The 131,093-nt window shown below is 41.2% G+C and overlaps 9 protein-coding genes and 1 pseudogene across 9 annotated transcripts in view; 6 read left to right on the top strand and 4 right to left on the bottom strand.

Annotated features, from left to right (window-relative positions):
* LOC148684042 (vomeronasal type-2 receptor 26-like) overlaps positions 1 to 2,836 on the top strand; it is a 20,708-nt gene extending 17,872 nt beyond the window's left edge. The window contains exons 4-5 of the mRNA XM_088654774.1: positions 1,817 to 1,959; positions 2,804 to 2,836. Of these exons, the coding sequence (XP_088510900.1) occupies positions 1,817 to 1,959; positions 2,804 to 2,836 (176 nt within the window). The remainder of the gene's footprint in view (positions 1 to 1,816; positions 1,960 to 2,803) is intronic.
* Positions 2,837 to 6,803: 3,967 nt separating this feature from the next.
* Positions 6,804 to 7,733, top strand: LOC148684043 (vomeronasal type-2 receptor 26-like). Its single transcript, XM_088654775.1, has 2 exons — positions 6,804 to 7,036; positions 7,427 to 7,733. Exons 1-2 carry the CDS (start codon positions 6,804 to 6,806, stop codon positions 7,731 to 7,733), a joined length of 540 nt encoding a protein of 179 aa, XP_088510901.1.
* Positions 7,734 to 10,695: 2,962 nt separating this feature from the next.
* On the top strand, positions 10,696 to 15,448 carry LOC118095656 (vomeronasal type-2 receptor 26-like). Its single transcript, XM_088654777.1, has 4 exons — positions 10,696 to 11,067; positions 11,633 to 11,860; positions 12,553 to 12,679; positions 14,547 to 15,448. Exons 1-4 carry the CDS (start codon positions 10,696 to 10,698, stop codon positions 15,446 to 15,448), a joined length of 1,629 nt encoding a protein of 542 aa, XP_088510903.1.
* A 10,459-nt stretch (positions 15,449 to 25,907) lies between these two features.
* On the bottom strand, positions 25,908 to 34,281 carry LOC118078234 (vomeronasal type-2 receptor 26-like). The gene is made up of 4 exons (XM_088654778.1): positions 33,454 to 34,281; positions 31,608 to 31,835; positions 28,800 to 28,926; positions 25,908 to 26,809 (listed from the first exon to the last, which is right to left on the bottom strand). The coding sequence occupies exons 1-4, from the start codon at positions 34,279 to 34,281 to the stop codon at positions 25,908 to 25,910; spliced, it is 2,085 nt and encodes a 694-aa protein (XP_088510904.1).
* Positions 34,282 to 43,419: 9,138 nt separating this feature from the next.
* LOC118078235 (vomeronasal type-2 receptor 26-like) lies at positions 43,420 to 50,610 on the top strand. Its single transcript, XM_035102008.3, has 4 exons — positions 43,420 to 43,595; positions 44,855 to 45,146; positions 47,998 to 48,867; positions 50,365 to 50,610. Exons 1-4 carry the CDS (start codon positions 43,420 to 43,422, stop codon positions 50,608 to 50,610), a joined length of 1,584 nt encoding a protein of 527 aa, XP_034957899.3.
* A 449-nt stretch (positions 50,611 to 51,059) lies between these two features.
* Positions 51,060 to 53,323, top strand: LOC148684044 (vomeronasal type-2 receptor 26-like). The gene is made up of 2 exons (XM_088654779.1): positions 51,060 to 51,168; positions 52,422 to 53,323. Exons 1-2 carry the CDS (start codon positions 51,150 to 51,152, stop codon positions 53,321 to 53,323), a joined length of 921 nt encoding a protein of 306 aa, XP_088510905.1. The 5' UTR covers positions 51,060 to 51,149.
* Positions 53,324 to 62,935: 9,612 nt separating this feature from the next.
* On the top strand, positions 62,936 to 65,960 carry LOC118078236 (vomeronasal type-2 receptor 26-like; annotated as a pseudogene).
* Positions 65,961 to 70,398: 4,438 nt separating this feature from the next.
* LOC148684045 (vomeronasal type-2 receptor 26-like) lies at positions 70,399 to 78,205 on the bottom strand. Its single transcript, XM_088654780.1, has 4 exons — positions 77,393 to 78,205; positions 76,508 to 76,735; positions 76,128 to 76,254; positions 70,399 to 71,300 (listed from the first exon to the last, which is right to left on the bottom strand). The coding sequence occupies exons 1-4, from the start codon at positions 78,203 to 78,205 to the stop codon at positions 70,399 to 70,401; spliced, it is 2,070 nt and encodes a 689-aa protein (XP_088510906.1).
* Positions 78,206 to 78,943: 738 nt separating this feature from the next.
* Positions 78,944 to 81,795, bottom strand: LOC148684046 (vomeronasal type-2 receptor 26-like). Its single transcript, XM_088654781.1, has 2 exons — positions 81,587 to 81,795; positions 78,944 to 79,310 (listed from the first exon to the last, which is right to left on the bottom strand). The coding sequence occupies exons 1-2, from the start codon at positions 81,793 to 81,795 to the stop codon at positions 78,944 to 78,946; spliced, it is 576 nt and encodes a 191-aa protein (XP_088510907.1).
* A 10,100-nt stretch (positions 81,796 to 91,895) lies between these two features.
* LOC132592981 (vomeronasal type-2 receptor 26-like) lies at positions 91,896 to 95,668 on the bottom strand. Its single transcript, XM_088654782.1, has 3 exons — positions 95,528 to 95,668; positions 94,291 to 94,417; positions 91,896 to 92,809 (listed from the first exon to the last, which is right to left on the bottom strand). The coding sequence occupies exons 1-3, from the start codon at positions 95,666 to 95,668 to the stop codon at positions 91,896 to 91,898; spliced, it is 1,182 nt and encodes a 393-aa protein (XP_088510908.1).
* Positions 95,669 to 131,093: the final 35,425 nt, after the last annotated feature.

The raw sequence follows: 131,093 nt of genomic DNA on the forward strand, positions 1-131,093 counted from the left end.
ATCTTTTGTCAATTCATCCTTCGTATACCATTCTAACAACAAATCATACATTTTTGACAACAATTTTGTCCTGCCTTCCAACAATTCTATTTGAAATTTGGACCTCTTATCTTCAAAACCTATTTTCTTATCATTTATAAACACATCATTTACTTGGTGATATTGCAGCCATCCAGTCAGAAATTAAAAATAAATAATTACAGCTGAAATTTATTGGAATACCATATTGTGATGGCAAATAACACAAGTGGTTTTATTAATATGCGGAGAATGAGAATGTCATTGAAGAGAAAGCATAATTTTAAGGACAACCTTTATCTACCTGTGCAGGTCTATGTTTTGAATTCAGACCTGGAAGTTCTGTTTTCTGGCCTGCCATTGAAATTAGCTAAATAACTAGTCACTAGAGACAGGACCTTATCAGTGATGGCCCCTACTTTATGGAACTACATTCCAAGGGATGTGCATTTCACCTTGTCATTGCTGCCCTACAGAAAAGCTTTGAAAACCCATCTGTTCCAGTTGGCTATTAATTAAGATCATTTCATATAATCATAGGATCATAAAATTGTAGAGTTGGAAGTGATCTTGAGGGTCATCTAGCCCAACACCCTGCAATGCAGGAATTTTAGTAGAGCAGAGATTCCTACCACTTAATGTGTTCCACTATACTTACAGATTTTACCTTCTACATCACTTCCCCTCCTGTTTGCTGGTAGATAATCTGATATAAGATAATGAAAGATTAATTCCAGAAGCCTTATTTAATGCTAAACCATCCCTATATATTTGGGCAGGTGCCACCCCTTTCAGTATGTAATGACAAGTGCCGTCATGGTTATGGGAAGAAGAGAGAGGAGGGTAAGAAATTTTGCTGCTATTCTTGTGCTCCATGTCCAGATGGGATGGTCTCAAACGAGAAGGGTAAGACATGCAATGTTATAATACACCAAACTACAGTGGAATCTCGGGTTACGTACCGTCCCCCTTATGAACACTTCGGGTAACATGCTCCGCTAACCCGGATGTAGATGCTCCTGGTAGCGAACTTTGTTCCGGGATGCAAGCAGAAGTCGCACACCGGTGGCATGGCGGCAGTGGGAGGCCCCATTGGCGAAAGCACACCTCAGGTTAAGAACGGTTTCATGTTAAAAATGGACCTCTGGAACAAATTCATCTCGTAACCGGAGGTACCACTGTATCTGTTTTTGTTGAAGTAAAAAGTGAGGCACCCTTTGGTAATGTTATTGCCTTTTACTTTATGCATATTTTTTAATATTCACAAAGCGTTTTGGTTTTTTTTTAATAGTTATCAAATTAAGTATAGCCCTTGTTTTATATAGATACCTTTCATTTGGCTGTTTACTTGTAATTGCTTTAAATTAACTTAAGGACAATGTTTTTAGAAGAATGAGTAATGCCTAGTGCCAAGTTCCCAGATAACTGCAATGGTAGAACTATGAAAGTCAGACAGGATGCCCATGAATTATATAATGCCCAAGAAATAACACAAAGCTATCAGCAGTTTTGATTTGGACAGAGGTCAAAATGACTGACACCTTTGTTGACTCCTAAGATTTTGAAATACAGCCAGAATGGATATCTCATTTCACTGAACAGAACTTCTTATTTCAACATTTAAAACTGAGCATCAGGAGAAAACCACATTTCAATCCAGATGTGATACATGACATTTATGTTTGGTGCACTTTGGGCTGAAGAATTTTAAACATTTCATTGGTAAAAACACAAGGTGGGCTTCTGGAAGGCAGTTCTTAAGCTTCAACAATGAACAATGCCTTCTATTCCTTTTCAGATGAAGAAACTTGTGTCAGTTGTCCAGAAGACCAGTATCCAAACAAAGGCATTCCTAAGATTCCAAACTTCCTGACATTTGATTACACTTTAGCCATTGTTTCAACTTTCTTTGCACTTTTGTTATCTCTGATCACAGTTCTGGTGCTGGGAATCTTCATTAAGCATCAGGACACAGCCATAGTCAAAGCCAACAACAGAAGCCTCACCTACATTCTCCTCATCTCCCTCCTCTTCTGTTTCCTCTGCACCTTGATGTTCATTGGAAAGCCTAATGAGGTGACTTGCCTTCTCCGACAAACTGCTTTTGGTATAATCTTCTGTGTGTCCATCTCCAGCATCTTGGCCAAAACGGTATCTGTGGTTTTAGCATTCATGGCCACCAAACCAGGATCTGGGATGAGGAAATGGATAGGGAAACGATTGGCTTTTTCCATCATTCTCTCCTGCTCCCATATTCAAGTAGGGATCTGTGCTCTTTGGTTGGCTACTTTTCCTCCATTTCCCGATTTAGATACACGCACAATGTCTGATCAAATTATACTCTTATGTAATGAAGGGTCAGTCACCATGTTCTGCTGTGTCTTAAGCTACATGGGTTTCCTGGCCATTGTCAGCTTCACTGTAGCCTTTCTAGCCAGAAAATTGCCTGACAGTTTTAATGAAGCCAAGTTCATCACCTTCAGCATGTTGGTCTTTTGCAGTGTTTGGCTCTCTTTTGTTCCTACATACCTGAGCACCAGAGGGAAATACATGGTAGCTGTGGAGATCTTCTCCATCTTGACTTCCAGTGCTGGGTTACTGGGTTGCATCTTTTTTCCAAAATGCTACATTATTGTGGTGAGGCCTGAGTTGAACAATAAAGAACATCTGATACGAAAAAATATATAAATGAGAGAATATTTTGCTGCATCCTATGTAAGAATAAATTGCACCAATTTAATGTTTTGTTTTGTGTAAAGCTTGCTGTTTGTTTTTATTGAAATAGACTGTGGGAGAAATTTCAGATTGCCAACATTGACTGCAGACTTCTGCTATTGATCCAAGAACTATACTGCAATAAAGAAATAAGGCTCGGATTAGGTTTAAATGGTTGTATAAATGATGCTTTTAAAATACCTTAAAGATTGCATTCTGGTTCCCACTCTTTTTAACTTTTATATTAATGATTTTGTGTCATATTTAGCCAATGCAAACTCCCCTTCTCCATAATTAGGAGCAGAAATACCTCAATATTTGTCAGGGGTTGTTGTGGCTACTCTTGAGTAACAACCCTCCACATCTGCTTGTCTTTCAGATGTTTTTATTTGTGCATATTATTTACAGTGTAAGTGTCCAAAAGCATGTCTGCCTCAGTCTGAGTCAGAGCCTCGCAGTGCTGATTTCCTGTTCCTCGCCCAGCATAACAGCCTGGGAACTGTGAAGCGCCTCCCTTTTCTCCGATGCCTCAGTTCCGGAGTGGGGGGGAATGGCCTTCCGACCGACTGACTGTCGGCCCCTCTTTCCCTTTCCCTTTCTCCCTCCCCTTGGAGTAAGGGCTGCCTGGTGCTGCTCTAGCCTCAACTCTCTTTCTGTTTCCTGGCTCTTGTAATCTGATCCTGTGCTTGAGCTACTGCTTGGAGAGGGACTCGACTGGATGAGGGGGGGGGGTTGTTCCCGATAAGCCTTTCCCCTTACAATATTGATATATGCTGATGATTTATTGCTCCTCCCTCATTTCCAGTTAGGTCTCTTGGAGGTGTTCAACACACACTGTAAACAGGAAAGCCTATCTATAAATTACTCTAAGACCAAGATTGCTGTTTTCGGCATACAGAATCTTAGAACGTGGGTGGTGCTGTGTTCTAAACCACTGAGCGTCTTAGGCTTGCCAATTGCAAGGTCAGCAGTTTGAATTCCTGTGGCAGGGTGAACTCCTGTTGCTATGCCCCAGCTCCTGCTAACCTAGCAGTTTGAAAGCACACCAGTGCAAGCAGATAAATAGGTACCGCTGTGGTGGGAAGGTAAACACCTTCTGTCATTGCTGGGGTAATCAGAATAAGGTCCACTATTTGATTGCTGATTCAGGACCTTAAACTGTGTTTTATGTAAGTGACTTTTTATTTTATCTTTCTGCGTACATCCCAATGTTCTTTTGCAGCTATGGCTGACACGAATAAAGTTTCATTCATTCAGCTTCTGTCATGGTGTTCCGTTGCTCAAGAAGCAGTTTAGAAATGCTGGCCACATGACCCGGAAAGCTGTCTCTGGACAAACATTGGTTTCCTTGGCCTGAAAGTGAGATGAGTGCCACACCCCATAGTTGCTTTCAGGTCCTTTTCCTTTATCTTTACCAGATGTATGGCAACCCTTTGTAGATTTTTTAAAAAGCTCAACAATCTTGCCCCCCCCCAAAAAAAATTGCCCCCAAAAGCTCTACAACTTTTGTGTTTGGATTTTAACTTTTTGAAATGTGGCAATCCTAGTATAGTTGCTGCTTGGATCAGCAGGCTATAGAACAAACTTATTTATTTAGGTACCTGGGTGAACTCATTCATGAGCCCCTCTCTTGGAAGTGTCATATGGAGGCATTGATGAAGTTCTATTAAAATCATAGAATCATAGACTTTGCAGAGGCCACAAGGGCCATCCAGTCCAACCCCCTGCCAAGCAGGAAACACCATCAAAGCATTCTTGACATATGCCTGTCAAACCTCTGCTTAAAGACCTCCAAAGAAGGAGACTCCACCACACTCCTTGGTAGCAAATTCCACTGCCGAACATCTCTTACTGTCAGGAAGTTCTTCCTAATATTTAGGAGGAATCTTCTTTCTTGTAGTTTGAATCCATTGCTCCGTGTCCGCTTCTCTGGAGCAGCAGAAAACAACCTTTCTCCCTCCTCTATATGACATCCTTTTATATATTTGAACATGGCTATCATATCACCCCTTAACCCTCTCTTCTCCAGGCTAAACATACCCAGCTCCCTAAGCCGTTCCTCATAAGGCATTGTTTCCAGGCCTTTGACCATTTTGGTTGCCCTCTTCTGGACACGTTCCAGCTTGTCAGTATCCTTCTTGAACTGTGGTGCCCAGAACTGGACACAGTACTCCAGGTGAGGTCTGACCAGAGCAGAATACAGTGGTACTATTACTTCCCTTGATCTAGATGCTATACTCCTATTGACGCAGCCCATAATTGCATTGGCTTTTTAAGTTGCTGCATCACACTGTTGACTCATGTCAAGTTTGTGGTCTACCAAGACTCCTAGATCCTTTTCACATGTACTGCTCTCATCAGAGAGGGCAGCTGTTTGAATCTGCCCTCAAGGTATTTCGTAGCAAAGTGCTTACTCAAATGTTCTATATGGAATTGAAATATGGGGCTATGATTCGAATGCCACTAAAAATGTTGTGGTGATTTTGGAGGACTTCACATGAAGGAAGCACATGAAGAAGGGCCTCAGATAATGGACACAGAGTGCTGCTGAAGAAAGAGGAATCTGTAAGAGATGACACAGTTACACATTGTTATGTAGATGAGGCAGATATTGAATTGATTTTTTTCCTCATAACGTAGCCTGGTTTTTAATATCCTTAGTAGCAGTTGGATTAGCTCTTTTGGGGTATCACAATACAATGAACAGTATAGAAGAACATGCCCAATGGATTCAATCTTATCAGAGTTGCATGGGCATAATCTCCGTTCCACTGGGATGTCTGCCCTCTAATAGTGCTGAAGGGAGAACATTCAAACAGATTCTGGAAAATGCCCAGTGATGTTTAGGGTTGTCCAGTACATTTAAGTAATTTTCTGGGTGTGACCTTTGAGGTCCGTGTAAGGATTTATAAATTTTAGAGGATCGGTTAAGAATCTTTTCTTCAGAGATGAATTTAATATGTGATATGAACCAATCCCACCATGATGCTTACATATAATAATTAATTAAGTGAATGAGTGGAAACTGACAATTCCCCATGGGCAATAATTTGTTATTTTGTGAGACCTGCATTGAACATCCCAATATTTTTATATGTTTATTTATTTATTATTATTATTTTGTCTACCACATTTTAATTACAAAATAAATGTGGTTTAGAACAATTCTAATAAAATTCAAGAACAACACACACACACACACAAATTACATAACATATATTTTCAAAACTGTCTGCATAAACCTGGCAGCAGATAAAAGCATTTAACAAACATTTGAAAGTTAACACAGAAGGTAACCTCTGAATCACGAGTATTCCACAGGAATGGGTGAATTACACTAAAGGCTCTGAGATGCCACTTTCAACTCAATAAATTAAACCTTCAAGGGAATATTGCTTATTCCGTTCTTCTTTTCTGCTATAAAATTAAAGTTAGGGCAAACGCCCATTCCCAGGTCTGGCTATGTACAGTACTCAATGACTTAATAAGTTGTACTGTAATATAATGAAGGGTCATTCACCATGTTTTGTTCTATTTTAGAGTTATATTTTAGCTTCACTGTGGCCTTCCCAACCAGGAAGTTGCCACAGCATTTTACCGACTCCAAGTATATCACCTTGAACACATTTGTCTTTTGCATTGTTTGACCATCCTTTGTTCAAACTTAATTCAGCAGAAAAGGAAAATACATAATTGGTGAAGGAACATGGTTTGGGCAGCAATTAATTTTCAGAGGCTGTTCAGAGGATATCATTGTAGAAATGTTTGCCTTCCCTATCATTATCATAATAACTGTTATCAATTCACATTCCCATAGCGGTTCAAGAATACATGTAATAGTTATTCCACACTGATGCAACTGTAGATAAAAGATTTTTAAAAGTAGCACAATCTCAAAACAGATGCTTCATAGCAGAATTTACAGCTCACAAATACCTAAGAAATCACTCAGGCCAGTTGGCACCACGCATACCTCAGAGAGGAACATGTGAAACATCCTGAGAGCCACTTCTGACACCATGTTGCATCCAGTCAGGCTTCATGCAACTTGGATGTGAAAAAGATGCACCATGGAGACGAGAAGTAGATGGAGCTTTCTCATCAACATGTTGCTGCTGCTCCCAAGCACGGTTTGCAATGTGCACAGTGTTAATTGCTCCAAAGCTGATTCTGTACATGTTCCACATGAGTGGCATGACACTGGTGATCTTGCCTTTGGTGGGATAATATCTCATATCGATTATGTATTTCCCAACTTTCTGTTCAAGAAGCACCCTTCTCAGGAGTCCATTAAACTCCCCTTGTAAGAAATTCTATCTCTGAACAATGTTCTTAAATTTAATTATAGCAATTCTGTATGTTTGTAAGATGAATTGAAAAATGCTTGGCCCAAGTAGCAGTAACACTCTTAACTTTGAAAATGTAAAGGATTTGACTTACACTTTTTTATGTTTTTATTTGTTGGAAGCCACCAAGAGGGGCTTGGGTAACTTTTTCTCTGTCTGATGTATTTTTCTGCTTTTAGGTTTCCATGCTGCTGGATCATGCTGCTCCCTGTTTTTATTACTGTGTTATATTGTTGTTTTTATTGAGTTTACTGGTTGTGCTTCCTCCTTATCTAAAGCAGTCAAGGACTGTTATAAAATGATTGATAGTCCTATTTAATTCTCTTTAATTCTCACTTTGTTTGCAGTGTGGTGACCAAGTTCTACCAGCACATCCTGGCCTTGGTGTTTGCGATTGATGAGATCAATGAGAATCCCAACATCTTGCCCAATATCACTCTTGGGTTCCGTATCTATGACAGCTACTCCCATTCAAGGTTGACGTACCGGACAGTTCTGGATCTGCTCTTTAAATCACATCATTTCATCCCCAACTACAAATGTGGCACCCAGGAAAATGTAATAGGAGTCATTGGGGGACTTAGCTCTGATACTTCTTTATGCATGGCAAACATCTTGGGGCTTTACAAGATCCCACAGGTAGGATTTGGGTAGCAATGGGTTTCCCCCCCCCCAAAAAAAATCTCCCTTATAGTGCACACTTCTACTCTCTTTCCCAGAAGAATCTGATGATTCAGGAAAATTGAGCAGTATGGGTGTGTGTGTGGGGGGGGGGAACACAATAGCTGCAGTTGCATTGAATGCTGTATGGAAATGGGTGGGGCTTGCTCCCAACAGTGTGTAATGGATATACAATAATCTAGCAATTTACACATATTTAACATGTGCACATTGAACTTTGTTTTGGCTATATGCAATTTGGGCTTTAGGAATGAACCTCTTAATGTACACCCACATACGTTTTGGGCTTTCTCTATGTACAGTGCAGGAGAATTTCTCCAATGATAGAAATGAATATCTAGGAAATTTTTGGCCATGTCTGATTCTTCATGTGCATCTCACAGGTAGGGAATATTGTCCTAGTAAGAACACTAGGGGGGACGCAGGTGGCACTGTGGGTTAAACCACAGAGCCTAGGGCTTGCTGGTCAGAAGGTCGGGGGTTCAAATCCCTGCGACGGAGTGAGCTCCCGTTGCTCAGTCCCAGCTCCTGCCAACCTAGCAGTTCGAAAGCACGTCAAAGTGCAAGTAGATAAATAGGTACCGCTACAGCGGGAAGGTAAACGGCATTTCTGTGTGCTGCTCTGGTCGCCAGAAGCAGCTTTGTCATGCTGGCCACATGACCTGGAAGCTGTACGCTGGCTCCCTCGGCCAATAACGCAAGATGAGTGCCGCAACCCCAGAGTCGGTTACGACTGGATCTACTGGTCAGGGGTCCCTTTACCCTTTAAGAACACTAGAAAGATAGAGTACTATAAATGAATGAATAGTTAAATGAGAATATGTAACTTTATTAAATTTTGAACAAATGATTATGTTTCTTTATTTATTAACTTCAGCTAGTAATACAGCGGTAACCTTTCTGTGTCAGGAAATGTGTTAATACATTCCGATCCTCAATGGTATATTACTGCAACACACTTTTATTTTGTCCGGAGACTGTAACTACTAGTACAGAAATTGTTAGCGACTACAAGCTTATGATACTATGTCTGTGAGATGAGCACTGGATGCCAATCTGCTACTGGGCCAAGTTTAAGATTTTAGAACTAAAATATAAGGTCCTATTCACTTTGGGAGAAGATTGCTTGAGATTGATTGCCTTAAATACCCAATATCAACATACAAAGACTCTTGATAGTTCAGGCCAAAGACCCATCTCATCCAGACGTCTCTTCTTACAGAGGGCAACTAGATGCCAATGAGAAATCTGCAGACCGACTCTGCACACAACAGCACTCTTCACAAATGCAGTTCTCACCAGCTGCTATTAAGATAGATACTGGCTCCAAAATAAATTGTCAGAAACCCATTTAACTTCAATATGGTTAACCTGACCGAAAACACTCACACACCTCACTCACACACAAAACTAAGACCACCACAGCCAACCACAAAGGAACAACCATATCCTAGGCCAACCCCAACATCTCTCACCATCAAAAGAAAACAAGTGAACAGCAGAGAACCTACACAAGCGACGCTGACAAAAAAACCCCCCACACCTATTAAGCAAAATAGAAACATTGTCACCCCACCCTACCCTCCCCCATCTACTTTCCTTCCCCTCTCCTCACCAATGTCTCAACAAATGAAACTGATATGTAAAAATGCCAAAAGAGACATTGCACATATCCTTGTAAACCAAGAAAACCCTTAATAAAAATTATTTTTTTTTTAAAAAATAGGAGCAGGGCTTACACTGAGACTATTTCTGTTTTCTGTTTAGATGTGACAGGTACCCAATATTGGTAATTGGGAGGGGGGGGGAGATGAATACATTTTTGTTGCAACATACCTAAAATGAAAAATAGGTCTCTGACATGGATGTTTATTTGTATTGATTGAAATCACTCTCTCTTTTTTGCATTGTTTCTAATCTTATTTTCAGTTCATTTTATACTAAGATTGTCAATAGCCTTGAGATTTATAGGAGGGAGAGACATGAATTCATTTAAAAAAATATTATTGAAGAAAATGAGTTTTTAAACAATACAAATTACCAATAACATAGCCAATTACATTTCCCCCCTTTCACCCCTCCCCTCCCTCCCTCTCCCACCCTCTCCCACCATCTAAGGACTTCCCTCAACTCCCCTCTCTGATTTGTTTGTACATAATTTTTTCTGCATGTTATAAAATAGTACATATCTTTACCTTATCCATCATATGTTCTACTGATAAATTGTGGGTGTTTATTCAAAATCTGCCAAGGAGTCCAAATCCTCTTGTTGTAAATAGTTTGTAGTTTGTAATAGTTTGTGAAAAGTTCCCATTCTTCCTTGAAGTCACGGTTGTCCTTCTCATATAGTTTGTATGTCATCTTTGCCAACTCCACATAACTCTTGTCATTGTTCTTCCATTTGAATTTCCTCATTCTTCCATCTTGGTGCTAACAAGACTCTTGGCGCTGTTGTAGCATACATAAATAAGTTCTTTATTTTCCTTGACAGGTCTTGTCCTAGAATCCCTAACAAAAATGCTTCTGTTTTCTTTTCTTTTCTTTCAAATGCCATTTTAAACATCTTTTCCAATTCATTATATATCATCTCATTTTTTTTGACTTCTCTACATTCCCACCACATATGATATAAAGTACCATCTTTTTCTTTACATTTCCAACATATGTTTGACCCAGTTTTATACATTTTTGCCATTTTTACTGGTGTAATATACCATCTATACATGATTTTCATGTAGTTTTCCTTCAAAAGACAACAATCTGTAAATTTCAAATCTACCCTCCACAATTGTTCCCAAGGGAGAGACATGAATTTAGATAGATCATAGTCATCTCGTATAGCCACTTTAAAATGTCTGACATTGTCTTTTAGATTTCCTATGGCTCATTTGAACTATCAGTCAATGATCAATTGAAGTTCTCTCCCTTTTACCGCATGGTCCCCAATGACAGTCTTCAGTATAAAGGAATTATCCAGTTACTTGTGTATTTCAAATGGACATGGGTAGGTCTTATTGCAACAGATGATGAGGGTGGAGAAGATTTTTTGCAGACTATAGAACCAATGCTTTTCCAGAATGGAATCTGTTCAGCATTCACAGAAAGAAGCATAAAAAATCTGCATTTCTCCAACGACATACTGACAATGCTTGCTGACTCACGAATAGTTGTACCATCTTTCCTGAAGAACAAAGCCAATGCCGTTATTATATATGGAGGAAATCAAGCACTTGGATGGGTGGAGAACAGTTTCACAGTAACCAATATGATTCAACAAATATTTCCTCAAAAATTATCCACAACAAAGGTGTGGATTACGACAGCCCAACTAGATTTCACATTACATACCTTGCACAGGGTGCTTGATCCTGATATACAAAACTTCCATGGTGCTATCTCCTTCACAATTCACTCATCAGAGTTGCAAAACTTCCAAAATTTCCTTTCTATCATAAATCCTTCTTGGGCAAGTGAAGATGGTTTTATCAGTGATTTCTGGGAACAAGCATTCAGTTGCTCTCTTTCAAACCACACTGTGTTTTTTGCTGATAAGCCATGTAGAGGGGATGAGATCCTGGAGAGCCTTCCCTCATCATTTTTTGAAATGAGCATGACCGGCCACAGCTACAGTATCTATAATGCTGTCCATGCTCTGGCACATGCTTTGCACATCACATACTCAGCTAGAGTGAACCTGAGAACAAAGAAGACTGTGGGTAGATTCTCTCTTCATCATCCGGAGCCCTGGAAGGTAGTGTTTCTTATTAGGAAATGTATTCTTTTCATTGAAGTCTTCACTCTATACTGCAGAATCTTAGTAGGAATATCACAACTTTTTAAATTTGCTTTATTCTCTCTCTTTTTCCATTTAGCTCCACTCATCCCTTCATATAATTTCTTTCAACAACAGTGCTGGAGAAGAAATTACTTTTAATGAACATGGAGAAATCGCAGCTGGCTTTGATATTACGAACCTGGTCACATTCCCAAATATGTCCTACGTCAGGGTCAAAGTGGGAAAGCTGGATCCTCAGGCTCCTCCTGGCAAAGAGCTCACCATTAATGAAGACAAAATCAAATGGCACAAAGGCTTCACTCAGGTGAGAAAATAACTGCAGTGTCTCCCAAATAACAACATCCAATAAAATGGGATGTAAGGAATGCAAAGGAAGCATTACTTTACTTCAATTAACACACAAATAAATTTGTACTTCTCTGGAAGTGAAAAATAGTATTTTAAAATAACATGATTTTTTTTAAAAAAATAAGAAGACAAAACAAAATGTCCCCACTGAAGGATGCCACTTAAAAGTGATGTTAGTGACCAGCTCAGCACTTAAAAGTGATTTTTCAATGGCGCCACGGTGATTGAAAGGGAAGGAAATGCAGAAAACCCACCCCCTCCCCCTAGCCCTGCACCCAGATGGTCTACACTACAGGCCACATGAGTTCTTCAGCCACTTCAAAGGCTAAGGAAAATTGTGCTCCCCAATGATCTTCAGCCACTTCCCAGGTCCGAAACACTCTTTGGCCTCTTCCAAGGCCTGCTGAAGAGGTCTTATTCCTCAGACTCCAGCAATGATCTGAGCAAGCAAAGACTGAGTGCAGCCTCAATTTTTAAAAATTGAGCAGCTGTGCCACACTCTCAAACTGACACGTTCCAGGATTTGCAGGTTAGGAACCATATCTAGATGAACGGCATTTTAGAATCTTGGAATTTAGATCACTGTTTACCAGTCGGATGCAGATGATTTCCTCAAGTGTTTTCTTAAGTTTCTATACTTTTTGATAGGTGCCACCCCTTTGCATGTGTAATGAAATGTGCCAACCTGGATATGGGAAGAAAAAGAAGGAGGGAGAGAAGTTCTGCTGTTATGATTGTGCTCCATGTCCTGACGGGATGTTCTCAAATGAGGAGGGTAGGACACATTCTCTTTCTTTTTTGAAACAAAGTTCTTTGCAGGTATCTGTCAGGAGTCCAGTCCCCAGCTTGATAACACAGTGAGCGTAGTTAATTAAAAAGGATGATTTATTGTCAAAACAAACAGACATCTCCAGATGGCTTTAATGCAGCCTCCTCCATCATCGATCAAGATGACCCTTCTGAAGACTCCTTCCGGTTACAGAAGATATTGAACTTTCTCACATTGCGCCTTTTGCTTTGTTTCCTGTCTAACAGCCCTCCCCTTAGCCTATTCTTAACAGGGATTGGCTCAGCTCCCATCTCATCCCATTCTGACAAACTGCTTCCTTCTCTGTACACGCCAATAGGCATGTCCCCCAAGTGTTGGCTGGATTGCGGCCAGCTCTCCACCATTCCCTTATCAACCAGTATTCCAAGGGGTGGGGGAGTTGGCAGTATTCCAAGGGGCGGGGGAGTTGCCACTTTGCTGACCGCTATATAGCCTCAAAGACCATAAAGACTGGTTTGCCTTTTGGTATTTATTTGTACATGCTATCTGCTTAACGTTTGATTTTGGCTTCTGTGTCAGCACTTGTATATGGTTCTCTTATTGTTTTCTTTTTGGATTAATAATACTTGATTGAAACTTGATTGAATCTTGTGCCCTTGCGTGCTGCTTGTTTTGTATTGGACTTTTGAAGAAATTGGCAGCATTAGCCCATTATCTCTGCTTTCTTCTGTTGGCTGCAAACTTTCACTGGGGGCTGGCCTTTGTGATTTCCATTCCACCTTAAGGGTTTACAGACATGTTACTGTTGCATGTCACATGTCTGTGTTATGTACCAACACAGATTGCTGGGAAACTGCTGTATAGCTTTTGCTTTTGCTTCTGTTGTTCTCTCTCACAGAGAGAAGACATGTTATTTCTTTCATAGCTGCCAAGTTATCCCTTTTTTAAAGGGATTTTCCCTTATGCTGAATAGGCTTCCTCGCGAGAAAAGGGAAAACTTGGCAGCTATGTATTTCTTTGTCTGAATAAACTGATGTAATTATACTTCTACACGCAATCTCAACGCCTATTTCGTTGCATCGGACATTCTGCGAATGTGTTCTCTGCTTCAGAGAAGCAGAGCCATAATCAGCGTTGCTCCAGGGACCAGCTAGCGTATCGGCTGGAGGGCCCGGGCCAGCTGGAGGCAAGCCAGCAGGACATGTGATGCCCCTGGATGTCAGCAAGTCTTCCCTGGGAGCTGATTCATTCATGACAGTATCATACATGAGGAATAAATGCACAGCTGCAGATTTCTGAAAAATAAAAGATGAGCTTGAAAGTTAGAGAAATGGTGAGATCAGGTGAGGAAAGAAGTGGAAAACTCTCCTTTCAGAACTGGGCAAGAGGAGGAGGAGGAGATAAGAAGTTGCATCAATTTGATATACTGTATCTCTTGCTTCACAAAATATGGTTACAGTTGTAACTCAAAAGGGGTTTAAAGCCACTACAGTCGTACCTCGGGTTACGACCACCTCGGTTTGCGAACAATTCGGGTTACGAATTCTGTAAACCCGGAAGTATTTTTTACCGCACGCATGGCCCACGCATGTGCATGCGCATAAGCAGCGTGCACGCTTTGCGCATGCACAAAATGGCGGTTCGGGTCGCGTTCGGGTTACAAACTTTTCGGGTTACGAACTGCGACCCGGAACGGATCGTGTTCGTAACCCGAGGTAATACTGTACAGCTCACATATTCTTATAGAAAATTCCAGGTTTCATCTCTGCCATCGTATGAAGACGAATTCAAAAGTCTATATGGGTTCTATTTATTAGAACCATTTTTCATGCTTTTAAATGATCCTACCTTGTTCATGTTGTTGTTTTTTCAGGTTTGGAAAGTTGTGTCACCTGTCCAGGAGATCAATATCCAAGCAAAGAGAAGGATCAATGCAATCTTAAGAAACAAAACTTCCTAGCTTTTGATGACAACTTGGGCATTGTTTTAACTTTCTCTGTACTATTTCTCTCTCTGATCACGGTTCTGGTGCTGGGCATCTTCATTAAGCACCAGGATACAGCCATAGTCAAAGCCAACAACAGAAGTCTCACCTACATTCTCCTGACTTCCCTCCTCTTCTGCTACCTCTGTGCCTTGATGTTCATTGGAAAACCTAACAAGGTGACTTGTCTTCTCCGACAAACTGCTTTTGGCATCATCTTCACTGTGTCCCTCTCTTGCATCTTGGCCAAAACGATTTCTGTGGTTTTAGCATTCATGGCCACCAAACCAGGATCCGGGATGAGAAAATGGTTAGGGAAAGGATTATCTTATTCCATTGTCCTTTTTTGCTCCAGTATTCAAGTGGGCATCTGTGTTTTATGGCTTGCAACTTCTTCTCCATTTCCAGATTTGGACATGAGCTCATTGACTGATGAAATAGTTGTGTTCTGTAATGAAGGGTCTGTCCTCCTGTTCTATTGTGTTTTGAGTTACATGGGCTTCCTGGCCATTGTCAGCTTCATTGTGGCCTTCCTAGCCAGGAAGTTGCCAGACAGTTTCAATGAAGCCAAGTTCATCACCTTCAGTATGTTGGTCTTTTGCAGTGTTTGGTTGACCTTTGTTCCAACTTATCTGAGCACAAGAGGAAAATACATGGTAGCTGTTGAGATCTTCTCCATCTTGACCTCCAGTGCTGGACTACTAAATTGCATCTTTCTCCCTAAATGTTACATTATTCTGATGAGGCCTGAGTTGAACACTAGAGAACAACTAATACGAAAAAAGATATAAATTACAGAAGGCTTTCTGGTGTCCTTCAACCTCTTGGAATCCTATGCAGGAACATAAAAGAGGTGCAATACAGTGGTACCTCAGGTTACAAATGCTTCGGGTTACAGACGCTTCAGGTTACAGACTCCACTAACCCGGAAGTAGTACCTTGGGTTAAGAACTTTACTTCAGGGTGAGAACAGAGATTGCAGGGCACAGGCACAGCAGCAGTGGTAGGCCCCATTGGCTAAAGTGGTACCTCAGGTTAAGAACAGTTTCAGGTTAAGAACGGACCTCCGCAACAAATTAAGTTCTTAAGCAGAGGTACCACTGTACAATCAACTGGGAAGAACTAAATTATTTCAGCAATTTTCCTTGTGGTGTTCTCAAACCTATTTCTTTTATATTGTTTAATTCATATTCAAGGGTATTCTGACCAGGAGAGTCAAAAGTTCACAGAAAGAGAAAAGTTCATCTCAAAAACCTGAAATTTAAGGAGGAACTAGGAATCTAAACTTAGCTCTGCTGATCAAGATGTTGAGAAGGGGAGGGAGAATAAAGTACATTAATAACGGTAGCAGATAGCATTTTTGCGTGGACAGGCGGAGTCCCCAAAAACCCCAGGCGACCCCCTGAGCAGAATAAAGATGCAGGACAACATGCTATGGGATTCAAATTGGCCACAACTTTATTAAGATTCAGATGTAGGGAGACCTTGGCTCAGGCATTGGGCGTTATCCTTCCCAGTCCCCAGCTGGGGTTCTGGGAGGCTTCGGGGTTATCCACATGTATGGGGGTTGGGGCTTGCTCTGGAGAACATATGTTCAAGGAAAGAGAGCCCGCACCCCATTCGCCACCACTGGAAGGGGGAAGTGATGGCGCCTATTGGCATGGTCAAGGTATTCTCCCAATACCCCAATCTTGTTGCCAAAGGGGGTGAGGTCTCCGCCTCACGCCCCTCCCTCTAGGAAAATTGCCAAAGAATTCCGGCCAAGGCCTGACACTGCCAAAGTTGTGACGTATTGCTACGGGAAAGGCGTAGCAATTTCCGACCCTTCAACAGCGGCCTTGACGTAGCAGCGCCTGTGTACCTGTAGAGAAAAGGTTAACCTGCAAAAGAACTTGAATGAGGGTGTGGAGGGTGGGGGAAGCTCTGGAACCAACTGGTGCTTGGAGGTAAGATTCCAATTCTATTGTGTGAGCCCGACAGTCCCTCCCCTTACCTGGCCATCCCCTGGCAACACCTCCCCAGGCAGGATTGGATGCTAGGCTTGGGTAGGCAGAACCCCCTGGCATCCTACCTGGGAAGGCAATGCCAGCCCCGAACTACCAGGGAGTCGCCTCCAGGATCAGGGGGCTGCACGCGACCACACAAAAGTCGCCCCCCATTGATGTGTGGAGCAGTCATTCTTAATCCAAATATGAAGAACATGTTTTTTTTTTTAAAAAAAAAATTTATTGGTTTTATTGGTTTCAAAACTAAAAAATTGTTTACAGGCAAATAAAACAAATACAGATAAATGCAGATATTACATTGTCTTGATTTTCCCCAATCCCTCCCTGCCCTCCCACCATACCCTCCCTCGGTGCCCTCCCTACTTCACGTCCTGTACTAAGCTCGTCCCTCTTATATACATAGTAATCACCATTGTATTTTTTTTTCTCTCCAATATAGAATCATTATCTTTCTGAGATAAGGTTTGGTTTTTCTATTTTATCTTTCTGAGATAAGGTTTGGTTTTTCTATTTTATCTTTAATATACATGTTAAATGATTTCCACATTCTGGTTGCTTCTTCTAGACTTGATCCTTTGGCTTCTTCGTATCTAATTGCTAAATTGTAATAATGGAATAATTTAATTTGCCAATCTTCTTTACTAGGGATTTCTGGGGTTTTCCAATTCTTCGCAACTAACAATCTGGCGGTTGCTACGGCATAACTAATTAAACCTCTGTCGTTTGGTCTGATATCTTCCGGCATCATTCCCAGCAGGAAAATTTCTGGATTTTTCTTAAAAGAATATTTCAGAATTTTCTTTAGCTCCTTAAATACCATTTCCCAAAAATCCCTGATTGTACTGCAGTTCCACCACATGTGAATAAATGAACCAACTTCCTTTTTACATCTCCAACACAGATTACTGACCCCTGGGTATATTTTAGACAATTTTGATGGAGTCAAATACCACCTATTTTGCATCTTTAAAATATTTTCTTTCAAATCATAATTCGTTGTAAAATTTGAGTCCCGATTCCATAAATTTTCCCATTTTTGTACTGGAATTGGTTTTCCCAGATCTTGGGACCATTTAATCATAAACTCTTTTGTCATCTCTTCCTCAGTTTTCCATTTTAATATTATTTGGTATAAATTTTTTATATATTTGTTTTTGTTTACCAATAATATCTTCTCCAATTTTGATGGTTCTCTTCCAAATCCTATTTTTTTGTCAGTTTGAAATCTTTGGTTTATTTGGAAATATTGTAACCAGGTGGTCAGGTGATCTTTTATTTCTGAATAATCTTTTAATTTTAGAATTCCCTCCTTTTCTTCCAATATCATTTTGTATGTGGGCCAATTAGGTTCCATATTAGTCCTTTTTACTGCTACTAGCTCCAGTGGTGAAACCCATCAGGGGGTTTTGGGTTCAAAGAACCTTCTGTATTTTTTCCAGACCAAATATAGCGATTTCCTGATTAAATTAAACATAAAAAAATTCCTTTTTTCTATTTTATCCTTCATTAGATAATGGTGCCACCCAAATCCTAGTCCTTGACCTTCTAGGTCTAAAAGGTCTGTGTTTCTAAGCTCTATCCATTCCTTAAGCCATGCAATAGCTGCCGCATCATGATAGCTTTCGAGGTCAGGTAGTCCGAAACCTCCCCTGCTCCTATGATCTATCATGATTATGTAATTCACCCTCGGTCTTTTCCCATTCCACACAAATTTTACAACATCCTTCTTCCATTCTTTGAAAATTTTTTCTCCCCCCAGAATCGGTAAATTTTGGAATAAATAATTCATTTTAGACACCACGCACATTTTGATCAAAGATATTCGCCCCAAAAGTGATAATTTTAATTTATTCCAAGATTCCAAATCTTGCTTTATTTTTTTCCAAATTTGTTTATAATTTTCCTGCACCAAATCAATTCCTTTGATTGTCATTTGAATACCCAAATATTTTAATTTTTTATCAATTCTTAGGCCTGTTTTCTCTTGCAATTCTTGTTTTTCCTTCATTTCTAAATTTTTTACTAACATCTTGGTTTTTTCATAATTTATTTTCAGCCCAGCTAATTGCCCGTATTCATTTATTTTCCCAATTGCTGAGGGGATACTTTGAAGTGGATCTTCTGTAGTTATGATTATATCATCGGCGAAAGCCTTTACCTTATATCGTTTATTCCCAATCACAATTCCTTTAATAGTTTCCTCTTCTCTCAAATTTTTTAATAGTATTTCCAAAGTAAGTATGAAAAGGATGGGTGATAGGGGACATCCCTGTCTAGTGCCCCTTTCGATGTTAAATCTGTTAGTTGTTCTTCCATTTATTAATATGCTGGCTTTTTGGGTTTTGTAAATTGCTTTTATTGCCCTTTCTAATTGTTCCCCCATTTTTAATTTTTCTATTGTTTTGGTCATAAATGCCCAAGAGACTCTATCAAAAGCCTTCTCCGCGTCGAGTGATAGGAGGGCCGCTGGTTTGTCTCTTTGATTCTCCAGGCATTCCATGATGTTTACAATATTCCTGATATTATCTTTGGCATACCTACCTTTTACAAACCCAGCCTGGTCTTTATGGATTAATTCTTCCAGTATATTATTTAATCTATTAGCTAGTATTTTGGTGAAAATTTTATAATCACAATTTAATAAGGAGATCGGCCTATAATTGCCTGGAGAGTCCGCATCCACTTGTGATTTAGGTATTAAAATAATTTGTGCCTCAGTCCAAGACTGAGGTATAATTCCCTTCATAAATATTTTATTCATTAGATCCTTAAGAGGAGCTAATAATAGTTCCTTGAATTCATCATAATACTCCATTGGAAATCCGTCTGGGCCCGGGGCTTTCCCTTTTCTCATTGATTTTATTGCCTCGGATATTTCTAATAAAGTGATTTCTTTGTTTAATGATGTTATTTTCTCATGTGGAATTTGCGAAATTTGATATTTTAAAAAAAATTCCTCAATTTCCTGATTATTTTTTTCTTCCTTTGAATACAAAGTTTCGTAATATTTTTGGAATATTTGCATGATTTCCTCTGTTTTATAAAAATATTTTCCTTCAAATTTAATCCTATTTATTATCCTTTCATTTCTTTTTTTTTTATTTGCCAGGTTAATAATTTACTCGGTTTGTTTGCCCATTCAAAATTCTTATATTTCCAATGTTGTAATTGGGTTTCGAGTTCCTGATCTATTATCTTTTCAAATTCCACTCTTAATAACTTTAATTCTTGTTCTATCTTTTTATCATATTTTTATATAGTATTTTTTTCTTTTCTTCTAATTTCTTGTAGAAGATTTTCTTTCTTTGTTTGTGCCGCTTTCCTTCTTATTGCATTTTGTTGGATAAAGTACCCACGCATAAAAGCCTTCCCCGCTTCCCACACTATTGTCTGATCAGTCTCCCCATTGTCATTCAATTCAAAATATTCTTTAAGTTTTTTGTTCGCTTCTTTCTTGACATTTATGTCTTTCAACATGAATACATTTAATCTCCAATTTTTCTCTTTGTTTTTTCCTTCCTTCAATGTCATGATCATTGGGTTATGATCAGATATAGTTTGGGGGCCAATTTCTACCTTTTGAATTCTCTGTAATAATTCATTTGTTATCCATATCATGTCAATTCTGCTTGCTGTCTGATGCCGGGCTGAGATGTGTGTGAATTCTTTTTTTATGGGGTTTTTATATCTCCAGGTATCCGATAAATTAAAATTTCTAACCATATCAAAAAATTTCTTTGGTAATTTCATTCCATTTTTCTTCCCCTTTGTCCCATTTTTATCAAATTCAGGGTCTATTATTCCGTTCATATCTCCCATTATTATAATTTTTGCTTCGATATGATTCATTAATTGGGATTCTAATTTTTCCAAGAAGGCTAGTTTACTCCCATTTGGGGCATAAAGGCCCACCCAAATCCATTTCTCGCCTTCAATTAATGTTGTTACCATCACTATTCTGCCTTCTTTATCAGACCATAATAATTTCGGGTTCCATTTTTCTTTGATGTAAAATACCACACCTCTTTTTTTCTTTTCATCTGCCGCAATGAATTCTCTTCCCAATTTGTCATTTTTCAATACCCTCAGATGTTTTTTGTTTATATGTGTCTCTTGGAGACAAATCACGTCCAAATTCTGCTTTTTTAATATTTGCCCCACCCTATTTCGTTTTTTTTGTTATTCAAACCATTTACATTCCATGAAATAGTTTTTAAATTCATATTCGTTTAAATGAAATTTATTTATAATATTTATTTGGAATTAATTGATTAAAATTCAAAGAATCAAGGTTGTCTAAGTTAAGCAAATACGAGGAAGACAAGGCTGATTTTCCTATCCTTTTACAGTATTCTTTCGAATGAACCTTCAAAAAATCAAAGAATAGAAGGAGGGGGGAGGGGGGAAACAACAGTTATAACAACTACATCTTCTATACCTCCCAGTGTTAATTTAAATCACAGAATGGATAAAGAAAATTCTCAAATACATTTGCATCACCAATTAAGTCCAGTCTGGATATTATCATGTCCTTTCTTATCAGTCATCTATTTCTCCATCTTCTTCTTTCTCTTCATCTTCTTGTTCTTCTCCTCCTCCTTCTTCTTCCTCTTCTCCACTGCTATGTTCTTCGTCTCTCTCATCATCTGTTTTAGGTTGTTGGTCTTTGATTATTTTTAATTTGTCACATCCCAGTTCCTGATTGTAGGTCCTGCAAAATCTATCCGCCGCCTCTAGAGTATCAAATCTCCTCCATCTTCCCTTGAATGCGAAGGCAATGCCTTCCGGATACTCCCATTTATAAAGAATTTTTTTTGCACTCAATAATCTGGCTAGGAATTGATATTTTTTCCTTTTATGGACCAGTCTTGGGGGTATTTCTTTCAGAATGATTATTTCGGTACCGTCCATAATTAATTTCTTTTTTCCCTTAGTTTTTAAAACTTTATTGCGCAGCCCCATGGTAGTAAAAGTTACAAGGCAATCTCCGGGCCAGTTGTTTGCTTGGGCTTTTCTTGAATTAACTCTGAAGATCTCATCGACATGGGTTTCAATTTCCGGCTCCTCCAGGTTTAACCAGTTCGCCAGCGCTGTTATTATTCTCCTCTCAATATCCTCATTGGGAATTTCAGGGATGTTTCGGAATCTCAAAATTTTTTCTCTCATTCTCATCTGTAGCATAGCAAGCGCATCCTGCGATGCCTCCAGCATTGCTTTATGGTCCTCCAGGTCTTTCTTTATCTTTTCTGTTTCTTTTTTCCCTTCTCTTTTCTCTTTGGAGATATTTTTCAATGTATTTTCCAATAATTGATTTTTATTTTGCAGTTCTTGGGTTATTTCTGTTGTCTTACTTGATACCTCCTCCACTTTATTTAGCTGTTCTTTAATTTCTTGTTTGTCTTTTTCATTTGCCTCCAATTTTCCATCCATTTTCTCTATTTTGTCTTCCAGACCTGTAAACCTTTCATTTATATCTTTCTTCATTTCTGAGAGGTCTTGCTTAATTTCCCCTATATCAGTCTTTAAGCTCAGAATTAATTCTCTAAGATCCATCTCATGTTCTGCTGTTGAGACTCTTCTCTGGGAGGTGCTGGCTGAGGTGAATTTCTTAGATTTATCTCCCATTTTTTTTGTTTCCCCGCAGTACCTTTTTTCCTCCACACGATGTCGTTCTTTAACAAGTTTCTCGAGGGAAATACTTTTTAGCTAGCGGTAACCGCTTGATGTCACTGTGTTGCTCTGGGAGTGACTTTTTTTTAACTGTAATCGTCACTTCTGGTTACCTTGTTTCCTCGTTTGCTTGGTCATCCTTTTTAATGTGGCATTGCCATTTTCTTTCTATACCCGTTTGGTTTTTTTAAGCCGATAAATAAATCGGTTTTTCAGTTGGTCGGTTAGAAAATCCACTCCTTTCAAGCATTCACAGAGTCCGCAGTACTTTCTCAGAAAAAGTTATCGCATTTATGGTTTTCCACTCCACACCACGATTCTATCCCGTACTATGTAAAGCTTATATGAAAAACAGAGCTCGTACAGTCCCTTTTTAAAAGACAATCTTGTCTCCCCGGCTTAAAGATACTTTGTTTCGCCCCTGGCAGCGTCTCTTGCATGCGCTAAATTCCTTCTTTTAATCTTTCCCTCTCCCCCGCTCTGCTTTTACGTTCCTTAAAGCTGCTCAGGTTTGCGGGGGGGGGAGTCTTCCTTAGTCCTTTAAAATCCCAGTTCTTTAATTACGCTCGGGTATAGTGTTGGGTTTTCATATTAAAAAGGAGTTTTACCGTCGTGAGCGCTGCTGGTTTCGGCTTGTGCTGGCAAGGTCTCTGTCGTAGTGCCCAGGAATCTCCCCCTCCTTCAAAATGTTGCGAAGGTTTGCGGGAGGTCCCTTTGGGGAACCGCCGACGTTTCAGTTGGGAATCGCCTTCCAAAACCTTGTCTGGAGGGGTCGCTTGCCTTATCCAGCAAAAAGGTCGAGAGCGGCAGAGCTCCCGTTTTTCGCCAGCTCGCGCTCCGCGGTCGGAACCGGAAGTCAGAACATGTTAAATTGAAATATACCAACAGATAGATTTACATTCGTTGGCAGGATTTGAATAAACATGCACAAGTTTTTAATAGAACAATGTGAACAATTAGGGAAATGATATGTACAATTGTATAACATGCAGAAACAATATGTAAAATTAAATCAGATAAGGGAGCTGAGGGAAGTCCAAGGAGGGGGGGAGGGATGGAAGGGGGGAAAGTAGTTGATTGTAGTATTGATAATTTGTATTGGTTTAATATTGATAAATAAAATAAAAAAATATACCAACGTAATCCGCTATTTTGTAATTTTGATGCCTTTCAAATTATGTCCTCTTTATTATTTTTAAATAATGTTGTTTTATGTATTGTTCTCACTCTTTATCTAGATCACAATGTTTTGATTTTTGTTGTTAATATTTTTAGGAAATATATTTCTAGAACTACAGGTTTCAGAACAATTAAGATCTCAGATTCATTGCATTGGGCACACAAGGAAAAACCAAACAGAACACGGTAACAGTGTCTGCATTCAAACCCAAAATAAAATAAAAATTGTAGGGTTTCAAGCAGGCAACTTTATATATTTCACCTCTTCTTGATGTGCTAAATGTTAGATCCATAACCTCTTAGAGACCATAACCTATTAGAGTTGCTGCAATGGAATCCCTTAATTGGACCATATGTAGAGAAGAAATCAATGCTCTCAAACATAAGGAAGAGTTTCAAACTTTACTGCAAATTGTCTTGAAATAGTTACAAACAACCCATGTGACAACCCAGTCAGATGAGTGGCATATAAATAATAGTTCCAGGTACCCTTCATTTTTAGTATTTAAAATGAGAGCTCCCTACGCACATCAACTTATTATATAACCGCTATATATATTCAAATAGTAGTGGAACTTGGAAAGGGCCTGTGTGTAGGATGGAAAGGGGGTTGATTTTAGGAAGAAGCTGATTTCTAGACATGTCATGCACTAAAAACCATGCACTAGGCACTAGGCAAGCCACCCAAATCTCTGAGTGGTGCTAGATTCTAGGGAGTTCCAGGCATGCCTTTCGAAGACTCATGGCTTCTTCTTTTTAAATGAGGCACAGTGGATATGGTGGTATATTTCCAATACTGTGGATCCTCCAGATCCGTGCACACTTCGTAAAACTTCGCTGCTTCTTTGCATGCATGCGGCGTGATAGAGCATTCACAACCTGCAAGTTACGTTATCCGAAGGTAGCGTAACCTGAGGGTCCGCTGTATATGGTTTATTTACACACATATACAGTGGTACCTCTGGTTAAGAACTTAATTAGTTCCGGAGGTCTGTTCTTAACCTGAAACTGTTCTTAACCTGAAGCACCACTTTAGCTAATGGGGCCTCCTGCACCGCCGGAGCACGATTTCTGTTCTCATCCTGAAACAAATTTCTTAACCTGAGGTACTATTTCTGGCTTAGCGGAGTCTGTAACCTGAAGCATTTGTAACCTGAAGCGTTTGTAACCTGAGGTACCACTGTATGTACAACCTGAGCCTACGATGGAGGGGATCACAGCATAATCATCCCATGAAGGTGTTGCTTCTCACATAGCTGCAACCTTAGATTCAAGCTGACCTAATCCATGCCTCTGATCCTCTCTCCAGCTTCATTTGTTTTAAAGACTGCTGCCTTTACTAGAGTGCAACTCCCCCCGTCTCATCATGCACGAAAATTCCATTCTCAACTCAACTCTAACGCTACACCTTAAAACACTCCTTTGTCTTCCAAACTAACTCTGACTTGAGAAAGGCCCCCCTCCCATTTGCCGTCTGGCACAGAGTCCCCCCCTTTGGAGTTTCTTAATGGCCCATTACTTCCCTTCATAAAAGCATGAAAAAGAGTGAAACTCAGGGCAAAGGTGGAATCTACCCATTCTTCATAAGTATAAACAGAATGTACATTTTCTGATACATTATTTAAAAAAAAATAGTATCAAAAACAAGTCCATGGATATAATACAACAAAAGTTAGTTATTACACAAACTAGTTTGTTTCATTGAGCCATCTCTTTATACTCAAGCAATGAAGTATTAAATCATATAAAGATTCCATTTCAAAACCAAAAAGATATATTAAAATAGAAGTGAATATGCCAGATTAGCCTCTAATTTTACTTAAAAGAGTAAAGAGCTTCAGGCTGGCTTCCACAAAGAAATACCGGTATAACTTAAATTAAAATAAAAAACTATTGATCTCAAAACCACCCCACAATAATAATAAATGCTGAAATGCTTTCGTTTTTTTCTGTAGCTAATTTATGTTTTGCTGTGCAGGGAAATAAAAAAACAAATTTATTATTCATTTATTTCTCATTTATTTCTACATCCCAGTAACTCTGCACTGGAAGCCAAGATGGAGAAGATCTCCACAGCCACCATGTATTTTCCTCTTGGGCTCAGGTAAGTTGGAACAAAAGTCAGCCAAACACTGCAAAAGACCAACATACTGAAAGTGATGAACTTGGCTTCATTAAAACTGTCTGGCAACTTTCTGGCTAGGAAGGCCAAGGTGAAACTGACAATGGCCAGGAAGCCCATGAAGGTGACAGATCAGCATCTAAAACAAACAGGCAATGATTCTACAATCCAAGAATAAAAAAACACAAATGCAATTTGATTCACCTAGAACCAGTTTATCTGCATACCTAGGAAAACCAAGAACATAAATAAAGTTACAAATTATTCTATCAGTTATAACTTTTTTCGTATCAGTTGCTCTCTGTTGTTCAGGTCAGGTCTCAGAAGAATGATGTAGCATTTGGGGGAAAAGATGCAGCCCAGTAAGCCAGCACTTGAAGCTAAGATAGAGAAGATCTCCACAGCCACCATGTATTTTCCTCTTGTGCTCAGGTAAGTTGGAACAAAAGTCAGCCAAACACTGCAAAAGACCAGCATGCTGAAGGTGATGAACTTGGCTTCATTAAAACTGTCTGGCAACTTTCTGGCTAGGAAGGCCACGGTGAAACTGACAATGGCCAGGAAGCCCATATAGCCCAAGACACAATAGAACATAGTAGCTGACCCTTCGTTACACAAAAAAACTATTTCTTCTGCCATTGAGTGCATGTCCAAATCTGGGGATGGTGGAGAGGTTGTCAGCCAGAGAGTGCAGATGCCCAACTGAATGATGGAGGAGAAGAGGACTATGGAATAAGTCAATTTTTGTCCCAACCATTTTCTCATCCTGGATCCTGGTTTGGTGGCCATGAATGCCAAGACCACAGATATGGTTTTGGCCAAGATACTAGAGAGGGCCACAGAGAAGATAATGCCAAAAGAAGTTTGTCGGAGAAGGCATGTTGCCTGAGTAGGCATTCCAATGAACATTAAGGAGCAGAGGAAAGATAAGAGGAGACAGATGAGCAGAATGTAGGTGAGGCTTCTATTATTGGCTTTGACTATGGCAGTGTCCTGGTGCCTGATGAAGATGCTAAGCACTAGAAGTGTAATCAGAGACAACAGAAGTGCAAAGGAAGTTGAAATGATTGTCAAAATGTCATCAAATGCTAGGAAATTTGGAATCTTGAGAATGCATTGATCCTTGGCTTTGTTTGGATATTGATCTTCTGGACATCTGACACAAGTTTCTTTGTCTAAGAAATGAATAAAAAACACTAAGTGTTAGGAACTGCCTCACCAGGCAGCTACCAAAACTGAGCGTATTTCACGAAGGGAAAGGTAAACATTTTCTGACCAAGATGCTTGAAAAAATGCCATCCATCATATTTGCAATTTACCTACGTTTCCCCAGCCAAATTCTATACAGCTTTTTCTATTGCATCATGACTAGAGTGATTACTAACAAAGTCCTGACAGGTGATATTTATCTTCCTTGCTTCCTTATATTCCTATACACAGTACTTAAACTTTTACAGGTTAGTGGAGCAGTGGAGGGCCGTGAGCAAGGGAGCAGTGTGTGGTGGCTGAAGTTGCTGAGAGGGCAGGTAGTTGGGCAAAAGAAGCTGGAAAGTGAGTGTTGGTGGAGGCCATAGCAGTCAGTGATAGAGCAGCGGGATAGGCAGTGAAGGCTGACGAAAGAGATGTGGGGGGCAAGAGACCTCCAAACATAACTGCTCTCCGTAGGAGAGAGAAAAGTATTCAGCACCCATCATAGATATCCACTATAAATCCTTTCTGTTCAAAAGAGAGATGAGAGGGGTGATATTTCTGTATTTTGGATATCAACTCAGTCTTCTCGAATTCAGATAACCTGAGTTTGTGCTCAGGTAATTATATATTTTGCCTCAGATCTGCAATTCAGGAGTTTTGACCGTATTGCATTATTGTCTTTTAAAATGATATTTATTTCTCTGATTGGTTAACCTTACAATTTTTCTCTTTGGTAATCCTGAACTATGTTTGCTTAATTAAATTGCCTAACTTTAGAAAATGAGACTCTTTCACGAGCCCTAAATATTCTGTTTTCTGAATACAGAGAAGAAGGATTAACTACATTCCTCTCCACAGTGACAGCTGTTTCTAGGATAATCTAAGGTGCTGCTTTAACCATTGAAGAAAATGTTAAGTACATAAAATGTATTCTTAAGCTTTTACCCTGAGCAGAACAAATGTGGCACAGGGTGTGTGTAGGTGTCACATTTCCTGAAAAAGGGGAGGTTCCTAGAGAGGGCTGAAGAACAAACCCCTCTTCTTCATTTTTACAGGTCACCTACACTAGGAGGACACAGTTTCTGTTACTTTCATTTTTAAGCCATTGGATTTTCCCAGAAAAGTTTCCAAAGTTACTGCTTATTCAAAATCACACAGTTTCCTGAGTGTTGCAACTTCATTTTGGGGCATGAGTACATATTCCTACCTTAACATATTTTCTCAGTTATCTGGGATGCAAGGACAATGGAAGGGCCTTCTATCTATCTCTCTACTGATATAAAAATGTAAGCTGTCTATGTTTGTTATATTCCACTTTTCTCCGAAACTGCTTGACCAATTAAGTTCATATTTGGACACAACATTTCATTACAATATTCGAGTGTTTCCATAACTTTAGATTATACAGATGTCACACATGGGGTTTTTTGGGAAAAGCCAGAAAAACAGGAATAGGAGAGGTTGCAAAACATCACCCTCTAGCAGCAACTCCCCTGGTACTGCAGCTACCAAACCTTCCCTCTCCAAAGCAGCTCAGCTCGGGTTTATAGGGAACCCCTGCTCGACAAGAGCGAAACTACAGACTGACCTGAGGGGAGGTGGGGGCTCACAAGGCTGGGGGGTGGGGGGAGGATGGGGTTGGGATGGGTCATGGATCGGGACGGGGTGGGGTGGGGAGTCACAGGGATGAGCCACAGCAACACGTGGCTGGTACCACTAGTGTCCAGCCATTATGGCATCAAAGTTACATGGGAACTTGGTTATGTTGACATGTGTCATTTGTTATTCCAGCAAGCTTTGCCTTTCTTTAACAGAAAATAAGTGCTCTGATCTATATACGCATATAGAATAAATATAAATGCTATCATTTCATAAAACGTACAAAGCTAATTAAAAGAAGCTTGCAAAAGAACTGGTCAGAGTTTACTGCAGTCAGTTGTATAGTCTGGCAAATCTTAGCATGACATCTCCTACCCTTCTCATTTGAGAACATCCCATCTGGACATGGAGCACAATCATAGCAGCAAAATTTCTTCCCTTCCTTCTTTTTCTTGCCATTACCAGGTCGGCATTCATCATTGCATACTGAAAGGGGCGGTACCTATCCAAGAAAGAAAGAAAGAAAGTTTAGCATTAGAAAATGTTCCGAGAATTCCTCTTACATCAGATGATCCTTCAGTACACAGTAATGTTGAAGACATTGTTGCTGTGTACACCATACATTAAAAACATATATAAATCACACCCGCTCTATAGAATCCTGTTTCTTAAGGATGCTGGGAATTGCAGCTCTGTGGGGAGTAAAGTAGAATTCTTTGAAAGAGTTATGCCACTGGATGTAACTGGAGGCAACCTTATAATATTATGTGCATCAGGTTCAGACCTGCTTTTGTAAATGAATGAACCTTAGTTATCCCTATGGATGGATGACATCTACAGTGAGGAAAACAGGGGGAGTGTGACCCTATTGATTCTCCTGGACCTCTCAATGCCCTTCAATACCATTGACCGTAGTGTCTTCCTAGATCCGCTCTGTGAACTGGGAGTTGGTAGCACTTCCTTCCAGTAGACTAATTGCCATTTGGGCAGAGAATAGCATTTGGAGACCACCTTTTGACCTCTTCACTCTTGCACAAAATAGAACAGGGCGCCATTTTGTCTCCAGTGCTATTTTACTAGGGTTGGTAATTAGTGTCCCTGAGCCCAGTGTCCATCTAGTACGCTTGGGAGTTTCTTGGTCTTATCTGATTCAGGAGTGCCACCACCAGTCTCTGGAAACAGTAATGGGCTGGATTAAGGCTGGCAAAGTGAAACTGAATCCTGCGGGTGAGTTGTTACCAGGTCTAGAAAATTTGCAAATTGTCTGTTCTGGAGGGGGTCACATACCCTCTGAAGAATCAGGTATGTGTGTGGCATTTAGGCCTGAGTGGCTAGGTGTGTCTTCAGTTAACTTTGGCTCATGTGGTAGATCAGACCATTTCTGGATAAGAATAACTTGGTCATTGTGGTTTATGTCCTTGTAACCTCAAAGCTTGACTATTGCAATGCAGTCTATGTAAGGCCAGCCTTAAGATTGGTCTAGAAGTCCCAGCTGGTGCAAGATGCAACAGCTCAGGAGCTCTGTGGAGCAACATACAGTATGATCCACATAGGACACCTCTGTTGAAACAGCTGCACTACCTTCCAGTACGCTGCCATGCCAAAATGTGAAGGTTGTGGATATGGCAGTAGCACACAAATCTGTATACAGATATACCTAAGTGTATACCTGAGTCACTGAGAGACACCAAGGTTGCAGGTTCAGTCCCCATATGGGAAAGCTGCATATTCATTCATTGCAGGGTTTTGGACTAGATGATCCTCAGGGTCCCTTCCAGTGCTGCAATTCTATGATTCTACTATTCTTCTCCTGAACCCTGCTCAGTGATTACAGTATGTTCACTTGGTTTAACAAGTCAGGTTGGTTTACTAAGGATCAAAGCCTTCAGCTGGATTGTCCCCACTTTATGCAACTCTAACCGCATGTACACAAGGGAAGCACCAAAGCTTTGTGCATTCCATTGCCCGCTAACAACTTACTTTTTTACCCGTATTTTCTGCCACCTCTTCACACATTGTTCATGATGTTCTATTTCAAAATGTTTTGCAGCAATAGGAATTTGTGCTTCATGTTTTAACATACTATGCATTTAATGTATTGTTTTTACTGTACAAAACTCAGATTCATTAGTTTACAGGAGGATACAATTTAGTAATAAAACTGATAATAATAGCATAATGCGTAAGTTAAAAAGAATTAAAAAATATCAAATACAAACCAATGTGATTCAGTGAACTAGTACAAATAAATCAAATCTTTGAAATAGTGCAGATCCTAGGTAAAGATAGCCATCAGTTCCAAATATTGCAAGACTAAAACCAACATTTTAGCAGCAACCTCAATACAGTCATACCTCAGTTTAAGTACGCCTCGGTTTGAGTATTTTCAGTTTAAGTACTCCACGGACCTGTCTGGAACGGATTAATCCACTTTCCATTACTTTCAATGGGAAAGTTCACTTCAGGTTAAGTACGCTTCAGGTTAAGTACGGACTTCCAGAACCAATTACACTCATACCTCGGGTTAAGTATGCTTCAGGTTGAGTACTCCGCGGACCCCTCTGGAACAGATTAATCCACTTTCCATTACTTTCAATGGGAAAGTTCACTTCAGGTTAAGTATGCTTCAGGTTAAGTACTCCACGGACCGTCTGGAACGGATTAATCCACTTTCCATTACTTTCAATGGGAAAGTTCGCTTCAGGTTAAGTACGCTTCAGGTTAAGTACAGACTACCGGAACCAATTGTGTTTGTAAACAGAGGTACCACTGTAAAATGATCTCAGTTAAAAGTCATTTTGGAAACAATGGTTTTCAAAGAATTTCTGAAACAAGTAGCAGTAAAGACCAATGCAAACCCCTTAAAGGTGGATTTAATTGCATAGGGACCACTACTGAAAATGGTATGCCAACAGGGCCGAACATCCAAAGCTGATCACAATGCACTAATACATTCATATGGTTGAAGGCAGTCCTATCAGTAGTGGTTTATCTCTGTAGAAATGCTCACCTTCCACATATCAGTTTACTTCATATATTTAATAAACATTTGTTTGTCAACACAGCTGGCTATTCCAGTGCATTTCAGATTTATACATTATATGAATGAATTACTCCATCCTTTTATTTACATCTATTGCCCTCCCAATTCATTGTAAGACCATGAATGCTGATACTTGAAACCTGAATCAAGCCTTTGTGCCATTCGACTCGGTCCTCAAAAATGGCCAGCTCTTTCCCAGAAGGATTGCGAGGATCCAGTGTCCCCACTTTTACTCTGACATAGGATTTATTACGGAACGTGATCAAGTTTGTGATATCAAATCCAGCTGCCAATTCCCCGTGTTCGTTTAGTGTGATTAAATCTCCAGCACTATTATTGAATGAGATTCCTTGAAGAAAAGAGTGAAGCTTGGTGGAGAGAGAAAGATAATTTTATAACATTGTAATATTAAAGCCTACAAAGGTCCATATAGTTAAAGCTATGGTTTTCCCAGTTGTGATGTATGGAAGTGAGAGCTGGACCATAAAGAAGGCTGATTGCCAAAGAATGGATGCTTTTGAATTATGGTGCTGGAGAATTAATGGATGCTTTTGAATTATGGTGCTCTTGAGAGTCCCATGGACTGCAATGAGACCAAACCTATCCATTCTGAAGGAAATCAGCCCTGAGTGCTCACTGGAAGGACAGATTGTGAAGCTGAGGCTCCAATACTTTGGCCACCTCATGAGAAGAGAAGACTCCCTGGAAAAGACCCTGGTGTTTGGAAAGATTGGGGGCACTAGGAGAAGGGGACGACAGAGGGCGAGATGGTTGGACAGTGTTCTCGAAGCTACGAACATGAGTTTGACCAAACTGCGGGAGGCAGTGGAAGACAGGAGTGCCTGGCGTGCTCTGGTCCATGAGGTCACGAAGAGTCGGACACGACTAAACAACAACAAATATTAAAGCGGTGGGGGGCTAAATGGGGGCATGGGGAATCTGTGAACCAGTATCAGCTCCTTTGGGGACTAGTAAAACTAGTTTCTTTTTTAAAGGGATTTTCAACTCTCTGGTTCTACACAAGGGTGGAACTATCATGTTCCATTCTTCCATTAAAAAAAATCCATTCAGAAATTCAATATATTTTTGTGCTGTGAAATAGGTTGTTAAGCAAACATTAATCATCATCATCATCATTATCACCAACATTTATTTATACCTCGTCCATCTAGTTGGGTTTCCTCAGCCACTCTGGGCGGCTTCCAACAAAATACAGTACAGTACCAGTATTAAAATAGTCAAACATTAAAAGCTTCCCTAAACAGAAGAAATGTAATTAGTTTCCTTGTATTGTAAATTGTGGTGTACATTGAACTGCTTGCTGGGTGCTGAGGCTTATTTCATTGAAAAAGTCCAGCCAAATAATCTGAATCTTGTTGCACCACATATAGAACACAGTGACTTGCTTTTTTCAATGATAACTCATAGGCTGTGCACAAAATATATATCAGCACCCCCTTTTTCTACCTCTCAGTGGTCCTGCTTACACCATTCACTTGAAGCATTTAATGTGTATATTTTTATTTTCTCTGTGTGTGTACAATAAAGACCCCCATTTTAAAACCTCTATGAGTGTGTTTCAAGGTAAATCTGCCCCAAAGTGTTGTTGCCACTGTCCAAAGAACCTAATTCACAAGATTTGTAAAACATGGGTACGTGAAGAATGAGTCTACTGAGGAGTTTTATTAACAAGGAGTGAGTTGTGGTTGACAAAGGACAAGTGTGGTAGCAAATATAGGAAGATGGTGGTAAATCATTCGTCAAATGAAGATCAAGAGAATCTCCAAAAGGAGAAACGAGGTCAAAAATATTGCTATTAAATGAGATCAGATAATGTTAAGGGAAGGAATTTGAGAATGAGAAAAGCAAGGAGTGTTCATATACTGTAAGAATTTAGTAGTCAATGTCATGTTTGATACTGCATGTCACACCACTGTGCTATACCCAGGGGTTGATTATTCATATTTGTCATTGAGGAAACACTACCTTCCAAGGTCCCACATTCTTAAAAGACAGGTTTCCCCAGGCATCCATTCCTTTATTTTTGGCTCTTTCTGAGTACATGATATGCAAAGCATGTGCCAAAGCATGGACAGCATTGTAGATACTGTAGCTGTGGCCAGTCATGCTCATTTCAAAAAATGGTGCAGGAAGGCTCTCCAGCATCTCCTCTTCTGTACATGGATAATGTTTGAAGAATGTAGACACACCTGTAGAATTTGAAACAGAACAACTGAATGCTTCTGCCCAGAAATCGTTGATAAAACCATCTCCATCTGCCTCGGAAGGATTTATTGTCTGAAGAAAGGCCCGGAAATCTTGAATTTCCTTTGAGTGAATTGTAAAGGAAATGGAACCATGGAACATTCGGCTAATTATATCACTCATCATTTGAAGTTTATAGACTCTGAAATCAATTTGGGCCGTCGTAATCCACACCTTTACTGCAGAAAAAGTATATTGACGATAACTGGTTCGATACAAATCGATTGCTGCTACAGTATTTGCCAACCATGTGATTGGTGCACTTTCTCCAGATACAATAACAGCATTGGCTTTGCCCACCAGAACAGCTGGGAAAATATTTAATCGATCCAACAACATTTTGACCAGACTTTCAGATAAACGCACATTTGTTGGAACTCTTTGTGTGAATTCAGAACAGATTCCACTTTTGGAAAGCATTGACTCTATGGTCTGCAAGAAATGTTCTCCACCTTCATCATCCTGGGCAATGAGGCCGACCCATTTCCACTTGAAATGCAAAAGGAGTTGAATAATTCCTTTGTACTGAAAATCTTCACTAGGAACCATTCGATAAAAGGAAGGGGACTTGATTTGATAATTGATTGCTGGTTGAAAAGAGCCATATGAAATCTGAACAATAAAAGACGGGCATTACTGAGTTGAAACAGGAGCTCATATTTCTCTCATTTATCTAAATATTTTCCTACAGTGCAATTTTACATATCCACAACTTACCTCTTTTAAAGCCACTATTCTGTCTTTTACACATACATAATAAATATATGCTATCTTCATCAACTTTTCCTCAAGCTATTCAGTCCTATTTGGCTCACAGGAATTCTTTTCTACACATCTAAAACACCTTTTTTGGAACCTCTCCCATCTCATACTCCTAGATTGATGCCCAATTTATTTATTTTTATATATTTTGTTAATGAGACATGTCTCTTCTTATTAGGGTGGGGTAAAGGTCTCCTGCCAACCTAGCAGTTCGAAAGCACGTCAAAGTGCAAGTAGATAAATAGGAACGGCTACAGCGGGAAGGTAAACGGCGTTTCCATGTGCTGCTCTGGTTCTCCAGAAGCAGCTTTGTCATGCTGGCCACATGACCTGGAAGCTATACGCCGGCTCCCTCGGCCAAAAAGGCGAGATGAGCGCGCAACCCCAGAGTCGGTCACGACTGGACCTAATGGTCAGGGGTCCCTTTACCTTTACCTTTTAAAGGTAAAGGTAAAGGGACCATTAGGTCCAGTCGTGACCGACTCTGGGGTTGCGCGCTCATCTCGCCTTTTTGGCCGAGGGAGCCGGCGTATAGCTTCCAGGTCATGTGGCCAGCATGACAAAGCCACTTCTGACAAACCAGAGCAGCACACGGAAACGCCGTTTACCTTCCCGCTGTAGCGGTTCCTATTTATCTACTTGCATTTTGACGTGCTTTCGAACTGCTAGGTTGGCAGGAGCTGGGACCGGGCAACAGGAGCTCACCCCGTCACAGGGATTCGAATTGCTGACCTTCTGATCAGCAAACCCTAGGCTCTGTGGTTTAACCCATAGCGCCACCTGGGTCCCCCTATTAGGGTGGGGTATAAATAATAAATTATAATTATAATTATAATTACTACTACTAATTTAATTTTTTTAAGGAAAAACTCTGGCATGTGGAGACTTAGGGATGTTAAACAGGAAAAATGTTATTATTTTACAACAAACTTGTGAAAACAACAGATGTGTCAGGAGATAGAATTCTCTCAAGTAACAGTAAATTTTCACGCACATGCACACATAAATTCAGTGGGTGTGACAGGTTTCAAAACAAGATGGTAAATGTATAGCTTTACTTCAGTTCCTTAAACTATTTGCAGATGTGTTACTGCTCAGGTCTTAATATTTTGGTTCTGAAACAAGTTGGTACTTTCTGTCAGTTTTCCAACCTTCTATAAATCTGGGCCCTGAGGCTCCTCTTCCAGGCCAGGGGATCACCGCACACTCCCCTTCTAACTGGTCTGGGGTTATTATTCTCTCTCCAGAAGATCTTTCCCCTTCTCACTGAATCCAAGTAGAATATTCCCTCAGAACTCCAATTCTCCTTTCTCAAATTCAGCTACCCATTTCTCACTTGTTTGTATACTCTTAGAAATGTCTAGCCACTGTCTTTTAACTGAACACCCAGCTCAGATACTTCCTTCTCTAGTTATAGGTGTTTCCTCAGGGCGAATTACACATACAGCACAGAGGCTATACTACTATCCAGCTGAACAGCAGGAACCCAAACTCTCAACTCCATTTCTTTTCCCCTCCAAAAGTGTCGCACCCATGATAGCTGTACCTGCAGTCAATCAGAATGAGTCACCAACCCAGCACTTTGCAAACTACACCACCCTGGGGGGTTTCTGATGCACTGCACCACCAAACCCTGGTCTATCTGAGCTTTCTGTCACAGTTTTGATAATTTCTTCCTCACTTTTAAATCAAAAAGTCTTCCAGAGTGGCTTACATACAATCAGCTAAAACAAGTCCACATTAGGGTGATGACTTTTTTACAACCTCATTTCCCTGTATCATAATTTGATGAGCTTTCATTAAAGATTAGATAAAATCTTACTTTCAGAGAGATTTGATTTAAAAAACCTCATGCACAAAATGATTTTTAAAAAATTTATTTATCAGTTTTTTTACCATTTTTGAAGTCACTGTAAGCAGATATAAAATTGAACCCAAGCTTTAGAGTCACATATATACAACATTATATAGGGTCATCAAACACACAAGGAAGCTTTTTTTAGCTGCAGGAACAGTATAGATGCCACTAGAGGACGATGTTTTGCTACCTCTCCTGTAGGTTCTTTTCCCAGCATGCCTGGCAGGGTCTGCTGGCTGAGTTTTGAGGTCCCAAAAAGGGGCTTTTACCTTGCGCAGGTGTGACATTTGTATACCCTATGTTGCTAAGAACACTCCCTATTGTGGAATGTGGTGTTGTGTCCAAATTTGATACAATATATATATAGAATTGTTAATACAATTTTATGAAATGGTAAAACGGCATACAAAAAAAATTTAAAACGGTTTGTGTGTAACCTTTTTTTAATATTTCAATGGAATATACCTCGTTTTAGTCTTTAATAGGCAAAAGTTCATCTATTTGTGCTACAGGAAATAATTTTTGAGAAAAACAATGAAAAAGTCATCACCCTAGGCCACATCATTCAGTTCATTTTCATTCTCCTCTCTTACTACACCACTCAATCATTATCAATTATACTACAAAGAGAGGAGCTGGATAAATTATGGTGGGTGATTAAGGGAAGTACTCATTTCTCTGATTCTCAGATCCTACCTGTGGAATCTTGAAAAGACCTAAGATGTCTGCCATGCGTGAGGAGGTATCAGAGCTGAATCCCCCAATGACTCCAATTACATTTTCCTGTGTGCCACATTTGTAGTTGGGGACGAAGTGATGTGATTTAAAGAGCAGGTCCAGAATGGTGCGATAGGTCATCCTAGAATCAGTATAGCTGTCATAGATGTGGAACCCAAGGGTAACATTGGGCAGGATATTGGGATTATCATTGATCTCATCAATGGCAAACACCAGTGCAAGGATGTGCTGGTAGAACTTGGTCACCACACTACAAATAAAGTTGACATGTCATCAGATAATTAACCAATGCACAGAACATTTTATCACAGTATTCATCTACACATAGTATTCACCTACAGTATTCAATTGCCTGACTATAAGGAAAAGTTACAACCAGAAAAGTTATTCATCTGGCAAGTCCTGTTGAAAATAAGGAAAAAAAATATTGTTGGTAACTTTTGTGTATTGTGCCTTTGGATTTCTACATTATCAAATTCGCCAAGTTTGGTTCAGTCTTCAGACCAAATCATTTTGTATGTCTTAGAATGCACATATTCTGGAAACTGTATAGTATGGGTCATATATGTTCTTGGTTTTTTTAAAATTAAAAATAATAATCAATTTTGTTCTTTACTCTGAAATAATTACAGCTTGAAGCATCTAGTCTGCCATAGGGTTATAGCTAAAGGTTTCTGAGAGTTCATGAAAAGGCTGAGTACACTACTAAGCTTCCATGTACCTTCAGCATCTAGGCTTTTAATAGCTTGAAACCACAACGTTGGAGGCTGCTTTCTTGTGCATCCCTTTATCTCAGCATTGCCTATATGGGAGCTTGGGAACTCTGGCCATTAGTTAACTCCAGCTCCATCAGCTCCAGCCAGCATGACAAATGAAGAGGGAATGTGCAATTTGTAGTCCAGCAACTTCTAGAAGACAACAGGTTTCCCTGGTCCAGGTACTAACCTGGGATTTAAAAGGGGGGGGTCTTTCGCAACCCTACCGACTGGGGTTAAACTTGGGAGCATTTGCATGCAAGGCATCTGGTGCTGTGCCAGCAAATTGTTTGCTGCCCTAGTTGCAGGTTTCTCTTTAACAACCTATTCCTTAAAACAACTGCATCATTCAAACTAGTCATTTGATATCATAAGCAGGTAGTACATATATAATAACAAATATATAAAAGGATGTCATATAGAGGAGGGAGAAAGGTTGTTTTCTGCTGCTCCAGAGATGCGGACACGGAGCAATGGATTCAAACTACAAGAAAGAAGATTCCACCTAAACATTAGGAAGAACTTCCTGACAGTAAGAGCTGTTTGACAGTGGAATTTGCTGCCAAGGAGTGTGGTGGAGTCTCCTTCTTTGGAGGTCTTTAAGACAGGCATATGTCAGGAATACTTTGATGGTGTTTCCTGCTTGGCAGGGGGTTGGACTGGATGGCCCTTGTGGTCTCTTCCAACTCTATGATTCTATGATTCTAGTAGTCAACAGTTTTGTTTTTTGCACATCAGCTTTTATTTGGAAAAAAAAATCAATGGGAACAAAGTATGGACTGTTATTTTCCCCTGGATGGCTATCTCCTATCTTACCTGGATGCCATCTCCTCTCCCTCTGTCACACTTTTCTGTCTCACTGTCTTTCCCCTCCACTTTTCTTCCCATTGCCATCCGCCAATACAGACCTAGGCTGGGGACTACATGGAGTCCTCAGATTTCAAGCTGACTCACTCTACATATAACCTTTAGGTTGCAAGCTGCTACTTATGAAATGCAGAGCTATATAGGTTGAATATAGCAGAATGTGTGCAAATTTGGTGGTGGTGGTGGGGAATGTTTCCCCTTCCATACTTCCCTCATATACTGAGAAAACTCCCTACCTACATACGATAATCAGAGCGGAGATTGGTTGGACCAGTGGAGAGAGCCAGTGTGGTGTAGTGGTTAAGAGCGGTAGACTCATAATCTGGGGAACTGGGTTCGCGTCTCCGCTCCTCCACATGCAGCTGCTGGGTGACCTTGGGCTAGTCACACTTCTCTGAAGTCTCTCAGCCCCACTCACCTCACAGGGTGTTTGTTGTGGGGGAGGAAGGGAAAGGAGAATGTTAGCTGCTTTGAGACTCCTTAGGGTAGTGATAAAGCAGGACATCAAATCCAAACTCTTCTTCTTCTTCATAAAGGGTTAATATTTCTAAATGTCCAATTGACCATAAAGGCACAGTTTACACTCACGGGTGTCTGCGTATTTCATTTCCTTATCTAGGTATCTATCTTTTTTAAAAAAAATAAAAAAAATCTAATATATTTTCAATGCAATACAATCTGCCGTTGGTGATACAAATATCAAGACTAAGCACCACTAAAATAAAATGCCAGGCAGTTTTCTTACGTTGGGACTTCAGACAAGACCTTAGAAGGGTGCTTGTTGAATACAAATTTAGGGAAAAGGTATCGCATGAATGATGCCATCCCACCAATGATGAGATTACTGCGCTCGTAGTACTCATGTGGAATATGCACAGGATTATTTCCAGTGCATTTACTAGCATGCACTTGGAACACTGTGTTCGGGAGCAACAGAAAGAAAAGCAGCACCAACATCCAGGTGGAAAACATACTTCTGCAACTGACTCCCCTTATCTCTCAATCTACAACCTCATGAAGGCTGCCGGCCTGATTTCTGCATCCTGTCTGGGATGGAAACAGACTCTGCCAGGGCACTATCATCCAGATTGTCAAGGGACATAGTTGGAGGCTTGAGATGTAAAATAAAATAGAGAAATTTACAGACACCCCCCCCTCTTTATACCTAATCATGACTTTAAAAACAACAACAACACTGGACTACATAATGCAATTCCAGAGTTGCTTGTTAATCCCCCGTTAGGGTTTTACAAGAAAGCCCCTGGAGCTTTGACCAACTGAAGCAAATATAGTTATTTATATAATAACAGAGGACAAAATTACTTTGCAATGAGTTTCAACTCAATGGTTCATCATCCGTAGCATAACTGCTGGAGAAAACATGTCCGTTACATCATACAATCTTAGAACTGAAAGTGATCTCAAAAATAATCCAGTCCACCCCTTGCCCATGCAAGTAATCCACTGCTATTCAATTCCTGATAGGTGGGCATCCATCCTCTACTTAAACTTTTATAACAAAGGAGAGTCTACCACCATCTGAGGAAGGCTGTCCCATTGACCCACTACTATTATCTAAAAATTATTAGTTAATTAATAATATCTAGCAAATATAGCTGTTTTATTCTGCTGGTCCATATTGGCAGGTGATTAAACTGTGGATCATCCACCATAACATCTAGCATGGAAACTTTAAATGGTACACGCTTGGGGTGGAAATGTCAAAGCTACTATACATATTGCAGTCAGGAACCCTAGATGTAGGAAACTGTCATATATATATTTATTGTAATGAAGGGTCAGACTCCATGTTCTATTGTGTTTTGGGCTACATGGGCTTCCTGACCATTTCCAGCTTCACGGTGGCCTTCCTAGCCAGGAAGTTGCCTGACACTTCCAACGAAGCCAGATTCATCACCTTTAGCATGTTGGTCTTCTGCAGCACTTGGCTCTCCTTCATTCCAACTTACCTGAGCACCAAAGGAAAATACATGGTGGCTGTGGAGATCTTCTTCACCTTTGCTTCTGGTGCTGCGTTACTGGCTTGCATTTTTGCCCCTAAATGCTACATTATTGTGGGGAGGCTTGACCTGAACAGCAGAGAGCAGTTGACATAAAGAAAGGAGTAAATGACAGAAGAATTTGTGGTTCTGTTTAATCTTGGGCAACATGCACTTGCTGTCAGGTATCACTTTCCCTGTAGTTTCCTCTCAAAGACATTGCTAGGAAATTTATTTCCCCTTCCCACCTTCTCTGTGCTATGAAGTTGCAGAGAGGAGAGGAAGGAAAACACAGGAATTTTGGATACTACCTAATTCTGAGTCAGACCAGTTGCCTATCTAGGAGGACCATGCATTGGATTTGCCACAGTCCTGAGACAAGTTGGGGCATTTTTGAATTTTTGTGCATGTGGGATCATCTTAATAGATGGTCCTGGTTGCAGGCAGGCCCTCCACCCAGTCCCCACCCCCCACCCTGGCGTGGGTGGAGCCATTACCCTCATGCCAGGGTGGCACCACTATTACCCAGGGCTATTTGACCAATCAATTTGAGTATGGTGGTCATGGGGGGGGGGAGAGTATAAAAGCGGAAGCGCAACGTGTGTGCCAAGCACCTGCTTCGTGCTGCCGAACACCCGCCCACCCCCCTTTAATTTAGGTGTCCTCTGCCCTTGCTTTGGACTTTGGTTGGTTGCCCGTCTTGGGACGGGGACCGGGTAGGATTTTTGTCATTTGGCAAATTGGCACTGGCCACTTGGTTTTCGCCTACCTCTTAGCAAACGTCACAACTTTGTAAGGTTTGGCAGCTAGGCATTGGCTTATTGTTAAGTGGGGGAGGGGAGGTCAGCCATCACCTGCTCCTCCATTGTTCAAGGGTATTCCGTTAAAGGAATCTGGGGCCTAGATCCTGTCCGAAGTCCACTTGAGGGGCTAGGGCCATGCCAGGCCATGCCAGGGAGATGCAGGTGGGTTCCCCCGAAGCAGCTTCCCTTTGGGTGGTTTACCTTTACTGACTTCCTGCAAAGGGGGCAGGAGTCCAATTAGATGCCTAAGCCAATACCACTCACATTTCCTGTATTCAATAAAGTTGTGGCCAATATTTGCCCAATAACCTTAAATCAAAAGTCTGCATCTGTGTGAATTTCTTTAATCTAATGGAGGGTTGGCTTGAGGGTCTTGACATGCAACTGTCAAATCAAGTTGGAACACCTATGAATCTCTCCAGGTCAAGTTAGATGTCTGGGTCTGTCAGGAAGCGAGCACAGGTATCAGGTTGGAAAATCTGTGAAATGATTCTAGACCAAATTGAGCTCTAAAAATATCTTTGCAGGAGAATGTAGTAGACTGACTGCCTGATTCTCCTTCCTGCCTGATGCCCTACTCGACAACACCTCTGCTCCCCCTCCCCATGTTTGAGAAGGAGGCAAGGAGGGCTTTTGGATTCTGTCCGAGCCTTGGAACCTCCTTTCCCAAACCTGGTAAATTTGTGCCCAGCTTAGGGAGGGAGATAAAATGCTCTGAGGGGGTCTGAGCACCCTCCTGCCACAGCGCAGGAAAGGGACAGGATAACAAAGGACCGTTGATGATTTAGGCTGGGGTGGTATAGTTTTCAATCGGTTGGTGGTGCAATTAAAGAGAAGTGGGGCCAGAAGACCATTTGGGGTGACTGTGGCAGGCTATAACAAAGAAACAGAAAGCACGGTGGATTTTTCTATTTTTGGACTCAACCCTGCTGTGCCTGCAGGAAAGGCAAGGGAACTTTGTGGCCAGGTGTGCCAACTTGAATAAAATATTGGCGGGTGGGCAGGTAAGCCCTGCCCCACATACCAGTAATTTATCACATAATGTGGTGCATGCACACCATTTGAATGGCAATGTCCATCAACTCTGAGGAGGCCCAGCCCCCTCAAATATTTTATAGGGGGTAAAGTCCCCATGGTCCCTAGGAGTTGGTTCCTATGTTTGTGGCATTTAATGCTGAGATTCCCCTCCACCTAGACTCAAGTTGCTTATATGTGCAAATGAACCATGTGTATAATAAAAACACCACAGTCTGCCTCATTGTCTAAAAAGAAACACAGGCCCTGGATAAAGTGTGACTGCAGCCCCTGGAATGTTGCACAGCTCATGGAGATTGGGGTAACATTCTAAGCACACTCTTCCTTCACATTCATGTCATCCCTGTGAGTATTCCTTTTTCGGACATTATGGAGCAGCAGATTGACTCAAGGGAAATGCGTGACTTTTGGATCTGACAAATATGTTTGCTTTTGCAACTCTGGATGCATCATAGATTTCAAAAACATTGCAGAAGTGTGATTACCTCCTTGTAATTATCCAAATCACTATAATCCATTAACCTGATCAAGGCACCAGTGGCTGTCCTGAAGGTAGGAGCTGGTGGGGAAAATTCTGCAGTATTCCATAGACCTCCAAGATTACAATTAAAAGAGATGCAGGTGCTGTCATTTTGATCAGCTTCACTTCTCTGTTTGTATAGAGTAAGCAGCAAGTTGGTGTTTCTTCTCTAGCATTCAAAGCATTCTTTAAAGAGCTGATTTGTTAAAACTAGCTACCACCTTGTGTCATCTTATTCAAATGTGACTGATGTTAGAATTGATGCTGTAGAAAAGAGGCGAGAGAATTTATCTGTGGAGGAAAATTTGTCATCAGGATGCTTTCTCTGCATCTCCTGCTGCTTTCAAGCATGCCTTTCAAAGTGCATGAGCTGAAATGCACCAGAAATGATCCTGTAAATATTCCACATGAGTGGTATGAGCCAGGTGATCTCCTCATCGGTGGGATGGTGTCTCATATCCATTACTTTTCCCAACCAGTCCTCTTCAAACAATACCCTTCTCAGTTCTTGACTGATATCCCATTGTAAGGAAATGGCCTTTAATTTAATGTAATTGTTTATATATATATATTTGACTGCATCAATTTCATGTGTTTTTCATATGATGCTAACTATATTCTTTGTTCCGTTTTCTTGTTGTTTAGACATCCTTCCATCCCTCTTATTCCCCCCCCCCTTTTCTATTTCCCCTGACTGCCCAGACTCTTCCAGAGTGGCTTAGTGTTTTGTGCTCCACAGAGATTTTCAGTGTAATCCTTCTAGATGAAACTTTGCAATAGTGACACCAACTCAGCCTGCTGTGTTGTGACCCGCTAGCTCCTAATACTAGAGAGCTTAGCTTTCAGGCAAAACCGCCTCTTTAGAAATGGGCTTAGTACTGCCTAATTCTTTGTTGCTGATTTTCTGTAGGATTTGTTTTGAATTGCTGTGGGAATGAATATACTTGCCTCACTTAGCTATTGTGCATTTGCTCAATTTTCATTAGTCTGCTTATCCCTGCTAGTGGAATGATGGTGACTTATTTACCTTGAGTTATTTATAATCAGCGGGTGATATCAAATTTGAAAAGGAAACCACAGCAACAGGTCAATAAAAAGAAACTGTTCTTCTTTTACATGACTTCAGTTTTAAATGTATTTCCAACAATAAAAAGCACAATACTGTGAAGAAATGAACACATAGTCTGGATTGCATTCTATATTTTTTCTGATACCTCCAACAGCATGTGGTATCTGGCAAAGGGATATATTATATAACAGAAAGAGACTCATGAAAGCATTCTAATAGGCATTTGACATTTAGACCATTTCTGTTATGCTAAGGGACTAGGGCACCAAACCATTAGACAAACAATTGTTAACTTTCTAGTTGTTGCAATGGTTTTGCAAACTTCAGTGGGTGTTTCCCTTGGTACTTTATAGTGATAAACAACACAATAAATAGAAATTCTGAGGACTAAGAAAGTGAAATTACGGAAATACCTTTGCCCATCTATGGAGATGTCTACAGAATCTATGTGTTTGGAGAAATGAAGATTATAATTTGATTTCAAGACAAATGCAAATATTCCTTTAGTTATGATGTGCAAATCTAAAGGAATACAGGAAAAGGGAGCCACAATACATTTTACTTTCTTACCAGTATAACCTAGTTATGCAGGCTGTGTTTTCCCTTCATGTCAAGAAGCTGAATCTTCAAGATGTAGAGTGGACAAATAATGTATTAAAATGAATTTGTGCACTGTTTAATACTCACATGAAATAGCAAGTGACTTTCTTTGCAGTGTTTTGACAAAGTTCTACCAGCACATCCTAGCCTTGGTCTTTGCTGTTGACAAGATCAACGGCAATCCCACGATCTTGCCCAATGTTACCCTCGGGTTCCACATCTATGACAGCTACTCTGACTCAAGAATGACCTACCGAACCACCCTGGACCTGCTTTTCAAATCACATCGGTTTGTCCCCAATTACAGATGTGGCATCCGTCAAAATGTAATAGGAATCATTGGGGGGCTTGCCTCCGTTACCTCCTCACGCATCGCAGACATCTTAGGTCTTTTCAAGATTCCACAGGTAGGATCTGAATGTGAGGGCAATGGGGACTTCCCTTAATCTGACACATAATTCTCCCCTTTATTCCCAGTAGCTATTTGAGTACTAGTTGATGGAGAAATATAGAAGGGGATGAAATATGTGGAACTGTATTGTGTTATAATATGGGTATCCAAAAAGTATGAGCAACCTGAATCAGAACTATATGTTTTCTGAGGTCTTTGCTGGCTACAAATTTACAGTTTGATATAGATTACTGGCTACAGATGATTGAAGTTGACAGTGGTTTGATATATGTACTTTATTTAGTTCTAGATTACACCCCTCTCCCAAAAAATTGATTATATCTCATGTACTGGCAATTTGCTTTTAATATTTACAAATCATTCAGAGATCATCACAGATTTATGCAACAGGGCAGTAATTATTTCCATATTTTAAAAGCAGGCAAGGTCCATCCCAGTTAATTATGAATTCATTATTTTATGATCAGTTGGCAGGAAAATGTATGCCGTTTGAGCCCAGAATAACACAATTTAATATGCTTCAAAACTAATAGGAGAGTTTGCTGGCCTCTTCTCAATACAGCATAATTTCAACACACCAAGCTGAAAAATATTCACAGTGACCCAGTCTGCAATTAGCTGCAGGATTTATTTAGCTTAAAGATGCTTTCAACCCCACATTCCCCAAGAATTGCTGTGGGAGAAGGGTTTGTTTGTTTAAATCACAATAAATAAGATGCTTCTTCCTCTTTGAGTGGTAAATGCAGTCTTGCCTGTGTAAGACTTCCAACTCTATTCAATCTATTTGTGAATTATTCATGTTCTTTTCTGGTGGGAAATTAATCATTTCAACATGGCATTAAACAGATACATCCTAAAATATTCCACTGTAACCCAGAAGCTGTTTGTAATCAATACATACAGCATGAAGATTTGACATTTTCCTCCCCAGTTTTTGATTTGAGTTTCTATTGAAATGAGGCGCATTTTAATGTTGTATTTAATCTTGTTTTTAAACTGAATTTTAATGAATTGTTTTATATCCGGTGTTAGCCACCCTGAGCCCACTCTTTGCTGGAGAGGGCGGGGTATAAATAAATTTTATTATTATTATTATTATTAGTTCTTTTCCCAAACTACTGTTTGTAGAGAAGATGATAAACAGTTTAAGTTAACCACAAAGATTTTTAATGTGTGGGGAGGAATTGTTTTCTCTATTCAGTGGAATTGAATAGAGGCCCCAGGCCCCAAACTAGCTTTTGTGCAAATGCCATTTATTATTGTATGCCTAGTATATGCTTAGTGAGTAATAGTTTGGCAGCTCTCTGAAGTTTCAGTTGCCCAAAAGTGCTCATTCAGTGCCTATTTTCAGTGCCCATATAGAATATTAGATAGACATTAAAACAATTCAGTCTCTCTAGAGCAATGCTAGTTAACCCTAGGCATGTGGCTAAGGGGTTATTATGCCCAGTAACTGGACTGAAGCATATAATTTTAGCTTGGCTAAATAGATAAAATATTAGCTATGTATAAAATATTCTCCAGCGACCACAGGGCTATAGTTACCACATTAGGAAATGTGAGGATTTATGCAGATATACAAGGCTGAAGGCTGTTCAATATAAAATGAAGCACTTCAGCATTTCTTTGCTCTACTTGCTATATTTAGGTGACAAGATTTCAAAGAATATATGTATGACAAACATGAAGGGTGGTGAATATGCTGGATCTGGGCCAACAAACTATTTTTAAACACCCGAGTGCTGGTTATCAGTGTGTTGTTTCCTGTTTCCAGTCCTGTTTACTGACCATAGCAGGCCCTGCCATAGATTGTCAATGTCTAATGACATCAATGCCAATATATTGCTCTTGACTCAGAGCCAGAGACTGCTAGACCTGGGGTCAGCAAACTTTCTCAGCAGGGGCCGGTCCACTGTCCCTCAGACCTTGTGGGGGGGCCAGACTCTATTTTGAAAAAAAGATATGAACGAATTCCTATGCCCCACAAATAACCCAGAGATGCATTTTAAATAAAAGGACACATTCTACTCATAGCTGCCAAGTTTTCCCTTTTCTCGCGAGGAAGCCTATTCAGCATAAGGGAAAATCCCTTTAAAAAAGGGATAACTTGGCAGCTATGATTCTACTCATGTAAAAACATGCTGATTCCCGGACCATCCGCGGGCCGGATTTAGAAGGTGATTGGGCCGGATCCAGCCCCCGGGCCTTAGTTTGGGGACCCCTGGTGCTAGACACTCAGAAGTTCTAGATTTTCTTCATGCTGGCTCATAAAAATGTTCATACAGCTGCCCTATTAGAGGGGAGATGCAATTAACTATCCAACTTGGATACTTTGCTTTATTTTATTGTGGCTTTTTAAAATTTATTTAAAGGACAAACCAAGAAATATTAATTTATTTTCTTCTTTCTGGCTTTCCAAGTAGGGGAGACACTTGCATTGTACATTACTGTTACTGAAAAGATACAAAGTGTTTTGGTTTTCCCTACTGCAGTTAAAGTGAGAAAAATTAAAAGCACATACGATTGGAAACTGTTTTATGTGTATGAATCACCTGAATCTATATACTTTCATATTTTTATACCTGTTTATTAGTTTTAGGTTTTATTTCTGATTTTTCTTACACCTATCTGTTTGTCAATAACTTGTGCTTTATTTATTTTTAAAATGTTTCCGCATACTATATACTGTGGTCTTTGATCACAAATCGCTTAGAGATTAAATGAAAAAACAAGGTTTAAAGCAAGGAATCAAAATAATTAAATAAATGAGACTAGAATCAGTGAAGAGGCAATATGTTCCACATGTTTCCAATTTCAATTGTCTGGACATTCCCCTCTTCTTGCAGTTTGCATACGGCTCATTTCCACCACCAATGAATGAGCCAATCAATGTTCCCTCCTTTTATCGCATGGTTCCCAACGAAGGCCTTCAGTACCAGGGAATTGTCCAGTTACTCCTCCATTTCAACTGGAAATGGGTTGGGCTCATTGCCAAAAATGATGAAGGTGGGGAACAATTTTTGCAGATGATGGATCCAATACTCTCCAGGAATGGAATCTGTTCAGCATTCACAGAAATACTTCCAGAACATATGCATGTCATGAATGCAGATGAACTTATCAAGGACACAAAGAAGGTTTTGCCAATTATCAGTCCAGGAAACATCAACGCTGTTGTTATCTATGGAGAAACCTCATCAATTATAACGTTGGCTAACATTATAGGAATAACCAGAGCCATGAAAGGACTATTTCTTCAAAATAAAAATGTGTTCTCTGCAACAAAAGTGTGGATTACCACAGCACAGATTGACTTCACATTAAATAAATTTCAAAAGTTAATTGAAATTGATATTCAAATTTTTGAAGGTGCTATCTCCTTCTCAATTCATTCCAGGGAATTGCAAGCTTTCCAAGAATTTGTAAAGGAAATCTACCCTTCTTGGTCAGAGGAAGATGGTTTTATGAGCACTTTTTGGACACAAGCATTTGGTTGTTCATTTTCAAACTCTGCATTTGTCTATAAGACATGTACCGGAGATGAGAGCCTGGAGGGCCTCCCTACACCTCTGTTTGAAATGAGCATGACCGGCCACAGCTACAATGTCTATAATGCTGTGTATGCTGTGGCACATGCCTTCCATATCTTGATACAGAAATACAGAACAGTGGAGGGCACAAGCTCATGGTCTCCTTTGCGTGTAGAGCCCTGGCAGGTAATGTTTTCTCACTGGCCTAACCCAATTGCGAGTCAAGGCCCCATCCCCTGCTTTATGATGAAATAAGACACACAGACACAAGTATTTTAGGTTAATGGGCTAAAAAAAAGGCCACAACTTTATTGGTTACAGAATGTGAGTGGTATTGGCTTATGCATTGGATCCGAACTGACTATACTTGACTCCTGCCTGCCCTGCAGGAAGTCACACAAGCGTTAACAACCTGCAGGGGGAGCTTGTTGATGCAAATCAACTGGAAGCTCTCCCTTAGAGTCATCGGAAGGTCGTGCCATGGCCCTAGCCACCACCTGGGCATCGAACAGAAACCACGGCCACCAGATTCCTTTAACGGAATTCTTCTTCTTTGGCGATCACTCGTAGCCAAGTAAGATTGTCTTTCATGAACACGGTTTTAACAATGGATCCGTAAGTGACTGTGAAGGCCAATTCTGGATCAACATGTTCTTCCACAGTGGGGACATTGGTTTCCAGGCAGGAGTTAATCACGGTGTGGATTTGCCAAGCATGCCTTCCTCTTAGCACGCTTCTCCCTTGCGTCCTGAGATCGAGTTTCTTCAAAGCCCATGACACCTTTGGTAAAGGCTATTATCCAACTAGAGCGCTTGCAGGGCAGTGTTTCCCAGTTGTCATATTCCTTCAAGAGGAGGGGTAGGTGATGGCCACAACCTCCCCTCCAACACACAACACATTTTCCAGTGCCTAACCACCAGACCTTACAAAGTTGTGACGATTTGCTACAAGGCAGGCGAAAAACCAAGTGGCTGGTGCCAATCTGCCAAGTGGAAAAAAAATCCTACCAGGCCCCTTCAACAGGCAACCAACTAAGGTCCATAGCAAGGTCAGGAGTTGAATGCCTGACATTAAAGGGAGGGAGGGAGGGAGGGAGAGACGTGTGTGCAGGAACCAAACAGGCTGGGCCTGGGGCCGCTTAAATGCGGCAAAACCATGTCCCCCAGCTAGCCAGATTGGCTGGCTGAGGGCGTGACGCAGGCCCGGGACTCCCTGTGATGCAGGGGGCCCAACCACGCCTCCCCCCCTGTGAAGTAAGCGAGTCCCGCTCACAACCCCTCCCCTCACAGAAGAGAGGCCTTGTCAATACCTGACTATAAGACAGTGGTGTGTCATGCAGTAGCCAAAGGCTATTTCTCATCCATGAATTCTCATTTAATGTTCTCTTTGCATTGATACCAAGGATGAATGTTGTTGTTTTAAGTCGGGCCAATATTTATTCAAGCTTTCCATAGAAAACAAAACAATAATGTCTCCATTCATGGCCTACTTTACATAATGATTTGCGACACTTTCTCCATAACTAGTAACTAAAATGGCATGTTTTCTATTAGTAATGGTAAAAGTATTGAATTCATAAATACTTTGTTTCCTAAACAAAAATAATCTAAATTTGTGAAAGAAAACTAATAGTGATTATATAGCATCACCTGAACACTTTGGTTCTGTCTATCTCTCCAATAGCTGCACTCAGTTCTTCAGAGGATCTCATTCAACAACAGTGCTGGAGATGAAATTACATTTAATGAATATGGAGAATTAGTAGGTGGATTTGATATTACAAACCTGGTCACTTTCCCAAATAACTCCTATGTCAGAATCAACGTGGGAAGACTGGAACCTCGGGCTCCTCCTAGCAAAAAGATCATCTTTAATGAAGAGGGAATCAAATGGCACAGAGGATTGACTCAGGTAGGGAATGGCAAATAACTACACTGCCTTTTTGAGAAAAGGAAATGGTCATCTAATAAGCCAGGAGACCATTTCTATTTTAGCATTTGCTTGCACTTTTATGTGCCACCCGTGAATGTGAGGATCTTATATTCCATTCCATTCCATCTGACTTCTTTTTTTATTAGCAGATCATCTGATATTAGGCAAATACTGCAAGCATTTTTAATGAGGATTCACTCAGGTGGGCAATAGCAAATAATCATCATCAGGTGGGCAATAACAAATCATCATCATCAGGAAGCCATTTCTACATTAACATTTGCTTCCACTTTATGTGTCACCTTTAAATTTAAGGGTCTTGTATTCCATTCCATTTGACTTCTCTTTTTAATACCACATCTTCTGGTATTAAATAAATTCTGCAAACTTTTTTCTAAATACTAAACTGTTCCCATATCTTTGGGTAGGTGCCACCCCTTTCAGTATGTAATGACATCTGCCATCCTGGTTATGGAAAGAAAAAGAAGGAGGGAAAGAAATTTTGCTGCTATGATTGTGTTCGATGTGCAGAAGGAATGATCTCAAATGAGATGGGTAGGACATGTGTTTAGTACATATACCTTTTATTAAAGAGATTTGCTTAACCTCCCCACCCCCAACTTGGATGCAGAATAATATGATTCATACGTCCCTTGGCTGTTCCTTCCTCTCAACCCATCCACCAAAGCTGCAGAAAACACAAGCTGCTGTGGTAATGTGAGGCTACAGCAATACTGACATCCTTTATTAAGCATGTATTTTGGTAAAATATGTTTAAAGCAAAATAATGTTCATACATCAGATGAGTGGAATGAATGTAGAGCTGTATTTCCATGAATGGAGAAGATAACATGGGATGAGGAGGTCTGGATGACAATAAAAGTTCTAGATTGCGAGGGAACAGAAATAGAGTTATCTTCCTTAAGAAGGAGGTTGTTTGGGGAACTAGAGAAGAATGTCAACAAATCAAGCAGCGTTTCTCCCAGACTTTTGCAGTACCAAAATTTCAGTTCTTAGGACTAGTTATTATTCTTAAATTCTAAACCACCTTGTGAATGTTGAATGAGATGAAGAGTGGTATAGAAATTTAATAAATATATATTACAAAATTTGGTGGAAGTGGTCCAAAAAGCACACCAAAAGAAAATATCATTAATATTTAATGATATATTTAATCTATATCCAGATACAATGCTTGGCAGTTATTTTAAAGCTCTTGGCCATAAACATTTTAAAACTTGCCTTGCTTAAAATCAATGAGGATAGATCATTTCCTGATAAGACAGTTCTGAATCCTGAAAACAGTCTTGATTGTTCTTAGCTTGTCATAATTAATTTACTTTTTCAGATGAAGAAACTTGTGTCAGTTGCCAAGAGGATCATTACTCAAACAGAGGACAGAATCAGTGAGCTCCCGTTGCTCTGTCCCAGTTCCTGCCCACCTAGCAGTTCCAAAGCACATCAAAAGTTCAAGTAGATAAATAGGGACCGCTCCGGCGGGAAGGTAAATGGCGTTTCTGTGCGCTGCTCTGGTTCCGCAGACCCGGAAGCTGTCTGTGGACAAACGCCGGCTCCCTCGGCCTATAGAGCGAGATGAGCGCCGCAACCCCAGAGTCGGACACGACTGGACCTGATGGTCAGGGGCTCCTTTACCTTTATGTTAGGGTGAATTTGGTCAGAATTTTTTTAAAGCTTTCATTTCTTAAAAAAATCATTCCTTAAAAAAATAATTTTGTGATAAGATTGTTCTTAATCCTGAAAAGAATCTTGATTGTTCTTAGTGCATCATAATTGATTTACATTTTCAGATGAAGAAACTTGTGTCAGTTGCCAAGAGGATCATTACCCAAACAGAGGGCAGAATCAATGCATCCCTAAGATTCCAAACTTCCTTGCTTTTGATGAAACTTTGGCCATCATTTCAACTATCTCTGCACTTTTGTTGTCTCTGGTCACAGTTCTGGTGCTGGTCATCTTCATTAAGCACCGGGATACTGCCATAGTCAAAGCCAACAACAGAAGCCTCACCTATATTCTCCTCACTTCCCTCCTCCTGTGTTTCCTCTGCTCCTTGCTGTTCCTTGGAAAGCCTATTGAGGCAACCTGCCTTCTCCGACAAACTGCTTTTGGTATCATCTTCTCTGTGTCCCTGTCTAGCATCTTGGCCAAAACCATCTCTGTCGTTTTGGCATTCATGGCTACCAAACCAGGATCCAGGATGAGGAACTGGGTGGGGAAAAGACTGGCTTATTCCACTGTCCTCTCTTGCCCTGTTGTTCAAGTAGCAATCTGTGCTCTGTGGCTGGCAACCTCTCCCCCATTCCCAGACTTGGATATGCACTCATCTGCTGAAGAAATCATATTGTTATGTAATGAAGGATCAGCCATCATGTTCTATTGTGTTTTGGGCTACATGGGCTTCCTGGCCATTGTCAGCTTCATTGTGGCCTTCCTAGCCCGGAAATTACCTGACGCTTTTAATGAAGCCAAGTTCATCACCTTCAGCATGCTGTTATTTTGCAGTGTTTGGGTCTCCTTTGTTCCTACTTACCTGAGCACACAAGGAAAGTACATGGTAGCTGTGGAGATCTTCTCCATCTTGGCTTCCAGTGCTGGATTACTGGGCTGCATCTTTCCCCCAAAATGCTACATCATTCTGGTGAGACCTGAGTTAAATAACAGAGAACAGCTAATACGAAAAAAAATATAAACAGCAGAAGAGATTCTGTTTTCATTCATGAAAAATGAATTAATTAAATTATAGTAGAGACTAATGCTAAGTTTTCAATTACTTTATGACAGAAATGGATCTTTCCTCCTAAATCCAACATGACAGTTGCAAAGTCTGAGTTGAACAAAAACACCTAATAAAATCAATATCTGTGGCTTCATTTATTGTGTTGTTATTCTACATAGTTCTATGGGGAAAGGTATAAATGATGTGGGAATCCTGTAATGTATTTCATATATTTTTTGTTATACGCTGTTGAGTTTACTCTGTCACTAGGTGGCTGCAGTAGCTTCAAGTACCAATTTCCAGGAATGGGAAACATTGACAAGTCCCCAATTGGCTGCATGGTTTAAGAACATATGGAATTTGGCTATTGCTGGGGGGGGGGGAATTGCATATATATTGTATGCGTCCAGGGGAATGGAGGACCAAGATCATTTTTGATGTGATTTTATTTCCTATGCTTTGGACTTTGCTCAATATTCACCATCCATGCCAGGTTCAGTAATATGGATGTATTGATTTATATTGGTGTGTTACCGTTGCTTTTTCTTATTATTTATTTATTGTTTCCTGTCTATATGGTATGATGCAATGCTCTCAACAGAAAAACATAAAAAAGTAAATGTTCCACAGTGTTATCACTACTTTTCTCCATATATTCCAAAATATTTACTATTGTTCTTACATTATCGCCTGTTTGCCTTGTTGTTAAAAATCCAGCTTGGTTTTCGTGCATATAATCCCACAATACAATTTTAATCCTCCTTGCCATTATTGTTGCATATATTTTAGAGTCACAGTTAAGCAAGGTGATAGGTCTATTGTTCTTGACTTGCTCTAGATCCTGATCTTCTTTAGGTATCGATGCAATATTGGTATATTTCCAAGATTCTGGTATCTGTCCCTGCATCCTGACAGGCCCCATCCCTGGCTCCCCATCCTTCCCTGCCTGCTGTTAGGGGTCTCTGGGCCCCGGAGCCTGGCCTTGCCTCACCACCACGTCTGTGACCCCCTCACTGAATGGCTGCCAGATCAGTGCTCACTTGCTCCTTGCTGAGTGTACTCCCCAAGCAGAGAGTGGGCACAAATGGAGGAAGATGAGGAAGGGGCGACCCCATTGTGTCCCAGTCTGGCGCTTCTTTCCATGAGTGTCAGGGGGATTTACCTTTCAAGAGCCATGTCGGCCAACTAGCCCCCCCCCATGTGGGCTTGCACGTGGCACAATACGGCCCCACTTGGCTCCTGTCACACCCTGCCCTATTCTGATCAGATTGGACACTTTACCACCTAATGGTTTTATGTTTTACTGCTTGGATTATTCATCCATCTAGCTCATTATTGTCTACACCAGGTATAGGCAAACTTGGCCCTCCAGACGTTTTGGGACTACAACTCCCATCATCCCTAGCTAACAAGACCAGTGTTCAGGGGTGAAGGTAATTGTAGTCTCAAAACATCTGGAGGGCCGAGTTTGCCTACGTCAGTCTACACTGACTGGGAACAGCTTTGGTTTCAGACATACCTCTTACCCAGCCGTATGAAGTTGAAAGGGATGGAACCTTGGATCTTCTCTTCCATGTTCTCTTCCATGTTCTCCAGCATGGGCTCTTGGCTTTCCTTTGTGGCAGGTAGGCTATGAAAGGCATGGTCACTGCCTCTATTGGGTCTTGCCTTGAGTTTGGTTAATTTTGCCGAAAGGTCAGGGAACATTGTCATCTGAGCTAGTGCCCATACTAGCCTATTGGTTCTTGGCCTTGTAGCAGATCCAAGTTGGCACATTAATAATAGTAATGTTTATTGCATGTATGTATTGTCTTCACTCCCATCAGAATACTCACAAAAAGCCCAGTTAGTATGCCATTGATCCCTCCTAACTTAGAGAATTTCTCTGCCCAGACTATTTTTTGATTCGACTAATTATGTGGATTTGGTTGTTTGCAGATTCCCTATGTTGTTATAATTGAGTAAATACAACATTTTTCTCATTGTAGTTATGGTTTCCTAAGTCCTTTAAGGGTGTCAAACTGATTCCCTCTCCTCATCTGGTTGATGAAGAAATGGAAGGGGAAAGACTTGCCTATTCCACTGCTCTTTCCTGCTACAAGCTTTTAAAATGGACCTGTGCTCTCTGGCAGGCAATTTCTTAGCTATTCCCAGATTTCAGCCTGCACTCCCTGACTCCAGAAATTGTACTTCATTATAATAAAGGGGCATTCACCCTGTTCCATTATATCTTGGACTATGTGGGCTTCATCACTATTGTGACCTTCCTAAACAGAAACACACTAGGTTTGGTAGACTCCTGAATTCTTACCCTTGTTATATATATATATATATATATATATATATATATATATATATATATATTCTTACCCTGTTATATATATTTTTAAATCTTTTTTTCAGACACATAAAGTGCCATAGAACCATAGCATTGCAGAGCTGGAAGGGGGTCACAAGATTCATCTAATCCCGGCATCCCTAAACTTCGGCCCTCCAGATGTTTTGGGCTACAATTCCCATCTTCTCTGACCACTGGTCCTGTTAGCTAGGGATCATGGGAGTTGTAGGCCAAAACATCTGGAGGGCCACAGTTTGGGGATGCCTGATCTAATCCAACCCCTACAATGCAGCAGTTTTTTGCACAACATGGGGTTCAAACCCATGAAAAGACAGGGAAAACATAGTTTGCTAGATGTTTATGCTGCACATGATGCCAGATAGTTTTCAATGCTCCAGGGACTATGGACTATGATCATTACTGTGAAGCATGTAGTTATCTGAAAGCACTGTGATTCAGCCTTCCTCTGGCAATATCCACATGGCACTTCGATGTCAACAAGCATATGCCAGGGCGAAACTTCGGAATGTGCATAAAGACCACCCCATGCCAACGAGAGCTAATCTGCTGTTTGTAGCCACACCCAAGAGCTGCCAAATTTTAATGTAGGCTGACAGTGGAGGTTACTAATGAGTTTAGGCTGAAACAGGGGCTTAATTGTTAAGAGGAATGGATTTTCAGCTCAGGATGTTAGTGTTGCACTTGTTGGTGCTACTCATAGGGCTTCCTCTATTTTTGGTACATCCTGCTTTGCATTGTGTGACTAATCCTATCCATGTCCAACACCAATATTATCAGCCTGGGCACTTCATCATTGGCGGTATCACGACACAGCTGTTCTCACCCTCCTTCACTGAAGTATGCTTCGAGGAGAAGCCAAAGGAAAAGCATCCTGATGAATATGCGTAAGGATATTTTTCTTCCTCAGCATAAAAAAGTCACATGTTAAGGAAAAAAACCTAGACAACAGAAGCAACATTGTGTTGAAAAAGCAATTGATTCAGCGGTGGCAGGTGCCCAGAGAGACTGGAAGGATAGAAGGCAGGGAGACTAACAGTCAACAACAGGCAGGGCAATCTTCTGAGCTGACTGTAAAGAAGGATGAGGGTGGAGTTATGGGCTATTTTATTCACACTTGCTAAAAGTAATTCACACTAGTCTGAATTCTGCAGTGCATGTCTCCAGCCAAATAACATGTGCAAAAATGCAAATTAAATAATAATAATAATAATAATAATAATAATAATAATAATAATAATTTATTTGTACCCTGCTCCTCCGGCTGGGTTTCCCTAGCCACTCTGGGCAGCTTCCAACAAAGATTAAAATACATTGAAATGTCAAACATTAAAAACTTCCCTAAACAGGGCTGCCTTCAGAGTTTTCTAAATGTCAGGTAGTTGTTTATCCCTTTGTGTTGGATGGCTCTCTCCTCGCCTCCTTAATATATATATATGTATTCAATTAATTTTTTATTGTTTTCTTAAACACAAAATTGCAGTATACAAACAAGAAAAGTAATCCATAATAAAAACAGTTCATCTTTTACATTTCTATTACTATTTACTATATACATTCTATTGTTCTGCTGAACGTAACTTCCTCCTTTTTCTGTATCGGTTTTCTAAATTATCATCATATATATATCACACTTTCTTCATTCCTATCTCTGTCATCATCTTACTTACATTACCATATTTTAATTACATCTACTGTACATTATATCTGTTGTAGGTTTTATGTCAATCCTGTTAGTGTCTTTATAGTCTTATCTCACGTCCTTAATATTACTGCGATTCTGTATTGTGCAAATTAGTCTGAAAGAAATAGTCCAAGCAGAAGACAGAAAGTCAATCATAAACATAATCTCTCTCTTGTTTTAGCACAGTGCCAAAGAACTATCAGCATGTCTTATCCTTGGTGTTTGCTGTGAATGAGATAAATGAAAACCCCAAGATTTTATCCAACGTCACCTTGGGGTTCCAGATATATGACAGCTACTTTAATGCAAAGATGACTTATCAGAATACGCTGAACCTCATCTCTCGCCATAAGAAAACTGTCCCCAACTACAAGTGTGGCATTCAGAAGAACCTGCTAGCTGTCATTGGGGGCCTCGAGACTGAAACATCTTTCTATATGGCAACCATCTTAACCCTCTACAAGATTCCACAGGTAAGAAGATTGTGAATGGAATGAGAATTCATAACTGCAGCATATCAGATATTCTCATGGTATATTCCCAGTCTTCAGGTGTGGGTGAAGGAAGGAATCTGTGTGAAGGGCTGTAAAGGATTAGTTACAGAAACAAAGCTTATGGTTCTTGTGTGCTCGCTCTAGGGTTTCCCAAGCAAGGCAGACAGCAGGCAATGTTGATTCCTCAGTTTCTTCCTCACAGTGGGAGCATAGCTGAAAAATGGGTACTGTATTTGGTTAACAATGCATGAGCTCAAGTGATAAAGTTTTGTACCCTAGCTCAACCCATTTACTGTACCTCATGTCCTCAGCCCGTAATGTAGAGATGAGTCACCAGCTACAGCAAATAGGAGAATGAGTCACTAAATTTTGCGATTTTGGTGTATCAGAAAAGCTGCTGACAAAAGCAGGGGGAGCTTAATAGCAGACATTTGTTTCAATTGTTTCAGCTAATCCCATTTCAATATTGTGTACAGTGGTCCCTAGACTTACGAACTTAATCCACTCCAAATGCACATTCGTAGGTCGAAAAGTTCGTAAGTCGAAAAGGAGTTTCCTATAGGAAAAAAAATATTTGGAAAAATTTGTAAGTCAAGGAAACCGCATTTAAAACCGCCAATGGTTTCCGTTCGGATGTAGAAAAATTCACAAGTGTGTGGCCATTTGTCCCATTCATAAGTTGAAAACTTCAGATGTCGAGTCATTTGTAAGTCGAGGGGCCACTGTATAAGGTTTTAATTTATGTGAAAGTTCAGTGCAAGGGCCAATGGAGTAGAGTAGAAAGAGTGTTAGCTTTAGACCTAAATGAAACTCTTTGGGTGTCTGCCTAACCTACTTCTCGTCAATTTTGGCAGGTTCAACAGAGCTTCTTAGGAACAGGATTATCATTAGGGTTGAGACTACAGGGTTGAGAACATTCATCTGCAATGCAAGCCTATTTCATTACTCTCATCTCAGTAGTGCTCCCTTCACTATAGAAAACCTAAATATTCATTTTCTTAGCAGAACACTAAGTGGGGTTAGTATGAAGGAAGGAGGCCCTTAAGCTGTGGGACAGTGTTTCTCAAGCATCCTTCAGCACTACTTCTTTAATTTATAAAGTTCTTTAAATGATCTCCCCTGGGCATAGCTGCCAAGTTTTCCCTTTTCTCGCGAGGAAGCCTATTCAGCATAATGGAATTTCCCTTTAAAAAAGGGAGAACTTGGCAGCTATGTCTCCCCTCCCCCTTTCCCTCTGTCTCTCTGGTGTACGCTGCTGAAATTAAGTATGTATTTGAATATTTAAGCACAAACAAATTTCCTACAAGGTGATATTATTATTATTATTATTATTATTATTATTATTATTATTATTATACATTCTTCCCGTCTAGGTCACCTATTCTTTATTTTCTGAAGCAGTGGGTGCAAAAAAGCATCTTTCTTCCTTATACCAGATGATGCCCAATGAAGCAGATCAATACAATGGGATTGTCCGACTTCTTCTGTATTTCCAATGGGTATGGGTTGGGATCTTTGCAACAGCTGACAATAAAGGAGAAATGTTTGTGAAGACATTGGTACCGCTGCTTTCCCTGAATGAAATCTGTGCAGCCATTATTGAAAGAATGCCAAATGCCAGTCATTTCGTCAATGTGTTTGAGATGGTAGAGAAATATCAGGTTATGGCCAGTTCCTTAAGCAAAACAAATATCACTGTATTTGTTGTAAATGCAGACACTTCCACCATGAAGTGTTTGCTGTGGTTGCTGATAGCGGCGGCAATGTCTGATGTGGGGCCAATAAACAAGGTCTGGGTGCTGACTGCCCTTTTCAATTTCTCATCAGAAACATTTCAAAGAAATCTAGATATACAAAACTTCCATGGTGCCTTATCCTTTGCCATTCATTCCAGTGAGGTTAAGGGGTTCCACAGTTTCCTCCTGAACCTAAATCCCCACTCTGAGGCCGATGGCTTTATCAGGTTGTTCTGGCAACAGGCATTCGATTGCCAATTTCTAGATGTGGAGACGGAGGAGGAATCCTGCAGTGGTGAGGAGAAGCTGGAGAGCCTTCCTGGGGCATTTTTTGAAATGCAAATGACCAGCCAAAGCTACAGCATCTACAATGCCGTCTATGCTGTGGCGCATGCTTTGCATGCCATGTTGACATCCAGAACCAAGCAGAGAGAGATGGTGCTTGGGCACTATGTGGGACTTCATGAGCCACAATATTTTCAGGTAATGTCTAACATGGAAAGCAATTCTTTATATATACATTTTTAATGAAAAGCCTATGTGTATGATGACAGTATTGAGAGTGTGCACACACACTTCCACATCCATAGGGGCTGCTGCTTTTTCATTAAGCTCTTTGTATCTGAAATGACTTGCACCTTATATGCATTCATTATTATTGAGTCTCAGTACAAAGTTCTGTTATAATAAGCTGCAAAAATATATTGCTCTTAAAAATTGCATCTCTTCACATACTGAATAATATTTGACAAACATGATCTTCCAGATGCTCTCAATACATGTTGCAGATTTTAATGACATAACCATATACAGTGGTACCTCGGTTTACAAACACAATTGGTTCCGGAAGTCTGTACTTAACCTGAAGCGAACTTTCCCACTGAAAGTAAGGGAAAGTGAATTAATCTGTTCCAGACGGGTCCGCAGGGTACTGAACCTGAAGCGTACTTAACCCGAGGTATGAGTGTAATTGGTTCCGGAAGTCCGTACTTAACCTGAAGCGTACTTAACCTGAAGCGAACTTTCCCATTGAAAGTAATGGAAAGTGGATTAATCCGTTCCAGACGGGTCCATGGAGTACTTAAACTGAAAATACTCAAACCGAGGCATACTTAAACCAAGGCATGACTGTATACAATGTCCAAATCCTTGATAATCCGTTTCTCCAGGGATGCTATTCTCATTTTCTTCAAGCTATAGCAGATGAATATTCTAGCAGCAGTCTGTAACTATTTGCATGGTTCTCTATATTATGTGTGTATACACACACACACACACACAGAGAGAGAGAGAGAGAGAGAGAGAGAGAGAGAGAGAGAGAGAGAGAGAGAGAGAGAGAGAAATGCCATATAACATTATTAAATTATCCTTCAGCAATATGTGCCCTTCTGATAGGTCTTCTTATGTTCTAAGTGGTTGTGGAATTTGCAGCCATTTCTTAGTCTTGCATACCTGCACATATGAAATAACTGGAGGTGTGTGCATATATGTTTGCCTGCATGTAAGCTGCACATGTTTCTTTCTGCAATACTTTTTAAAACTTTGTTGCAATGCTGTTACAAAAAAAGCACTTTAAAAATGTGAAGGTGTTTCTGCTGTCCCATTTCTTCCCCAGAATTCAAGGAAGATAACAGAATGGGATGATGGTAATAGCTAGTATGGATTCAGGAATCTGTCATTACTGGACATTAGGAAAGAAAACCAGGAGTTTCAATAAATAGTTTGATTTTATCGCGGTATGAGAAAACAGAAGCTTTGTGTATTCTCTGTTTTTACCCAATCTACCATTCTCTTTCTTCCTCTGTAGCTTCAACCTTTCCTGAGAAATACCTTGTTTAACAACAGTGCTGGGGACACTGTCTTTTTTAATGAGAAACATGAGCTAGAAGGTGGATTTGATATTATCAACTGGGTGACTTTCCCAAATAAGTCCTTCTTAAGAGTGAAAGTCGGGAAAATGGATCCCCAAGCTCCACTGGGCAGAGATTTCTCCATCAATGAGAAGATCATTACATGGCACCAGAGTTTTAACCAGGTAGGATCCAACTGCATCTTCTAAGGTCCAGAGTTAGATATGTTGATAATTCCTTAAACTATGCTGCGTGAATTCTTGTTTGCTTCATCGAGGCTTCTTATGCTTAGGAATGGGTTGTGAACATGGCACTGTACTGATTCTGGTACCCAGCATTACTACTCTGCAGCTCTATCCTGATTAGCAGACTAAAATTCCAAGACTCCATCATAGAACCAAGAACTAACGGCAGTTGGCTAATGGAAGGCAGTCATCAGCTGACTTTCTTAATGGATATTTCTCTCAGTTGACAGTTAACTATACATTATTATTTATTTATTTATTCATTTAGTTATTAAATATATATCCTGCCCTTTCACACAAAGGGATCTTTTTTCACTGTCTAGAATCACTATTGAGTTTGCGGTTTCCCTGATCAACAAAAATGAATTTATCTCATCTGCATCCCATGTATATATAAAAAACTAAATTCTCTCTCTCTCCCCCTTCCCTATTAGATCTTTAAACACACAGCTACTGTTCAACATATCTGCAACATAGAGTGGTACCTCGACTTATGAAGACGATCTGTCCCGTGGCCGTCTTCGTAAGTCGAGGTTTTCGGTTGTCGAAGCGCTGCTTTGGCGCATGCGCGAAGCGCAATTTTGTGCTTCTGCTCATGCGCCGACCGCACACGTCTCTCTTCGCAGGCGCAGAATGCACGCACCAGGTGCACACGCCAAAAAGACTTCCGGAGGTTGTCGACTTCAGAAGTTGAAACCTTTGGAAGTCAAAGCCTTCGTAAGTCGAGGTATGCTGTACTAACACAACAATGGCAACTACACTCTGAAGTCAACATTAGTCACACAAATCATTTCCACTCTTTATTTTGTACAATTTCTATTTCCCATTACTTCTTCACACGTAAACATCATCCCTATCAGATTTACTAGTCTTAATATGCTTCAGATGTTAACCAGAAAGAACATGATCATTGACATTTATGTCCCACAGCCATGGAATTCAAGCAAATCAGGTCATTCCCACTAATACGGACACACAAACAATTTACCCCAACCAAAACAGCATTGAGAACATATTACAGTCATACCAATCCCTTAGACAAAAACATCTCATTTCAATAGTACACCCTGTTGATCCAAAATCAAAGAACAAATGAGAATACAATAGAACACAGTTTCTATCATCTGTTTTAAAAATAGGTTGTGCCCCTTGCCCTGTGTAATGACCACTGCCACACTGGTTACAGCAGACAAAGGAAGGAGGGGGAGCCGTTTTGTTGCTATGATTGTGCTCCATGTCCAGAAGGGAAGATTACAAACCAGACAGGTAGGAGACAACATACTATTCTATAATTGCTATTGAAAACATGTTCTTAATGCTGCGATAGAATTTGTTATACTGTATCAAGAGTGAAGGAGATAGTATAGGATCCCATATAAATTTATGTGTATGAGAAACAAGTACAGTCATACCTCGGTTTAAGTGCGCTTCGGTTTGAGTACTTTCAGTTTAAGTACTCCGCGGACCCATCTGGAACGGATTAATCCACTTTCCATTACTTTCAATGGGAAAGTTCGCTTCAGGTTAAGAATGGACTTCCAGAACCAATTACACTCATACTTCGGGTTAAGTACGCTTCAGGTTGAGTACTCCACGGACCCGTCTGGAATGGATTAATCCACTTTCCATTACTTTCAATGGGAAAGTTCGCTTCAGGTTAAGTACGCATCAGTTTAAGACTCCGCGGACCGTCTGGAACGGATTAATCCACTTTCCATTACTTTAAATGGGAACGTTCACTTCAGGTTAAGTACGCTTCAGGTTAAGTACAGACTTCCGGATCCAATTGTGTACTTAAACCGAGGTACCACTATATTTCATTGTTAAAAACAGAGGCGCCATATTCTGAGTAACACTGAGGGGCCCCGACAAGATGTCCTGACGTCGTGTGATGTCCTAATGTCACTCCATGCCCAGCTCAGTATTTGGCCTCAACTATAGATTGAGGCCAAAAAAAGAGATTGAGGTGTTCAACAGAACCATGGCTTCCTGGAGTCGGTGCCTATGATTGAAAAGATAATAACAAAGTCCACCACAATCCACCCATTAGCTTCTGGACATACGTGCAGATTATCCCAAGATAATTTCCTGCCAACCACTTTTAAACTGATACCTGGTGGCAGGACCTTGGAAAGCTACTCTTAATCAGAACAGAAACACTGGGCTAGCTCATCTAATTGTCACACTCAATATAAGGTATGTTTATGCATTCAGAAATAGTCTTTCATTCAAGGAAGATATAGTCCTTGCACATTTTTTCATGGTTCATCCGGTCACCATTGCCTGAAACTGAGATATCTCAGTCAAGAAATGTGAGTTGAACTAGGACACCAGCATTTTCACAAATGGAGATCTGCTACTTCATTATATCCAGCTTACTTCCTCATCAGAGGGAGCACCGTGCAGTTCCTTGGTGGTAGGGGTAGGTTGAGTAGATTATACCAACAGGATTAGTCCTTTAGTCCTTCCTTGGTACTAAGTTTTATTTAGGGAAACAGTGGAAATGATTCCACTATTGATGTTAATGTATGTTTCCCTTCAGCTAGTAAGCTGTGAGACATTGCTTTTGATAAGAAATACTTCTCCATCCATATTCCTTGGCAGTACTTACACATGAGCATAGAAATTACTCTCCCTTTAGACCAAAACTGCAATCCTATGCATACGTAATTAGAAATAATCTCCACTGCGAACTCTAGGGCTTATCCTTGAGACAGTGTGTACAATTATAATGTAACTTACTTAATGTAACGGTTGAACATGTAAACACTCAATCTTGGAAAGAAATACAGGTGAAACTCAGAAAATTAGAATATTATCGAAAAGTGCATTTATTTCAGTAAAGCAACTTATTATTTTTAATTTTTCTTTTAATTTTTACAAATGCTTTCTTTTGGAAACTTCACAATAATAAAACAAATAGTTACAATAATACAAAAATAAACATCACTATTACATTTCATTAATTACATTCCATTTATACTTGACCCGCCTAATGACAAATAATTACAAATACAACAAATAAAGGCTTGACATATCTTGCTTTGCATGTCATGCATCTATCTCATATATTGATTTCACCTTTTAAATTGCATTACTGAAAAAAATGCACTTTTCGATGATATTCTAATTTTCTGAGTTTCACCTGTATCTTTCCTATACTGTACTGTACAATAATCCTGTGTGATCTATACTGTGTACTATAGGAAAATATATGGAGTAAAAAAGTGTATTGAAAAAATTGAAGCACCATGATCATGCCCAGTAAATAACTTTATTTTAGCCAGACCCAGAGTTCTACATATCTCGAATAATGAGCTACTCTTATTTATACCCCCGATTCAAGATATGAATGACTGCTTCCACTGCCAAGAAGATCAATATCCTAACGAGGAACGAAATCAATGCTTTCCAAAAGATGAAAACTTTCTTTCTTATGAAGAACCTTTAGGCATCAGCTTGGCTCTTTTGGCTCTGGCTCTTTCTGGAACTACAGCTTCGGTGTTAGGAATCTTCATCAAGTATCAGGACACACCCATAGTCAAAGCGAACAACCGGAATCTCACCTACACCCTACTCATCTCCCTCTTGCTCTGCTTCCTCTCCTCCTTGCTATTCATTGGGCGCCCCCAGTTACTAACCTGCCATTTATGACAGCCTGCTTTTGGTATCATCTTCTCCTTAGCTGTTTGTTCTGTCTTGGCAAAAACTCTCACTGTGGTTCTGGCTTTCATGGCCACCAAGCCAGGATCCCATATGAGGAAGTGGGTTGGGAAAAGGTTTTCTACCTTTCTTATTCTTGGCTGCTCAATTATCCAGGCAAGTATTTGTATGCTTTGGCTGGGTACTGACCCTCCTTTCCCAGATCTGGACATGCACTCTCTGCCTGAAGAAGTCATAGTGGAATGCAATGAAGGTTCAGCCAACATGTTCTACTATGTTCTTGGTTACATGGGGTTGCTGGCTCTTGTCAGCTTCATTGTGGCTTTCTTTGCTCGGAAGCTGCCAGACACTTTTAACGAAGCCAAATTTATCACTTTCAGCATGTTGGTGTTTTGCAGTGTGTGGCTTTCTTTTGTTCCAACCTACTTAAGCACCAAAGGGAAGTACATGGTGGCTGTGGAGATCTTCTCCATCTTGGCCTCTAGTGCTGGGATTCTGGTTTGTATCTTCTCCCCGAAATGTTATATCATTGTCCTCAGGCCTGAACTCAACAAAAAAGAGCAGCTGAAAATGAAACATTAGTAAAAACAGCTGCAAGTCTGGTGAATGTTTCTCATGCCTATTGTGTGTTCCAGTTTGTTCTAATTGGAATGGTGTGGCCACCATCCAAAATGTAAGAATGCCATTTATAAACAAAGTAGAAACAACAATCAGTACACTTCCACAATAAATAATGCTAGATAAATAAATATTTAAATACTTCCACATCCTTTCTTAGAAATTTTCATGTGGTATTCTTTATCATGCACCTCCATCAACAAGTTGCCAGGATCACAGCATCCACAGCTGGCCAAGAAGAAATACCAACATGCCAAGGAAGAAAGGAAGGAAGGAAGGACTCATCGTTCTACCCGGACACTGAGGTCCAGTGCCGAGGGCCTTCTGGCGGTTCCCTCACTGTGAGAAGCAATGCTACAGGGAACCAGGCAGAGGGCCTTCTCGGTAGTGGCACCCGCCCTGTGAAACACCCTCCCATCAGAGGTCAGAGACATAAGCAACTACCTGACATTTAGAAAATACCTAAAGGCAGCCCTGTTTAGAGAAGTTTTTAGTCTGTGATATTTGATGTATTTTAATGTTTGTTGGAAGCCGCCCAGAGTGGCAGGAGAAGCCCAGCCAGATGGGCGGGGTATAAATAATATATTATTATTATTATTATTATTATTATTATTATTATTATTATTATTATTATTGAAACCAGGAAGCCAGCCCTTCTCTGACTCTCTCTCCTGTCAGCATCTCCATTTAATAAGGGTGAACTTCTACAGGAAATGTGGCAAAGCCCCCCCCCCAAAAAAAAATCAAATCCTAAAATAACATGAATAAAAAGGCAGGGGAAAATCATCACAGTTTCTCCATGGGATAAGGAAAAAACATGAAAGACTGATCAGGGCCTGAGAATCTTCCTTTCATGCAGAAAGTCACAGGTTCAATATGTCTCATGATATAAAACAGACTCATTTTAAGGGTCCAGACTTGCAACATCTTTTCATTGCAAATTTATGAAACCACTAATATTACAAACAAAGCTCTCATGCTAGTCTTTGTATGTTGTGCATGTAAAGACAGAGATATGGAAAATGGTGCATATGCTATATCAGGGGAAAGAATTGAACTTGTTGCTTGTGTGGCGACTGTAGCACCTTTAATGAAATGCACCCAATGCTTCATTCAATGAGAAGCTTTGGCTACAAAGAAGATGCCAGACTCATTTTTCAAAAGGTACTTCATGAAGTTGTCAAGATTCTTAATTTTAACAAAATTATGTGAAGAAATGAGAACTCAATATATGCAGTTATTTTTTGCATACAGAAATGTGTTGGCTGTCAAGTGGAAATTTTGTGAAGCCAATTCTTTGAGTTGAGTGATGAATTATGACTTTTTCCGACAGATTCAAAATTTCCAAGTGGTCATTTGAAAATTTTTGCAGGCCCCTGATGGGATCCCCCAGTTGGCTTAACCCTAAAAGGCCCAGGGCAAGTGTGCCTGTCTGCCCTGCTTTCTGCATGGGCTTGCTTGATTCCCCCCCCCCCTTGATTGATATTATCTAACCACAAGAACAAAGTTGTGTAAAAATGTTCTAACATATGTAACTCCAGACTGCCATGTAAGGCCAAGTACAAAATCCACAAAAACCATGAAATATATGAAATATATTATAACAAAAATATAACCGAAAATAACATGTTAACAAAGATCACTTAAATGGCTATAGCCTATGGCATGCATCCCCGAACTGTGGCCCTCCAGATGTTTTGGCCTACAACTCCCATGATCCCTACCTAAGAGGACCAGTGGTCGGGGAAGATGGGAATTGGAGTCCAAAACATCTGGAGGGCCACAGTTTGGGGATGCCTGGCCTATGGAAACATTCCAAGTATCCAACTCTTAAAGTGCAAAAGTTCACTTTAAAATCCTGCATAGTGTTAGGTGATTGTACAATGAACGCTCATGGATATGATGTTTAAAGCAAAATTCTTCAGTTGCTTTAAACATCATATCCATGTGCGTTCATTGTACAATCACCTAACACTATACAGGATTTTAAAGTGAACTTTTGCACTTTAAGAGTTGACTATACTTGGAATATATGCCATAGGCTATAGCCATTTAAGTGATCTTTGTTAACTCATGTTATTTTAGGTTACAGTCGTACCTCGGTTTAAGTATGCCTTGGTTTGAGTATTTTCAGTTTAAGTACTCCGTGGACCTGTCTGGAACAGATTAAATCACTTCCCATTACTTCAATGGGAAAGTTCGCTTCAGGTTAAGTACAGACTTCCGGAACCAATTGTGTTTGTAAACCGAGGTACCACTGTATATTTTTGTTATATTTCATAGTTTTCATAGTTTTTCATGGTTTGTGTGCATTTTGTATTTGGTTATTATTTCCATGATTGTCTGTTTATTATTATACATGTAAGGCCAAGTAGCTGCCAGATAAGCTAATCTCAAGTAGCAAATCTGTTTTAGCAACTTGTCAAAAGCTTCTTGCATCTTTTGTTTAGGGAAGCTTTTAATGTTTGATGGACTACTTTATTTCAATATTTTGTTGGAAGCTGCCCAGAGTAGTTGGGGAAACCCAGCCAGATGGGTGCGGTATAAATAATAAATTATGTTGTTGTTGTTGTTGTTGTTGTAATTTCCTAGTCAATTTGAAGAGAGGAAGTGACTTACATGTTTGCTGCATACTAACTCTGCATACTAACTATTCTATAGATATTGGCACAGATATATCTCCACGTAGGCCCATATCAGAAATAAAGAGCATGTGCTTGAAAAGATTATCTCATCATCTGATTGCCACAACATATTATATCTCAATTTTTTATCCAAGGGGCTCAAGGTTGTGTGCATGGTTTTCTTCTTTGCCATTAATCCCTACAACAATCCTGTGAGTTAGCGTAGACTGAGAGGCAGTGACTAGCCCAAGGTCACCCAGTGAGCTTCATGGTCTAGTTGGGATTCAAGCCCTGGTCTCTTAGGTCCAATCTGATATTCTAACCACTATGCCACACTGGTTCTCAGTGGATTTAGATTTGTACTTCATAAGAATGGACAATTTTGGATCTTGAGCTGAAACCATAATGTTATGATCTGATCACATACTGTACAATATTGTCAGGGCTGGAGTCAGATGCAGGTAAGCAGGAAGAAGCAGAGCCAGTTGTCAGTGAAGTTAACTTTTTATTCAAGGAAACAACTCAGCAACACTGCCCAGCAGGTCTTGCCCCTATGAAGCAGTTGCCAGGACAGATGGTGCCGTCTTCCGCGCTTTCTAAGTTGTCTCCTTGCCTGGCTGTTTCCCACACATCAAACTGTGTCTGCATACATCTCTGATCTCCTCATTACTCTGTGCATTCTTGAAAAGCAGGGGGAAGGGAGCTTGTCACAGCAAGAGGGGGAGACTCGCTGGATTCTTCAGCAGTCACTAGAGCCCACCCCTTCATTTTAGATTAATTTCTATATACCACCCACCTTCAAAGTAGCTGAGTTTGGGTTGCATCACTTTCCCATGCTCCTTCCATCTTCACTATAATTTCATTATCCCAGCAACCTGAAAAGTCTATTCCAGATTTGTCCAGTCCAGCTTTCCATGCTAACTGATACGATTGCACTGGCTCTCACATTAAAACACAGACTAATTGAAACAGTTACAAAGTAGCTACCGTGTTTCTCATATTATAAGACATGTCTTATATTTATTTTTTCCTCAAAAAAACACACTATGGCTTATTTTCAAGGGATGTCTTATTTTTTTCCTCCTTCTCCTGCCGCGGCCAGCATTGCTGCTGCGCCTATCACTATGTCTTATTTTCGGGGTATGGCTTATATTCCTTGAATGCTTAAAAATCCTGCTATGGCTTATTTTATGGGTATGTCTTAAAATATGAGAAACAGGGTAGATGCCATTGTTAATAGAAGAACAAATGGCAGCTTTGCAATATAGGCCCATTAATGTCATTCAAAAAAATCCTTGTGGCATAAGAGCAAAAGAAAATCACATGTAGTATAATTCATATGATGGAAGGTGCAGTTCTTGGTGGCATCTAAAGGTACCGAGGGATGGAGCAGGTGGTCCTACACAGAACAGACTACTAGAGCTCTAGGCAGATTACAGTAATTTTGGTAACTACATGGTAGAGAATGATTCCTCAATGTTTTTGGTCACTGTTATGCATCCACACTAGCAAACCTCTTCATGCAAAATCTGAATTCATTCCTTTGCAGGGTCCCACCTCACAACTCTTTCATAATCCTATGTAGAATGAAAATAACATAAATGAAGCTAAGATGTTGAAAGGTACATTTTGTTGCTCAACTCAGGCTTTGCAACAATCAGGTTAAAGTTAGGGGGAAAGAGCCATTTCGGTCATGGAACAATTTGTCTCTACAATAATTGAATGAAATAGTTTTGTTTTGTTTTTCCCATAAATTAAAACAGAATCTCATCTGCTGTTTATATTTTATTTCGTATTAGCTGCTCTCTGGTGTTCATCTCAGGTCTCACTAGAATCATATAGCATTTGGGGGAAAAGATGCAGCCCAGTAATCCAGCACTGGAAGCCAAGATGGAGAAGATCTCCACAGCTACCATGTACTTTCCTTGTGTGCTCAGATAAGTAGGAAGAAAGGAGATCCAAACACTGCAAAATAACAGCATGCTGAAGGTGATGAACTTGGCTTCATTAAAAGCATCAGGTAATTTCCGGGCTAGGAAGGCCACAATGAAGCTGACAATGGCCAGGAAGCCCATGTAGCCCAAAACACAATAGAACAGGAGGACAGACCCTTCATTACAGAACACAACTATTTCATCAGTCATTGAGCTCATGTCCAAATCTGGAAATGGAGAAGAAGTTGCAAGCCATAAAACACAGATGCCCACTTGAATATTGGAGCAAAACAGGACAATGGAATAAGCCAGTCTTTTCCCCACCCAGTTCCTCATCCTGGATCCTGGTTTGGTAGCCATGAATGCCAAAACGACAGAGATGGTTTTGGCCAAGATGCTAGACAGGGACACACAGAAGATGATACCAAAAGCAGTTTGTCGGAGAAGGCAGGTTGCCTCAGTAGGCTTTCCAAGGAACAGCAAGGAGCAGAGGAAACACAGGAGGAGGGAAGTGAGGAGAATATAGGTGAGGCTTCTGTTGTTGGCTTTGACTATGGCAGTATCCCGGTGCTTAATGAAGATGACCAGCACCAGAACTGTGACCAGAGACAACAAAAGTGCAGAGATAGTTGAAATGATGGCCAACGTTTCATCAAAAGCAAGGAAGTTTGGAATCTTAGGGATGCATTGATTCTGCCCTCTGTTTGGGTAATGATCCTCTTGGCAACTGACACAAGTTTCTTCATCTGAAAATGTAAATCAATTATGATGCACTAAGAACAATCAAGATTCTTTTCAGGATTAAGAACAATCTTATCACAAAATGATTTTTTTAAGGAATGAAATTTTTAAGAAATGAAAGCTTTAAAAAAATTCTGACCAAATTCACCCTAACATAAAGGTAAAGGAGCCCCTGACCATCAGGTCCAGTCGTGTCCGACTCTGGGGTTGCGGCGCTCATCTCGCTCTATAGGCCGAGGGAGCCGGCGTTTGTCCACAGACAGCTTCCGGGTCTGCGGAACCAGAGCAGCGCACAGAAACGCCATTTACCTTCCCGCCGGAGCGGTCCCTATTTATCTACTTGAACTTCTGATGTGCTTTCGAACTGCTAGGTGGGCAGGAACTGGGGCAGAGCAACGGGAGCTCACCCCGTTGCAGGGATTCGAATCGCCGACCTTCTGATCAGCAAGCCCTAGACTCTGTGGTTTAACCCACAGCGCCACTGGGTCCCTCACCCTAACATACAAAATCACAATTTAAAAATAATTCCTAATCCTAAATATTGAAATGTGGGAATCATTCCAGCAGTCACTTCTATTTCTGTTCCTTCCCACTCTAGAGCTTCCATTGTTTTTCAGACTATTTTTATCCCTTGTTATACTTTCCTTGTGTCATATGATGGTTCACGGACTTCCAGCTCCACTTTCCTGTTGATTTTTAGTCATTTAGTTGTATCCGACTCTTCGTGACCCAATGGACCAGAGCACACCAGGCTTGCCTGTCTTATACTGCCTCCTGCAGTTTAGTCAAACTGCTTTCATACCACTAATCTAATACATGAAAAATACTTCGCTTTTAACATCTTTGGAAATGATCATTTATTCAACTATTGTTTAAAGGTTCCATATGGAATAACACTACTGCTATACTCTCATATTACCATGGGTGCATTATTTTTTTGGCAGCATATGTGGAGATTTCGATAGGAAAGTTCAGCCAAGGGGCACATGAGCCATATTATTCTGTATCAAAAAAAGGTTACATAAATATCTTAAATAGCTGACAAAAGAAAATTGATATTTGGCTCACATAACATCATGTGTTTTGAGGGGAAGGTCAATATTGCAACTTTTTACAGTGAGTGAGAAGAAAGTATGGTCATGTTAACCGGCTGAGGAACTGGATGAATACACGGCTTAAAACTATGATTGTCCCCAACTCCTCAGTATAATTGTAACTATGAAAACAATGAGAACAATACATAAATCCATTTTTTTTTAAAAAAGAAAGAAACTGACAAGATTAATGACAACAAACTTTTGAAAAGCTGCTCACATTTAATTGCGATAAAATGGATCGTTTAGCATATTTTAAGATAACATGCCCTACCCTTCTCATTTGAGATCATTCCTTCTGGACATCGAACACAATCATAGCAGCAAAATTTCTTTCCCTCCTTCTTTTTCTTCCCGTAACCAGGAGGGCAGATGTCATTACATACTGAAAGAGGTGGCACCTACCCAAAGATATAGGAACAGTTTAGTATTTAGAAAAAGTTTGCAGAATTTATTTAATACCAGAAGATGTGCTATTAAAAAGAGAAGTCAGATGGAATGGAATACAAGATCCTTACATTTAAAGGTGACACATAAAGTGGAAGCAAATGTTAATGTAGAAATGGCTTCCTGATGATTATTATTTGTTATTGTCCACCTGATGATTATTATTTGCTATTGCCCACCTGATGATTATTATTTGCTATTGCCCACCTGAGTGAATCCTCTGTGCCATTTTATTCCATCTTCCTTAATGATTATCTTTTGGCTAGGATGAGCCTGATGTTCCAGCCTTCCCACTTTTTTCCTGACATAGGAGTTATTTTGGAAAGTGACTAGGTTTGCAATATCAAATCCAGCTACTATTTCTCCATGTTCATTAAATGTAATTTCATCTCCAGCACTGTTGTTGAATGAGATCCTCTGAATAAATGAGTGCAGCTATGCAGAGAGATAGACAGAACCAAAGTCTTGTTAAGGTGTTGAAATATTCAACATGAATTTTTCATATAGAGTGGTACCTCGGTTTATGAACTTAATCCATTCCAGAAGTCCATTCTTAAAACCGAAACCATTCTTAAACCTAGGCACGCTTTCCCTAATGAGGCCTCATGCTGCCGGGGCCATTCCACCGTTCAGATTTCGTTCTTCGAACGAAGTAAAGTTCGCAAAATGGGACACTACTTCCAGTTTTGTGGAGTTTGTAAACCGAATTGTTCGTAAACAGGACTGTACTTAAACTGAGGTGTGGCTGTAATTTTCTTCCATTAATTTATATTTGTTTTTTTGTATTAGACAAAGTTTTTATGAATTCCAGACTTATGCCATTATGATAGATCACAGTGTGGCAAAACATTAAGAACTGCGCTCAATGTAGACATGATGGTTGATTGTTTGTTTTCTATGAAAAATTTGAATAACTTCTAGTTGGATTTAAATCAACAACAATAACATTTATCCATGGTGGTAATGCTCAGAGTACATTGAACAAGAACTCATGGAAGAGAAATTGGTCATTGGCATTTGGCTACTGCATGCCAAACCATTGCCCTGTGGTTGGGTATTGACAATTGAGTTGGGCTTGCGAGGAAACATTACCTGCCAGGGTTCTACATTCCAATGAGACAATGTGTCCATGAACTCCATTGATCTGTGGTTGGATCTAGAGGACTGCAAGGTATGTAAGGAATGTGCCACAGCATGGACAGCATTATAGACACTGTAGCTGTGGCCGGTCATGCTCATTTCAAAAAATGGTGCAGGAAGGCTCTCCAGCCTCTCTTCCCCGGTACATGTGTTAGAGATGGATGGGGAGTTTGAAAATGAACAACTGAATGCTTGTGTCCAGAAAGTTTCGATAAAACCATCTTCCTCTGACCAAGGATGGATAGTGTGAAGAAATTCTTGAAAGCCTTGTAGCTCCTTTGAATGAATTGAGAAGGAGATAGCACCATGGAAAGTTTGAATTTCAATATCTAGGCGCCATGGAAAGTTTGAATTTCATGGAAAGGAGATAGCACCATGGAAAGTTTGAATTTCAATTTCAATAGCAAGGAGCAGAGGAAACACAGGAGGAGGGAAGTGAGGAGAATATAGGTGAGGCTTCTGTTGTTGGCTTTGACTATGGCAGTATCCCGGTGCTTAATGAAGATGACCAGCACCAGAACTGTGACTATAGACAACAAAAGTGCAGAGATAGTTGAAATGATGGCCAACGTTTCATCAAAAGCAAGGAAGTTTGGGATCTTAGGGATGCATTGATTCTGCCCTCTGTTTGGGTAATGATCCTCTTGGCAACTGACACAAGTTTCTTCATCTGAAAATGTAAATCAATTATGATGCACTAAGAACAATCAAGATTTTTTTCAGGATTAAGAACAATCTTATCACAAAATGATTTTTTTAAGGAATGAAATTTTTAAGAAAGGAAAGCTTTAAAAAAATTCTGACCAAATTCACCCTAACATAAAGGTAAAGGGGCCCCTGACCACCAGGTCCAGTCGTGTCCGACTCTGGGGTTGCGGCGCTCATCTTGCTCTATAGGCCGAGGGAACCGGCGTTTGTCCGCAGACAGCTTCCGGGTCATGTGGCCAGCATGAGAAAGCTGCTTCTGGCGAACCAGAGCAGCGCACAGAAACGCCATTTACCTTCCCGCTGGAGTGGTCCCTATTTATCTACTTGCACTTTTGATGTGCTTTCGAACTGCTAGGTGGGCAGGAACCGGGACCAAGCAACAGGAGCTCACCCCATTGCAGGGATTCGAACCGCCGACCTTCTGATCAGCAAGCCCTAGACTCTGTGGTTTAACCCACAGCGCCACCTGGGTCCCTCACCCTAACATACAAAATCACAATTTAAAAATAATTCCTAATCCTAAACATTGAAATGTGGGAATCATTCCAGCAGTCATCCAGATCTTGGGAGCAACTCTAGTTCATTTGTTGGTATCCTTCATCATCTCTCCAAACAACTTCTTTCTTTTTCTTTTTTTAAAAAAGATACTTCTATTTCTGTTCCCTCCCACTCTAGAGCTTCCCTTGTCTTTCAGACTTTTTTTATCCGTTGTTATACTTTCCTTGTGTCATATAATGGTTCACAGACTTCCAGCTCCACTTTCATGTTGATTTTTAATCATTTAGCTGTATCCGACTCTTCGTGACCCAATGGACCAGAGCACACCAGGCACTCCTGTCTTCCACAGCCTCCTGCAGTTTAGTCAAACTGCTTTCATACCACTAATCTAATTCATGAACAATATTTCGCTTTTAACATCTCTGGAAATGATCATTTATCCAACTATTGTTTAAGGGTTCCATATGGAATAACACTACTTCTATACTCTCATATTACCATGGGTGCATTAATTTTTTGGCAGCATATGTGGAGATTTCGATAGGAAAGTTCAGCCAAGGGGCACATGAGCCATAGTATTCTTTATCAAAAAAAGGTTACATAAATATCTTAAATAGCTGACAAAAGAAAATTGATATTTGGCTCACATCACATCATGTGCTTTGATGGAAGGTCAATATTGCAACTTTTTACAGTGAGTGAGAAGAAAGTATGGTCATGTTAACCGGCTGAGGAACTGGATGAATACACGGCTTAAAACTATGATTGTCCCCAACTCCTCAGTATAATTGTAACTATGAAAACAATGAGAACAATACATAAATTCATTTTTTTAAAAAAAGAAAGAAACTGACAAGATTAATGACAACAAACTTTTGAAAAGCTGCTCACATTTAATTGCGATAAAATGGATCGTTTAGCATATTTTAAGATAACATGCCCTACCCTTCTCATTTGAGATCATTCCTTCTGGACATCGAACACAATCATAGCAGCAAAATTTCTTTCCCTCCTTCTTTTTCTTCCCGTAACCAGGATGGCAGATGTCATTACATACTGAAAGGGGTGGCACCTACCCAAAGATATAGGAACAGTTTAGTATTTAGAAAAAGTTTGCAGAATTTATTTAATACCAGAAGATGTGCTATTAAAAAGAGAAGTCAGATGGAATGGAATACAAGATCCTTACATTTAAAGGTGACACATAAAGTGGAAGCAAATGTTAATGTAGAAATGGCTTCCTGATGATTATTATTTGTTATTGTCCACCTGATGATTATTATTTGCTATTGCCCACCTGATGATTATTATTTGCTATTGCCCACCTGAGTGAATCCTCTGTGCCATTTTATTCCATCTTCCTTAATGATTATCTTTTGGCTAGGATGAGCCTGATGTTCCAGCCTTCCCACTTTTTTCCTGACATAGGAGTTATTTTGGAAAGTGACTAGGTTTGCAATATCAAATCCAGCTACTATTTCTCCATGTTCATTAAATGTAATTTCATCTCCAGCACTGTTGTTGAATGAGATCCTCTGAATAAATGAGTGCAGCTATGCAGAGAGATAGACAGAACCAAAGTCTTGTTAAGGTGTTGAAATATTCAACATGAATTTTTCATATAGAGTGGTACCTCGGTTTATGAACTTAATCCATTCCAGAAGTCCATTCTTAAAACCGAAACCATTCTTAAACCTAGGCACGCTTTCCCTAATGAGGCCTCATGCTGCCGGGGCCATTCCACCGTTCAGATTTCGTTCTTCGAACGAAGTAAAGTTCGCAAAATGGGACACTACTTCCAGTTTTGTGGAGTTTGTAAACCGAATTGTTCGTAAACAGGACTGTACTTAAACTGAGGTGTGGCTGTAATTTTCTTCCATTAATTTATATTTGTTTTTTTGTATTAGACAAAGTTTTTATGAATTCCAGACTTATGCCATTATGATAGATCACAGTGTGGCAAAACATTAAGAACTGCGCTCAATGTAGACATGATGGTTGATTGTTTGTTTTCTATGAAAAATTTGAATAACTTCTAGTTGGATTTAAATCAACAACAATAACATTTATCCATGGTGGTAATGCTCAGAGTACATTGAACAAGAACTCATGGAAGAGAAATTGGTCATTGGCATTTGGCTACTGCATGCCAAACCATTGCCCTGTGGTTGGGTATTGACAATTGAGTTGGGCTTGCGAGGAAACATTACCTGCCAGGGTTCTACATTCCAATGAGACAATGTGTCCATGAACTCCATTGATCTGTGGTTGGATCTAGAGGACTGCAAGGTATGTAAGGAATGTGCCACAGCATGGACAGCATTATAGACACTGTAGCTGTGGCCGGTCATGCTCATTTCAAAAAATGGTGCAGGAAGGCTCTCCAGCCTCTCTTCCCCGGTACATGTGTTAGAGATGGATGGGGAGTTTGAAAATGAACAACTGAATGCTTGTGTCCAGAAAGTTTCGATAAAACCATCTTCCTCTGACCAAGGATGGATAGTGTGAAGAAATTCTTGAAAGCCTTGTAGCTCCTTTGAATGAATTGAGAAGGAGATAGCACCATGGAAAGTTTGAATTTCAATATCTATTAACTTGTGTAAATGATGTAATGTGAAGTCAATCTGGGCTGTCGTAATCCACACTTTTGCTTCAGAGAGCCTTTTTTTATATTCAAGAAAAAGTCCTTGCATTATTCTGGCTGACCCTATAATGCAGGCCAACCACATAACTGATGAAATTTCTCCATGTACGACAACAGCACTGACATTGCTTACACCAAGGATTGGCCAAATACTCTTCCCATATTTCTTAAATTGATTTAATGTGGCAACATGCAGGTATTCTACAGCTCTCTCTGTGAATGCTGAGCAGATTCCATTCCTGGAGAGTAATGGCTCCATTATCTTCAAAAAATGTTCCCCACTTTCATCATTATTTGTAATGAGCCCGATCCATTTCCATTTGAAATGGAGAAGCAATTGGACAATTCCCTGGTACTGAAGGCCTTCATTGGGAACCATGTGATAAAAGGAGGGACCAGTGATTAGATCATTCACTGCTGGTTGAAAGGAGCCGTATGAAAACTGCAAGAAGAGAGGAACATCCAGACAATTGAGAATGGGAAAGGAGTATCTATTTGCTCCTTTCCTCATTCTAGTCTCATTGATTTAATTATTTTGATATTTTACTTTTTCATTTAGAATATTTACAAGGCAATTTAATATCTTGGGATCAATGACCATATATACTAAAACATTTTAAAAATAAATAAATTTGTCAACACTTTTCAGATGAACAGACAGTTGTAAGCAAAACAGGTAGTCATTAGCAAAAATGTACCAAGACTTCCGCCTTGTTCATTCATTCATTCATTCATTTTTTAAAAAGTATCTTAAGTGCTGTACACTATGAAAACAATATAGATTTAGGTAATTCATACACATAAAAGAGGTTCTGCTCTTATGTTCTTGTAAAAAACAAAAACTTTTGGGCAGCTTCTCAGTAACAGTAAAATACAGTGAGTTTCCCCTGGGTATTAATATTGTGAGAGATTTCTAACTTTATTGCATCTGTAAAAGTCATGAAGTACTTGCAATTGAATCACCTCTTATCCCTGCCATCTCCTGACGTACTTCTTCATAAGCGGTATCTTAATAGTTAATTCCTCCCAAAGCTGTTTTGAGAAAGTCTCTTAGGCAGTTACACATATTGTAATGCAATGCAACTCCAAATATTACAGCTCCTTTTATATTTCTTCATCAACTGGTACTCATATTGCACTGGAAAGTAATGGGAGAATAATGGGGCAATTTGCCCTCATACGCAGATCCTACCTGTGGAATCTTGTAAAGGCCCAAGATATCTGCCATGCATGAAGAAGTAAAGGAACTAAGTCCTCCAATTACTCCAATTATATTTTCCTGGATACCACATTTGTAGTTAGGGACAAACTGATTTGATTTGAAAAGCAGGTCCAGGGTGGTTCGATAGGTCATTCTTGAATCAGAGTAGCTGTCGTAGATGTGGAACCCAAGGGTGATATTGGGCAAGATCTTGAGGTTGTCATTGATCTTGTCAACAGCAAAGACCAAGGCCAAGATGTGCTGGTAGAACTTGGTCAAAACACTGCAAAGAAAGTCACTTGTTATTTCGTGGGTGCATTAAACACGGCATAAATTCATTTTAACACTCTATTTATCTACTCTAGATCTCAAAGGCTAAGCTGATAAAAAGCAAGATGAGCAATAACTACAGTAAGTTATACAGTGGTTCCTGCCAACCTAGCAGTTTGAAAGCACATCAAAGTGCAAGTGGATTAATAGGTACCGCTCCGGCGGGAAGGTAAACGTCATTTCCATGCACTGCTCTGTTTCACCAGAAGCGGCTTAGTCATGCTGGCCACATGACCTGGAAGCTATACGCCGGCTCCCTCGGCCAATAAAGTGAGATGAGTGCTGCAGCCCCAGAATCAGTCATGACTGGACCTAATGGTCAGGGGTACCTTTCCCTTTCCCTTTCCCTTTATACAGTGGTAACTCGGTTTAAGAAAAGTCCTGTTTACGAAGAATTTGGTTTAAGAACTCTGCAAAACCAGAAATAGTGTTCTGGTATGCAAACGTTACCTCGGTCTAAGAATGGAGTCCGAACGGTGGATGGGCACCAGCCGCAGGAGGCCTCATTGGGGAAAGTGCGCCTCAGTTTAAGAATGGTTTCGGTTTGAGAAAGGGCTTCCAGAATGGATTAAGTTTGTAAACCGAGGTACCACTGTACTAGAAAGAAAGTAAAATGTATTGTGGCTAGCTTTTTCAGGAATGTGCTTTTAAACTTGTACATCCTAACTAAGGGAATGTTTGGATTAGGCTTCAAACCAAACCATAGTCATAACAAAGATGTTGTCTATTTCTGTATTAATTAGCTGGAGCATTTCCCTAAATTCCACTTTCTTAATTATCAAAATTTCTGCTAAAGTCTGTAGAACAATTGCAACAACAAAGAAAGATAGCAAGTGTTTGACTAATGCTTTGCTGTCCTGGTTTCTAGATCACCTTAACAAGCTGTTTCATGACACAAATGGTCCAAGAATCTATTACCTTTTAGACTGCTTTAATGAATCAATTTCAATTTTATAGTATACCTATTTGCCAGTCACCACTTACTGCTGAAGATATCCAATAAATATTCCATGTGAAATGAAGTCAATGTGTGATTTCTTCACAACATTTTGTTGCCTCTTAAGGTGCAAAGGCAAGTAAAAGCAGAACAACTGCTTTTTTTAAATTGCGTGCTGCTGTATTTCAGTTTTCTTTTAGAAGTAAGTCATTCGAGATAAGAATGATTAAAACTCTAATTTCACCTTGAATTCGTTTTCATCATGGAATGATTTAATCACACACAAACACACTTTGCATACATCCCTTTGCCAGTGGCCATCTGTGGTGAGAATATATATATATATGAGAAACCAAAGGAGATGAGGCCTGCCTTTTTCAGTACAAAGTATATTTTCATGCTGTTGAGGATGGAGAAGCTCCATTTGCTGGATTTCTGTCCATATTTCCCCTCTTAGCTGATATTGTTGACTGTGAGATGTCATTTTCAATAAACAAAGGGCTCTGATCCAATCATTACTACGTGCCTTTGTCACCTGCCTTTAGAAAGTGTTCTGGAGTGCATGCTTTTGCATGCAGAAGCTCCCAAGTTCAATTCCTGGCTTTTCTGATACGCTAGAGAATGACTGGTGGTCAGTCTTGGCAATTCTAAACTAGATGGTTCAATGATCTCACTCAGCATAAGGCAGCTTGCTATATACAAATATTATTTAGCATGATCTTTAGTTACGATTATTTATTCCCTACGCTATGAACACAACTTTTCATTCAAGGAACTTTTCATTCAAGGACAGGATGCATGGTTCTCCCCTTGTGGGAATTTGAACTCAAGTCTCCACAATCAGGAGTGAAGAAACTAATGAAAATCAAACCAATGCACAACAGCAAAGAGAGGCACGCATGTTCATTCCCAAAGCAACTCAAAATAGCTCCTACAGAAAATCAATAAAAAAGACTAAGTCAGCCCTAAGCACCTTTCTGTAGAGGCAGTTTTTATCCCTGGCACCTAACAGTCTCCAGAGTTTGATGGCTCTCCATACCGCAGACAGCAGACAGAGTTGGTGTCAGCAATGAAAAACGTTATCTATAAGGATTACACTGCCAATCTTCATGAAGACCTGAATAATATTAGTGATTTGAGGAGCACATATCAGGCAAGGGACATACAGAAGGAACAAATAAAGAAGTGTGGAAGGAATTCTATACCACAAGAAGATAATGAAACGAAGTGGATAATGAACATTCCAATAGTGTTCCCTGCTAAAGAATCACTAAATTAAACTAAAGACTTACAGTGGGATTTCAGTCAAGACCAGAGAAGGGTGTTGTTTGAAGAGGACTGGTTGGGAAAGGTAATGGATATGAGACACCATCCCACCGATGAGGAGATCACCTGGCTCATACCACTCGTGTGGAATATGTACAGGATCATTTCTGGTGCATTTCAAAGCGTGCATTTTGCACTCTATGTTTGAAAGCAGCAGGAGAAGCAGAAAAACCATCCCGATGGCAAATTTCCCTCCACAAATAGATTCACCAGCCTATTGTTAACATCAGCCTCATTTGAATAAGATGACTTTGGTGGCAGCTGACTTTGACAAATGAGCTCTTTAAAAAGGCAACTATCTACTTTATAGAATCATAGAATCATAGAGTTGGAGGAGACCACAAGGGCCATCCAGTCCAACCCCCTGCCAAGCAGGAAACACCATCAAAGCATTCTTGACATATGCCTGTCAAGCCTCTGCTTAAAGACCTCCAAAGAAGGAGTCTCCACCACACTCCTTGGTAGCAAATTCCACTGACGAACCTGACCTCAGCACAGTTATAAAAGCATGCTATGAATGCCAGTATATAAGCACCAACATAGAGAAAGAAAATAAGGTGATCAAAATGGCAGGGCCCTGTCCCTCTTCTGACCCTAATCTTAGAGGTCTATGGAATATTGCAGTATTTATAATCATGTTAGACCTGGGATTTTCCTGCTGCCTTCAGGAGAGTCAGTGGTGCTTTGAGCATGTGAATTGATTGTAGTGTTTTTGATAATTACAGGTCAAATAATGGCAGAGAAAGGAATAGTAGTGAAAGTCAATTTCAAATTGACTCATAGTGACTGTAGGGATTAAATGAACATGGAGCCAAGAGTGTGTTTAGATGTGTATGCTACAATGAACCTTTCCATCTCCTAGGACAAACCTGCAATTGTGTTTTGTGTTTTGTTTTAATCCACTTGGTGAGCAGACCCAAATTCACCCTGCACTAGAATGTAAACTAACATTTAAAACAAAATAATAAATTTGTAAGACACCTGAATTTGGGCATAAAAGTATTCATCCCCTCTGCCCCTGGATATCTGATTCGGAGCTGTTGAAATATTCTCTGGGATATCTAAGACTGAAGGTACCCTATTTGCTATCTTGTGGAAGAGACCACAAGGGTCATCCAGTCCAACCCCCTGCCAAGCAGGAAACACCTGTGAGGAGTAACAAGTAACCAAAGAGTTAACTGTGTACTGTAGCACCTGACCACTGAGGAATATCATGTTACAGAATGTACCAGAAGTGTTTCTGTATGTTTCAGTTGGTTTCGTTTCTGCCTGGGAGACGGTCGCAAGATGTCTGCGCTCTCACCAGGTTGTTTGTTATTTTACTCTCTAGAATAAACTTAAGTAGTTATTAGAACACCTTGGACTCTGTGTGTTCTTAAGAGGCTTTTTATCCAACGGCTATACAAGCTTTCGCTGTGTGAGAAGAAGAAGAACTCTGCTGTGTGTGTTTTACTGCCAGCCCGGGTCTATGGAGCAGAAGCGCTAGAGAAAGCGCGCTGGGCGATAATTAGTGGCTCCTAATTGAGTCATAAACAACTCAATGGAGCCCTATACTCGTCACAGGTTATGGGTCCTGAACCTAATCAATCACCAAAGCAATAAAAGGTGATTGCAGCTGTAAAAGCCTTGGAGAAAGCCGGTGTAAAGAGCTAGCTGGGAGAAACCTGTTGTCTTGCAGTCGGCAATCAACAGATGCACTCGCTAGCAGAAAGACCCTGTACCAGAAGGCTGGGATCCGCAGTCTACCCGGAGGAGCAACGTGAGCTATTCTGAGTGAGTACACGGACACGGAGCCCGGGGGTGGACAAGATGGCGGAGCAGCTACAGGAGTCATTTGTCGTACCGTTCCAGAGGTTGAATGGCGATAACTATGCAGAGTGGAGAGAAAGGGCCAGAATGTGGTTGCTGGGAAAGGATTTGTGGACTTGTGTGTTAAATCCTCCAACCCCTGTCGCTGATAATTCAGCAGCTGAAGCACAGAGGTTTGCAGCAGAAACCAGGAAAGACAATAAGGCTTTATGTGCCATTGCCATGAGCTGTGATGCTACGCAACTGCCCTATGTGCAAAATGCTGAAAATGCCAAGCAAGCCTGGGACAGTTTGGAAAGGGTCCATCAGAGAAAAACAGCTGGAGCTAAGCTGCATGCTATGAGGCATCTCTTTGAGTTGAGACTGAGACCAGGGCAACCCATTAAGGAGCACATTGCCAATGTGATTGATGCATTCCATAAGCTGCAGCGGCATGAGATTGTGTTCAAAGAGAAGGAAAAAGTTTATATTTTGCTGTCTAGTTTGGGAAACGCCTATGAACATTTGTGTTTAACATTTGAGACCATGCCTGAAGCTGAACTCTCGATTGCTTACGTTTCTGGGCGTTTGGCGGATGAGGAACAGAGACGCCAGAAAGAATCGGCTGAGAAGGGGGGCCGTGGGCGCAGAGAAGCCAGTGGGGGTGCAGTAAAAAGCACTGAGGAATCCACTGTGAGTGCGTGCGCAACAAGGCTTTGTTTTCGGTGCCAGGAGCCGGGGCACGTAGCGAGATTTTGCCCAGCTCCGGAAGCAGCCAAGGTCACTCAGCCAGGTGCCAGGCAACCCAGCGGACGTGGTCGTGGGACCAGCCAGCAGCGCCGAGGCAGAGGACGTGGGAAAACTCCAGATAAGCCTGTCAGCCATCTTTCTGCTGCCTTAGCAACGGTTCGAAACAGAGGACAGGACAGTTTCACTTTTATTATCGACTCAGGCAGCAGCCATCATCTTGTACCGCCTTCAGGACAGATCCTGAACTGCAGGCCACTTGAAGATGAAAAGAGCCTGCATCTTGCTGATGGTTCTTCTGGAACAATTAAAAGCAAGGGTGTTTTTTATATGCAATGCTTAGACACTAACCTTGATGTTTATGTTGTACCAGGCATGGAGAATGGTCTTTTAAGTGTGTCTTGCTTATTGCGTGAGGGCTTTGAAATAAGTTTTGCCAATGGTGTTTGCAAAATTGCCAGAGATGGGGCTGAGCTGGTAAGCGTTACTGTTGGGTCTGATGGTCTGTTTGTCCTACATGGGAGGGGGCAAGCAGGTGGAAGTAACACTGGTGATGCTCAGGCTAAAAGTGCCAATACCCCAAAGGGCACAGAGGGCGCTATCCATAAGGATTGTATTCATGCTTGGCACAGAAAATATTGTCACATGTCTTTTCCTTATGTGAAAAAAGCCCCTGATTTTGTCAAAGGTTGCAGGTTCAAGCCATGTCAAAAACACCTGCAATGCCGCGCATGTGCGAAAGCGAAGACGAAGAGATGCTCTTATCCTAGGTCTGAGAGGAAGAGCACAAAACCATTTCAGTTAGTGCACATGGATATTTCTGGGCCTATGTCAACGTCAAGTTTAGGTGGTTCAAAATATGTTTTGTGTCTTCTGGATGATTTCAGCCATTTTTCCTGGGTCATAACACTGAAAGAGAAGGGGGAGGCTGCCAAAGTAATAAAAGAGTGGGTAGCCGAAGTAGAACTGCAGTTCTCCGTCACTGTCCAGTGTTTTCAGAGTGACAGGGCAGGAGAGTTTTTGAGTGCAGAACTACAAGGGTTTTTCCGCAGCAAGGGAATTAGGCACAGGAAAACCGCTCCTTTTAGTCCACAGGAGAATGGTTTAGCTGAAAGGAAATTTAGAACGCTGTCTGAACTGGTGGAGGCAACGTTGTTTGATGCAGGACTACCCCAGAAGTTTTGGGGGGAATGCTATAAATTTGTGAATTATTGTTCAAACCGCGCTTTTAATTCAGTTGTGGACAACACACCCTACTACATGTTGTATGGCAAAGTTCCGAAGGTGCACTATTTCAGAACTTTTGGGTGTGAGGCTTGGGTTTTAATTCCAAAGCAGAAGCGCAGAAAGGGAGGATCAAGATCCAGAAAAATGATCTTCTGTGGTTACGAACCAAACTCAAAGGCTTGGAGGTTTGTACCAGCAGAGGGGGACCAAACCCGCGTTCACATTAGCAGGAGTGCTACGTTCTGTGAACAAGAGGGCTGGAGACGCATTCATGCTAACCCCGAAGTTCTTCTTGACTGGTCTTCAGGTTTTGATCAGGAAGAGGAAACTCAGGTAGCTGATGCTGGAGTTCCAGGTGCTGCAGGACCAGATCCAGGTCAGGCAGCTGGTCCAAGTGGTGTAACTCCTAGGGAAGTGAAGCAAGTAGTCAGAAGCGCACCGACTTCACCCCAGGTCAAGCCTGGGAAGTACAGCAAACGTGGTAGGTCACCCACTTCACCCAAAGCAAGCCCAGAGGGGGCTGCAAAGCGTAGTAGGTCTCTTGACAGTGCTGCTAGTCCGAGAGAGCCACAGTCAGAGACAAGCAGTTCGGATTTAGAGGGGGAAGATGTGGGACCAAGGCGTTCAAAACGCACCACGAAAGGTAAACCACCTGAAAGGTTTTCAGCGGTCAGTGTATGGGCGAACCTAGCAGTGTGTGAGCCTGAAAGCTTTGAAGAGGTGCAACAGTTGTCAGTGGAGGAAGCTAGGAAGTGGAAAATTGCAATGGAGAAAGAGTTGAACTCCATGCAATCTCTTGGTGTGTATAGCCTAACACAGCTGCCAGAAGGCAAGAAAGCAGTCAGTTGTAGGTGGGTCTACAGGTTGAAACCCACAGTGACTGGAGAGCCTCAGTACAAGGCTAGATTAGTGGCTAGAGGTTTTACTCAGAAGAAAGGAATCCACTACACAGATGTCTTTAGTCCGACTTCGAGAGCGGAATCTTTCAGGATGCTTTTAGCGACTGCAGCGCAGAGAGGCCTAGTGGTCAACCACTTTGATGTGGACACCGCGTATTTGAACTCTGACCTCCAGGAGGAGTTGTACATGTTGCCTCCTCCAGGGTTTGAGAGTGACGTGCCAGGTCAGGTGTGGAAGCTGCACAAGTCGATCTACGGTCTGAAGCAATCAGCTAAAAATTGGAATTCATGTCTTGATTCTGTTTTGAAGAGCCTAGGTTTCAGGAAGAGTCTAGCTGACAGTTGTCTGTATCTCAGAGGTGAAGGAGAACAGCAAGAACTGTTGCTTGTCTATGTTGATGACTTGATTTGCTTAGCAAAGAGCCAGATGCAAGTGCAGAAGTTTGCAAAAGAGCTAGGCAAGAGGTTCAAACTCAAGAATCTAGGTGCAGTGAATGTTTATCTAGGTGTGCAGATAGACAGAACTGAGGATGGAAGTTTCTTGCTCAGTCAGAAAGGCAAGATTGAACATTTGCTTGAGAAGTTCAGAATGTCTGACTGTAAAGGGGTCAGAACACCCATGGAGACAAACTTTGTGAAAGAGTCACAAGTGAAGGACAAAGTAGCGTTTGAGAGTCCTGAAGTGTTTCAGTCAGCGCTAGGGAGTCTGTTGTATTTGTCACAATGGAGCAGACCAGATATTGTTTTTGCAGTCAATTTGCTCAGTAGAGAAGCATCGAAACCTAGCGTGCATGCTTGGAATGGCATTAAGAGAGTGCTTAGGTATTTGCAGGAGACCAAAGAGTATTGTTTGGAGATGTCAGCGCAAGGTGAGCCACAACTCACTTGTTTTGCAGATGCTGATTGGGCCAATCAGGAGGACAGGAAGTCAGTGACTGGTTTGGTAGTCAAGTTTGGAAATGCCCTGATTGGTTGGCGGTCGCGCAGGCAAAGCCTAATAGCAATGTCTTCCACGGAAGCCGAATTCTGTGCGTTGTCTGCGACATGCACTGAATTGGAGTACTACAGATGTTTGGTCCAGGAAATCTGGGGTGATTGTAGCCAGCCCATCACTGTTTGGGGCGACAATCAACCATCTTTGAGACTGGCGGAGTCTGGACAGTTCAAGGCCAGAACCAAACACTTAGACATCCGCTTCCGAAACGTATGTCAGAGCATACAGGTAGGCTTGGTGAAGTTGAGGTATTGTCCAAGCCAGGAGAACCTAGCAGATGGGTTCACAAAACCCTTGAGTTTCCAACGGCATGGGGAATTCTGTGAAGGGTTGGTTTTGGGGTAAGTTTGGATACCCGCTATCCCCAGTGTTCAGGTGAGAGGGGGTGTGAGGAGTAACAAGTAACCAAAGAGTTAACTGTGTACTGTAGCACCTGACCACTGAGGAATATCATGTTACAGAATGTACCAGAAGTGTTTCTGTATGTTTCAGTTGGTTTCGTTTCTGCCTGGGAGACGGTCGCAAGATTTCTGCGCTCTCACCAGGTTGTTTGTTATTTTACTCTCTAGAATAAACTTAAGTAGTTATTAGAACACCTTGGACTCTGTGTGTTCTTAAGAGGCTTTTTATCCAACGGCTATACAAGCTTTCGCTGTGTGAGAAGAAGAAGAACTCTGCTGTGTGTGTTTTACTGCCAGCCCGGGTCTATGGAGCAGAAGCGCTAGAGAAAGCGCGCTGGGCGATAATTAGTGGCTCCTAATTGAGTCATAAACAACTCAACGGAGCCCTATACTCGTCACAACACCATCAAAGCATTCTTTTCATATGGCTGTCAAGCCTCTGCTTAAAGACCTCCAAAGAAGGAGACTCCACCACACTTCTTGGCAGCAAATTCCACTGTCGAACAGCTCTTACTGTCAGGAAGTTCTTCCTAATGTTTAGGTGGAATCTTCTTTCTTGTAGTTTGAATCCATTGCTCTGTGTCCGCTTCTCTGGAGCAGCAGAAAACAACCTTTCACCCTCCTCTATATGACATCCTTTTATATATTTGAACATGGCAATCATATCTCCCCTTAACCTTCTCTTCTCCAGGCTAAACATACCCAGCTCCCTAAGCCATTCCTCATAAGGCATTGTTTCCAGGCCTTTGACCATTTTGGTTGCCCTCCTCTGGACACGTTCCAGCTTTTCAGTATCCTTCTTGAGCTGTGGTGCCCAGAACTGGACACAGTACTCCAGGTGAGGTCTGACCAGAGCAGAATACAGTGGTACTATCACTTCCCTTGATCTAGAGATGCTATACTCCTATTGATGCAGCCCAGAATTGCATTGGCTTTTTTAGCTGCTGCATCACACTGTTGACTCATGTCAAGTTTGTGATCTACCAGGACTCCTAGATCCTTTTCACATGTACTGCACTCAAGCCAGGTGTCTCCCATCCTGTATTTGTGTCTTTCATTTTTTTTGCCCAAGTGTAGATACACTCAACTTGGCAAGAAAACACTGTGGCCTAAGCCTAAATAAGAAACTGTACTTTCACTGTAAGTATTCGTTTGTCCAAACACCATTTTAGATATTTTGTTTAAATACTAACGAACTTAACTTGAATGTATTAAATTAACAGAAAGAAGAATATACCACTGAAGAAGCCCAATACTGGGTGAAACAGGTCCTAAACGCCGGCAACCTGTCTGTCGCGTCATTGCTGACCCACCCTGTATCGCATGTAATTTGCGTTCACCTTATTTCCTGTAAATACATTTAGACTTTGGTTATTTCTTTGCCTTCGTGTTCTGCCTGTGTTGTGTCACATTTGAACTCTGCACGTTTTGGCAGCATTGGCCCATTGTTTTGGCTTTTGATGTAAGGCCACGTAGTTGCCAGATAAACTAATCTCAAGTAGCAAATCTGTTTTAGCAACTTGTCAAAAGCTTCTTGTATCTTTTGTTTAGGGAAGCTTTTAATGTTTGATGGACTACTCTATTTTAATATTTTGTTGGAAGCCACCCAAAGTGGCTGGGGAAAACCAGCCAGATGGGCGGGGCATAAATTATTATTATTATTTATTAATATTATATTCTATTTAATTTGAAGAGAGGAAGTGACATGCATGTTTGCTGCTTGCTAACTATTCTATAGATATTGGCACAGATATATCTCCACGTAGGCCCATATCCAAAATAAAGAGTATGTGTTTCAAAGGATTATCTCATTATGTGATTACCACAACAAATCAAATCAAACTTTATTTGCGTAGCCAACAGGCCATAGCATCAAAAGGACAAACACCAACAAAAATACATTACAAATATGGTTACCAATAAAACCTATTAAACCTAATAAAACCCATGGTAAAAGCTAGGTTACGATTACCAAAACATATTATATCTCATTGTTTTTCTCCAAGGGGCTCAAGGTTGTGTACATGGTTCTCTTCTTTGCCATTAATCCCTACAACAATCCTGTGAGTTAGGTTAGACCAGGCAACCCCAAACTGCGGCCCTCCAGATGTTTTGGCCTACAACTCCCATGATCCCTAGCTAAGAGGACCAGTGATCAGAGATGAAGTTTGGGGATGCCTGAGAGGCAGTGACTAGCCCAAGGTCACCCAGTGAGCTTCATGGTCTAGTTGGGATTCAAGCCCTGGTCTCTTAAGTCCAATCTGATACTCCAACCACTATACCACACTGGTTCTCAGTGGATTTAGACTTGTACTTCATAAGAATGGACAAATTTGGATCTTGAGCTCAAACCATAATATTATGATCTGATCACATACTGTACAATATTGTCAGGGTTGGAGTCAGATGCAGGTAATCAGGAAGAAGCAGAGCCAGTTGTCAGTGAAGTTAACTTTATTATTCAAGGAAACAACTCAGCAACATTGCCCAGCAGGTCTTGCCCCTATGAAGCAGTTGCCAGGACAGATGGTGCCGTCTTCCATGCTTTCTAAGTTGTCTCCTTGCCTGGCTGTTTCCCACACACCAAACTGTGTCTGCATACGTCTCTGATCTCCTCATTACTCTGTGCATTCTTGGAAAGCAGGGGGAAGGGAGCTTGTCACAGCAAGAGGGGGAGACTCGCTGGATTCTTCAGCAGTCACTAGACCCCCCACTCCTTCATTTTAGATTAATTTCTATATACCACCCACCTTCAAAGTAGCTGAGTTTGGGTTGCATCACTTTCCCATGCTCCTTCCATCTTCACTATAATTTCATTATCCCAGCAACCTGAAAAGTCTATTCCAGATTTGTCCAGTCCCAGCTTTCCATGCTGATGTTGGGATTCCTATACACTGGCCAGCTAAGCAGCTTGAGCCAGGCTAGTGATGTTATTGGGTCTGTTCCCAGGAGAAAGGAAGTCCTTATCTCCTGGTGCTCACATGATGTTTTTCACTGTACTGTGTACACTTTCTCTTTCGGCTATGCAAGATGTCAGACGCTACGCTGCATCTCTCTCTGTATAATAAAGTAGTTGGACACTACTTATTGATTCCTGTGTGTTGTTCTTCAAACTGAAGGCACTCGCAATTCGCTGCACTCCCAGACTCACAGTAGCCAGGTGTGCTCTGGCTTCTGTTAGCTGCATGGGGCAGACTCACATCTGGGCCCCGGCTATGGAATGCTAACAGCTGATACATTGCACTAGCTCTCCCATTAAAACACAGACTAATTGAAACAGTCACATATTAGCTAGATGCCATTGTTAATAGAAGAACAAATGGCAGGTTTGCAATATAGGCCCGTTAATGTCATTCAAAATAATCCTCGTGACATAAGAGCAAAATAATATCTCGCGTAGTATAATTCATATGATGGAAAGTGCAGTTCTTGGTGGCATCTAAAGGTACTGAGTGTTGTAGCAGGTGGTCCTACACAGAACAGACTACTAGAGCTCTAGGCAGATTATAGTATACCAGTATACCTAAAGGAGCGTCTCCACCCCCATCGTTCTGCCCAGACACTGAGGTACAGCTCCAAGGGCCTTCTGGCGGTTCCCTCATTGCGTGAAGCCAAGTTGCAGGGAACCAGGCAGAGGGCCTTCTCGGTGGTGGCGCCTGCCCTGTGGAATGCCCTCCCATCAGATGTCAAAAAGGAAAACAGCTACCAGATTTTTAGAAGACATCTGAAGGCAGCCCTGTTTAGGGAGGCTTTTAATGTTTAAGAAATTAGTGTATTTTAATGTTTCTGTTGGAAGCCGCCCAGAGTGGCTGGGGAAATCCAGCCAGATGGGCGGGGTATAAATAAATTATTATTATTATTATTATTATTATTATTATTATTATTATTATTATGTAATTTTGATAACTACATGGTAGAGAATGATTTCTGCAATGCTTTTGGTCGCTGTTATGCATCCACAGTAGCAAGCCTCCTGATGCAAAAACTGAATTCATTCCTTTGCAGGGTCCCACCTCACATCTCTTTCATAATCCTATGTAGAATGAAAATAACATAAATGAAGCTACAGATGATGAAAGGCACATTTTGTTGTTCAACTCAGGCTTTGCAACAATCAGGTTGAATTTAAGGGGAAAGAACAATTTCTGTCATGGAACAATTTGTCTCTACAATAATTGAATGAAATAGTTTTATTTTTTTCATAAATTGAAAGAGAATTTCATCTGCTGTTTATACATTTTTTTTGTATTAGCTGCTCTCTGGTGTTCATCTCAGGTCTCACCAGAATGATGTAGCATTTGGGGGAAAAGATGCAGCCCAGTAATCCAGCACTGGAAGCCAAGATGGAGAAGATCTCCACAGCTACCATGTACTTTCCTTGTGTGCTCAGATAAGTAGGAAGAAAGGAGACCCAAACACTGCAAAATAACAGCATGCTGAAGGTGATGAACTTGGCTTCATTAAAAGCATCAGGTAATTTCCGGGCTAGGAAGGCCACAATGAAGCTGACAATGGCCAGGAAGCCCATGTAGCCCAAAACACAATAGAACAGGAGGACAGACCCTTCATTACAGAACACAACTATTTCATCAGTCATTGAGCTCATGTCCAAATCTGGAAATGGAGAAGAAGTTGCAAGCCATAAAACACAGATGCCCACTTGAATATTGGAGCAAAACAGGTCAATGGAATAAGCCAGTCTTTTCCCCACCCAGTTCCTCATCCTGGATCCTGGTTTGGTAGCCATGAATGCCAAAACGACAGAGATGGTTTTGGCCAAGATGCTAGACAGGGACACAGAGAAGATGATACCAAAAGCAGTTTGTCGGAGAAGGCAGGTTGCCTCAATAGGCTTTCCAAGGAACAGCAAGGAGCAGAGGAAACACAGGAGGAGGGAAGTGAGGAGAATATAGGTGAGGCTTCTGTTGTTGGCTTTGACTATGGCAGTATCCCGGTGCTTAATGAAGATGACCAGCACCAGAACTGTGACTATAGACAACAAAAGTGCAGAGATAGTTGAAATGATGGCCAACGTTTCATCAAAAGCAAGGAAGTTTGGGATCTTAGGGATGCATTGATTCTGCCCTCTGTTTGGGTAATGATCCTCTTGGCAACTGACACAAGTTTCTTCATCTGAAAATGTAAATCAATTATGATGCACTAAGAACAATCAAGATTTTTTTCAGGATTAAGAACAATCTTATCACAAAATGATTTTTTTAAGGAATGAAATTTTTAAGAAAGGAAAGCTTTAAAAAAATTCTGACCAAATTCACCCTAACATAAAGGTAAAGGGGCCCCTGACCACCAGGTCCAGTCGTGTCCGACTCTGGGGTTGCGGCGCTCATCTTGCTCTATAGGCCGAGGGAACCGGCGTTTGTCCGCAGACAGCTTCCGGGTCATGTGGCCAGCATGAGAAAGCTGCTTCTGGCGAACCAGAGCAGCGCACAGAAACGCCATTTACCTTCCCGCTGGAGTGGTCCCTATTTATCTACTTGCACTTTTGATGTGCTTTCGAACTGCTAGGTGGGCAGGAACCGGGACCAAGCAACAGGAGCTCACCCCATTGCAGGGATTCGAACCGCCGACCTTCTGATCAGCAAGCCCTAGACTCTGTGGTTTAACCCACAGCGCCACCTGGGTCCCTCACCCTAACATACAAAATCACAATTTAAAAATAATTCCTAATCCTAAACATTGAAATGTGGGAATCATTCCAGCAGTCATCCAGATCTTGGGAGCAACTCTAGTTCATTTGTTGGTATCCTTCATCATCTCTCCAAACAACTTCTTTCTTTTTCTTTTTTTAAAAAAGATACTTCTATTTCTGTTCCCTCCCACTCTAGAGCTTCCCTTGTCTTTCAGACTTTTTTTATCCGTTGTTATACTTTCCTTGTGTCATATAATGGTTCACAGACTTCCAGCTCCACTTTCATGTTGATTTTTAATCATTTAGCTGTATCCGACTCTTCGTGACCCAATGGACCAGAGCACACCAGGCACTCCTGTCTTCCACAGCCTCCTGCAGTTTAGTCAAACTGCTTTCATACCACTAATCTAATTCATGAACAATACTTCGCTTTTAACATCTCTGGAAATGATCATTTATCCAACTATTGTTTAAGGGTTCCATATGGAATAACACTACTTCTATACTCTCATATTACCATGGGTGCATTAATTTTTTGGCAGCATATGTGGAGATTTCGATAGGAAAGTTCAGCCAAGGGGCACATGAGCCATAGTATTCTTTATCAAAAAAAGGTTACATAAATATCTTAAATAGCTGACAAAAGAAAATTGATATTTGGCTCACATCACATCATGTGCTTTGATGGAAGGTCAATATTGCAACTTTTTACAGTGAGTGAGAAGAAAGTATGGTCATGTTAACCGGCTGAGGAACTGGATGAATACACGGCTTAAAACTATGATTGTCCCCAACTCCTCAGTATAATTGTAACTATGAAAACAATGAGAACAATACATAAATTCATTTTTTTAAAAAAAGAAAGAAACTGACAAGATTAATGACAACAAACTTTTGAAAAGCTGCTCACATTTAATTGCGATAAAATGGATCGTTTAGCATATTTTAAGATAACATGCCCTACCCTTCTCATTTGAGATCATTCCTTCTGGACATCGAACACAATCATAGCAGCAAAATTTCTTTCCCTCCTTCTTTTTCTTCCCGTAACCAGGATGGCAGATGTCATTACATACTGAAAGGGGTGGCACCTACCCAAAGATATAGGAACAGTTTAGTATTTAGAAAAAGTTTGCAGAATTTATTTAATAACAGAAGATGTGCTATTAAAAAGAGAAGTCAGATGGAATGGAATACCAAGATCCTTACATTTAAAGGTGACACATAAAGTGGAAGCAAATGTTAATGTAGAAATGGCTTCCTGATGATGATGATTTGTTATTGCCCACCTGACGATTATTATTTGCTATTGCCCACCTGAGTGAATCCTCTGTGATATTTTATCCCATCTTCCTTAATGATTATCTTTTGGCTAGGATGAGCCTGATATTCCAGCCTTCCCACTTTTTTCCTGACATAGGAGTTATTTCAGAAAGTGACCAGATTTGCAATATCAAATCCAGCTACCAATTCTCCATGTTCATTAAATGTAATTTCATCTCCAGCACTGTTGTTGAATGAGATCCTCTGAAGAACTGAGTGCAGCTAGGTGGAGAGATAGACAGAACCAAAGTATTGTTAAGGTGTTGAAATATTCAACATGAATTTTTCAAATACAGTGGTGCTTCGGTTTACGAACTTAATCCATTCCAGAAGTCTGTTCTTAAACTGAAACCATTGTTAAACCTAGGCACGCTTTTCCTAATGAGGCCTCATGCTACCGGTGCCATTCCACCATTCAGATTTCGTTCTTAGAAAGAAGTAAAGTTCACAAACTGGGACACTACTTCCAGTTTTGTGGAGTTCATAAACCAAATCTTTCATAAACAGGACTGTTCTTAAACTGAGGTGTGGCTGTAATTTTCTTTCATGAATTTATATTTGTTTTTTGTACGAGACAAAGTATTCATGAATTCCAGACTTATGCCATTATGATAGATCACAGTGTGGCAAAACATTAAGAACTGTGCTCAATGTAGACATGATGGTTGATTGTTTTGTTTTCTATGAAAAACTTGAATAACTTCCAGTTGGATTTAAAACAACAACAGTAACATTTATCCATGGTGGTAATGCTCAGAGTACATTGAACAAGAATTCATGGAAGAGAAATTGGTCATTGGCATTTGGCAACTGCATGCCAAACCATTGCCCTGTGGTTGGGTATTAACAATTGAGTTGGGCTTGTGATGAAACATTACCTGCCAGGGTTCTACATTCCAATGAGACAATGTGTCCATGAACTCCATTGATCTGTGGTTGGATCTAGAGGACTGCAAGGTATGTAAGGAATGTGCCACAGCATGGACAGCATTATAGACACTGTAGCTGTGGCCGGTCATGCTCATTTCAAAAAATGGTGCAGGAAGGCTCTCCAGCTTCTCTTCCCCGGTACATGTGTTAGGGATGGATGGGGAGCTTGAAAATGAACAACCAAATGCTTGTCTCCAGAAAGTTTTGATAAAACCATCTTCCTCTGACCAAGGGTGGATAGTGTGAACAAATTCTTGAAAGCCTTGTAGCTCCTTTGAATGAATTGAGAAGGTGATAGCACCATTGAAAGTTTGAATTTCAATATCTATTAACTTGAAAAAATGAGTTAATGTGAAGTCAATTTGAGCTGTGGTAATCCACACTTTTGCTTCAGAGAGCCTTTTTTATATTCAAGAAAAAGTCCTTGCATTATTCTGGCTGACCCTATAATGCAGGCCAACCACATAAATGATGAAATTTCTCCATGTACGACAACAGCACTGATATTGCTTACACCGAGGATTGGCCAAATACTCTCCCCATACTTCTTAAATTGATTTAGTGTGGCAACATGTGGATAATCTGCAGCTCTTTCTGTGAATGCTGAGCAGATTCCATTCCTGGAGAGTAATGGCTCCATTATCTTCAAAAACTGTTCCCCATTTTCATCACTATTTGTAATGAGCCCGATCCATTTCCATTTGAAATGGAGAAGCAATTGGACAATTCCCTGGTACTGAAGGCCTTCATTGGGAACCATGTGATAAAAGGAGGGACCAGTGATTAGATCATTCACTGCTGGTTGAAACGAGCCATATGAAAACTGCAAGAAGAGAGGAACATCCAGACAATTGAGAATGGGAAAGGAGTATCTATTTGCTCCTTTCCTCATTCTAGTCTCATTTATTTTATTTTATTTTATTTGATATTGTACTTTTTCATTTAGAATATTTACAAGGCAATTTAATCTCTTTAATTTAAACACTTTTGGACAGCTTTTCAGTAACAATAAAATACAGTGAGTTTCCTCTGGGTATTAATATTGTGAGAAGTTTCTAACTTTATTGCATCTGTAAAAGCCATGAAGTACTTGCAGTTGAACCACCTCTTATCCCTGCCATCTCCTGACTTGTACTTCTTCATGAGCGGTATCTTAACAGTTAATTCCTCCCAAAGCTGTTTTGAGAAAGTCTCTTAGGTAGTTACACATATTGTAATGAAATGCAACTCCAAATATCACAGTTCCTTTTATATTTCTTCATCAACTGGTACTCAAATTGCCCTGGAAAGAAAGGGGAGAACAATGGGACAAATTGCCCTCATATGCAGATCCTACCTGTGGAATCTTGTAAAGGCCCAAGATATCTGCCATGCTTGAAGAAGTAAAGGAACTAAGTCCTCCGATTACTCCAATTATATTTTCCTGGATGCCACATTTGTAGTTAGGGACAACCTGATCTGATTTGAAAAGCAGGTCCAGGGTGTTTCGATAGGTCATTCTTGAATCAGAGTAGCTGTCGTAAATGTGGAACCCAAGGGAGACATTGGGCAAGATCTTGGGATTCTCGTTGATCTCATCAACAGCAAACACCAAGGCCAGGATGTGCTGGTAGAACTTGGTCAAAACACTGCAAAGAAAGTCACTTGCTATTTCGTGGGCGCATTAAACACGGCACAAAGTCATTTTAACACTCTATCTACTCTAGATCTCAAAAGCTCAGCTGATAAAAAGCAAGATGAGAAATAACTACAGTAAGTTATACAATGGTACCTCGGTTTAAGAATAGTCCTGTTTATGAATGATTCAGTTTAAGAACTCCGCAAAACCTGTAATAGTGTTCCGGTTTGCAAACTTTACCTTGGTCTAAGAATGGAATCCGAACGGTGGAAGGGCACCAGCAGCGGGAGTCCCACATCATTGGGGAAAGTGCGCCTCAGTTTAAGAATTATTTTGGTTTAAGAACTGACTTCCGGAATGGATTAAGTTCATAAACCGAGGTACCACTGTACTAGAAAGAAAGTAAAATGTATTTTGGCTAGCTTTTCCAATAATGTGCTTTTAAATTTGTATATCATAACTAAGGGAATGTTTGGATTAGGCTTCAAACCAAACCATATTTGTAACATAGGACTTCTGTCTTCTGTCTTAACAGTTTGTAAACTGAGAAATACGGTGAACAGCACAAATGAAGTATATGCAGGGCTTTTTTTTTTTAGAAATAGACGCCAGAATTCACCCTGAATGCTTGCCTCGTTCTCTTAAAATAGAAATGGCACCCACCTGAGAGGTGCCGGAACTGAGTTCCCCCAAGATCCTGCTGGGGAAAGACCTGAACATGTAGGAATTTGAACTCAAGTCTCCACAATCAGGAGTGAAGAAACTAATGAAAATCAAACCAATGCACAACAAAAAAGAGAGGCACGCATGTTCATTCCCAAAGCAACTCAAAACAGCTCCTACAGAAAATCCATAAAAAAGACTAAGTCAGCCCTAAGCACCTTTCTGTAGAGGCAGTTTTTATCCCTGGCACCTAACAGTCTCCAGAGTTTGATGGCTCGGCATATAGAAGACAGCAGACAGAGTTGGTGTCAACAATGAAAAACGTTATCTATAAGGATTACACTGCCAATCTTCATGGAGACCTGAATAATATTAGTGATTTGAGGAGCACATATCAGGCAAGGGACATACAGAAGGAACAAATAAAGAAGTGTGGAAGGAATTCTATACCACAAGAAGATAATGAAACGAAGAGGACAATGAACATTCCAATAGTGTTCCTTGCTAAAGAATCACTAAATTAAACTAAAGACTTACAGTGGGGTTTCAGTCAGGACCAGAGAAGGGTGTTCTGTGAAGTCGACTGGGCGGGCTACATAATAGATATGAGACACCATCCCACCGATGAGGAGATCACCTGGCTCATACCACTCATGTGGAATATGTACAGGATCATTTCTGGTGCATTTCAAAGCGTGCATTTTGCACTCTATGTTTGAAAGCAGCAGGAGAAGCAGAAAAACCATCCCGAAGGCAAATTTCCCTCCACAAGTAGACTCACCAGCCTATTGTTAACATCAGCCTCGTTTGAATAAGATGACTTTGGTGGCAGCTGACTTTGACAAATGAGCTCTTTAAAAAGGCAACTATCCATTTTATACTTGACCTCAGCACAGTTATAAAAGCATGCTATGAATGCCAGTATATAAGCACCAACATAGAGAAAGAAAATAAGCTGATCAAAATGGCAGGGCCCTGTCCCTCTTCTGACCCTAATCTTAGAGGTCTATGGAATATTGCAGTATTTATAATCATGTTAGACCTGGGGTTTTCCTGCTGCCTTCAGGAGAGTCAGTGGTGCTTTGAGCATGTGAATTGATTGTAGTGTTTTTGATAATTACAGGTCAAATAATGGCAGAGAAAGGAATAGTAGTGAAAGTCAATTACAAATTGACTCATAGTGACTGTAGGGATTAAATGAACATGGAGCCAAGAGTGTGTTTAGATGTATATGCTACAATGAACCTTTCCATCTCCTAGGACAAACCTGCAATTGTGTTTTGTTTTAATCCACTTGGTGAGCAGACCCAAGTTCATCCTGCACTAGAATAATAATAATAATTATAATATATTATTATTTATACCCCACCCATCTGGCTGGGTTTCCCCAGCCACTCTCGGCGGCTCCCACCAGGATATTAGAAACACAGTAAAAGATCAAACATTAAAAACTTCCCTAAACAGGGCTGCCTTCAGATATTTTCTAAATGTCAGATAGTTGTCTATTTCCTTGACATCTGATGGGAGGGCGTTCCGTGGGGGGGGGGGGAGACGCTCCTTCAGGTATACAGGCCCGAGGCCGTTTAGGTAAATAGTATTGGTAGCAAAAAAGAGAAAATTAAACCTGAACAACAGCATAAACAAACAGGGAACAAATGAACATATAGAAAATTAATACAGAAAATAGCTGAATTACAAACACTAGAAATTGGGAGATTATCTATCTCCATGCAATACCTAAATCAATTTTTTTTTGAACTTTTATGAACAAGAACGGGCCTTTTCTGCAGTGTCCCCCCATTTGTGGAATGCTTCTCCCAGGGAAGTTCGTCTGGTGCCTTCATTGTATATCCTCTTCAACCAGGCCCTTTGCTGTTTCTACAACCTTTTAAATGTGTTTGTGGCGCACGCGCGGGGGGGGGCATTTGCTATTGCTTTATTATTGCTGATGTTCATTTGTATTTTTACATTGTATTTTTATCCTGTGTTCTGAACCACCTTAAGATCTTTTAAATTAATGATGATGATATCAACAACAACAACAACAACTTAGAGACAATTCGATGGAATTAAAGAACATGACTAAAATAGGCCCATTAATTTCATTGTATATAATCTGAGTAAAACAGTTGAGTACCATGCCAAATTCCCTGTTTTTAAAGTGTCATATGTTGCCTGGAAACTTGTGTACTACATTTACTAGCTTTTGGCCGTCCTTTTGACATTCTCTGCATTTTTCTTCTCATTAGTCATAGTTTAGGTGCTGGACATCTCCGCTAAGCATTGGGACACAGCCACAGTCAACGCTAACAACAAATCCTTCACTTATGTCCCCTTGTCACAGTGACCGGATAGGGCTACTTCAGAGTAACGACTCTGCACCGCTCTGCATTTTATCTTTTTATTTGTGTTATGTATTTACAGTGCTAAAGGTGGAGCTATTTACAGAGACACATCTTCTCAGCTTCAATCAGTACCTCCGAATGGCGTTTGGCGCGTCTTGCGCCAGCATAACAACTTGGGGAGCCCCATCCTCTTCCCCCGACGCTTTCTGCGAAGTTCCGGAGTTGGGGGGATGGGTCTGCCCCCCTTTCTTCCTCCTTCCTGTCCCACCTGGGACGCTGGCTCTTCTACCCTGCCAGAGCCTTGGACCCCACTTCCTGTTTCCCCACTTGAGCTGGAGCTTTCCCTGCTCTCAGTCGTGCTCTGGGCTGGGCTGGAACTCAGGAGGGGAGGGGCTTCGCGATACCCCTTGCCCCTCACACCCCTCATCTCACTTTACTTGTGTTTCCTGTGCTCCTTGATGCCCATTCGAACTACAAGTAAAGCAACTTGTTCAAGTAAAGCAACAAGTTTTGGCATTGTCTTCTCCATGGCCCTCTCCAGCATCTTAGCCAAAACAACCTGTCATTTGGGCATTCATGGCCACCAAACCAGGATCCAGGATGAGGAAATGGGGGGGTGTTGACTTATTTCCTTGTTCTTCAAGCAATAATCTGTGCTCTGTGGCTGGCACACTCTCCTCCCTTCCCAGAATTGGAGGTGTATTTTTTACTGTTGTATTTTTACTCAGTGAACTGCCCAGAGATCTTGTGGTGAAGGGCAGTATATAACTCTAATTAATTAATTAATTAATTAATTAATCATCATCATCATCATCATCATCATGTGCACTCAATGAATGAGGAAATTAATACTGTAATGTAATGAAGGGTCATCCAATGTTCTATTGCATCCAGGGCTACATGGGATTCCTGGCCACTGTCAGCTTCACTGCTTTCCAATTTCAGCCCCTGGCCTCCCTTTGTGTCACATAAGCTATGAAAGCCGGGTGGATTAGGGGGATGCTATGGACATAGTGTATCTTGATTTCAGTAAGGCTTTTGACAAAGTCCCCCATGGTGTTCTTGCAGAAAAGCTGGTAAAATGTGGGCTGGACGAGGTAACTGTTAGGTGCATTTATAGCTGGCTGTAGAGGGAAGCGAGAAGCAGATGGGGTTCATCAATCTGCAAAGGAGAAGGAAAACTCTTGCCCTAAACCCCTGCCCCCTGGTTGGACATCTTTGGGAGAAGAAAAGGCTAATGGGTAAACTGTGCACAAATCCAGAGTGGAGTCCCTAAGACAGTTGGATGGCATCTTGTATGCCACCTTCCAGCGACTCCTGCAGCCAAGCTGGTGCCAAACGTATTGCTCTGCTTTCCTTGGGACCATAACAGTGAGGCCAAGGCAGGGGTCTTGTCTTCTGGGCAGCCCAGGACCTCCATAGACACTACCATGCTTGTACCTCAGGGACATAGCTGCCAAGTTTTCCCTTTTCTCACGAGGAAGCCTATTCAGCATAAGGGAAAATCCCTTAAAAAAAGGGATAACTTGGCAGCTATGCTCAGGGACAGGCCTGGCTCTAGGTGCAGTCCCGGTGGCACAGGGCACCAGGGGGCCCGGCCGGCAGGAGGGGCGCTGCATGGCGAAGCCGCGCAGAAGCCGTGTTGCACGCTGCGAGGGCGGGGGCGCCGGAGCCATCTCCGCGCCAGGGCGCCCGACCTGCTTGAGACGGCCCTGCTCAGGGAGGTCATTTTTGGGCTGCTAACACAGTGGTTTGATTTCACCCCCAGAGGAGTACTCTAACGTCTCTCAAATGAGATGGATACGGCATTATATCTTCAACTACATGAGCCCAAACATCAGTGTCAGCTCCATTGTGGCCTTCCTATCCAGGAAATTTCTAGGTTTGTTAGACTTCTGAATTCTTACTCTTGAGTATGATACTCTAATTTGTTAAAATCTTCTTTCAGGTGTGTCCTGAAGTTGCCACAGCTTTATTATATACATCTCATTGAGGATAAGAAGTCAGAAAAAGAAAAATACATAATAGGTGCTGGAAGTTGGATGTGACAGTAATTAGGTTCCAGAAGCTGTTCAGTAGAAAGACAGCCAAACAATACAGAACTCAGTTTGCTGGTGGGTAAGGACCAAATAAGGGGTGGAATGATTTGCTTGCCTCAAATAACAGGCTACAGTCCAGGTGATCACAAAACAAATTTCAACTTAAAATTGACTCTCTGGCATTTAACAGTCCATGCAAGAATATGCTTGCATATTCTAATCAATCAAAGTTATTAATGAAAGTGCCAGCTCTATGAGAACATTCTATCTGTTAAAACATGGGTCATGTTTTGTGGAACCTAGATTGATCACCCAAAATTTATTTATGTTTTCATTTATTTCATTCAAATTGTGTGATGGCCCCCTCGCTTTCAACCTCAATAGAGAGAGCTATTGTTGTGTTTCATTAAAATGTGGTCCAGAAAGCTACAGTTTCCTCATATCTGTAGGAGATATTGCCTAGATGACATCTGAGGGACTTTCCAACTCAATGATTCTAGGTTGTGACGATATGTTTACTCGTGGAGGTCTGGGGAAACATGGGTTCAGCATTCCAAAAACATTGCAGAAGTGATTATCTTCACTGTAATTATCAAAATTGATATTTTCAGTTCACCTGGCAAAAGCTGTAGTGGCTTTTCAGGTGGCAATTGGTGGTGGGGAAATAAAGAAGCAAGTGTGAAATGATGATAAGCACCCCAGTGTTCCCAAAAATATATAAGATTAGGGAGAGGAGAAAAGCAGTCTCTGCCATTTGAATCAGCTTCACGCTTTCATTGTCAAGCTTCAAATAGCATCCTTCAGTTTGATCAATTCAGGCTGATGACAATTTTAATGTTACAAAGTGACCCAGGGAGGTCCATGCGTGAAGGGAAGCTACTCATCAGGATGGCGCTTTTGCTGCTGCTCCCACGCATGGTTTGCAAAGTGCACAGTGCTCAGTGCAGAAAAAATGATGCTGTACATATTCCCCATGTGTGGCATGAACCAGGTGATCTCGTCCTTGGTGGAATAGTGTCTCTAATCCATTACTTTTTCCCCAAAGTTCTGTTCAGAGAATACCCTTCTCAGAAGTTCATGGAAGTCCCAGTGTAAGGAATTATATCTATGTGACCTTGTCTTAAACTTACTAATAGTTCTTCCTTATATTTGCAAAATTGACTGCGAAAGACTTGCGTTGCTTTGGCAAAATAGAGGCAGCATTTTAGAATTTAAAAGCTTTTTGGATAGAGACGGTAACTTTTGTTATGGCCACTGTTAAATGGTTTGCAGTCGTAAAATCCGTTCTGATATGCTTTAATTCACTCAGATATTTATCAGTAGATCCTGATCTGCTTCTGCCCAGCCCAGCTCTGGACGGCAGAAATGCACTAGCTTTTCTGAAAGGCCATTGAGTTTGACTTGTTCTTTTCCCTTGCCCAGGATACCTCCCCTTTTGATATTGCTGTGTAACTGAATATACTTGGCTGCTTTTACTGCTGAGCAATATTCTTGATTTTATTAATTGGTTTAATCTTGATTGAAGTTTTCTGTTAGGTGCTCTGAGGGAGATAATAACTTAGTATTGTCTTCTTGTAAGATTGCTTCTAGCTAACATTAGTCAGTTGATTTAACAATTAATTGGTCATGAGTCAGCAAACTGTATCAATTAGCATGGAAGACTATGAGTGGTGAGATCTCAGTTCAAATCTCCATTTAGGTATTTGTCTCATTGGATGACTCTGAGATAAATCAGTGTATTTCTTACCTACACCTATTATCTCGAAGATGAGGTGGGGGTGGAAGAAAGGCGGGTGGTATGAGAGAGAGAGAGAGAGAGAGAGAGAGAGAGAGAGAGAGAGAGAGAGAGAGAGAGAGAGAGAGAGAGAGAGAGCAAAGCCTCAGAATTGGTGTCAAGCTCTAGAAAGCAAGATATAGACACATTGCTTTCATTGCATAATATATTTTTATTTCACCTCACTAAGAGAACATAATGAAAGGATATACTGTAGAATGGAAAGAAAACATTCTTAATGGGAATGGATATTCAATCAATTCATTCATTACTAGAGTTTCCATACACCCTCTTTTTCCAGGACATGTCCTCTTTTTCAGGGGTCAAATTTCTGTCCGGGTGGATTTTTTGAATTTGCCAAAATGTCTGGGGTGCAGGAGCGGGCTATGTTTCATGTTGCATCGGCAGTACTAGACAACCAAGTGCAAAACATATACATGCTGTATGAGTTTTGCATGATGCAGGAAAGGACCAGATCCTTGTTTTTGTATGAATGTGCCCATTCCCATAGCCCCTCCTCCCCAGGCGCTGGCAAATGTGCCCTCTCTTTTTTCTCTTCAAAATAAGGCAACCCTAATTAAACCCTTAGTGTTCTCGAAGCTACCAACATGAGTCTGACCAAACTGTGGGAAGCAGTGAAAGACAGGAGGGCCTGGCGTGCTCTGGTCCATGGGGTCACGAATAGTCGGACATGACTAAACGACTAAACAACCACAAGTTAAACCATATTCCAACTATGAAAAGCAAGACTTTGTGGAGATATTAACACTTTGTTTTCATTGTATGCAATAATTTTATTTGACATCTCCCAAGGAAATACCAAAGGGCAAAGTGATGTACTAAAAGGTAGAAAATAACTGCGCAAATCAAGTAGGAATTTCAGATCAGTGTCTACACAGCAATGGGGGTCCCCCCCCCAAACAAAGGAATTCAGCTTGTCTTTTGTGCATTGAAAGAGGTTTGCTTTCTTGGCATACAAAGTAAAACCAAATGAACATCAATTTGTCCCTGTAGGAAGTACAAACAAAGCTGATAATTTAACATGGAGTAGCAGGACAGACTCAGTGAGCTACATGAAGAAATCCAACACGTTTCAAGCTATAAAAACTTAGACTCTGGTATCTAAGAGATAAGCTGATATCTAGTGGTGTATGGAGTTGACACATTTCTATAGCTCTCAGAAGCACCAGTGGTTTTTTTTTTTTTTTTACAAAAAGAAAAGCAGCATACTGTATGCCGGAGGAATAATGGCTGTATATAACTGAAACTGCATTAGCAATAGGTAACAGACGGGATACAAATATTGATGGAGAAGAAAGTGAAATTCAGTAAAAGGTTGATCAGTTCTATATAAACAACAGCATGATGTCTATATTCTGATTATATGTGTGTGTGTGTGTGTGTGTGTGTATCGGGATTTAAAAGGGATCCAAGCACGGCCAATTTTATAATGCATATACAGAATGTATATATACTTTCCTCCTTTCCAATAGGACTAGCTACACTGGTTGTGCCCTCTCCTTATACTTGGGGGGGGGGATGAATCTCTGAGAGTGATAAAATGATTTGGGGTGCTCTTTAATTCTCGAATGAAATAGCAACTCACCTTATTTACAGTGTGGTGACCAAGTTCTACCAGCACATACTTGCCATGGTGTTTGCGATTGAAGAGATCAACAAGAATCCCAAGATCTTACCCAATATCACTCTTGGGTTCCGTATCTATGACAGCTACTCCCATTCAAGGTTGACGTACCGGACAGTTCTAGATCTGCTCTTTAAATCACATCATTTCATCCCCAACTACAAATGTGGCATCCAAGAAAATGTAATAGGAGTCATTGGGGGACTCAGCTCTGATACCTCCTCATGCATGGCAGATATCTTGGGTCTCTATAAGATTCCACAGGTAGGATCAGAGTATGGGAGCAATGGGGATTTCCCTTAGCCTTTGCTATCATTCATTGCTGTCTCTTCTGAGAAAGATTTGATGATTCCGGGAAATTGAGTGGTATAGTGGCTGGTGAAAAAATAATAAAAATAGCTGTCATTGCATTGGGGTTATAAAATGGGCACAAGAGGGGGAGGGTTCCAAATAATGTGTGTTTGATATGTGTACAGAAGAATTTTTCCAAAGATGATAGCAGTTAATATCTAGGAAATTTGAACCATATGTACTTGCTTGTGAGAGAGAGAGCATGTGAAAGGTTGGAAACATTGTCCCGAAAGGAAATACACATGGGAGATATAGGACTTTATAAATGAAATCCTATATAAATGAGAATATTGAACTTTAGCGGTTATTGAATAAATGATAGCACTTTTTAAATTAAACAAGATGTATATTCCACTTCACAGCACAAAACTATTTAAGTGGTGTACACAGTAAAAGCAGCAGCAGCAACAACAACAAAACCCAGCACACAGAAATACAAGCTGTAAATAAATAATATGAATAATAAACTCAATTCATCTGAAAAAACCATCCATAGAAACTCTAAAAAGAATGAAACGTTTTCATCAGCTATTAATCTTCCATAAATAGAATCATAGAGTTGGAAGGGAACCCAATAATCAACTATTATTATTATATTATTATAGACAAATTATTGAGTTAAACCTCCCAAAAAGCCATCCTAAGACAAAATGTACTCACAAGGTGCCTAAATGTCAGCATGTGAAGCACCAGTGTAACTTTGGCTTTTAACTGATGCCAGAGAGCTCCAACACTAAAGCTGGGTTTCTAGTATAGGTTGTGTACATCTCTGGGACATACGACCCGCTCAGAAGTGTCCCATGTGAGGGCTACAGTTTACTAGGTGGGGATCTATTGAGTGAAGCAGTCACTTAGATATGCTGGTCTTAAATTGGTTAGGGCTTTAAATGTTGAAAGCAAAAGCTTGAACTGCACCTGCACAGCCACTTGAGATCCAGATATTATGGAGAAATAGAACTATGTGTCATTTAACAACTACCACATCATTTGGGGACAAGACAACTGGGAGGGCCATGGGAATAAAGGTTCGAGCATTTTTGGATGGAAGTAATGATGAAGACTCCTTCCAATTTGAGTTCCATTCTGGGTTGGGGAAGGGACTAGATGAATTGTGTTTATTGGGACAGGGGGCGTTGTGACCCTACTGCTTCTGCTTGATCTCTCATCAACATTCAATACCTTCAAGCATGGTATCCTCCTGGACCATCTCCAGAAGATGGATCCCAGAGGCACTGTTCATCTGTGGTTCTGCCTTGAAATTTACTTAAAGGGACATACATGAATTGAGATTATCTTAATCTCCTGGCAGCACTAAAATGCATGTCTTTTTCTTTTAGATTACATATGGCTCATTTGAACTAGCAGTCAGTGATCAATTCAAATTCCCTTCCTTTTACCACATGGTTCCCAATGAAGGTCTTCAGTATGAGGGAATCATCCAGTTACTTCTTCATTTCAAATGGTCATGGGTAGGTCTCATTGCTACAGAGGATGAAGGTGGAGAACGTTTCTTGCAGACCATAGAGCCAATGCTTTTCCAGAATGGAATCTGTTCAGCGTTCACAGAAAGAATTATAACAAATATACATTTCTCCTCTAACATAAAGGAAATGCTTGATCATGCACGAATACTTTTACCATCCTTCACATTGAGCAAAGCCAAGGCAGTTATTATACATGGAGAAAGTCAAGCTATCTCATGGTTGGGGGGAAGTTTAGCAGCAACAAAAATAATTCAACAAATATTTCCGCAATGCAAAGAAACTCTATCCACAGCAAAGGTATGGATTACAACAGCCCAAATTGATTTCACAATTCATAACTTTCATGAGATTTTTGAATTTGATATATGGAAGTTCCACGGTGCTATCTCCTTCACAATTCACTCAGCAGAGTTGCAAGACTTCCCAGACTTCCTTAACAATGTAAATCCTTCTTGGGCAAGTGGAGACGGCTTTATCAATGATTTCTGGGAACATGGATTTGGTTGTTCACTTTCAAACTCTACTGCGTCTATGGCTCGTGTACTCTATGGCTCGTGTACTGGAGATGAGATACTGGATAGTATTCACCCATCACGTTTTGAAATGAGCATGACTGGCCACAGCTACAGTATCTACAATGCTGTCTATGCTCTGGCGCATGCTTTACATATCACATACTCATATAGAGCAAACCTGAAAACATTGGCAGTTGAGGACCGACTCTCTCTTCAGTATGTGGAGCCCTGGCAGGTAATATTTGCTGTTACAAAGTATCGTCTTTCCATGGAAGCCTGCATCCTCAGATGTCACTTCCAGATGACTTCTGCATTTAGCATTCATCTAAATTTGTTTGCTCAAAGTATTTGGGGGAAAGGAAGCAGGTTTTTTGCATAAGAGTCCAAATCCACTTTAATTAGCAATAAGTGATTGTATTTCACCTGCAAACTGACAGCATTCTAGAAACACCCTCTGACAAACATTTTTAGACTCAGTATGGCAGCTCTAGAATTAATGTAATCCAGCATAACAACAGGGATGCTTAATGCAGTAAGATTTAAACATGGGTTTATCTGGAACCCCCTTTTTATGACCCAATGGGGAGGTTTGAAGAAGTGGCCTTAGTTGCTCTGAGAACGTTACTGTCAAAGGTCCATTGCACCCAGAAGCTCCCACAGCACATGGGTGGGAGGATGTGGTTGACACATCTCATAGCAGGCAGGCTAGGCAATGAATCGATCCTTGATATACGCCAAGCCAAAAGTTCTGTGCAGGTCTTACCAAAAAGTTGTGCATACCTGCCAAGTCCCGGACTGCAGAATCCGGGACCGGCAGCCGCGTGACATCGGAAGTTGCATAGACGCAACTTCAGGTGTCGCTTTGCCCATCTATGGCCGCCGGCTTTGAAAGTCACATCTACGCATGTCCAGAAGTGCATAGACACAACTTCCGGTGTCGCTCTGCCCATCTATGGGCACAAAAATGGCCGACACCAGAAGTCGCATCTATGCACTTCCGGACATGCGTAGACGTGACTTTCGAAGCCGCCGGCGGCCATTTTTGGTGCCCATAGATGGGCAAATCAGAGGAAAAAAATGGCCGCTGGCAGGAGAATATAAGGGAGAATAATGGGAGACGAAGTGATACGGGGGACCGCCGGGGAAAGGTAAGAAAAAACAGGGGTTTCCTGGGGAAAACGGGGTACTTGGCAGCTTTGGTTGTGTCCTTGTTCATCCTAGAGAAGCCTCTTTGTCTTGTTATTCCCCCAAATATGCTTGGGGCCTCATTATACCAATACTAGCAGATAGTAACCAGTGTTGCCTGGAAATTCCAAGAAACAACAAAATAACTCGGATAATTGATATTTTAAGTTTCTTAATAAAAACCATGTATATTTATTTTAATGGTCTTGGCTCTTGTATACTAAAAACATTTTTTTTCAACTTTGAAGAAAACCAGTGCAGTCTTGAAAGGTTCAGACTCCCTTCTTCATTGAAAATTGCATTGAATGGTATCGAAACATAAAGAAAAACTAGCTTCTTGGGCACAGAAAATATCGTGCACAATAAGATTGGTGTCCTGTTTCAGAAAAACTACATTTAGCTGTTCAAAGTCTACTCAAAGGGAAAATCCATAAACAAAAGCCTGGTTGAGCAACTTATGAGGGAAGATGTAGATACAGTCCAAGGACAAAACATAAGAATACTGAAAGTCTGGAGATGACTTAGCACTGACAAAATTCAAAAGTCAATGTCAATGTGGATAATGTACCCTCACTTGCAAAGCTTGATTGTCATGACCCTTCCTAATGCTTTAACCAGATAAACACTAGTGGAGTCAGTGATTTCACATGCCTTTGCCGGTATGTCATTGACCACTAAATCTCTACAGAATATGAGCACCCATTTCTTCTCTTGCTCATGTTCCTACTTAACCAGATTTAATTCTCCTCTCCATATCACTTTGGGAGTTCTCTTTGCAGGATCTTAATCTTTTAAATCTTGCATTGATACTTGATATTGCTCCTGTTGCTCCACCGTGACCTCCCTGCCAATTTAGATACAATAATAGAACCGGAGGCCTCTCGACTGTCTTCGGGTCCAGGGTTGGACCATTTTGATCAGATACTCCCTGCTGATGTGGATAGATTCCTCCGAGCTGGCAGGCCCACTACTTGCCTCCTTGATCCGTGCCCATCATGGCTGATTAGGGCATGTCCAGACGTCACACGGATCCCCCTGGTTGAAATTATCAATTTGTCCCTTGGCACGGGGACATTCCTGAGGGAGCTGAAGGAAGCCCCGGTGTGTCTGCTCTTGAAGAAAACTTCATTAGATCCTTCAGATCTATCCAATTACTGCCCAGTTTTGAATCTTCCGTATCTGGGTAAGGTAATTGAGAGAGCAGTTGCTGAACAGCTTGGTAAGTTTCTGGAGGAAACATCGGCTTTAGATCCATTTCAGTCCGGTTTCCGTCCTGGTTTTCTGGACAGAGACGGCTCTGGTCACCCTAACGGTCCATGAATAGCCATAGTTTAAAGGTCCCGGGCCCTAAGGAAGTCAGACTATCCTCCACCAGGGCCAGGGCCTTTTCAGTGATGGCTCCAACCTCGTGGAATGCTCTGTCCCATGAGACTAGGGCCCTATAGGATTTAACCTCCTTCCGCCAGGCCTGTAAGACAGAGCTATTCCGTCTGGCCTTTAATTTGAACTCAGCCGGATCTCCCCATTCTCTTCCCCCTCCCCCCTTTTATGAAGATTACCTGCTCTGGGACCCCACAGCTAATTCTCCCCCGGCCTTCTCGCTGGCCCAAGTAGATCTAATGAAGCCAACTAGCCCTGGTGACTATCTAATGTTTATTGGATAGATTTTCCCCAGATTGATTCTTGAACTTGAATTTTATTGTTATTCATGTTTTTATACTGTATTTTATGCTGCTTTTATGTTGTATTACAATTAAGTATTTTAAATTTGTTGTTAGTCGCCTTGAGCCCTGGTTTCTGAACCGGGAAGGGTGGGGTATAAATAAAAATTTATTATTCTTTATCATGTGTCTCCAGATACCGGTATGCTACCAAACTTCATATTCTGTCCATGGAAAACTACAGTGGTTCTGTCCTACATGAAAACAATTTAAATCCAAACCATTGAACCATCTTGATAGGAATATAACAACACTTTTTGAGTCTGTTTGATTCTCTTTCCATCTAGCTTCACTCATTCCTTCGCAGAACTTCTTTCAACAACAGTGCTGGAGAAGAAATTACATTTAATGAATATGGAGAGTTAGCAGCTGGGTTTGATATTACAAACATGGTCTCTTTCCCAAATACATCCTATCTCAGGGTCAAAGTGGGAAGACTGGATCCTCAGGCTTCTCCTGGAAAAGAGCTCACCATTAATGAAGACAAAATCAAATGGCACAGAGATTTGACTCAGGTGGGAAAGTAAATGTAGAGCAGGCACCCCCAAACTTCGGCCCTCCAGATGTTTTGGACTACAATTCCCATCTTCCCCGACCACTGGTCCTGTTAGCTAGGGATCATGGGAGTTGTAGGCCAAAACATCTGGAGGGCCACAGTTTGGGGATGCCTGATGTAGAGTCTCTCAAACATCAGGATCCATGTCTATTTAATGAAATGGGGAGTGGGAATAGAAGTACAGAAAGCACAGGCCAGTATTCACACAACACAATAATGTTTTAGTATTTTAATTTCTGTATGTTTTAAACGACAGTTGCAGTTTTTTATTTTATTGTTTAATTTTCTTGTAAACCACTTTGAGGTTTTTTGCAATCAAGTGGCATATAAATTTTACATAATACCACAAATAAATATACAGTGGTGCCTCGCAAGACGAATTTAATTCGTTCTGTGAGTCAATTCGTTTTGTGAAAAATTCATCTTGCGAATCCCATAGGAATGCATTGAATTATTATTATTATTATTATTATTATTATTATTATTATTATTGCCCATAGGAACACATTAATTGAATTTCAATGCATTCCTATGGGGAACCGTGATTCGCTAGACAAATTTTTCACAAAACGAATTCGTCTTGCGAGGCAACCTCCGATCGCAAAACCCATTTGTCTAGCGGAAAATTCGTCTAGCAGGGCATTTGTCTAGTGAGGTACCACTGTAAAAGTATTAAATTTAAAATTCACAGCAGCATCGTGCTGTGTGGGAAAATACAGTAAATGACTTTTACAACAATATAACATTCTATTCATCTTCAGTGTGTATAATGCTCAATATAGCATGTGTTCCTCCACTGAAGGTATCAATTGTGGACTTCTGGATCTTAGATGTTATATCACTGACCATCTTGTTTACTGGTAAAAGTCTGATGCAAAATGAATTCTCCAAATATTATTTTTTTTAAAAAAAAAATAAGAAATTCTGTCATTTTTGATAGGTGCCACCACTTTCGATGTGTAATGAAATGTGCCAACCTGGATATGGGAAGAAAAAGGAGGGAGAGAAGTTTTGCTGCTATAATTGTGTTCCATGTCCTAACGGGATGTTCTCAAATGGAGAGGGTAGGACATTTTATGTTAACGTCCGGATTCTTTTTTAAAGCAAAATTATTTAGAGGAAGCATATGAGAGGAATAAATGCAGAGCTGTATATTCATGAAAAATGAAAGATGAGCTTGAAAGCTGGGGGAATGGTCATATCAGGATAGGAAGTCTCTTCATTTGGAACAGGACTATTTCAGGTGAAGATAGGAAGTTGCTAGATGGCTTCAATATAAATGGCTACGGTTGTAATCGTCTCACTTTCCACTCAAATATACATTACTATTCAGATGAGGGAGTTAAAGCCACTGCGACCCAAATATTCTTATGGAGAATTCCAGGTTTGATCTCTGCTATTACTTTTTGAAGCAACATTGTCAGCCAATTTCAAAAGTTTATGTGGTGTATTTTGCTAAGATTCCCCCCCCATCTTTTTAAAGGGTCATGTCTTGCTTGTTGTTTTTTCAGAGATGGAAACGTGTGTCACTTGCCCAGGAGATCAATATCCAAACAAAGGCCAAGATCAATGCATTCCTAAGATACCAAATTTCCTAGCTTTTTATGACACTTTGGGCATTTTTTTAACTTTATCTGCACTTTTCTCCTCTCTGATCACAGTTCTGGTGCTGGGCATCTTCATTAAGCACCGGGATACAGCCATAGTCAAAGCCAACAACAGAAGCCTCACCTACATTCTCCTTATCTCCCTCCTATTCTGTTTCCTCTGCTCCTTGATGTTTATTGGAAAACCTAACGAAGTGACTTGCCTTCTCCGACAAATTGCTTTTGCCATTGTCTTCACTATGTCCCTCTCTTGCATCTTGGCCAAAACTATTTCTGTGGTTTTGGCATTCATGGCCACCAAACCAGGATCCAGGATGATAAAATGGATGGGGAAAGGATTAGGCTATTCCATTGTCCTTTCTTGCTCCAATATTCAAGCGGGGATCTGTGTTTTTTGGCTTGCAATCTCTCCTCCATTCCCAGATGTGGACATGAACTCATTTACTGATGAAATAGTTGTGCTCTGTAGTGAAGGATCACCCACCATGCTTTATTGTGTTTTGGGCTACATGGGCTTCCTGGCCACTGTCAGCTTCATTGTGGCCTTCTTAGCCAGGAGATTGCCTGACAGTTTCAATGAAGCCAAGTTCATCACCTTCAGCATGTTGGTCTTTTGCAGTGTTTGGTTGACCTTTGTTCCAACATACATGAGCACCAGAGGAAAATATGTGGTGGCTGTTGAGATCTTCTCCATCTTGACCTCCAGTGCTGGATTACTGGCTTGCATATTTTTCCCCAAATGTTACATTATTCTAATGAGGCCTGAGTTGAATACTAGAGAACAACTAATACGAAAAATTATATAAATTGCCGACGATTTTGTGATTTCATTCATCTTCTTGGGATTCTATACAGGATCACAAATGAGAGTATAATACAGCAAATTGGGGACATTGTAAAGAAACTAAATTGTTTCAGCATTTTTTGTTTGTTTTTGGTGTTATGAGACCCATTTATTGTATTTTAATTCAAGGTTATTCTGATAAGGATAAAATGTTCACCAACCTCAACTTTTCTATGTAAATAGAAACTGTTCGTCAATGGAACGGTCACCCTCGTGAGGTTGTGGACTATTTATTGGAGGTTTTTAAGCAGAGGTTTGAAGTCATGGATGCTATAGTTGAAATTCCTGCATTGCAGGGGTTGGACTAGATTACCCTTGGGGTCCCTTCCAACTCTGCAACTCTATGGTTCTATGATTATATTATCAGACAGGCTCCACACAAATAATATATTGTATGAAGAACAAGCGGGGTTTAGAGAGGGATTCAGTACCCTCAACCAATGTTTTATGCCAGAGCTTTCCAAATTGTGTGTCACGACATGTTAGTGTGTCAGCTACACTGTGTAGGTGTGTCGTGTGAACACCACTGTCACGGTCACCCTGACCTGCGCAGCACCCCCGGACGCTTTAAGGTCTATTGATGACTGCGCCAACAACAAAATAAATATCTGCTGTCACTTAATAAGCACTTCAGACCAGGATAGTATGAAAGTAAAAATATGTTGCTTTATTGTTCGTACATAAGCGTAATGGTTTCAGTATTAGTCTTAGAATGTTCCAAATTACAGATGTTTCCTATATCGGCCTATTACTTCTAATTTTTAACTATTACTGGCCTTTTACCGCTAAAGACAACTAATTCGTAAATAAGCACACAAACTCTCTATCCTGACTGATTAATAACCCACACCATCTATGTTTCACCTCAATATTTAAAACCAGCTCTCTCTCTCTACTAATAACCAACCGACTAACTCCAACCAACTACCTCAACTAACTGACCACCAACTCCAGGGGTGGGGTTTTTATACTCTGCCAGAGCCCACCCCCTTGGGTTCTAACAGTTCTATTTTATTTAACCCTTAGTAACCTGGCTTAACTTTTAGGCTGATCACCACGACCACACACACGCCTCCCGTGGCTGGAAAGGGGTTAGTTTAACCTCAAGTTTGGTAGTAAAATTAAACTACTGTGCCAAAAAGTGATGCATGTCTATAAAGTGTGCCACCAACATGAAAAGTTTGGAAAGCTCTGTTTTATGTTGAATCACATCATTAGAAAATTCACCAAAACAATAAGAACAATGTTTTTGCTGCCTTTATTGATCTCTCTGCTTCTTTTGATTCTATTATTCATAGCGGATTGTGGGAGAAACTTCTAAATGCTAACACTGACCACAGACCTCTCCTACTGATTCAAGAATGGTACTATGACACAGAAACGAGGGTCAGAGTTGTTCTTAATAGTGGCTTGTCTGAGGTCTTTAAAACAACCAAAGGAGTGTATTTTGGCCCCTATGTGTTCAATTATTTTTAGTAATATGATTCATCACTTAGCATATGTTTACTCCCCTTCTCCAGCAATTACAAGCAATTACAAGCAGAAGAGTGCTTTGTCTGGTGAATGCAGAGGACAAAGGGCTCCTTTTGCTCTCTCACCTTGATCTTAAAAATCTATTGACTTTTAGTTTGTACTGTAAGTGGGATCATCTTAAAAGATGGTCCCGGTTGCGGGCAGGCCTTCAACCCAGTCCCCCCCCCCCGCCGTGGGCGGAGTAATACCCTCACCCCACGATCACCCCAGGCTTATTGGCCAATCATTTTGAGTGGGGTGATCATGGGGGGGGGGTATAAAAGCGGCATGCGACGTGTGCCAAGCACCTGCTTCGCGCTGCCGAATACCCGCCCACCCTCCCTTTAATTTAGGTCTCCTCTGGCCTTGCTTTGGACTTCAGTGGTCATCTGTCTTGGGACGGGGACCAGGTAGGAATTTTTCCATTTGGCAGATTTGCACTAGCCTTTTGATTTTCACCTACCTCTTATCAGTCGCCACAACTTTGTAAGGTTTGGCGGTTAGGCATTGGCTTATTGATGAGTGGGGGAGGGGAGGTCAGCCATCACCTGCCCCTCCATTGTCCAAGGGTATTCCGTTAAAGGAATCTGGGGCCTGGATCCTGTCTGAAGTCCAGTTGAGGGGCTAGGGCCATGCCAGGCCTCTGGGAACACCGGGAAAGATGCAGGAGGGTTCCCCCCCCAAAAAGCTTCTTCTTCTTTTGGTGGTTTATCCTTACTGACTTCCTGCAAAGGGGGCAGGAGTCCAAAATAGTATTTTGCCAATGCCTGAGCCGATACCGCTCACATTTGCTTTAATCAATAAAGTTGTGGCCTAAATTTTGCCCGTTAACCTTAAACCAAAATTATGCATCAGTGTGAATTTCTTTATTCTAATGGGGGTTGGCTTAAGGGTCTTGACACGCAAACAGGAAACCTCTCAGTAAACTACCGTGTTTCCCCTTTTTTAAGACACCGTCTTATAACTTTTTTTCCTCAAAAAAACACACGGTGTCTTATTTTCAGGGGATGTCTTTTTTATTATCCTTACTGTTTTTATTACAGTACCTTACAGTTGTTCCGGGCTTTGAACTCGAACTTAGCTTGGTAATATATGGGAAGCCAGAGCAGGTGGAGAGCATGCAACACTGTCCAGGACAGGGGTCAGCAAACTTTTAATGTGGGGGGCCGGTTCACTGTCCCTCAGAACTTGTAGCAGGCTAGACCGTGTGTGCGTGCGTGCGTGCGTGCGTGCACACACACACACACACCCATGCCTTCCTTCCCTCCCCGCGTTCAGATGGAGCAGGCTGGGCTGAGGAGGGGGCACCCCGTCGGCGCTGGGTCTCGGCTTGTGCTGAGGGGCCGCAGCCACCCTGCCAGGAAGGGCCCCTACCCCGGGGTGTCTATGACCATGCTGCTAAAGTGCCTCCGCCAAGCAGCACAGAGTCCTCCTCCTCCTCTTACTCCTCCTCCTCCTCCCTCTTTGCAGGCTCTCTGCTTCCGCAGCGCTGCTGGGCTCTCCGAGCGCTCTGCGCTGCAGCAGCCATCAGTTCTGGGCTGCGGGGTGGCAGGCCTCCTCAGCCGGGCCAGGCAGAGGCCCAGCCACTGGCTCGGGTGCTCTGCCCGGTGCTGCTGTGCGCTCTGCGCTGCAGCAGCCGCCAGTTCTGGGCTGCAGGGAGAGCAGGCAGGGCGTGTGCGTGCAACCTGCAGGAATCAATGCGCTCCCAATATGCGTGCAAATGGCCCGGGAGGGCCACCTCCGCCACCTCTGCTGCCAGATCAGGTCCCCGCCGTAGCTGCAGACTTCCCGCGGGGGGCGCCTGTGAAGCGCCACACCAAGGCTCCCCAGGAGAAGGCGCGCGGGGGCTGAAACCAGAGGCAGCGGGGAGCAGATTCCGGCCCCGGTGATGTCAGGCGCGTGGCAGTCCCCTGAGCCGAAGCGCAGCTCGGGGGACTGGCGGCAGCAGCGGGGCTTCCTCGGGGAAGGCAGGCAGGCAGGCAACAACAGTCCCGGAGCCGAAGCTCAGAGGGCGCTGCTTGCCGCCTGCCTGCCTTCCCTGCCATTCCCCCAGCTGGAGCGCAGCTTGGGGACTGGCGGCGGCAGCGGGGCTTACTCGGATCGGCAGCTGGGCGCCGACTCGGCAGGCCGCCGGATCAAGGAAGTGGCCTGCCGGGTCGGCACTGATCAGTGCTGCGCGGAGCACCCGATCGAGGAGCCGGTCTGCAGAGTCAGTGCCCAGCAGCGCCGCACAGAGCATCGCCTCCTCAATCCAGCACGGCGTTGCTGGGCGCTGACTCTGCAGACTGGCTCCTTGATCCTGTGCTCCGCGCAGCACTGATCAGCGCCGACCCGGCAGACCGCCGGATCAAGGAAGTGGCCTGCCGGGTCGGCGCCCTGCACCAGATCGAGGAAGCTTGGGGGGGGGAGAAAGAGGAAAAAGGTGTCGGCGGGGAGGGAAAACGTGCGAGTCCTCTCCCCTTTCTTTCCTGCTTAGCCGGCTTGCGGGCATTTTACAGGAACAAACAACGTGAAAAGAAAAAAGAGGCAACGAGACCGGTCAGCGGTGTCTCCCTCCCTCCAACTCTCCCCCCACCAAATGGAACTTCCCGACACACACACCCCCCCTAAACCTTTGGCCAGAGGCGTCCTCGGCCCCGTTCCCACCTTCGCTGCTGCATGTCTTATTTTCGGGGTATGTCTTATATTTTAAAAATCTCAAAAATCCTGCCATGGCTTACTTTATGACTACGGCTTAAAAAAGGGGAAACACGGTACCTCAAGAATAAAATCATGGTTTTGGGGAAATGCAGCCGTAGATATAAATAGAATTTGGATCAACATGAATTAGAGCAAACACACTCCTTCAGATAGTCTGGAGTCCCTTGTCGTGGAAGTGGCATACTGAAATGGCAAAATCCAGAGTGCCAAAAGTCATAGCGGCACTGTTGAAGTTTATATGGAGGGTGAACAGTTGTTTGATCTTGTGCTGAACTTTTTTGTAGTATCATGATCCCACACCGTAGCTGCCAAGTCTCCCGTATTCCCTGGGAAACCCCCGTTTTTCCAGCTGTTTCCCACTGGCAGCCTGGATTCCCAAAACCCCCATAAATCCCCTGGATTCTTACCAGCCCGGGGAGGCTCCTTCTGTCTGGAGTATCTGAACATGTGCAGAAGCGATTTCTGGTGCTGCGGCCATTTTGGAAATGGGCAGAGCATGCGTAGAAGCAACTTCCGGTGCCGCTCTGCCCAGTTCCATAATGGCCACAACGCGACTTCCGCTGCCGCGCCGCTGCCGAGCCCAGATTTTTTAATCTGAGAGTTGGCACCTATGTCCCACAGATGTTGTATGGCACTGAAATATGGGCTGATTCTCCTTACCCAATGAAACATCAGCTGTACTTCTACAAATGGAAGCCGGATAAACGACTATCAAGGCAAAGGTTGACTGCACCCAATTCAACTATCTGAAAATACTTACTTCTTTACCCTTCAAGCAATTTCCAGACACGTTCTACATGGAACTGGGGAACAGTTGTTGGAAATCAAACATTCAGTGTAGCCTGGATTATTATCAGCTTTACAAGTTGAACAAGGTTTTGAAATGTCAACTAGGGGACTGGCTCTACTGGACAGAATCCAGAAGGGACCTACAAGCAATTAAATCTTCCAAATGTTCTCAATGGTTTCCACTCTTACATTTTTTTTGCATTATAGAGTCAGTTATTTTCTAAACTCTTGCCTGTTCCATTAAGATCTACCTTTATTGAGTTGTGTTTCCAAGTAATGACCTCAGCTGTGCCGGATGGGTATTATAGCAAGGTTTCACACACAGATAGACTCTATGCATGTGGGCAACTGCAAGTAGAAGACATTCTTCATTATTTGTTATATTGTCCATTACACAGAGAGCCTAGGAAATGCTTTCCAAACTCCCTGTTTGTTCAGGAAACAGTCTCTCCTTGGCAAAGATTTTTCTGTGGTTGTTGTGCGATTCTAACACCTTAGTGACTCATAAAGTGGCCCTTTTGTGATGGTAACAAGAAAGATTAGGAAGGAGGGATTGGGGTAAAAAATAGTAAATTAAAAGGGGGATTTGGAGGTCAAAATTGAAATACAGTGGTACCTCTACTTACGAATAACTCTACTTACGAATGGAGCTCCGTCCGTCATCTTGGATGCGGTTTTTTTTTGTCAGAAATCAAATCAAACTTTATTTGCGTAGCCGACAGGCCATAGCATCAGAATGACAAACACTAACAAAAAGACATTACATATATGGTTACCAATAAAACCTATTAAACCTATTAAAACCCAAGGTAAAAGCTGGGTTATCATTCGTCGATGTCCCTCTGTCCCATGGGTGGCGACCTTCTCTCTGGTAGATTGTTCCGGGCCAGTTAAGTGTAGAGCCCAGCCAAATTGAAAGATTGTGAATATAGCCTCAGGGGGATGGTCAGGACAAGGAGAAAGATAATAATAATAATAACAACCAAATAAGCAGGGGGTAATAAATAAAAATAAGTTAATAATCACATTCCTTAAAGTTTAACATAAATAAAATGATAATAATAATACTTATAAAATCCTAGACGGGGAATCCGGGTCCCTACACTGCTATCATTCAAATAGCAGCTCTCAGTCTCATTGCTCTCTCGATAAATCTGGCAACCTTCTCTGTTATTGAGCTGTTCTGGTCGGCTAAGAGGGATGCGGTTTAGATAGGATTTTTTCTACTTACGAATTTTTATATAGGGTTGCTTCTACTTACAAATTTTTTCTCCCAGTGCATTCCTATGGGATTTGACTTACAATTTTTTTCGACTTACAAATGTGCATTCAGAACGCATTAAATTCGTAAGTAGAGTACACTGTGCACTGCATGTAGTCATGGAGACTCCCCATTTATATTCTTACTTGCAACACATGTTTCTGGGTGTCTAAGCAGAGGTTTTGCATTATATGAATATATTGCCTGTGTTTGTATGGTTTTTTATCATGGTTTTACTTAGAATTTTATTTCATGCACAATGAATTTTTATTTCATACATGGCTATCCACAACAATTATAACACTCATAAATGTCCCTAATACTTATACTTAAATTATTTGTCTACTCTACCATTCAGCCTCTCATCCAGTCAGAATGGCAGTAGAGTTCTTATGTTCCTATTTCCTACTGAAACTTATATTTCTTTTGCTGAACTTTATATCCACCTGGGAACTTTTCTCTCACCAGTTCTACAACCCCTAAAACAAAAGATATCTGTTTTACAACTCATCCAAAAAACCCGACAAAATTGCTGAAACTGATTCTTTCACATGGTCTCAATTCATTTATACTTCCTTTAACAACAACAACAACAACAACAACAACAACAACAACAACAACAACCATCTGGCTGGGTTTCCCAGCCACTCTGGGAGGCTTCCAATGAAATATTAAAATACAATAGTCCGTCAAACATTAAAAGCTTCCCTAAACAGGGCTGCCTTCAGATGTCTTCTAAAACTCTGGTAGTTGTTTTTCTCTGGTGGGAGGGCGTTCCACAGGGCAGGCGCCACTACCGAGAAGGCCCTCTGCCTGGTTCCCTGCAACTTGGCTTCTCACAGCGAGGGAACCGCCAGAAGGCCCTTGGTGCTGGACCTCAGTGTCCAGGCAGAACGATGGGGGTGGAGATGCTTCTATGTAGGATTTCAATAACATTAATGAGAATGCAAATACAACTATTATTTAATTCTTTCTTCGTATAAGATGTTCTCTGTTATTGAGCTCAGGCTTCACCAAAATTATGTAACATTTTGGGGAAAAGATGCAGCCCAGTAAACCAGAACTGGAAGCCAAGATTGAGAAAATCTCCACTGCCACCATGTATTTTCCTCTAGTGCTTAAGTAAGTTGGAACAAAGGAGAGCCAAACACTGCAAAAGACCAGCATGCTGAAGGTGATAAACTTGGCTTCATTGAAACTGCCACAATGAAGCTGACAGTGGCCAGGAAGCCCATGTAGCCCAGGACAGAATAAAACATGGTGACGGATCCTTCATTACATAACAGTATAATTTGCTCAGTCATTGAGTGTATGTCCAAATCTGGGAATGGGGGAGAGGTTGCCAGCCAGAGAATGCAGATCCCTACTTGAACAATGGAGCAGGAAACTACAATGGAACAAGTCAGTCTCTTCCCCATCCAATTCCTCATGCTGGATCCTGGTTTGGTAGCCATGAATGCCAAAACAACAGAAATGGTTTTGGCCAAGATGCTGGAGAGGGCCACAGAGAATATGGTGCCAAAACTTGTTTGTCGGAGAAGGCAAGTTGCCTCATTAGGCATTCCAATGAATAGCAAAGAGCAGAGGAAACACAAGAGGAGGGAGGTGAGGAGAATGTAGGTTAGACTTCTGTTGTTGGCTTTGACTATGGCAGTGTCCCGGTGCTTAATGAAGATGCCCAGCACCAGAGCTGTGACCAGAGACAATAGAAGTGCAGAGGAAGTTGAAACAATAGCCAAAGTGTCATCAAAGGCTAGGAAATTTGAGTTCTTGGGGATGCAGTGATTGTGGTCCTTGTTTGAATGCTGGTCTTCTGGGCAATGGATACAGGTTTCTGGGGAGGGAAAGAGGCACTGTATGCCAATTTTTAAAAAGCAAGGAATATCCAGTAGTTCAGTCTCACCCAGCTCTACAGACATACCAGAAATACAATGCATAAAACTGTGTCCTATCAATTTCATTGCAAAAACAAAGGATTTAAAATTAATGCATATCTGCATAAACAATGGTGCCCAGCCTATATGGAGGGGAGAAATGTAAAGCCACCAACATGCTATACAAGACAGGAGTTACAGGGTGATGAATGACGTAGCTTTCAGGCATGGCTTATTTCTTTTTGTTAGTTCTTTCATTGTTAACTGAGAGGCATTTTTAGCTGATTTGTATGCTTCTTATTGAGGGCAGTGTAAAGTGTTTTACATTAATGGCCTAGATTTGCTCAATGGCTGAAGAGCTTTTTTCCACAGTTTTTACTGTAGATGTTGATGTCTTTGGCTAGTGCAATAAACGTTTATGATGGTGGTGATATATTGATGCTAACATTTTCACCTTATTTGATAACATCCATTTTTTTCATCACAATGATCTTAGATCTTGATGCTAAAATGTGCTGCCCATGTTTAGAAAGAAACATTCCTCGTTATAATGAATGTGATATATAAATGTGAAATAATAAACCCATGTTTTAACATACATCCCAAACAAACACACATAGGAATAGTGAATGATGGTAAACTTGGAAAAGAACTACTCAGAGTTTACTGCAATAAATCATATGATTTGGAATATCTTAATGCCTTTTCTTACCCTTCTCATTTGAGTATATCCCTTCTGGACATGGAGCACAATCATAGCAGCAAAATTTCACTCCCTCCTTCTTTTTCTTCCCATGACCAGGAGGACAGTGAGAATTACAGACCGAAAGGGGTGGCACCTATCCAAAGTTTAAGACCATGAGAAGAGCCCCGAAGTGTAGCACCCTGCTTGTGGTTGACACTTAGCTGGAATGAAATATTCAACGCAGCAATAGAGAAATTAAAATAACAATTTATTTGTCAGACAAATAAATGATAGGCACAGTGGTATAGTTACCAAAAAGCTCTGCCTGCTCTAGCCCTGCTGGTCAGCACCTATATTCCCTCAGCCCAGCTCCCTTGCTCCTCCTTTGGCTGCCTCTGTCCAATCAGCTTGGTTGAAATTCCTATTGGCTGTGTGCTAGAGCCAATAATAAAAGATACACCCATTTCCTATTACCTTTTATGGGAGACAAAGAGCTATATTTCCTTCTATCACAAATGGCAGACAAGTAGTTATATATCTTTACATTTGCCAAAACAAGGAACCTTAATTACCAGATCACCTTTGCCCTTGCATTCCAACACAAATGGCTAAAACAAAATGATTAAAACAGATGGCTATGGTATTAAATTCTATCTAAACAAAAGCCTGGATGTGCATTCCCACACACTAGGAGTCATAAGAATCTAACATTTCTTACTTTCTAAATCCTTTGCATAACTCCATTAAGCCAACAAATCTCATTAAAGGCACATTGGTTTATAATAGTATACAATATAACAGGAACTTTCAGAAAAAGGTTTGTGTACAAAAGACCTCAAAGCAGAGGCTTGAAAAGGCTCTTTAAAAATGAGCCCCCCTTTCCTTCCCAGCTGCTTTTGTCATTAGCTCTTCCCAATTGCTCTAACATTCTCAGTAAACCTTAGACTTTAGAAAAATAATGGCTAGGACTCTCTCATGGTATCACTTTCTGTCAAACAATTAATCTTACTTATTTACCGACTCTTAATTAGTGTATTTGCAGCTGGGTTCTATTATTTAAATATGCAGGGTCATCTCCCAGCCAGTAATTTTAACCTTTTACAGCCTGAGAGGTTGTAAAGGTCTTTTGCTTGTCATAAATCAGGGGGCCCTAGCAAGGAGAGCAAGAAAATAAAAAACAACAGTTAAAATGCTTAGCCGGCTGGTACAGCATTCAAACATTTGCAAATATATCTTTTAAATTCATACAGACCTCAATCAGGTGCCTCAGAAAGACCATACCATAGACCCATCTAGTCCAGAATGCTGTCCTCACAGATGCCAGTGGGAAGCCTACAAGCACAACCTTGCTCAGGCACTCAGAAGTATACTGCTTCTGATTGTGGAGAGAGAACATAGTCATGAAGGCTAGTAGGCCATGAGAATATTGTCCTCAATTTCAAAGGCATCTGAATTGATGGCCATTATTGAGCTCCCATTCTAGATGGGGGGGGGGGAGAGAAAAACTTCTCTCTAACCACATCATATCCCCTTGAAATTACTGTCTGGTTTGCTTAATGTGTGTTTTGGGAAAGCTGAGGGACAACATTGTTAATGATTGAATTACCAAGCATGGAGAAGAACATATCTCACTGAACAGGGCCGTCTTAAGCATATCTGGTGCCCTGGCGCCGTGGTGCGAAGATCCCTCCGGCGCCCCCCCCCTCCCGCCCCGTTTCCCAGCGCGGCTGCCACAGGCGCAGTGGTGCAGTGCCCCCCTGGCGCCCTGGCGCCCTAGCGCCCTGCGCCACCCAGCCTTGCCGTAGGGCCGGCCCTGTTGCTGAAGCAGAACCAGCAGAGCTTCTGCAAGAATAGCGATGGAAGAGTACTTTCAATATACCAACAAGCATATAGAGAGAGGTGATGCAGATGGCAGTGTGTAAATAACATTCCCTTTCCACTCCCTGTTTGCCAATCCCCTATTATTCAGAATGTTTTTTCTTCTCAAGTTAAATAGGATCGAATTGCATTTTCTTGACCATTGTCCAGTTACGCATATGCTGAATTTGATTGCCCTAGACCTCATTCAAGCTCTGCAAGGGCCTCTTGATAGCCATATGGTTACTGATCCCAATAATAGGAACAACACTTACACCTCACATCAGGTCCTGGCCACAACATAAGCTTAAGTCCAGCATCACTGTCACTTGAGTCAATTAGGGTATCTTGACATCCTTCCATTTTGTGCCTAGATCAGTCACCAGCTGGTGAGAGAAAAATTCAATTATGCAGAGTGTTCCTTTGCAAGTGCCTCCCCTGCCAGGGATTGATTTGTGCACAACCTTACCAGGTGCCAACACTGAAAGGGCTCTGTCTGCTACTTGCCATTCTCATTTTAATTGCAGGCCAACAATGAACACAAAGTGTTGGATATGGTCATACATGTGAAGGCAGGATTAGTGGTATTAGAAGGCAACTAGTGACATTCCAGTGAATTTGGATTCATTTTTTATGAAGGAATGGTTTCTTTGTTTTCTTTACATCTATTGTCCTTCCATTTCATTTGATGACTATGAATTTTGTACTGCTATTTTCCCACCTGTGCAAGCTCTTTGTTCCATTTGATTCTGCCCCCATCAATGACGAGCTCTTTGCCAGAAGGAGCCTGTGGACCCAGACTTTCCACTTTAACCCTGATGTAAGATTTATTTGGGAAAGTGACCAAGTTTGTAATATCAAAGCCAGATGCCAGCTCTCCATGTTCATTTAATGTAATTTCATCTCCAGCAGTGTTGTTAAATGAGATCAACCGAAGGAATGAGTGAAGCTAAGTGGGCAAATAAGAAGATCAACATGGTGTTTATAAAGTGTTGTAATAGTCTCTTTAAACCTAATGGAGAGTGTTCACGTTTTGGAAACCGATACAGGAAGAGTATGGTACCTAATGGAACAATGTGCATCCAACCATTGAAAATGATGCCATGAGAACTTCCAAATAATCCATGGAAGAGAAATCAGGTTGCATATATTTATTCATAACATTTCTAAACTGCTTTTCACCAAACGTTTTTATGAAGTAGCTTCTATCACAAAAAATAAAGCAACCTAACAGTAAAATCAACAATTAAAGCAAAACCAAATCCAGCAGCAGTTTACTAAAATTGAAAGTGCACAGCAGGTGTAAATAAGCCCTTGAGAAGCCTGGGGCAATGTTTTGTTTTGTGTTTTTTTTTTAAAAAAATGCATCAACTGGAGGCCATCAATAAATAATAATAATAATAATAATAATAATAATAATAATAATAATAATAATTTCTTATTTATACCCAGCCCATCTGGCTGAGTCTCCCCAGCCACTCTGAGCAGCTCCCAATCAGATATTAAAACAATACAGCATTAAATATTAAAAGCTTTCAAAGGAGTCTTCTTCCCCACATTAAATGGGGGGAAATTGCAAGCAGGAGACCCAGCACTTCTTTGGCCTCTCTTCATCCCCTCACCGGTTTCCCTCCTTCTCAACTCTCACTTAGGGATAAGCGACTTATGTCTCTCTCCAAAAAGTTCCCCTTCCTTTCCCTGTTTTAAGGCTCTTCCTGTGAAGCCTATGGCCAGTGTCCCCACACCCTGCCTGTCCTCTGGAGGCTGAGATTGCTCAGCTGTGCGGGAGTCTCAGTCATTTAATTTCCCAGCAGTTCACAGTTGATCATGTAGGTTCAGTAGGATATAGGGGAAGTCTGCAAAGTTCCCTCAAAAATAGGACGCTTCTCTCTCTCTCATTCTCCAGGGGAGGCTGGGCGGGGGAAGGGGCAGGAGGGGGTAGAAAGCAGAAAAGCCTTTCCATGAGCTGCCTGGTGCAGCCAGGCTGCTGCTGCCACTCCTCCTCCTGCTGCTGCTGCTGCTCACAGTGAGAGAGAGCGCGGGAGAGAGAAAGCCTCCACGGCGTTGCCAATGCAACCAGAGCACGCGAGCGCTCTGCGTCCAATCCCTGTGTCCCCAGGACACATGCGCATTAGCGCGAAAACGGGACACAGGGACTGGACGCAGGGACACTTGCATTTTATATATATATAGATAGTTGTTTTTGATACAAGGGCTGTGTACACAGATGCATAATCATTAGATTAAACCAGCTAGTTTATGAGAGAGGAAACAAAAAAATAACTGTCCCCAAGCACATGATTTACCAAAACATTCTATTCCTGTTCTTCAAATCAAGCAAAGAACTTTTGACCTCAGTCTCAAATAAATAACCAGGAATAAAAATAATAATAAGACCATTGACTTCCAATGGAATATCAATAGAAGACTGGTTAGGTTTTATGTTGAACAATGGTTTTGGAGAAATGTAATGTATATGAGATGCCATCCCACCGATGAAGAGATCGCCAGGACCGTGCCACTCATGTGGAACATATACAGGTTTACTTTTCATGCACTTAATATTATGCACTTTGCACACCATGTTTGACAGCAGCAGCAGCAGCAAAAAAAGAAGCACAATCCTGGAAGTTAATTTCCCCCTACCCATCGTCTCTCTCAGGTCTCTTAGTCTGTACTGTCAACACTCCTATCAACTTTAATTAAACCAAATGGCTTGAGTGGTAGTTGACTTGGCCAACACTTCCTACAAGGGACATGTGTCCAGGTTGTCTTTACCCTCAGTTGTGAGACAAAATGATTGCTCGGATTCCAAATAGTAAACAGCAATATGAACACCTATATAGGGAACAAAGAAATGTAATTAAAATGACAAAGCCCTGCCTGTCTCACAGTTGTTATTAGTTTTACTTGTCTGTGGATTTACTAGACTACTTATACCCATTTCATTCTCAGTTCTTGACATAGCTGCCAAGTTTCCCCTTTTCTCGCGAGGAAGCCTATTCAGCATAAGGGAAAATCCCTTTTAAAAAGGGATAACTTGGCAGCTATGGTTCTTGAATTTCCTTCCCCATCCGCCTTCTCAAAAATCACTGGAGCTTAGAGCATATGAATGAATTACAGTGATCTAGATAATTACAGGGAAGATAATCACTTCTGAAATGCCAGAACTGCTGAAGCACACCTGTGAGTGACCTCTGTTCAAATGCTGAGGTCTTGTGCTGTGCTGCAGGCCTGTTTATCAACAGCTGCTTTGTGACAGGTTCTGATGGAGATACTGATTTATTTATTTTATTCGTTTATTGAATGTACCGGTATATACTACCCTATCCCCGGGGGTCTCAGGGCAGTTCACAGGATAAAATCAAAACATAAAACCACAAAATACATAATAAAAATAAAAACAACACCCCAATAGCCCCCTCCCCAAACCCACATTTTAAGAAGAAGAAGAGTTTGGATTTGATATCCCGCTTTATCACTACTTGAAGGAGTCTCAAAGCGGCTGACAATCTCCTTTCCTCTCTTCCCCCACAACAGACACCGGTCATAGGATGTAAATCAGATCAACCAAAGGCCTGGTTAAAAAGTAATGTTTTTCACTGGTGCATAAAGGAGTATAATGAAGGTGCCAGGCGAACTTCCCTGGGGAGAGCATTCCACAGACGGGGAGCCACTGCAGGGAAGGCCCATTCTTGTCTTGCCACCCTTCAGACCTCTCAAGGAGGAGGCACATGGAGGAGAGCCTCAGAAGATGATCTCACTTCCGGTCTGCCGCGCCGGCTAAAGAAGACGCAGGGACTGTGAGCTCCGCAGTCCCCGGCATCGCGGAGGGGGGGAATTCCGCGGGGCGCGCGGATTCCCCGCAAGAACCTCGGGAAGGGCGTCCCGAGGGCTCAAGGTCCGGCAGGCTCCGTGGGGCAATTCCTCTGCTGCCCGGAGACTCAGTAGAGTCTCCGAGAGCCAGCGGAGTGGAGTCGTGGGAGCCATTTTTGGACGACATCGTTACCTCCGGTTTAGCGAAGCCCCGAGTCTTCTACCGGGCAGCGGCAGATTCTCCCAAGAAAATAAAGGACTTTACAAAGTAAGTGAAATCTTCACTGGGACTTTTTGGATCTTAAAATCAACAATTTGGAAAATTGGAAGAGATTTAAAAACGGGAGTCGATCTCTTCCTAATGGCTAATTAAGAGGCGCATTAAATATTCCAAAGCCAAAGCTGAAAAAGATACTTTGTTCTTAGTACCCGAAAGAAACAAAGACCTTTTACTCCTTCTCAAACCCCGGCGCCGGCACCCCCTGAGGAACAGCAAGTGCGTTAAGGGGAAAAATTTTGACAGCTGTCAAAGCTGTCAAAACTGTTAAAAGACAAGAAAAATTCATAAAAATTTGTTGAGAGTTTAACCGGCTGTAAGATCTTATTAAAAGAGAAACATTTGGACTTAAGAGATGATTTATTGTGGAAAAGTTAAAGACAATGGAAGGAATAGCCAAGATGGAGGAAAGCGTGAGTGAATGGAAATTTCCAGTGTGCTCTGTCTCCTAATCTCCTGCCTGTTTGTGGTTAGAAGGAATGAAAACAAGGTATTCACCAAGCTTCCAAGAGGCTGTTTTGAACTATTTAGAGACTCTGAAGGACATCCATAAGACATTGCAACACTCCATGTTCAGAGACTTTGGTTCAAGATCAGGACTCAGAGGATAATGTTGAAAGCCAGCTTGAGATTAATGAACAAGAAGTGGACATTGCAAAAACTGAGGTGGATTCTAAAAAAGATGACTTGGAGGAAGAACAACAAAGACTTGAAAAAGAATAAGACTGCTGCAAGGAACAACAAAATGAAATAAAGACCCAAGAAAAGAAGGCCTCTGGAGAGACTGAAATTTGGGGATGGGCAATAGAGGGAAAGGAAAGGCAGAAGGAGGGGGGGGGACAAAGGCCTGGATTTGGAAGTGGGAAAGAATTGGTGTGGGTGAGAATTTTAGTTAAAAGGTATCTTGGTGGTTGAACAACGGTTTCTGAAATCTTGGCCTGTTAAAGGAATGCTGAACCAAGGGGGGGGGAGGTGCCGGGAGGGGGAAGGAGAGTCAATAGATATAAAATTGAAATTTCTGGAGGGAGGCTGAAGAGTGGTTTTGGGAAAAAAAATTTAGATTTGTATTAACATTTTTGTGTTTAGATGACTGTCTGGGTAGAGGGCCGACTTCCCTCCTCTCTTTGCTCAGAAGCACCTAGTGGCAGGGGGTGCTCTGAGGGGGGAGGAGGGGGCGGAGGGAAGCCCAGACACAAAAATGGAACCTTTGAAGTGCTGCGCCCCGCAGGTTCCTCTTGTGGCAGGAGGGGACTTGTGGAGGGGCAGTATGAAGAAGGAGGAGGACTGAGTGAATATTATAAGGATAAGATTTGGAATTGGGGTAGAAAATCCGTCATAATTAATTAGAGAAGTTAAGAAAACCAGGAAGAAGAGAATCGAGGAAGTCATAATGACAATGTTAAGAAAATAAGAAGTGGGAATTTTTAATTTTGTTTTTCTTTTATTTTTATTTTTGTTTTTGTTTTTGTATGTGCTGTGTTTTAATGTTTGTGTAAGGGTTGTGTTAAAGGAGCAGCTGGGGGAAAACCAATCCTCAGAACCCCTCCACCCCTGTCCCTTCAGTGGCAGGGAGGGGATGAGGGGGGAGGGGGGAGGGGGAGGTCAAACCCAGCCTTACAATGGACCCCTCTGGTTCTCAACGCCCACGGGTACTACTGGTGGCAGAAGTGGACTTGTGGGGGGAGGGAAATTGGAGGGACAGATAATATATTGTGTGTTTTGTTTGTTTTGTTTCTATAAAAAAACCAATAAAAATTATTATTTAAAAAAAGAAGAAGATGATCTCAGGGTCCGGATACAGATACATGACTGATTTAAGTATTTATATGTGAGGACTGGATCATCAAAGGGGGAGGGAGACATAAATAATGACATTAGATGTGTGTATACGGTTGTGACCTGGAAAAACCTCCTCTGAAAAGGCTGCTTCTAGTAGCAGCTTGGAGAAAATAATCACAGAGGCTTTAAGATCTGATTTATTGGGATTATTTGAAGATCGTGGCTGCCAGCTGTGAAAAGGATTTGTGGACTTCTGGGCGGATTTGGCAAGATACCAGCGCATAGCTGCCAAGTTTTCCCTTTTCTCACGAGGAAGCCTATTCAGCATAAGGGAAAATCCCTTTAAAAAAGGGATAACTTGGCAGCTATATACCAGCGTGTGAGCAGACAGTGCTAAATTTATAAAAGGGAATGATGGCAAAAATTCACACAGAATCATATATGGTTTGATTAAATTTGCTCGCCGGAAGAACTCAGTGACTTGAAAAAAGAAGAAAGATAATAGATTATGGAATAAGATCTGGACTATATTGAAAAGAACTACAGTGACTATAAGAGGACTAGGCCTTCTGAGTCTGAAGCATGGGAAGTCGATAAATTTGTATAATTTGGCAGAG

This window comes from Zootoca vivipara, chromosome 12, assembly GCF_965207765.1.
Source record: "Zootoca vivipara chromosome 12, rZooViv2.hap1.1, whole genome shotgun sequence".
In the NCBI taxonomy this organism is placed as follows: Eukaryota; Metazoa; Chordata; class Lepidosauria; order Squamata; family Lacertidae; genus Zootoca; species Zootoca vivipara.

Coding starts and splice junctions, on each gene's coding strand:
- LOC132592981 (XM_088654782.1), bottom strand. CDS start 95,668: ATGACCGGCCACAGCTACAGTGTCTATAATGCTGTCCATGCTGTGGCA. Junction 94,418..95,527: donor GGAATGTAGAACCCTGGCAG/GTAATGTTTCAT, acceptor ATCTTTGGGTAG/GTGCCACCCCTTTCAGTATG. Junction 92,810..94,290: donor AATGATCTCAAATGAGAAGG/GTAGGGCATGTT, acceptor TTACATTTTCAG/ATGAAGAAACTTGTGTCAGT.
- LOC118078235 (XM_035102008.3), top strand. CDS start 43,420: ATGCCTTTCAAAGTGCATGAGCTGAAATGCACCAGAAATGATCCTGTA. Junction 45,147..47,997: donor GTCTTTTCAAGATTCCACAG/GTAGGATCTGAA, acceptor CTCTTCTTGCAG/TTTGCATACGGCTCATTTCC. Junction 48,868..50,364: donor TGCGTGTAGAGCCCTGGCAG/GTAATGTTTTCT, acceptor TCTCTCCAATAG/CTGCACTCAGTTCTTCAGAG.
- LOC148684045 (XM_088654780.1), bottom strand. CDS start 78,205: ATGGTTCCCAATGAAGGCCTTCAGTACCAGGGAATTGTCCAATTGCTT. Junction 76,255..76,507: donor GGCACAGAGGATTCACTCAG/GTGGGCAATAGC, acceptor ATCTTTGGGTAG/GTGCCACCCCTTTCAGTATG. Junction 71,301..76,127: donor AATGATCTCAAATGAGAAGG/GTAGGGCATGTT, acceptor TTACATTTTCAG/ATGAAGAAACTTGTGTCAGT.
- LOC118095656 (XM_088654777.1), top strand. CDS start 10,696: ATGGTCCCCAATGACAGTCTTCAGTATAAAGGAATTATCCAGTTACTT. Junction 11,861..12,552: donor GGCACAAAGGCTTCACTCAG/GTGAGAAAATAA, acceptor ACTTTTTGATAG/GTGCCACCCCTTTGCATGTG. Junction 12,680..14,546: donor GATGTTCTCAAATGAGGAGG/GTAGGACACATT, acceptor TTGTTTTTTCAG/GTTTGGAAAGTTGTGTCACC.
- LOC148684043 (XM_088654775.1), top strand. CDS start 6,804: ATGGAGACGAGAAGTAGATGGAGCTTTCTCATCAACATGTTGCTGCTG. Junction 7,037..7,426: donor GAGTCCATTAAACTCCCCTT/GTAAGAAATTCT, acceptor CTTTGTTTGCAG/TGTGGTGACCAAGTTCTACC.
- LOC148684046 (XM_088654781.1), bottom strand. CDS start 81,795: ATGGTTTTTCTGCTTCTCCTGCTGCTTTCAAACATAGAGTGCAAAATG. Junction 79,311..81,586: donor GTCTTGACTGAAATCCCACT/GTAAGTCTTTAG, acceptor CTTTCTTTGCAG/TGTTTTGACCAAGTTCTACC.
- LOC118078234 (XM_088654778.1), bottom strand. CDS start 34,281: ATGGTTCCTAGTGAAGATTTTCAGTACAAAGGAATTATTCAACTCCTT. Junction 31,836..33,453: donor AGAATGTGGGACCTTGGAAG/GTAGTGTTTCCT, acceptor CTCTCCACCAAG/CTTCACTCTTTTCTTCAAGG. Junction 26,810..28,799: donor GATGTTCTCAAATGAGAAGG/GTAGGAGATGTC, acceptor TTCATTTCTTAG/ACAAAGAAACTTGTGTCAGA.